Source organism: Saccoglossus kowalevskii, chromosome 11, assembly GCF_978046115.1.
Source record: "Saccoglossus kowalevskii chromosome 11, keSacKowa6.1, whole genome shotgun sequence".
NCBI classification, from domain to species: Eukaryota; Metazoa; Hemichordata; class Enteropneusta; family Harrimaniidae; genus Saccoglossus; species Saccoglossus kowalevskii.
Genome location: NC_140651.1, coordinates 6,998,476 through 7,112,386, shown reverse-complemented (window position 1 = coordinate 7,112,386; position 113,911 = coordinate 6,998,476). Strand labels below are relative to the sequence as shown.

Below are 113,911 nucleotides of genomic sequence, written 5' to 3'. Positions count from 1 at the left end.
CATCTATACAATGTTGATAATTCCAGGTTAGCCAGCATTAATTTATATTATATCCAGTATACAGTGCAGTAATGTTGGTTTCCATACAGCTTGTTCTAAAGAATATAAAGGAAAAAATATGGCATTCTTTATCAGCATCCTCAGTTATATTATACAGGTTCTCTAATAAAACACAATTTGTTTTATAATAATTGTAAATTGTTGCAGTGTTATTCCATACTAAATAAACTTGGTTCTGAATGTCCATATGATTTGTGTGACATTTTAGGCGCAAAAGTGACAATTGAGATTTGTGTCCACAAAATATAAATAACTGTACATCCACAATTATGAGCAACTAATTTAAAGGGCCAGTGAAAATTTGCACCACAAATTTCATCAAGTATCTTAAGTAGGTAAAGATAATTTTCCAAAAAAATTGAAAACTGGAAATGTGCTGCCTTCTAGATGACTAATATGGCAAGTGTCAGTTCTGCAGTAGCAATAATTAGCTATTTAAATTTGAACTGACATCAATGAAAATCAGTTGTCACTAATACCCTCATAATTGTATTAAAGTTGCCTACAGTGCATGTAAGTAATATACTGGAATGTGGTGGATACTTATGTCATCGTCATCTCAACATTTTATTACAAACTATGGAATTATAAACTTGATAAATAGGTTAATCAGGTCTAGTGTGCAATGTCTTCATTATAACACTGTGTGACTATCTCTATATGCACTAGTGCTCCTGACAGGACTCTGTACGAACCTGTGAAAATAGGGCATCAAGGGACACCAAATACTTTCTGCATTTTCCTATACTAATGTAACATACAAACTAGAAAAGCATGCACTCAGAATGTCAAACACACATGATATATACAAGGATGATTTATCTGTGGTTCCACAGAATTTCTGTTTTCTTAGCCATGTTTTTTAAGATTTATATATAGTTTAAGCTCAACAAAACAAAATAATGTTTCAGATCACCATGCACATCACTCAAAGATTACATGTCAAATTTTTTTTTTGTAGTTGGCCATGGTAGTAAAGAAATGCATCAATTTTGAAAAAATAATTTGGCCAGAAACATTGTTTTTGGGCAAAGAGTGTACAATGTCACCTTTGACTTATTGTGGTACAATTAAACTGCTATAAATAGATAAAACCCAAGTTTTACTGTATTGCCTGCCCAAAAATACTATTAACAAGTTATACAGTCCTCATTGGTTATGAAGTTTAAGTCATTGCATAAAAAACAAAATCCATCCAAGAAGGGGCCTTCTGCAGTCATCTTAATAATATTTATTAGATGCATAAAATCCTCAGGGAAGAATAAAAAGGGTCTTACAAAAAGAAATTTAAAAACTATAATTTAAAAAAAAACAAAAAAGAAAACACACTATTCTAAAAATAAAAAACAAATCAAAAACAAATATGAATAAAAAATATGCATCCCGGAGTTGTGTGCATGTTTAAAGTTTCAGGTTAACTATCCAAGTACTTTCAAGATATGGAACCAGAATTATATTTGTTAAATCAAAAGGAAAGGACGCGCATCAAGGTTCAATATTAGTTCAGAAAGGCCAATTTAAATAAGTTTAATGCATTTTTAGTACTAAATCTTGAATCAAGTAGTAGCACATGTTGTATGGTGTTTGTATAAAGTTTGAACTTGACCATTCCAGTGTTTCCAATATAGAGACCTGGAACTGTATTTGGTAAAACAAAATGGCCACCAGTAAGCCATTTTAATTATATCTGCATGTCTCGTGCATCAAGGTCCCATTCGTTTTCATTGTACCAAGTTTGAATGTAATCAGTCTATGCATTACCAAGATCTGTTTCTGAAATGGCCAAAACAGGGAATTTTGATGTATTTTTAGCACTAAAATTGCCACTGTTTGTCCATGTTAAATAAGTCTGTATCACAAATGGATGTTCATATGTAAGTCATATGTACAAGCCTATATAACAATTTTGTAAAAGTCTGGAAAACAACCAAATTTGAGGTGAAATCAGTGAATAAATTCATTTGCACAGAAATTAAGGGTGACCAATACATTTTCAAGACTGTATTCAGAAATGGCTAAATAAAATGGTTCATTACTATACACCCTTTTTCAGTTTACATGGTGGTCTATGGGGAAAACTGCAAACATTTAATGTGATGGTCAATTTTGTAAAAAAAAAAATACCAGTTTTCTTTATACTCCAAAAAAATTAGAGAAAAGAAATAGAGAACAACAATTTTAATGCACCAATAGAGAAAAACTGTATTGATTGTATATTTTAATATCAGTAACATTTTCCATCAACTGTAAATTCTGCAGTACTGGTAGTAGCATTGGAAATGATGGGAAATGTTCTTAAAAAATATGTTGCTAACATAAACACTGTATTTGCTGTTTAATCTGTTTATGAAAATGATTGGTCAAACTACTACTTGTCCTAATCAATATGGAACTCATGACATACACAATACGTGTAAAATACACATTTGTTTACAGGGAATGCACAGCAACGCTTTAATGACCATGAATACATTAAATACAATTATTTAATTGTAAATATGGCACTGCCAAACTGTGGTTATATTTATTCCCACTTTTAAGAAACTTTGTGCATGCAAATTTATGGGATCTTCGTTGATTTTATTATCAGGAACAACATAATATAATTTTTAAGATCAAAAGGTAAAATAATAAAGAAACATAATTCAACGAGCATGCAACACAAGCTATTATATAGTATTCCCTATTTTGAGTGACGTATCACTAGGAGTCCACAAACTTCAGATCTTCTGTGCAAATCAAAGACTCAGATTCCTATATTTCACATGGATGTTACCCTAATATTCAGAACTTGTAATGGTTGTCGTTTATAGATTGCGTATGTGATTTGATAGCATACCATGTACACAGTGATGATTTGTGCTGTGAAATAAATCATTAATCTACTGAAAACCAAGCGACCTGACGGTCGAAATAGGTCCGCTGTCTTCATTACCATGGAACAAGAATCAGTGAAGTGGCATTGTGGTTGTAATATTCATAGTCAGTCATTTAGAAAACATTGCAGTTGCAGTTTCTTGCAGTTGCAATTATGAACTTTTATAGTGTTCATAAGGATAGTGCATTTCATTGGACAAACATCATTGAGGCTAAACTTAAGAAATCATGGATGTGCAAAAACCTGAGAAATGGTCGAGAAAAAAAAAATATGTTTTTGTTTGAAAATTGTGGTCATGTTTTTGAAATGTTATCTTTCCTGATACGTTGTACATATATGTAATTGTTTTGTTACACCCAAGAACAAATGTTCAATAAATCTGTGCAGTAATAATCTTATGATCAGGTATAAAAGAGTCAATTACAAATGTACTCCAGTTTTACATAAGACATTGCTGAATGCAAGATCAATTGTTGTGCCATATATGTGGTGGCTTCTGAAATAAGCTGAGAAGATCTAAAAGTTGTTTCTAATGACTGTATCAATGTTCTATTTATAATGACCGTCCAAATTATTATGTGTGCAATTTAAGGGACCTGATATAAGCAGAATAATCATCGCATTTTTCATCAAAAATACCAGTTACTTAACTCACTTGTGCTATTACATATTCAAAGTATACTTTAAAGCTGTATTATGTTTTATATTTAGTTGAAAGCTCTCTGTAAATAGGGCTTACGGTTTTGAACCAGTTGTCAAAAATAACATTTTTTACCAAAAATGAGAAAAATGTTCACTAAAAATCCAAATTTGCTTATTTTGACACCAGTTTAACAAATCTGACCATCCAACGTATCATTGCTGGAAATATGAAAGCATTTGGACTTACGGTTTCGAACTAGTTGTCGAAAATAACATTTTTTACCAAAAATGACAAAAATATTCACTTAAAATCTAAATTTCCATATTTTTACATGAATTTAACAAATCTGACAGATATATATATATAACAATTTTTTTTTAGATGGTGCCGAGCATTTTTTAGTGGAACTCTGTTAAATCCAATAGCAATGTAAATCAGCATATATTTTTACTTAACTATAAAATATACAAATTAGCAATTGTCTCTTATAAACTTTACGCTTTGACCTTTTGTTTTGAAATTTTCACAAATGATTGACAATGTGTTTATCTTCAAAACGCCGTAGGGGCATTGTTTTTGGTTGAACAGTGTTACAACAATCGTACAGACAACTAGCCTGGGTGTTAATTTATGCATAAACTTGAATTAGTGAAATTTGAGCTGCTGCCCAGGTAGACAGTTTTCAAGACGAAACTTTCTTCATAGTAAACAGATGTACCCGTAAACCAATTTTGACAGGAAACAGAGACATGGTTTAGAAGCGAATTTGTTTTAAATCACTTTTGACCAAAAAAAAAAACATTTTTGTGCATATTTCAAACTACAATGTCCATAAAAAAAAATACTTACAAAATTTTAAAATTCATACAATAAGCTTTCTAAAAATATATAGTTATGTGGACAAGGGAGGTCATCTTGGTTGCCTAATTAACTAATTAAAATACCTGTCTGGTAAACTGCATCTCTACCTTAAATATCAATTGGCCCAAACCTAATAATCCCCTTATATAGCTACAATGGTATGTTAATGATTTGTAAACACAATCACTTTTCTATTTCAAAACAATATTCCTTCCATGAGAAATCTCAACCCAGGCATTTGGGATGTGGGATTCAATTAGTCTCAAAAATTGAATAATGCTGCCTAGTACAAAGGGATGGCTAGACAAATGTGAACAATAAGATACAGTATTGTATTTATATATGCAATATTATGCAATATTCAAATGCTGCACCTTTCACAATATGAATGATTAAAATATTAAATAAATGAATTTTCAGGACAGCTGATTCCAAAACTATGGTGCACACAATATATTAAGGCATGCCTGAAAAATGATATTCTTCACTTCATGATTTTAAATGGTAGAATTTGAACAAGGTGGAACTACATTTACAATTATCAGACATTAATCTTTCTTGAACTTCTATAAAACTAACAATTGCTATGCAATCTTCAATTTCAATTACCGGGGGTAGTTCAAATTATTTTGTATCTTTCTCCAAGCAACCCATAGAGGGCACTGTGTATTTAAAAAACATTCACTGGTTTGAATTCCAGTGGATACTAAATAGAAATATTCATTAGGTTAAAAATTCACTTGTTTGAGAAAGGAAACTATACATTCTACTGTTAAATCATGGACCATTTTATTAGGTTCATACTGTCTATCAGCCATCCAAATCAGCTACTGGTAATAATTTAATCTGATTTATGTACATGCAGCGGTAAATTTGATAAAAATCATTAGCCACATTTTATTTATTATAAGTAATAGAGATGACATCTATTAGTAAAATAATTTGATTTTCAATAAACACAAATTAGAAACATACATTGATCATTATTGAGAAAAAAATTGTAGCACCTGATGGTTACCAAAAGAAAGTTGTTGTAAAATACATTGCAGTAATTAGCCTGTAGTAAGCACACCAATCACTGTCTTTCTTTTATTTTAAGGAACTATTCAACATCATGAAAGATGTTTATTCCAATCACAGTTTTGAAATATAGGTTCTGTCTTGTGTATAGGAATGGGATTGAATGTTTTGATCACTGAAGCAATATAAGACCAAACATGCTAAAACAGAAACATGTTATGTTCTAAGATATCAAATTTATACCAAGATAATAATGTTTAAAAATTACAAAGGTATGAAGTGCTGTTTTAACAACAACAATAATACACAGTCACCTGAGTTAGCCAGTGAAATTTGTTTACGCCTAATGTGGAAAGAATATTACCCAGTTCTTTAATGCTGTGTTCCCCAATCTTAGAAAAAAAATTTACCCAAAAACACTCAGGTCTAGAACAAGTAATATCAGGATAACCTTACATTTATTGAAACATGTCAAATTCCTGGAGAAGAATTAAACTGGTTTTATACAATTGTACCAGTTAAATGCTACAAGCTAACATACTAGATGTTAAATAGTACATTGGAACAGTACATGCTTCAATGCCCCCAGACATCACTACCTCAAACAAGGATTAGCTGAATTAAAAAATAAATTAATTTGTCAAATAATTTATTTATTCAACACTAAAACGAACTACAGTGAGTTGTTCTATGGTCATATAACAATAAAAATAGATAAGATAAAAGAAAATAAACTACACTAAGATACAGTAATGTTAATCAACTACACAGAATGCTAAATAAAGCTAAATAATATTACAAACACGCAAAAGATCATAATAAACTTATACGGTACAATACAATACACTAGCTAATATTATTAAGAGGTAACAAAATCACATTAGAGTCATAATTATGGTGGAAAGAATATTTTTAATTTTGGTGGAGCTGCTCACATCTCATTTGCATACATTTTTGTATGTATTGTGCAGTTCTTATTCCTGAACAATATTTCATGATTGCATTGAATTTTTCTAGTTCATTTAACTTCCTAAAATTTTGTATAATTTCCTTACAGTACTTGAATAATTCAATTCTGTGTGTATTGTACAGACTGCAGTCCATAAGGAAATGTATCTCATCTTCAATCTGCTTTTTAGCAGTGTTTACAGACCCTTTCATTCCTTGGAGTTCTGCAATGCCTGCCAGTTTCAATATGAAGTTTGTGATCAGAGATTCTGAACTGGCATAGGGAGTGTCTCAGTTTAATATTACTCATTGTTATTAAACATTTTTCCATTTTAAACTGTGTTTTGAATGTTCTATAATTTTCCAATTTGTTTGTTCCACCATTTGCTCTGTTGTCATCAAATAGAGCTTCTTTCCATTTTATTTTATAATTTTCTTTCAGTAAAGCAGAGATAGTCTTGGTTTGGTGTGGTTTCTTTTTTTTTATTTGTTGTTTTATTGCCTTATCAAGATTGTTGTCACTGATTATTTTGTCGACATTTCTTGTCCACCTAGTTTTTACTGTATTGACCTCATCAAAGGTGCTTTTTATTAACTTGGGCGTCTATGGAAGTTTTGATCTGAGCCAGAATTTAATTATTTGTGTGATAATTTGTATGGCAAGAGGGTATCTTCCCAATTCCCCTAAGATTGCAAGCTTAGTAGCATTCTTTTTAACCCTCAGGAGTAATCAGAAGAAAGAATAGTTAACAGTTTCAATAATATCGCTATTTTTAGTGACTTCCTCTCCCCATACTTCACACTCATAGCTAATGATGGGTGCTATCAATTTATCAAATAGGTTTAGAGCTATGCTTATTTTGAGGTTTGAGACAGAATTGAGTGTTTGTTTTAGTACGAACTTGTACTAGTGTACGTTTGTTTCAGTAATAAGCCTTCTTCCCTATACCCCCTCTAGATAACTATAGGCGTCCTTAGAAGGGACATACGCAATTAAATTGGGCTAGGAGTGGTATGGGGTGGTGGTTTTGGTAAAAGGAGCCCCCCCCCCCCCCCCCCCCCCCCCCCCCCCCCCGTGTTGGAGCACAGGAACTATGATCAAATTTGAAATTTTAAACAGCAACCAATATTCTTCAAGCTGGTATTTTTTTTTAGATTTTATTTTTTCATTCCGTTTGACTGTTTTTTCGAGTTTAAAAAATATGAGCTGGCTGGAGCCTTCATCCCTTATTTCTTAAACTAGATACCAGCCGATAACCCCCCCCCCCCCCCCCCCCCCCCCCCCCCCGCGCTCATAGGGATTGCGTACAGTTGATCAAAGTTCCTGGGCTCCGACTGGTTGGAGGGTCACAAGTGTTCATAGCAAAAATGTCTGGAGAGCATTTATAAAATAAAAACGATTAAATAATGTTGGGCTTAAGTTACAGCTCTGTTTTACTCCTGAAGAGTATGGAAATCTATTTGTTATTCTTCCGTTTAACAAGCTGTCAAAGATTCGGGTCAACGCAACGAGTCCGATGCCAATAAATATTCCAATAAATGTCAATAAATCCTACGTTCATAAACATGAATAAACATGCAAACTGAATCGCTATCTCGCGAGGCGATATTGGTTCAAATACTGCGTCAGGAAAACGTACGATTACTGGTAAACGCAAAACATCGAGTACACACTGCGAAGAAACCGAAAAAGACTAACAACTAACCTACCAGCCATTTTGTATAATGCAATATGGGTAATATGTAAAGTAGGTCGTATTCGTGAGGTCCTATTTGAGAGCTCCCAGATACGACCCAATGTGGCGTGCGCATAACCCTTCTCGGAGTATGGCTTCCTTTCATATTTTGGCATTTGGTGGCGCACTTTCGGCGAGAGTCGGAAATCCGGAAACAGTCGACCGTTTCAGGATAGGTGGGCGTAGCTACAGCACGAGATATATCTTAAATTTACTTGGATAGGAGTAACCATTTTGAGAAAAAAAAATCAATAACTGCTCACTTCAGTAGAACACGGATCTAAAATAGTTAACGTGTGGGTGGGCAATGCACAGGCACTTTAAGTGTCCAATTTTCAGGCGTTTTATGTTTTTGTAATGCTCTGTATGAATACATGTAGTAGTGAAATCATGTGAAAGTTAAATCATCTATGGCAGTAGAAATAGAAGAAGAAAAGCGTGTTTTACAATTAAATGTTTGTTTTATTCATTCATTGATGTAATCCTGACTTTAAATGTAAAAAGGAATAATTTTACAACAGTGAGTTTTTATGGTATTCGGTGCATTGCATTAGCATGGCTTCACCTCATTGTCTGCCATTTAGTGACGCAGTTTCACTTCGGCAGAAGTTGGAAACACAGACTGTAGCCAGACTGAGAATCTTTTTTTTTAAACATGATTTATTATTTAATTATAATTTGTTTATCCATTTCTACAAATGTCCATTCCAGCATCTCTAGTGGGAACACATTTTGTGTTTTCACCTGGTAATTCTGTTATAAAGACTAATATTGTGTATTTTCAGAAATGACTCCGTTTGAAGCTTTTTTTGCAAGACCAAATAGGGTAATCAGTATGTTTGACAGCCCGATGTTAAAGAATCTGATGAAGAAATAAGTTGTATGAACAATTTGTCTTTCGTTAGCTACATGTATATATATTAACTTTAGTTTAATTGGCACATTCTCAATGAAAATATAAACGTGTAGATGTTTTGTTTGATTATTTTGACAGCAAGATCACCATTTGTTGTTTTAAAAATCTTCCATCTGTGAATGATGTCTATGATCTGTCTGTGTAAGTGTTTTCTTTTCACATGATCAATCACTAGTGTGTTCATTGTAGGTATTTTTTAATATTTTTTTTTTTATATCTCAAGTGGAATCTACGAAATAAGTTTTTTAATAACACTTGAAAGTACTAGTAAGCAAGCTTTTTCTAATTGATTAGATTTGGCAAATGAAATTCATGGAAAAGCCAGTTAAACAAGTTTTGAAGCAGCACAATGTTGCATCGAGATATAGCAAAGCATACTTCTACATTATATGAAATAAATGACAAGGTTATGATAAAGCTGCAAGCTAAAACGAAGCTGACAAGAAAAAATAAGGCTATGTTAGCTGAAGGGATAGTTATTGATTACAATGATGACAGTAACATGTTTAAAATGGGAATGCTAATAAAAAGAAGAAAATATGTCAGCGGTTCTCTCTATCTGACCTAACTAGCACCACTCGTGCTAAAGATCAGTAGGTAGTCTCAAAATAGATAATTAATTCTTGTAAGCATAATGAGTTAATAGCGTACAGGCAATAAAACATTGAAGATTAAGTGTTATAATATTAAACATTTTAATATATTTCATAGCAGACACTGATAGGATTTTACCTTTAAAACAACAATTTCGATTAGAAAAAAAAATTGTGGCCTGAAACTAGAAACAAGACATTACCGGTAATATAAATCAGCTTTTATTCAACTTGTATCATGTCAGTTATAGTTTAAACTTTATTTTTCACTAAAGTACCAAATTACATATAAACATATACCGCATCAGTGTCTTCTAACAATGCGTTAAGTTTTGCATGATAAAATTAAACCAATTGTTTTAAAATATAAAAAGTGGCAATAACTGATTTTGAACAATTTTTTTTAAAAATGAACAGATCTTAATGAAATATTGTTTTAGACAAATTGCATAGGCAAATGTAACACTACCTACACAAGGCCAATATGAAATATGATGTTAAAACTAAGGGTCGAGTAGTCACCATTTCATCGATTTTGGCCATGTGATGAAAACTGTAGAAAATATTGACTTATGACACACACTGTACCATCATCATCAATAAGAGGCTGACAGAGGCAGATTTTGCCTCTCAAGATTACCACATATTTTGCGTGTATGAGGTGTTTAATTCGCTGTGGCACCGCATATGTTGGCTTAGTATACGCCTCAACCCCGACAGATGGGCCGATTGGAACGCCGTGGAACAGGAACACTCATAGCCCCACGTTGAAACACGCTAACAATACACTGAGACGATCGTATAACAAATGTTTAAAGTTGGTACCTGTTTCATGGTATCTATGATAGTCAATAAAAGAAGGGAGGGTGCTGAGAGTATTGGAGGCATTTGAAGTAAAAATATAGAGTATTTAAAATTCACAATTTATGGTTGTGGTTTGTTAGTGTGATTAATTCCAACAAGTTTAATTAAAATCAGATTTTATAGAGATATGAAGATTACCTTTGCAAATTAGGTAATTAATGAGCATTAACTTTAATCAAAACTATTTGTGTCATGTTGTCCCAAAACATTTATGTACAAAATTTCAATGAAATGCAAAAATTGGTTCTCGAAATAATGGTGGGACAGACATACACACATAAACAGGGTAAGCTACCAACACAAAACACTGTAATTGACCATATCCCAATAAATTGCATGCAAAATTGGCGACTAGACTTGATGTTGCCACTTGATTGCCGGATAGCTTCAATCTCCTTTTCCAAGGAACAATTTTCGATAATTACTGGTTGATTTATTATACGAAATTTATGGTAATCAACAAATTGGAAACTCTACGGTGTGGTAATGACTAAAGCTGATGTGTTATATCCAAAAGTTATTTTAAAGTCTATCACAGGCGTTTGATCTCTGAGCCGTTACCACCACGCCCACGGTATCCGATTATCACTGGCACTTAATATGCGTGCAGTTGAGCATAGAAAATACGGTATACAGCACAACAGCTGACACACGAGTGTAAACGGTTTCTAGTATCAACCATATTGTCAAATAATACAATTAAATGCCACAACTTACCTTATGAAATATCATCATCCAGCAGCACTCACTCAAAAACGGTCATACTACGAAATAGAAATATCCCATAATGCCTTCGTCATGCCCTCTAAGCTAGTGAAAAATGGCGACGTGAATATCGCACCAGTGTCCGAAGATAAAATGATATTGAAAGTTAAAACAACGATAAAGTGAGGGAATTGTCACTAAAGAGTCGAAAAACAGATCGGTAATGTGCATTATATAAATATTAACAACTTTATACTAAAATATGTATACAAGTATTCTTAAATTATGCGGCAATCAATTCCAACAGAAAATAAGGGGACACTTTTGAAGTCAAGGACACCTTTGAAGTCTTAACACACGTTTTTATTTACAACTGTTAAAAGGCGGTGGCCACATAAATTCAATAAGAGTTGGAATCAGCGACTTGTTCTTCGGCTATTTTGTCTAATCAAAGAGGATAATTTACTAAGAATAAATGCTTATATTATGGTGATGTTCGCACCCTGAATGTAACATTTCACACGCAATAATTACCATTAAAATGGTATTATATTTTTTGTGGTTTAAATCACATGGAAATTTGTTTATTCACATTTTGCAAATTGGACATCTAGTACTCTGTACTATCTATACTAAATATACTGTTGCCAACAGCGACCTTTCTATCTTAAGTGATGTTGATGTTGTCATGCTAACAGAGACAAATCAAATTACATAATTAACGCACGCAACATTCAATACCAGCTTTCGTTTTCATGTTACTACAACAATTCCGAAACCATGATTAATTATACCATTTATGCTTTCTGTTTCCATGGTAACAAAGTAGAAATATGATGTCTTCCGCCTATCACATTTTTTGCAGACACTGTTTTTTTGTAATGTGTATGATAATGTCTAACTTTCCGAACGCTATTGGATCAAGTTGTGCTATTGTTAATACACGCCAACGTTTACCTACAAATCAGAATGACTAGTTTAAAGGGCGCGGTAGGAATGGTTGCGTTTTGTGGTTGTCTGTTCCTTATAACGCATAGTGTAATTTTCATACTCTCGGCTCGAAATAAAAGTGAGAAAATAAATCTCTAATACCAAAAGTAGACATAACTAAGACGTGGGAAATCCACGCATGTATAAATTCCAAAATATATACATAAAGATTAAATTGAAAACATTATGTTTAACCTTATCTAACAACAATGTTTAGGAATCATGTCATTACTTAGACTGCACTGGTGCCTCAAAGCTTGTAGTTTTAAAACCAGGTACTCTAAATATTTGGAAAACAAGTTCTGAGTGTTATGCTCATGACCTCTCAACGCTTAGTATGTGACCCCATTCGGTTTGTCCCCAAGCCACTACGTGTTATAAATAGTTAATGAGGGGTGCTACACAATATGTCGCGTCAGCTCCGTTGTAGTTTTATGAGTGCGTCTTTTTCGCACGTTGTTTCATTCATACTTTGGAATGGTCACGTTCTCTTTTACAACTGTTGAAAGGCGGTGGCCACATAAATTTAATACGAGTTGGGATCATGTAGGGTGGGTGGTGAGAATGAGATGGTTGGTGTGGGTGAGGTGGGTGGTGATAGTGGAATGGTTGGTGAAAGTGAGGTGGGTGGTGAGAATGAGAGAGTAGGTATAAGTGAGATGGGTAGTGAGAGTGGAATGGTTTGTGTGAGTGAGGTGGGTGGTGATAATGAGATAGTAGGTGTGAGTGAGATGGGTGGCGAGAGTGGAACGGTAGGTGTGAGTGAGGTGGGTGGTGAGAATGAGATGGATGGTTGGGGGTGAGGTGGGTGGTGATAGTGGAATGGTTAGTGAAAATGAGGTGGGTGGTTATAGTGGAATAGTTGGTGAAAGTTAAGTGGGTGGTGATACTGAGATAGTAGGTGTGAGTGAGATGGGCGGCGAGAGTGGAATGGTAGGTGTGAGTGAGGTGGGTGGAGAGAATGAGATGGCTGGTTGGGGTGAGGTGGGTGGTGATAGTGGAATGGTTGGTGAAAGTGAGGTGGGTAGTGAGAATGAAATGGTAGGTGTGATTGAGATGGGTGGTGATAGTGGAATGGTTGGTGAAAGTGAGGTGGGTAGTGAGAATGAGATGGTAGGTGTGAGTGAGATGGGTGGTTATAGTGGAATGGTTGGTGAAAATGAGGTGGGTAGTGAGAATGAAATGGTAGGTGTGAGTGAGGTGAGTGGTGATAGTGGAATGGTTGGTGAAAGTGAGGTGGGTGGTGAGAATGAAATAGTATATGTCAGTGAGATGGGTGGTTATAGTGGAATGGTAAGTGAAAGTGAGGTGGGTGGTGAGAATACGATGGTAGGTGTGAGTGAGGTGAGTGGTTATAGTGGAATGGTTGGTGAAAGTGAGGTGGGTAGTGAGAATTAAATAGTATATGTGAGTGAGATGGGTGGTGAAAATGAGATAGTAGGTGTGAGTGAGGTGAGTGGTTATAGTAGAATGGTTGGTGAAAGTGAGGTGGGTAGTGAGAATTAAATAGTATATGTGAGTGAGATGGGTGGTCATAGTGGAATGGTTGGTGAAAGTTAGATGGGTGGTGAAAATGAGATAGTAGGTGAAAGTGAGGTGAGTGGTTATAGTAGAATGGTTGGTGAAAGTAAGGTGGGTGGTGAGAATGAAATAGTATATGTGAGTGAGATGGGTGGTGATAGTGGAATGGTTGGTGAAAGTTAGATGGGTGGTGAAAAGGAGATAGTAGGTGAAAGTGAGGTGAGTGGTTATAGCAGAATGGTTGGTGAAAGTAAGGTGGGTGGTGAGAATGAAATAGTATATGTGAGTGAGATGGTGGTGATAGTGGAATGGTTGGTGAAAGTTAGATGGGTGGTGAAAATGAGATAGTAGGTGAAAGTGAGGTGAGTGGTTATAGTAGAATGGTTGGTGAAAGTAAGGTGGGTGGTGAGAATGAAATAGTATATGTGAGTGAGATGGGTGGTGATAGTGGAATGGTTGGTGAAAGTTAGATGGGTGGTGAAAAGGAGATAGTAGGTGAAAGTGAGGTGAGTGGTTATAGTAGAATTGTTGGTGAAAGTAAGGTGGGTGGTGAGAATGAAATAGTATATGTGAGTGAGATGGGTGGTTATAGTGGAATGGTAGGTGAAAGTGAGGTGGGTGGTGAGAATGAGATGGTTGGTTTGGGAGAGGTGGGTGGTGATAGTGGAATGGTTGGTGAAAGTGAGGTGGGTGCTGAGAATGAGATGGTAGGTGTGAGTGAGGTGAGTGGTTATAGTGGAATGGTTGGTGAAAGTGAGGTGGGTAGTGAGAATTAAATAGTATATGTGAGTGAGATGGGTGGTGAGAATTTGTTAGTAGGTGTCGAGTGAGATGGGTGGTTATAGTGGAGTGGTTGGTGAAAGTAAGGTGGGTGGTGAGAATGAAATAGTATATGTGAGTGAGATGGGTGGTTATAGAGGAATGGTAGTTGAAAGTGAGGTGGGTGGTGAGAATGAGATGGTTGGTTTGGGAGAGGTGGGTGGTGATAGTGGAATGGTTGGTGAAGTGAGGTGGGTGCTGAGAATGAGATGGTAGGTGTGAGTGAGATGGGTGGTTATAGTGGAGTGGTTGGTGAAAGTAAGGTGGGTGGTGTGAATGAAATAGTATATGTGAGTGAGATGGGTGGTGATAGTGGAATGGTTGGTGAAAGTGACTTGGGTAGTGAGAATGAGATGGTTGGTTTGGGTGAGGTTGGTGGTGATAGTGAAATGATAGGTGAAAGTGAGGTGGGTGGTGAGAATGAGATGGTAGGTGTGAGTGAGGTGGGTGGTGATAGTGGAGTGGTAGGTGAAAGTGGGGTGGGTGGTGAGAATGAAATAGTATATGTGAGTGAGATGGGTGGTGATAGTGGAATGGTTGGTGAAAGTGAGATTGGTGGTGAGAATAATATGGTATGTGAGAGTGAGGTGGGTGGTGATAGTGGAATTGTTGGTGAAAGTAAGGTGGGTGATGAGAATGAAATAGTATATGTGAGTGAGATGGGTGGTGATAGTGGAATGGTAGGTGAAAGTAAGGTGGGTGGTGAGAATGAGATGGTAGGTGTGAGTGAGGTGGGTGGTGATAGTGGAATGGTTGGTGAAAGTAAGGTGGGTGGTGAGAATGAAATAGTATATGTGTGTGAGATGGGTGGCTATAGTGGAATGGTTGGTGAAAGTGAGGTGGGTAGTGAGAATGAGATGGTTGGTTCGGGTGTGGTGGGTGGTGATAGTGAATAGTTGGTGAAAGTGAAGTGGATGGTGAGAATGAGGTGGTAGGTGTGAGTGAGGTGAGTGGTTATAGTGGAATGGTTGGTGAAAGTGAGGTGGGTAGTGAGAATTAAATAGTATATGTAAGTGAGATGGGTGGTTATAGTTGAATGGTAGGTGAAAGTGAGGTGGGTGGTGAGAATGAGATGGTTGGTTTGGGAGAGGTGGGTGGTGATAGTGGAATGGTTGGTGAAAGTGAGGTGGGTGCTGAGAATGAGATGGTAGGTGTGAGTGAGGTGAGTGGTTATAGTGGAATGGTTGGTGAAAGTGAGGTGGGTTGTGAGAATAAAATAGTATATGTGAGTGAGATGGGTGGTTATAGTGGAATGGTAGGTGAAAGTGAGGTGGGTAGTGAGAATTAAATAATAGGTGTGAGTGGGGTGGGTGGCGAGAGTGGAGTGGTTTGTGAAAGTTAGGTGGGTGGTGCGAATGTGATAGTGGGTGTGAGTCAGGTGAGTGGCGAGAATGAGATGGTTGGTTTGGGTGAGGTGGGTGGTGATAGTGGAATGGTTGGTGAAAGTGAGGTGGGTGGTGAGAATGATATAGTAGGTGTGAGTGAGGTGGGTGGTGATAGTGGAATGGTAGGTGAATGTGAGGTGGGTGGTGAGAATGAAATAGTATATGTGAGTGAGATGGATGGTGATAGTGGAATGGTTGGTGAAAGCGACTTGGGTAGTGAGAATGAGATGGTTGGTTTGGAAGAGGTGGGTGGTGATAGTGGAATGATAGGTGAAAGTGAGGTGGGTGCTGAGAATGAGATGGTAGGTGTGAGTGAGGTGAGTGGTTATAGTGGAAGGGTTGGTGACAGTGAGGTGGGTGGTGTGAATGAAATAGTATATGTGAGTGAGATGGGTGGTGATAGTGGAATGGTTGGTGAAAGTGACTTGGGTAGTGAGAATGAGATGGTTGGTTTGGGTGAGGTGGGTGGTGATAGTGAAATGATAGGTGAAAGTGAGGTGGGTGGTGAGAATGAGATGGTAGGTGTGAGTGAGGTGGGTGGTGATAGTGGAGTGGTAGGTGAAAGTGAGGTGGGTGGTGAGAATGAAATAGTATATGTGAGTGAGATGGGTGGTGATAGTGGAATGGTTGGTGAAAGTGAGATTGGTGGTGAGAATAATATGGTATGTGAGAGTGAGGTGGGTGGTGATAGTGGAATTGTTGGTGAAAGTAAGGTGGGTGATGAGAATGAAATAGTATATGTGAGTGAGATGGGTGGTGATAGTGGAATGGTAGGTGAAAGTAAGGTGGGTGGTGAGAATGAGATGGTAGGTGTGAGTGAGGTGGGTGGTGATAGTGGAATGGTTGGTGAAAGTAAGGTGGGTGGTGAGAATGAAATAGTATATGTGTGTGAGATGGGTGGCTATAGTGGAATGGTTGGTGAAAGTGAGGTGGGTAGTGAGAATGAGATGGTTGGTTCGGGTGTGGTGGGTGGTGATAGTGAATAGTTGGTGAAAGTGAAGTGGGTGGTGAGAATGAGGTGGTAGGTGTGAGTGAGGTGAGTGGTTATAGTGGAATGGTTGGTGAAAGTGAGGTGGGTAGTGAGAATTAAATAGTATATGTAAGTGAGATGGGTGGTTATAGTTGAATGGTAGGTGAAAGTGAGGTGGGTGGTGAGAATGAGATGGTTGGTTTGGGAGAGGTGGGTGGTGATAGTGGAATGGTTGGTGAAAGTGAGGTGGGTGCTGAGAATGAGATGGTAGGTGTGAGTGAGGTGAGTGGTTATAGTGGAATGGTTGGTGAAAGTGAGGTGGGTTGTGAGAATAAAATAGTATATGTGAGTGAGATGGGTGGTTATAGTGGAATGGTAGGTGAAAGTGAGGTGGGTAGTGAGAATTAAATAATAGGTGTGAGTGGGGTGGGTGGCGAGAGTGGAGTGGTTTGTGAAAGTTAGGTGGGTGGTGCGAATGTGATAGTGGGTGTGAGTCAGGTGAGTGGCGAGAATGAGATGGTTGGTTTGGGTGAGGTGGGTGGTGATAGTGGAATGGTTGGTGAAAGTGAGGTGGGTGGTGAGAATGATATAGTAGGTGTGAGTGAGGTGGGTGGTGATAGTGGAATGGTAGGTGAAAGTGAGGTGGGTGGTGAGAATGAAATAGTATATGTGAGTGAGATGGATGGTGATAGTGGAATGGTTGGTGAAAGCGACTTGGGTAGTGAGAATGAGATGGTTGGTTTGGAAGAGGTGGGTGGTGATAGTGGAATGATAGGTGAAAGTGAGGTGGGTGCTGAGAATGAGATGGTAGGTGTGAGTGAGGTGAGTGGTTATAGTGGAAGGGTTGGTGACAGTGAGGTGGGTGGTGTGAATGAAATAGTATATGTGAGTGAGATGGGTGGTGATAGTGGAATGGTTGGTGAAAGTGACTTGGGTAGTGAGAATGAGATGGTTGGTTTGGGTGAGGTGGGTGGTGATAGTGAAATGATAGGTGAAAGTGAGGTGGGTGGTGAGAATGAGATGGTAGGTGTGAGTGAGGTGGGTGGTGATAGTGGAGTGGTAGGTGAAAGTGAGGTGGGTGGTGAGAATGAAATAGTATATGTGAGTGAGATGGGTGGTGATAGTGGAATGGTTGGTGAAAGTGAGATTGGTGGTGAGAATAATATGGTATGTGAGAGTGAGGTGGGTGGTGATAGTGGAATTGTTGGTGAAAGTAAGGTGGGTGATGAGAATGAAATAGTATATGTGAGTGAGATGGGTGGTGATAGTGGAATGGTAGGTGAAAGTAAGGTGGGTGGTGAGAATGAGATGGTAGGTGTGAGTGAGGTGGGTGGTGATAGTGGAATGGTTGGTGAAAGTAAGGTGGGTGGTGAGAATGAAATAGTATATGTGTGTGAGATGGGTGGCTATAGTGGAATGGTTGGTGAAAGTGAGGTGGGTAGTGAGAATGAGATGGTTGGTTCGGGTGTGGTGGGTGGTGATAGTGAATAGTTGGTGAAAGTGAAGTGGGTGGTGAGAATGAGGTGGTAGGTGTGAGTGAGGTGAGTGGTTATAGTGGAATGGTTGGTGAAAGTGAGGTGGGTAGTGAGAATTAAATAGTATATGTAAGTGAGATGGGTGGTTATAGTTGAATGGTAGGTGAAAGTGAGGTGGGTGGTGAGAATGAGATGGTTGGTTTGGGAGAGGTGGGTGGTGATAGTGGAATGGTTGGTGAAAGTGAGGTGGGTGCTGAGAATGAGATGGTAGGTGTGAGTGAGGTGAGTGGTTATAGTGGAATGGTTGGTGAAAGTGAGGTGGGTTGTGAGAATAAAATAGTATATGTGAGTGAGATGGGTGGTTATAGTGGAATGGTAGGTGAAAGTGAGGTGGGTAGTGAGAATTAAATAATAGGTGTGAGTGGGGTGGGTGGCGAGAGTGGAGTGGTTTGTGAAAGTTAGGTGGGTGGTGCGAATGTGATAGTGGGTGTGAGTCAGGTGAGTGGCGAGAATGAGATGGTTGGTTTGGGTGAGGTGGGTGGTGATAGTGGAATGGTTGGTGAAAGTGAGGTGGGTGGTGAGAATGATATAGTAGGTGTGAGTGAGGTGGGTGGTGATAGTGGAATGGTAGGTGAAAGTGAGGTGGGTGGTGAGAATGAAATAGTATATGTGAGTGAGATGGATGGTGATAGTGGAATGGTTGGTGAAAGCGACTTGGGTAGTGAGAATGAGATGGTTGGTTTGGAAGAGGTGGGTGGTGATAGTGGAATGATAGGTGAAAGTGAGGTGGGTGCTGAGAATGAGATGGTAGGTGTGAGTGAGGTGAGTGGTTATAGTGGAAGGGTTGGTGACAGTGAGGTTGGTGGTGAGAATGAGATGGTAGGTGTGAGTGAGGTGAGTGGTGATAGTAGAGTGGTTGGTGAAAGTGAGGTGGGTGGCGAGAATGAAATACTATATGTGAGTGAGATGGGTGGTTATAGTGGAATGGTAGGTGGAAGTGAGGTGGGTAGTGAGAATGAGATGGTTGGTTTGGGTGAGGTGGGTGGTGATAGTGGAATGGTTGGTGAAAGTGAGGTGGGTGGTGAGAATGAGATGGTAGGTGTGAGTGAGGTGGGTGGTGATAGTGGAATGGTAGGTGGAAGTGAGGTGGGTAGTGAGAATGAGATGGTAGGTGTGAGTGAGGTGGGTGGTTATAGTCGAATGGTTGGTGAAATTGAGGTGGATGGTGATAATGAGATGGTAGGTGTGAGTGAGGTGGCTGGTGAGAGTGGAGTGGTTGGTGAAAGTGAGGTGGGTGGTGAGAATGAGATGGTAGGTGTGAGTGAGGTGAGTGGTTATAGTGGAATGGTAGTTGAAAGTGAGGTGGGTGGTGAGAATGTGATAGTAGGTGTGAGTGAGATGGGTGGTTATAGTGGAATGGTAGGTGAAAGTGAGGTGGTTAGTGAGAATGAGATGGTAGGTGTGAGTGAGGTGGGTGGTGAGAATGAGATGGTTGGTTTGGTTGAGGTGGGTGGTGATAATGGAATGGTTGGTGAAAGTGTGGTGGGTGGTAGAATGAGATGGTAGGTGTGAGGTGGGAAGTGACAGTGGAATGGTTGGTGGAATTGAGGTGGTTGGTGAGAATGAGATGGTAGGTGTGAGTGAGATGGGTGGCGAGAGTGGAGTGGTTGCTGAAAGTGAGGTGGGTGGTGAGAATGTGATAGTAGGTGTGAGTGAGGTGAGTGGTGATAGTGGAATGGTTGGGGAAAGTTAGGTGGGTGGTGAGAATGTGATAGTAGGTGTGAGTGAGGTGGGTGGAGATAGTGGAATGGTTGGTGTGAGTGAGGGGGTCGTGAGAGTCGGATTGTAGGTCAGAACGAGATTGCTCTGTAAAATGTAAAACATTTGGTAACAAAAATCATCAAAGATCAAGCATTTCTGGATGGATTTCGTTCAAACTTATAACACACATTAGACATTACGAGTTTGTGATGCACGTCATTTTATTTTTCAGGTCGGATTCAAAATGGCTGACTGGCGGCCATTTGGTTTTAATGAATGGGCTTCTAGAGCTATATCTCTGACATGCTTTGACTGATTATGTTTAAAATTTTATATATTCATTATTCATCATATTATAGATATATACACGTATTCAAAATGGCTGATTTTGAATGCTGTTCCAGAGCAATATCTCTCAATGTGTACAAACAATTGTTTTACGATCAGATACAAATGTCAATCATTTTAAAGTTAAACAATCTTCATCATCATCATCATAATCATATTCCTGACTTGGTTATATTCCAGCTATATTACTATAAACAAAACTACATATCTTAAATTCACGAGGACTGTGCCATGATTAATTATAGCATTTATGATTTCTGTTTCCATGGTAACAAAATAGAAATATGATGTATTATAATGCCTAACTTTCCGAACGCTATTGGATTAAGTTGTGCTATTGTTAATGCATCTCAACGTTTCCCTACAAATCAATATGACTAGTTCAAAGCAAAGGGAGCGGTAGACATGTTTGCGTTTTGTGGTTATCTTTTCCTTATAACGCATAGTGTAGTTTTCATACTCTCGGCTCGAAATAAAAGTGAGAAAATAAATTTTTAATAGCAATAGTAGACGTAACTAAGACGTGAGAAATCCACGTATGTATAAATTTCAAAATATATACATAAAGATTAAATTGAAAACATTATGTTTAACCATATCTAACAACAATGATTAGGAATTTTGTCGTTGCTTAGACTGCACTGGTGCCTCAAAGCTAGTAGTTTTGAAACCAGGTGTTTGGAAAAGCCTTAAACTCCGTCTGTTATCGTAGAGTGTACGGGTATATACAGGAGTATGGGACCAGAAAGCCTTTCAATCATTCAGGAATTAAGATTTTATTTTCGCAACTGTCAGACTGTGTCCAGCTATCGTCTCATAATTGGACACCACGTGGTACAGATCAACGAATAACACGCGTCATTGCAACGCATGGTATTATAATAAAGCATACTTGTAAACTCATTTTTTTTTCGAAAAAAAAAAATCTGCACAGAACAGAAGAACAGATTTTGTCAAAAAAAAAAAAAACGCATTGGAAAACTCGTTTTCAAATCGACGGTTTTAGAGCGAGTTAGACACAACAAATATTATTAATGATAGTAGTGATTTACTGTTTTGTTTAATTGACGTTGTCAGAGACCATCACAAAATTGTTGAATATTATTAGATACTTTCTACATATACATGTAGTCTAAAATTAGATTGTTTCTCCCACACACAATATGTGTGAATGCCACACACTTTCCCACAGACATACTACTTTTATTATGAATTGTAATTCCACTCGGACGTTTTCGTGTCCGTATATAAATAATTCGTCTCTAATATATTTGAATGTAATACACTGGAATATTCGTCATTCAAGATGACATCCGAATCACTAACATGTAAATACAAGTTTGGCACTATTTATACCTATGTCACGTGACTTAGAGATTTACTCAACCTGCCAGTGTACATACCACTACACTGCATTGTTCAGTTTGCACGTCCAGACAGCATGAGCATCACAATTCTAGCTTTCGACGAAATAAACCTACTGTTATGTGTCTTGATTTTGACACTCACAGTGGTTTATTTCTGGTTGCATAGACCTCAAGGCTTTCCACCAGGTCCATTCGGATGGCCAATCATTGGATCTTTACCGAGCATAATCGTAGAAGAACCATACAAAGCGATGGCAAAATTATCAAAAACATATGGTAATATAATTGGTCTAAAAACAGGACGTCGGTTGGTGGTAATCCTCAACGGATACGACACTATAAGGACAGCGTTGGTGAAAAACGCACTCGCTTTCAGCGGGCGTGAAATTGACACCGTACAACACGAAGTATTCAATGGCAGAGGTACGTAACACACATGCTCATAGCCTCTCAAGGTGCGCCTAGTATGTGACCCCATTCGGTTTGTCCCCAAGCCACTTTGTGATCTAAATAGTTAATGAGGGGTGCAGCACAATATGTCTCGTCAGCTCTATTGTAGTTTTACGAGCGCATCTTTTTCGCATATTGTTTCATTTATGCTTTGGAATGGTCACGTTCTCTTTTACAACTGTTAAAGGGCGGTGGTCGTCGTGTGTTTGAATTTCATCTAAACAAAAAATGTATTTTAAACGCGTTGTATAAGTCACTATGAGTCCTATATCGAACAGGACGCGGCGCGACGACCACCGCCCTTTAATTGAAGGGTGGTGACGTCGCGTCGCGTTCGATTCTTTGTTGGCGTAACTCCGAACGTGCGCCCGGTTATTGCATTATAATAATTTTTGTCACAGGTGATTGTTTATTATACGTCATCATCAAATAGAAGATGTTTTCACGTCAGCAATAATAGCCTTTCTTTTTCTATGAAAAAAAACACACACACAAAATGCCTTGACAGAAACAGTTAGACTATATTATAGTAAAATACCTGGTTTCCTTTCTATGATTTTAAAAACAAACTTTCTCACACTATACATTATGAAAAGTTATTGTTTTTTAAAAGAACAAAAAAATGCTTCATTGTTCCCTATACGTAATGCCTATATAATGATACAATATAGATTTAACTTTATAATAGATGATTGTATTCCGATATATCCAAGTTATAATCATTGTATTTTGTAACGAGTGTAAGGCTAGGTGTTTATAAATATTTGCATATTCGCTGCGAGCCCTACTTTTATTTCTAGATGCGATGTTTTATTTATTTAGTAGCCTTATAATTATCCGTCTATCTTGTATTTGTATCCTACATTACAAAAGCGTAATACTTGTGTGTAACATTAAAGGGCGGCAGTCGTCGCGCCTCGTCCTGTAAGATATGGGACTCATAGCGACGTATACAACGCGTGTAAAATACATTGTTTATTTACATGATATTCGAGCACGCGCTGCGCGACGACCATCGCGCTTTAACTAATTACATGCCAGAATCAACCACGTCCTTGGAAACTAGTCGGGCGTACTATTCTAACACTGTGTATAAATGCTTTATATCACATCAATATGACTGTGTTAGATATCAACATTCTAACAATGTGTATAAATGCTTTATATCACATCAATATGACTGTGTTTGATATCAACATTCTAACAATGTGTATAAATGCTTTATATCACATCAATATGACTGTGTTCGATATCATCATTCTGACAATGTGTATATATATTCTTTATATCACATCAATATAACTGTGTTTGATATCAGCATTTTAACAATGTGTATGATTGCTTTATATCACATCAATATGACTGTGTTCGATATCATCATTCTGACAATGTGTATAGATGCTTTATATCACATCAATATGACTGTGTTAGATATCAACATTCTAACAATGTGTATAGATGCTTTTTATTACATCTATACGACTGTGTTCGATATCAACATTCTACCAATGTGTATAGATGCTTTATATCACATCAATATGACTGTGTTAGATATGAACATTCTACCAATGTGTAAAAATGATATATATCACATCAATATGACTGTGTTAGATATCATCATTCTAACAATGTGTATAAATGCTATATATCACATCAATATGACTGTGTTAGTTATCAACATTCTAACAATGTGTCTGAATGCTATATATTACATCAATATGACTGTGTTAGATATAATCATTCTAACAATGTGTATATATGCCATATATCACATCAATATGACTGTGTTAGATACCATCATTCTAACAATGTGTATAAATGCTATATATCACATCAATATGATTGTGTGTTAGATATCATCACTATTGGATTACTGGTGCACATCGACAATTGGATCGTGACACCATTTATATTTTGAATTAAACGAGTCAAAAAAAAAGTAGTGTCTAGATATTACACACCGACAATGATACGAGTCGCAGTCTCAACAGTGAACAATGTGTGTAACCAATTATGGGTATTTGTGCAGATTCTAGTCATTCTACATTTCGATCATTTGCATAATGATTGATTGAACCCCGAATTACACATTTTATTTCTTACTTCTGCTTGCAGGGTTGATCAATATTGACTACAATGATGTATGGAAAGAAGAACGCCGATTTACTCTCATGGCTCTTAGAAAATGTGGAATGGGTTCATTAAGGCTGGAAGGGAAGATATTACGAGAAATAAAATATATGATGGCAGATCTAGACGAGAGAATTAATCAGCCTATTGATCTTCTTGATATACTCACTCAAACTCCGGCAAATGTTATTACTACTATCCTTCTTGGGAAAAGATTTGATAATAATGATACAACCTTTTTAAAACTGCTCTCCTTGCAGCATTCATTCACTAGGACAGTTAATAGAGTGGGAGCATCTAACTTTTTCCCCACATTACGTTTCTTACCGGGAATGAATTATGCAAATGAAATGCACGCAATTATCGATGGTGGTGCGAAGATTTTTCGCCAATATATCAAAGACTATATCCGCAATTTTGATTCAAACTCGGAGCCGCAATGTTTCATTGATATGGCAATTTCACGTATTGAGACTCTAGGTGACCACGCTACGATGCTATATGATAGTCTATCTTATACACTCTGGGACCTGTATTCGGCGGGAACTGAAACCATATCAATGACTTTAAACTGGGCTATGCAATACATGGTGTTGAATCCGAAAATACAATATAAGCTACAGGCTGATATTGATGATGTAGTTGGTGCCTCAAGACCGGTTTCCACAACAGACAGACCGTCATTACCTTATGTAGATGCTACCCTGAATGAAGTCCATCGAATGTCTACTATTGTTCCATTCTCTGTGTCACACAGAGTAACCAAGAATGCATGGATTAATGGTTATTTCATCCCGAGTGGTACATATGTTTTGCCGAATTTATGGTCAGCTCACCATGACGCTAATGTATGGGACGACCCAGAGACATTCAGGCCAGATCGGTTCATGAAAAATGGCAGTCTGTCTAAGCGTCTTGAATTGATACCTTTTGGTTTAGGTATGTCATTAACCTTATAGTGTTATATTACATGCTACAAATCACTTACCCCAACCCACCCCTAAGTTGTGCCAGAGATAATTTTACATTCCATCCAGTTACTGTTATTGTGTCAACAATATTTATATTTTTTTTATATCATTCGTTAGTTGAATCCACCAAGTAAAATCGATGTTGGAAATGAAAAGTCTAATATTTACGATACATTAAAATAAGAATGTCAATTGAAAACACGTTATTACTGCACACAAAGTCAATACCTTCTAATATACATTTTGTTATTCCAGCCAATTTAGCAATTGGTGGGAATATTTGTTTTAGGAATAATCTCGCCATAAATCTAGTAAGACACAGATTTTAAGAACATGGATGGCTTCGTATACGTTCGTATACCGAATTTTAGTTTACTGGTTGTATCATCTGGGGATTGATGGTTGTAGACATATTGACACTTTGTATTATTATGTTAGAGCGATAACTAATTTTAACAATTTTCCGCTTCACTATTAGCCATGCAGTGTGTCAAACAAGGTATAACTTTTCCAGCCAAAGTGTCACTGCGTTGGAGAATTTTCAATGCCATGAGACCCAGTATGCCTATAGATAGCAGCTATTCTATTCTTATTTGACTGTATGTGGCAATGGCTCTAACAAGCTGTTTGTCTTTATTAGGTCATATCTATTAATACAATTTTTAGGCACGAATTAAATAAGACAGTAGTCCACAATATCGTTTTTCATTAATTTCCAAATTACATATACATATTAATGTACTACCTACACTATTGTGCGAGATAGTATATTCCTTCTCAAGTTAGTTCATGTTCATGTGTGAGTATATATTAAGGACGACCTTAGAATTATAATTATTAATAATTATTCAATCTGCCGTTTCCAAGAGGACACGGGCAGTATATTATATTCGAAACTGAATTTATTCTGATAGGATACAGATACAGATACTTATTGGGAATTAATACACAAACAAACTCGTGGCTTTTGATCAGATTCTTCACCTGCCCACCTGCATTAGTCTCCTGACTAGTTTGACGGGTCCTAGCAGCTTTCTAGTAATAACATAGTACTCTCTAAGATATATTATATAACATATCAACCAAAGTGCATGGCCTATTTTTATGTCCTGTCTTTTTCGTATGTCCAAAGCTTTGATTTTGCCTGAACTATGATCCATCTTTAATCTTCGAGAGCACAAACTTTTCCTCTGTTAACTTACATCTCCAAGGGCATGATAATCGTTTGTTGCACCTAATGTTATATCAGCTTTGATTTGCACCACTTTTTGATATATTCTTTATTTTAGGATTATATCATCAAATATGTTACCAAATATATTACCAAATTGATTGTCACTAGCTGTTGTTCTTTTATTCCAGGTCACCGTGAATGTATCGGAAAACAGTTAGCAAACATGGAGTTGTTTTTGATCTTCACATCATTAATACAGAATTACAGATTCAGTATTCCTGATAATATCAAGCCACCAACAAGCAAATGCCTTCTAAGAGCAGTTAGTGTTCTTGACCCATATATAGTGCGTGTCCAGAAGCGACTATAGATGAATGACAAATTCATAGATGTTGAATTATGATTAATAAATAAAAACTGTGTAATTGTGTAATAATCACCCTACCTTACACTTTCGTCTGCAACTGTCTCTGCCTCTTCCCCATGCCAACAGACCCTCCTTGTCTCACTGCATGTCCTGGCATTTGTGATTTATCACCTCACCCAACATTATAGTTTCGCCTACTGCTCCCCCTTTTCGTCTCGCTCATGCATGCAACCCCTTCCCAGTCACTCTCTTGTAGACCGCCTCTTGTACAGCCGGCTTTCTTGTATTGCCTCTTATTCAATTGTAGCCTTTATGATCCGCCTCACCTAACAATACACACCCGTCGACAGCCCCTCTTAGCCACTCACTCATGCCTATCCCATCACACAGCAAGGCTCTGAGCATCTGCAATTTTCTACCACCTCATCCGACCTTACTATCTCGCCCACAGTAACAGAGTAGCTTTGTATGCAGGTTTTGTAGTTATGTTTTATGTTGATATTTTTCACTTTAGCAAATAATTTATGTTTGGTTTTGACTAATTTGAGAAATACCTTAGAAATCCAAGGATTTGTTACTGTTAATATGAGTCTTGATAAATTTTGTGAAAATCCTGTGAAAATGTCAGAAAATATTATGCATTGTTTGCGTCGTGACAATCATATATCTCAACAGTGGATATGATGTCACACTTTACTACCCAAAATGTCTTTGCTTGGGAATCAAGATGGCGGTCTACACAATACTGAAGATAAGTTGAATATCTGGAGAATGAAAAGTGATATAACAACTGTAAATTGCATTCTCCTACATTTGTGGAGCTTTTTCATCTGAGAAAATTATGTTGTTTGCCTTGACTTCCCCTTTAAATCTACCACAAGACCACAGTGAGCTGGCGTATAAGTGAAAATCAAATACATGCGATAAACCTACTGATATTTACTATATAGGACCCTGTCTCTTTATTCACATTCAAACCATATTCAAGACGTCTGCCCCATATAGTAAATATCTGTAAATTTACCACATGTATTTTGTTATCACTTTTACGTAGCTGACTAACATGTGTGACGTTATGGCAATTATACCAAACAAGTAAATTAAGAAAGTCGTAGCATGGGAATTTTACTCACTTGGCAGATAACATTAAACTGCAAAGCTACTTGGTGACCCAATAATATGCACATCAGAAGTTCTTCATTATATCGGTAGCTTCATTTCTAAACCAGTTAACAAGAATGAAGTATTTTGCCAACAGCAAACGTCATTCTACATACTTCCATACATTTCTATCGAGCATAACAATATATAGCATCAAGGCCATATGTCAGTAGCCATAAATTACGAGCCTACAAATAATATACGCGGACCGTTTTTATAACTAGAGCCCCAACGTGCTTCATACAGGGGAAGGTTTCCACGTAAAACAAGACATACATATTACCCTTTCATTTAACTTTTACTCTGTGGTGTCATTCCGCCAGGGTCAAGCCACAACACAGACCCTTTCAAATCATTTGCATGTATGATGTTATGATAATTATATCAACAAATACATGATTTCCACTATTCTATCTATGTCGCATGACATAGGTAAAAGTGTTGTATTCAACTTACACAGTAAAGTGAAAGTACACTGCAGTGTCCAGTTTGCATGAACATATTTTGGTGGTTTTATGCTCAGCAATTCTTAAGTGGCAATTGCAGGTTTTGTTACCAACAATATAGAAATAAGGTTTATACAGTTGTGCCAACCTCAAGAGTCTGAGGGCCAACAAACCTGTATAGTGACCGATGCTTGGGTCAAAATTGGTATTATCGAATAAGGTTTCTGATGACAACCTCCAAAATATTTCCCATTCACAATTAGCTATTTCAACTGTAGCACTAGTAACAAGTAAACACATGTTACAATATGAAATGCACGAATTGAAAACAAGTAAACACTACATAGCACTTAGCCTTACTGCACCCTCCCTTGATTTCAAACGGCTCAAAATAGTCAACCCCCAACTGTGAGAAAGGTGGTTCTCCAATAACAAGCATTTGCTCTGGTATTTTCTAGGTGCTCAGCTTAGCTCTACAGAACTTACAGGCAATTATAGACATTGCTTTTAATCATAACAGCAGCTCTAGGGGCCCAATATCGTTTATGCAGCTTGGTCAACGAGGCGTATCAGTTTTGTCACTGGTGAATGGTGTTTTGTTTCCAATGGGATTAATGCATGTGCTAAATGTCCCATACTCTCACTGTAAAACTGTTGTCTCTAACATTTCAATTTCACAGACATAGTTCTCCAGATTTCCCATTAACCACATCACCACTCACCTAAATCCCTCCCAGCCTCTCCCCTGCACCAAGATTCCCTTCCCGGCCACTCCCTCTCACACACCACCCCTCTCGGCTTTTTTGTATCACCTACTACTCTATCCTGGTCTTTTTAACACCTTGGCCAAAAACCTTATGCTCACGCCTAAAGCTCTTCACAGGCCACACGCTCTCGCACACTGCCCCTTCCAGCCTTTGCTATCACCTCATCAATCATTACCCTCTCACCAACAGCCATTCTCACTCGAAACAACAGCTCTTTCCCGGCTGCTCCCGGCCTTCTTGTTATTATCCCGGCCTTTGCGAACTTTTAGCGCCTCGCCCGCCTACAGCCCCTTCCCTGTCACACCCACAAGCACACACCACCTTTTTTGGCCTCAAAGAAGAATTGGGTTCCAAAAGAATCTTGTTTGTTGAGTATTTAGTTATTTTTGCCAGGCGCGGAATAAAACGTAAAACGTATAATGGAGTTTCTTTGCCAATTGGGTAGCTTTATATGCATATAGGTTTTGGTATGTTTTTATGTTTTATGTTCATATTGCTTGGGGTATTTTTCATTTTAGTAACTTAGTAATAACTCAGAAACCTAAGGCTGTGTTACTGTTAATACGAGTCATGATGAGTTGTGAAAAAATCATTTGAAAAATTTTGCAAAAACATGATTTGTTTGCATTGTGACAATCATATACTGACTGACAGGATACAGCTCTCTAGCTGTCAGAGAAATTCAATGCATTTTGACTATAGTTTCCAAAATCATATAGGTGTGAGCAAAGTTTAACCTAAGTTAAACACGTGATCGTGACGTTTGATATTGGCATAAGATGGATAATGGTTAGGGATATATTTGATCGTACAACTTTCATTAGTAGTAGTCCATGATGTTAGACTAGTGACCAATGATCGAACTATCTCTTTCAGTGACTCTCGTTAGGGTATTTTTTTTTGAGAGAATTTGTATATTTATTAAGAAGGTTGCAGTAATTGTTAGAAGGTGGGGGTATTAGGAATAGTGTCAATGTTCAAGTCACCAAGCATAATGCAATTATCACCTTTAGTTGACGATTGATCAAGACATTCTTCCAAACTGTCGAGAATGTGTGGTGCGGAGTATTGGCTATGACAAGTTTATTGTAATTAATAAAGGTTTGCACAAAGATCGATCCACAAAGCATATAGCTGAAAGCGCAAATTTAAAAGCTATTAATTCATGTATAGTGCCACCCCCCGTCCCGTGCATTCATGTACAGTGCCACTCCCCGCCCCGTGCATTTTCCCGATTGCTTGTAATTAAGTGGGTGGATAATATGTAGAGGGAAACTGTTTGAGTAGAATTTATTTTAAAATGTTATACCTCGCAATAGCTGAACGACCACAGCTGATACCCACCAACTTGATAATAGAGAATTAAAATTAGGTCAACTCATTTACCGCCTTGCAAAATAATCATAACGGGATTAAGTAATTTTAAACTGTTGTATATAATTATTCCTTCAGGACATTTTATTAATTTTACAGTTGATTAAGCTCTCGTCGCCTGAAGTGATTTTACAGATGGAAATCACGAGTATGATGTTTTACCTGGGCGCAACTTCCACTTATTACCACCGGTGACTTTTTCGATACCCCCAGTCAACTAAAAAATACCTAATTAAAGCTTGGTAGCATCTGAGTTTATTCTCGTTAATCTCGAAGTCACCATCTCTGTTCATATGAGACCGCCCTTTAAATATACCAAATGACCACAGTGAGCTGGCGTATAAGTGAAAATCAAATACATGCGACAAACCTACTGATATTTACAATATTGGGCAGCCATTGTTACTTTATTCACATTCAGGCGATATTCAAGCGTCTGCCCCATACAGTAAATATCTGTAAATTAATCACATTTATTTTGTTATCACTTTTACGTAGTTGACTAATTTCTAACTTCCAAATCACTAGCATGTGTAACGTTATGGCAATAGGTGATTTTCCGTACAATTGCGAGATCTCGCGAGATGTATGAAAGACGCGCGTCGAACGTCTGCCGCAAAAGTCAAACGATTTGATTTTGAGCTAGAATTTCTTTATTTCGTAACTCATATCGACCGGCCGATCCTCGACAGAAAAAATATTGCTTCCGAATACCCTTACTTAATCGAAATTGCCTATCATGAAATGTGAACAGCACATTATTATGTATGGAAATGTCTCCCAAAATACTTTCGCGTTTGTCGAATCTCACGCGATGTTTGACGCCACTACGACCTTTGTTTGTCTTGTTTTTACGTTCGATTTCACGCATAACGCGTGATTCTCGCAGTGAACGGACAATGGTCTATTATACTAAACAAGTATAGTGAGAAAGTCGTAGCGTGAGAATTTGTCTCGCTTGCCAGACCCCATTCAGTTATAAGTGAATCGACCCAACAATACACACATGAGAAGTTCTTTATTCTGGCTTCATTTCTAAACCGGCTGACAAGAATAAAGCAGGTTGACAACTCAAACAACAATCTCCCTGTTTCTCGTTGGCTTACATTCTTCCATACATTTAGCATAACAATATAAGAACATTAACAAATGCTCAACACCCAAAAGATGCCGACGTACTTTCTCACGGTTTCCCCGTACAACATATTACTGGTCATTTTACATTTATGTAGTGTCATTCTAACCAGGACCAAGTCACAAAACTGACCATTTCTAACATTCGAATCACAAGCATGTCTAACGTTATGATAATTGTATCAATACATTGCACATTAAATTGATGGCAATTTCTTTTAATACCTTCGTAGCAATGAATTAATAATGCTTGACACTATTTTACATTTGACACGTATGTTAAGACTTCAAAAGTGTCCTTAACTCAAAAGTGTCCAGAGCGGAAATGCAGTAAAATATGAGGTTATGCTCGGTATGTACCCCATGTGACGATGTAGTAAGCCAGCACAGTGAAAAGACAGTAATGCTAGCAGACACTAAACACCGAGTAGATATATAGTTTATAAATAAATGTTAAGTTATAAATAAATAATATATACAGGTCGTATAATGTAACTTGCAATATAGTTTTGAAACATTAAATTAAAACTATTAAGGGACACTTTTGAAGTCATATTAATTGTTATATTCATGACAAGTATTGGTGACATAAATGCAAATTATTAAACTAAAACTATTGAGGGACACTTTTGAAGACATGGGGACACTTTTGAAGTCATACTAATTTGTTCTATTCACGAATAACTATTAAGGGACACTTTTGAAGTCATTTTCAGAGCAACCCAACTTCTACAAAATGAGATAAGTGGTACCAAAAACAAATAGTATGAGAAAAAGATTGAGCGAGTGTATGTGTTATTATTTTTATTGCAAATTACAACTTTTTTTCTCAGCACATGTTTGTTTCAGTGGCAGGAATGAATTAATACATTGTTTACAAAACTTTCTGTTTTTCTTCTAATAATGCTATAACTCCCAAAAAAATAATTATTTTTTCATGGATTGTGGTAATGTCTGATGAAGCTATTGAAGTCTGGCTTTTTCCACCTGATGACAAAACAGAGATAATTTTGTTAATATATACTCTCAAGTGTTCGCATAAGATACAATAGAATTCAAACATATTTGTATTTAGTTACCTTATATTTTTAGCTTCTCTGTTTGCGTCTCTGTTAATTATATACCCATCTTTCTTGCTACTAGGAATTCTATTGCTTCTTCAAGCAAGAAATCTTGCACAAATCTGGTGGCAAAACTGTAAATAAGGCAGTAACATCTATTATAAATATATAGGCATGTTTTTATGAAAAATAACATAGTGAAACTATTATATCCTTCTCTGTGGTATGGTACAAATGCTATTTTTCTGAGTAAATTACAATCAACATGCAATGCAACACCTTGCAACATGTAATACATTTGTGTCTAATAAACATTTTCCTTTTTCTAAAACTGGGCTAAAACAAAAAAGTAACTCATTACATTGGTGAACAATCACTTCCTTCTTCATTACAATTTTTTTTGGGGGGGGGGTGTACAAACAAACCTCAAAAATATTGAAAAATAAAATAGTACATGCATCATACATATATCACATTACAAACAGTAGCAACAACAGGAATACAGTTGCAAATGAAATATTAATACATTTGTGAACATTTACAAGAGTATGCAATGGCCAACAATTTTACACTGGGAGACATAAGAAATTTTCATTGGCAAGTTATCAATCAACCTGCAAAATGATACATTGATGCTTGGATATAATAGTTAATAAGCTAGCATTGAATAAATTACACATATTATACAAAACTAAATACCTTTTTGTCATTCTCTTCAGCAAAACATGTTTTTTTTTCTCCAGTTGAAGGAAGAGTTGTTCTGAACAAATATCTTTATACACATATTGGGGAGAAGACATTGAAAAAAAGATCTCTTTTAGATTCTTTATAGATCTTGCTGTCCTACATACAATTTTCTTCCCAGAAGTTTTTTGTAATTTCCAAACAAAACACTTCCCAATCATTCATGCATACATGTCCCATTGCAGTGACAGGCCTAGGCAAAATAACTTTTAAGTTTTAACTTGTACTGATATGCAGTCATTGCCACAACCATACAACCATTCCTTTTACAATATGTTGCATTGTACTTTTTTATAAAGTCTTCGTGCCTCATTAGATGGTTTTTTGCAATTTGTATTTAATTTGTAGAAGGATTTAGCAAAGAAATGTTTCCCATATTTAATTTCACTTTGTATGTATTCCTATGGAGAAAATAAAATGCATGAAATTCCAAATAGGTGGAAGCATGTGTTTTACCTATATGGCATTGAATACAAATGAATTAAAAATATTTCAACCTTTTTAAATATAAATATATATTGTACACTGATGCTACTTGTGGCTTTAATTATTCATATTAAGAGATTTGAAATTGATTTCAATGGAAATTTATTTTGAAATACTTACTTACAACTGCTTTGCATGGTTGTGTTGTGTAATTGCACATGGGTAGTGTTTCTTCATGGTGTTCTTTCTACAGCAAACTCTGTTCCTTTGGCAAGGAAACTTTTATTGACTTTCTTCAAACATGACTTTGAACACTGGCAAGAGGAACTAGAGAGCAAAATATGGAGATAGTAAGTAGTTGAGCAAAACTGCAGCTTTTAAAGCAAAGAGTATATGTCAAAAAAACTCATAAATTGAATGTTGCAATGAATATCTACGTGATTGGAAGCAATCACTTTTACATGATTTAAATTCATTTCAAGAAACTTTTAAAGGCATTGATTATTAGAACTGATGCAGGGCAATCTGATTATTGGGGGTTATATGTTCTCGTACTGGTTTACATTTTGTGTATGTATGTGTGCACAGTATATGGTTGGCTATAACAAAGTATTTGTACTTGAAGATAAAACATAGTTGAACTTTGGTGACCTTGTACTTTGTTGTATAGTGTTTGTTTCAATACGAATATGCATTGTCATTCATTTTGAATTAAAACAAGTTTTAGGATTGAAACAGCAGTGGGAAAGCAGTCTACCGAATGCTCTTAATTGATGTAAATATCTTACAAAAACATTGGTGTTTAATTTGTTGAATTATTTTTAAGGAACATAGTTACAAGTTTTATTCAAAGAACTTCAGATATTTTAGTATAAAAACAAATGCCTCATCTCAGAAAAAGTGCTGCATTTGAACATTAATACATTCGTAAAACATGCAAGATAACAGAAAATCGTAGCTGGCTTTTGCCTAAGTATTTTGTACAGGTGTCTGTCGAAAATTAATGATTTACTGAGACAAATATGAACTGCCTTATTATCTCCATTGTGTGACTACTGTATTTTTTGAAAAGTAAAAATACACCCTCTAGGAATAACTATCATTTTGCAAGATCTGCTTTGTATGCAAATCAACTCAAATGGTTGGTTGGTGTCCAGTGGAGAGAGAAGTCAACAGTACTGTTGCCTTCTGAGAATCTACATCTTCAAACACTGCAATCTTTGTTTTTGAAGTACGTTTTATATTAGTATTTAAAAAAGCTCTATCATGTGTATAAAAATTTAAAAAAATAGTAATTTTGAGGGGAGTGGTCGCTGCAGCAATGAACAAAATACATGCATTGCATCAGTTAACTGGCCCTCTACTTATTAATATATATATAAATATATATATATAAATATATATATATATATATAAATATATATATATATATATATATATATATATATATATATATATATATATATATATATATATATATATATATATATATATATATATATATATATATATAAATTCTATTTAAAGATCAAGCTAATACAAAAAAACTTGCAAATAATGTTGACCAGCACTATAAATTAGTGACTCATAGAGAGCACACCTATCAATGAATTGGTCCTGTCAAGTCTAGAATCAAAGAAAGCTTAGAAAGAACTTCTGTGTGCTGAGAGTATCGGAGACAAATAAAAAAAATAATTAAAAATTACTTTTACTTGAGATATTGATGAAAAAGCTGAAAACTAATTACGCAAATCACGTAATTAATATTAACAGATTTGAGTGTAAAACTAATGAGGTCTGCGCAATGTAACAGACCATCTATCTACCAAGTTAAATTGAAATATGATTAGAACCAACAAATTATGAATTATTATGCTAATTAGGGAATTAATATAAACAGATTTTAACCCAAAACTAACCAGGTTTTCACATTGTTCTCGAGCAGTAATGTACCAAGTTTCATTGAAATGCAATGAATAGTATTTGAGATACAAATGTATCAGTGGAAAAGCTGAAAATTAACTAATTATGCATATTAGGTGGTTTAATATGTACTGATATTCCCCTTAAAACTATCAGGTATGTACAGTGTCCTATGACATATATCTAACAAGTTTCATTGAAATGTCATGATTAATACTAGGGATATCGGTGGAAAAAACGGACGGACACACATACACACACACACACAGACTAAGTGCAAAGACTCCCATTGTGTGCTTTGCACACAGGAGTCAAAAAATGTTGCAACACATGTTGCTAAGTGACTGTTCAATTATAAGAACGGCTGTAAAAACTTTGTGTCGCATACGACTTATGTACCACTTCCGTGTCACTGAGAATGTTCTAGAACCGTACTGTGTCTGGGTGGAATATTCTAGATTTTGTTTAGAAACTGGTTGAATAGGTAATAGAACACTGTAGAAGGCAATAGAAGGTAATGGAACATTCTAGAAATTGGTAGTAAGTTCCAGACTCATTATGTATGCTGATGTTTTGGTCTATTTATAGACAGTGTGGGAGTTGTTCAGCACTGAGTTCAGATCGGAGATCTCGTTGAATTGTATTGGAGTTTAAGTATCTAGTCATTGGAGTAGTGGAGTTTTACCGCGTTATTGTACTTGATGTTTGCAGAGTATAATAATACCAGTACCAGTTGAAACCTCATCTGTTGGCTCCGTGTTCGTATTTTATCATCGCCGCCAGGGAAGTCTTTCTGTTACTGTTGCCATTTTGGTATTTGAACCATCACACCTATACTATACCAATTACGGTAATATTACGTTGCGTGTGACAGTTTGAATTTAATTAACCTACAACAAAATATTGTTGATTCATACCAAATTTTTAAAGCGGCAATATCTGTAACTATCAACCTTTTTTTATTGGTTTTTATTATTAATAACACATCTCTTGTGCCAATTTGTAACGGCCACTGTCAAAGTAGTGACACTGAAAGCATACGCTATCTGTAATATATTAAGAATGACAATTATGCTAGGGAGTCAGTAGTTCATTGTAGTATGTTATGAATGACAATTGTGCTAGGGAGTCCGTAGATTTTGGGAGTACGGGCAGTCTGGAATAAAGCTTGGACGTGGCCACACGTGTTGCAACAGTGTCTGTCTTTATTGACTCACAAACATTACACTATCAATCTGATTGAAATCTGAAATTATTATGATTGAAATTATTTTACTTCGATTTTTTTTAATTCTGCCCTACATACATCTGATCCTCTGCCTATGTTACGAGATTTCAACAAGACCCATTATTGACGATTTTAGTCTACGAATCACAGACCTCCTTCTATAGCGCACCTGATGACATCAACGGGCAGGCAGGTCGCAAATACACTCAAATAAAATGGCGTATTATACCGACGTTAGCGACGAAAACGATCGGGAAAAACACGGCTTTTCAGTAAGTTTATCATTGTCAAATCATGTTATCTTTTATTTTTATGTTTATTTTGTGGCTTCAATGGTTCTAGTTTACTTAGTTATTTTCTGGAAGTGACGATTTTTTTATCCACTCGTTCGCTCGTTGCAAAGGTGTAATCATACCAAATATAAATAAAAATCGACACGGTGGTGATAGAGATAGCAGCGAATAACTGCATTGATCTAATTTGCATATTTTTGGGAGGCCGTGGTCATCAGTGTCAGAAGCACATCTACTCGTGCCAAGGTATAATCCTACCAATTATGAACAAAATCGGCTCAATGGTTGCTGAGATCAAAGGAAATAACTTGATTTAGCTAATTTGCATATTTTGGGTTTTTGTGTGGTCATATTAATAATAACCTAAAAGATGACTTCCGATGATATGGATGCTATTTTGAAATTGGGTTCTGAGAAGTTGCTTCTGAGGTTCTGAAAAGTTGGTTCTGAGTTCTGAAAAGTATACGCTACCGCCACCTTGGTCCCCTAAGCTGGTGAAGGACTTCACATGATCACAAACTCTGCTAAATTACATCAATGGCCCACAAGCTTAACTCAAATGGTCAACAACAATTAACAACACATACAGAATAGAAAATGAATAAATATTGCTATCCACAAATCAGCAAAACTGTAGCACTTCACTGTCAAACACATCGGACCACCTAGCTTACTATACGGGAATTCCACGAACCAACACGCGTATCAATAAGGTAGACCCCTCTAAGAACAATTGCGAACATTGGATTTCCAATTGATGTGCTTCGTTTCTGCCAAGGGTCGAGCCATCCACATAAAAGGGGGTTTCTTCTAACTATCTAAATCATAACGGAATGTTTAGAAAACTTTACATGGTTACAATTATATGAATAATTGGCGACTAGACTTGATGTTGTCAGTTGATTTTTGGATAGATTCAATCTCCTTTCCCAAGGAAAAAGTTTCTAAAATTACTGGTTGATTTATTATACGAAATTGTTGGTGACGAATAAATCGGCAATTCTACGGCACGGCAATGATTAATTCTGATGTGTCATACCCAACAGTTTAAAAGTTTAAATTCAATCACAGGAGTTTGAACTCTGAGCCGTTACCACCACAGTCCCCGATTATCACGCACTTAATATGCATGCAGTTGAGCATAGAAAATACGGTATACAGCACAATCGCTGGCACACGAGTTTCAACCCTATTGTCAAACAACGATTAAAGTGGTGGCATTGCCTCTACAGGATCAAAAAACAGATCAGTAATGTGCATTATATAAATATTAACAACTTTATAATAAAATAAGAATACAAGTATTCTTAGATTATGCGGCAATCAATTTCAGTTTTTATGTCAAGGACACCATTGAACTTATAACACACGTGACACACGTGACATATATAACGAAATAACCCCACACTGCATTGTTCAGTTTGCACGTCCAGACAGCATGAGCATCACAATTCTAGCTTTCGACGAAATAAACCTACTGTTATGTGTCTTGATTTTGACACTCACAGTGGTTTATTTCTGGCTGCATAGACCTCAAAGCTTTCCACCAGGTCCATTCGGATGGCCAATCATTGGATCTCTGCCGAGCATAGCCAGGGAAGAACAGTATAAGGCGATGGCCAAGTTATCTAAACAATATGGTAATATAATTGGTCTAAAGACAGGACGTCGGTTGGTGGTAATCCTCAACGGATACGACACGATAAGGACAGCGTTGGTAAAAAACGCACGCTCCTTCAGCGGACGTGTAGTTGACACTGTTCACCAACGAGAATTCAAAAACAGGGGTAAGTAACACATAGTGTGGTTCTATGCTCATCAATTCTTAAGTGTCAATTGACACACCCACATTGAATGCACAGCTGAATATTGTTGTAATAGTATGCGCTGAGTATTCCCGGCGCTTAGAAAAAAACTCTCGACAATCCAGGGCTTTTTATCACTTACCACATTTTATTCAAATTTTATACCATGGCAATAGTTGAACGACAACTGGAGATATCCATCAACTTTATAATAAAGTTTATAATAAGCTAGACTCACACAAATAAGATGAGAACAAATTTCAAAGTTTTATAAAATATTCGCCAATCCATAAAAATAAAGTGCCAGTACCTCGATAATCAAACAAATAACGGGAAAAATGAAAGCCAAATCTTCAAACAATTCTCAACATTCCGCAGTTCAATACTTGAGTATATTAATATATAACTAAATGTTTTATATATTATTCATAATAATCCCTAGTGAAATTACATAAAAATTATTTCCCATAATTTATTTAATTTGCCATACCGTTCCAGTTAAACAATTTCTAGAAAAGCAAAATACAAAAATACAGAAATTGGCAAAATAAATAGTGGTCATCTGTATAACTAATTTACCATCATGCAAACAAATATTAATCATACCGTTACCGGGATTGTGAATTCTCTGTCTGTCTTTATTTTAAATTGTCAAAATAAAAATAAAATTATTCCTTTAGTAATTCCACTAGTTTTACAGTGTTTAGTTGATCCATAACGTCCCGTCAACTGAAGTAACTTTACGGATTTTTGAGTTATTATTTATTCGTTCCCATCTATTCGTTTCCCATAGTAAAATTCCTAACATACATAACAGATGCATATGAGTTTCCTTTCATCTTCCACTGCAATAGGTTTTCCCTACCCGCTTGCTAATGTGGTAGATTTTTTCAGCTCTTCTCTTCTTCCGGTAAGTCTTTCCGAATCGCTCAGGCTACTCCCCCAACAGCTTTAGTGCACGGACTAGAAGTTCAAGTCCTACCTGGGTTGACGGTCAATCCAACCCAATCTTGCACTGGCTGAGAATTATTCACTAACCGATGCGACTTTGAGGGAATCTAGGCCAAGGCTAGAAGATATTTGTGTTTGGACATGGTGAACACCGAGCTATCGTACACAAATGCCATTGTAATAGCAAAATGTTCACACAACCCTGTCACGTTGTCGAAAACATGACTGTGGTTTGTGACAAAATGCACTATACGTCAGCTCTCTACAAAAATGGTGAGGCAACAGTCTGGAACATTCAACTGGCACAAGTAATTATTACCTTATACTAAAATATATTTGGATATTCCCACTTCCGGTCCGGTTAAGCTGAAAATACATCACGAATATTCACTTTTGAGATATATTTTTTGGTATGTGTTGGTTCTTTGATAATTCAGCTTCGTCGTCCTGTACTTTGTTTAGTAATTCGAACTTCCCAGTTTGCGTAAAAACGGATAGTTTTGCGATTTTGGAACGGAAAATGCTTTTGCTGAGTGACGGCCGCTTAGATTTGTGCTCTGTAATTTGCAGCACATGAACCTAAAAGCATTAGCTAATCAAACAAAATTGACGTTGTACTAAATATTACCGCTGGGTTGTCTCAATGATATATCACCCAAAAAATGGATGAAAATCATTTCTTTTTTCTACTTTTTTTTCACGACATTTTCGCTCGGAAAGGCATTCACGCTAACGTTGGTCGTGATATTGCATTGCATCAGGTGCAGTCAACAAGTAAATTTTCAAAAATGTTTGGTATTTATGTTTGATCAACAGTAACTTAATTTATGAACATTATTAAGGCTTAATTTTATTTGGAGGGGAGAGGTCAATCTGTTCGCAACTCCCCTCCCTCTCAACCAAATTAAATTGCCCTCCCACTGTTTTTTGCTCCCACTGCCCTCTCCCCACTCAGTTTTTGTTCCCCGCTGCCTTCTCCCCACTCGGTTTTGCTCCCACTGCCCTCTCTCCACTCAATTTTTGTTCCCCGCTGCCTTCTTCCTACTCGGTTTTGCTCCCACTGCCCTTTCCCCACTCAGTTTTTGTTCCCCACTGCCTTCTCCCCACTCAATTTTGCTACCCACTGCCTTCTCCCCCACTCAGTTGTTGTTCCCCGCTGCCTTCTCCCCACTCAATGGTTTGGCTGCCCTCTGGACGCGCAGTTGTATCTACCCTCTCCCACCCAGTTCATACTGTCTTAATTCTCCCCTCTCAACAGTTTCTGCTACCTTCTCACTATCATTTCCCAGAGAAGAAGTTAATTGGTCATCAGCTCCAATCCTTAAACCCATGTGAATTAAATTTAACGTTTTTTATAGTAGGCGAATTTAATGATAATATAATACCTATATTTTCCATGAAATGACAAAATGCCATGACCTATTTAACCGGCAACACTCTTTATTAAGAGAGTTGTACCCAAGTTAAAATTTTGCACTTCTGAAAAATGCAATGTACAATCAGTGATTTTGTCCTTACCCGCTCAATCTAAAAATGGAACTTGCCTGCCCTCTGAATAAAAATCTTCTCCTACTGGAATTCCCCTCTGAGAAACCCTATTTTTAATTCCCTCCCACTGAAGATGTTTTGTTTTGCCTGCCCGCTAAAAATCCCTTGCGAACACATTTTTTTACGAACAGCTCCATTGATTGCACCTGTTGCATTGCGTTTTATCGCCCAGGTAAATAGTCTCTCATCAAGGGACTGTGGTTATTACAGGTATCACTGATTTTTCGTCGCCGGAATGATTTACGTCCCAATTTTTGTTCCTCGCTCGAAGGCAAAAGCGATAAAACGCAAGTCGTTTGGGTCGGACGATTTCTTTTTGTTTACAATTCGTTGTATGCCTAGAAACATGGCAATATAACATGTTCTGTTTCAATAAACGATTTTGATATGCATAAGAATTCCTTACTGAAACATACCCTGTACTCTCTAAAATTTTACTATGTCACTAGCCCAAGACGGACTTCCTGTTCAACGCGATGTTGAATGTTCACGGCACTGTACGTACAAACACAATCTCGAACTTGACAATATTGACTTGCAGACCGCTAAGCAAATGGAAATACCAGTTGCATAAATCATGAAGATTGATGATTTGATTTATCGCTGCTGTGGGTGGCGACGACTGAGAGACTGTTTTTGTTCTGCGGCTCTCATGCCACGGGCAACTGACCTTTACTGAAATTTTTTTTACTATTCTGACGTGTTCTGGGCTGTATATAACATTCAGACACTGACAAGTAAGTACTAGTAAACAGTCTGAATCAGTTAGGCCCTGAAGATAGCGTCATCACATAGTATTCCATTAATGAACGAATTTCACATATCAATCTTATGCTTACAAATAATCCCATAATTATCGACAAGTTGATAATCCCTAATATTGCTAAATCGCCAGTTGTGAACTTTAATAGGATTTGTGCATGAAGTTACACAGGTAGAGAAAATGCATCATTAATATTTCATTTTTGTTAGTGTATCTTTATTTATTAAAATATGTACACATTATATCTTATTGGGTTGGGAATTTCCAAGCTAGTTTATAAAATTGCAAACAAATATTTTCGTAAATAACACTGACCGAGAAATACGCCCTCAAGAAGTGTTACTGACGGTATATTTTATATTGCAATTGCTTTCAATTTTAATTAGTTGTATTGCAATGCATTAGTAATAATTTAAATATATATACATATCATTGTTGAGAATGAGTTGTACATTTGTTTCGTACTATAATTTATCTATATTGGACAATTGTTATGGGGATTATTAATTTCAATAAACAATATTCAACAATCCTTTGCAACACCAATAAGAGCATTAATTACAGTATGAAGTATAAATGGTAATGTTTATTGGTCTTTGAAACTAGGGGCACTATCAGAGCATGGGTCTTATTTTTGAACTCCTACTAGAGCAACTGCACAAATCATAAGGGCAAATTAATAGATTCTAAGGATGGTATTCCGAGAATAGCGCCAGTTGTTAAAGAAACATAAAACTTTAATTCACAACAATGATGAAAGGACCAGTTACAGCGACATAGCCCTACTTCCTGCGAAAGCCACCCGATACAAAACCCTCTTACCGCGAAAGCCACTTACCGCAAAGCTACTAGTCCTCTAAAGAAAATGAACATATATTGTAGCAGTCCCGCAACACCGGTGTGTTGTTCATGTTCACGTCACTGCACGTAAAGACACTTGAGCGTTTTAATATGCAATCATAGTAGACATGCAAACTAAACACAATTATGTGAATTTGTATTGGTGGTGGGAATTTCCAGGCCAGTTTGTAAAATTGTGAACAAATATTTTCTTAAATAACACTTAAGGCGAAAAAAGTGCCACTCATCGCGTAAGCCACTCACCGCGGAAGCCACTCATCGCGTAAGCCACTCATCGAGAAGCTGCTAGTTTATATACAAATATGTATTGGACAATGTGTCATCGATGAATAAATGTAGAAATTTGATAACCCGATCAATAGTTTATTCACGATATATTTGACACTTTTTTGTTTCATTTCTCCTATTTACGAAATGTAGTTATAACTAGAGCGCCGACGTGCTTCCTACATATAATATTATCGTTCATTTAACTTTTACTATGTGGTATCATTCCGCCGGGGCCAAGTCACCAAACTGATAATTTCAATATGACCATTTTTATCTATGTCATGTGGCATAGGTAACAGCGTTGTCAAGTTACACAGTTAGCAAGTATAGACAGCAGGAACATATTTTAGTGGTTTTATGCTCCTTAATTTTTAGGTTGCAATTGCAGATTTTGTTACATTTTAGAATTATGTATCTGGGCCAATGTCGATATAAAGTTTTGTCCACCCGAAGAGTCTGAGGGCTGACCAATCGACCGATGCTGGGGTCAACATTTGTAATATCGAAAAAAGATCTCTCAACTCCCGGCTCTTCTCAAATAAAAAGCCATAGTTCTCTGGTATCTTATGGGTGCTTATCTTGGTTCTATATAACTCAACAGGGCTTCGTGCAATCGGCGCTCGCGAACTTGGCCTTCGGCCAACTTATCGGCCCCCTATTCCAGAATCTTAGATCCGCCCCTGTAACTGACACTTAGAGACAATACGTCTAATCATAGCACCAACTCTAGGAACCCAATATCGTTTATGTAGCTCGGTCAACTTGGCGTTTAAGTTTTGTTACTGGTGATTTTTTTGGTACGAGAATATGGTGTTTTGTTTCGGGTGTGTTTAAACCGAAGAACAAATAACTTCGGTTGTTAACTCCAGATATGTTTAATGTACCATCACTTTAATTTATTATAAAGTTTTGTTTCGGGTGATAAACTCCAGACATGTTTAATGTTCACTTCAATTTATTATAAAGTTTGGTTTCGGGTGTTAACTTCAGACATGTTTAATGTTCACTTCAATTTATTGTAAAGTTTGGTTTCGGGTGTTAACTTCAGACATGTTTAATGTTCACTTCAATTTATTGTAAAGTTTGGTTTCGGGTGTTAACTCCAGACATGTTTAATGTTCACTTCAATTTATTGTAAAGTTTGGTTTCGGGTGTTAACTCCAGACAAATATATGGCGATTGTGGTAATGTCGTCTATTTGAAGTTTTAGGGGTGTTTTATTTACAATGGCCTGAACTTAAGGTAGAGATGCAGGTTCATGGGCACTTAGGAGTGAATTTTTTGTTTTTTTCTTTTTATTATCCAAACAGTCTTGGCTATAGACTGTTAAAATTTTGTAGAATTGTGAATAGTGGAACATACTCAAAACACGATTTTAAAATATAGATAACAGGTGCAAACATTCTCTGTTTTGAATGCTTAGCAAGATTTAGCAAGGCTGTACATAAATAATAAAAAAGAAACATGGTGAAGAAAAGTAATAACGGGATCTCCATATTATGCACTATATTTAACTTTTAACAAAACGATAATACATTTAAATTTGGAACTGTTACAGCCATTTTAATTATGAGCAAGAGAAAACTTCTTACTGAGTGAATTGTTATGCAAATTAGCAATTATCTCAGCTTCTTTTTAGTGCACGTCCCAGAACTTAAAAAAATAGCTCCTAGACGTTTTGACCTTGTGTTTTGAAATTTTCACAAATGATTGACTATGTGTTTATCCTCAAAACGCAGTCGGGGCATTGTTTTTGGTTGAAAAGTGTTACAACAGTCGTACATCCAACTAGCCTGGACGCAATGAACCCGGGACCCGCCGTAGGCGGCAGTACTTTCATTCGAGGTCAATTTTGGATCACCAGGTCATTCCTAAACGCGTAATTAGGACTGAGTCGAGAATCAATTTTGGGTGCCAGAAATCATCCAAAGACGTTTATTTGGGTATAATTTGCGCTGTCAAGACAAAGTTCAGGCTAATAAAATAAGATTGACGACGTTTTCCCATGATAAAAAAGTGAATTATTTGTTGAAAAAGGCGGAGAAAAATTGATACGCAGAAATCGTGACGTTGACTCTACGCATGCAATGCAGCGTCATGGAAATTGTCTACAGTACACGTACACGCATCTTTCGATGACGTGGTTATTTTGCCAGCCAGCCCAGGACGCCGTACAGAAATTGTACTAAGGTAAGAGCCTTTGCCCTTTTCCACAAATTTTAATATATTCTTAACAATTGCTTTACCTCTAAAACTCTGCACACCATGCTATGATCATTCAGTGTTTTGTACTAAACGACTCATCGCTTAGCAAAGCCAATTTTCAGGATTTATTGGCACATAATGTCATGAATCAGAGAAACTAATGACCAAAAATAAATATTGCATCGTATATAAATGATGACAGCGATTTGCTAGGCCTATGGCCTGTGAACTCGTATGATGTGTGTGCACGGTGCGACTAGTAACAATTACCTAACCTACCGGTCCTTCACGGCCACAGTTGTCGCGATGGATCTCAATAAAATAGCATCTAAAACCAATTAAGGCCGATATGTGTAAATACTTGTACATTAATAGTCTAGTCTATGCAACCAGCAATAATGACATGCAAGAATGGCATTGGCAAAATGATGACCTCGGATGTAGCCATGTCTAGGGGCATGGATATGATTTATAGTCTTTGCCCATTAATGTAATGTTATAATGTATATGAAGTATGTGATCATGATTAATCTTCATGATCATTTGTGACCACACCATTGATTATTCGGCATAGGCTACCACACACTATAATATTGAGCAGAAAGTCATGCAAGAAATTGCATTTGATTCACCATATTGGCATGGCTGGCTGTATTCATTCTTACTTTTTCATGATCATTGTTTGGCTCAATACAAGTTTTTTGTGATTTAGGCGGATTTTTGTCACATGCAAGAAACAGCAAGAGCTGCAATGTGTACATCAGGGGGCTTTTATCATGCTTGTGATGTTGCTACTGTAGGTAAATGGCCACAGCAGGAATGTACATAACTGTCATTTATTAGGCAGAAACTGATAGGGGCCAATTCCTTGTGCTCACTACATACACATGTACATCAGTGAAGGTTTTTCTGTTGCCAGCTGCCATTTTTGAAATGTGCCACCGATCAACAGTTCATGCCACTCACCTCAATCTTAAACAATGACATGTGTTGTCATTTGTTATTAATTTTATTTTTATGGAAATGAGTTACCTTTTTCTAAAATAAACAAAATTTGATAGTAATATCATCATGTAAAAAAAAATTGTTTAAAATGATTGTATTTGATATAGACTGAACATGTTGGGGAAAAAATAAATCTAAAATAATAAAATATCTGCCTAACTACCCAATAGTTTTTACTCTAATACTGGAAACACCAAATTTGTTTTTCATTGGCCTCATTATGGTTTGAGATCTTTTTAATATGATCCACATAAATAATGAGGGATGAACTGGGATTCTGTACAAACAGGTCCATGCATTTACATTCTATGTTTCTGGTTTGATGTTGACTCATTTACAGCCCTGTCATTGGTGATGCAAGAAGTTTACTCCTTATAGCATGTGTGTGGGCTGTCTTATGCAAATCAACAATGCTGTTTTTGCACATGGTCAGTTTACTCCGGTTATATGTCAGATGACACATTACCATTGCCATGCGATAAATTCATTACTTTTACCGGTTCTATCAGTCTGATGGAATTGATATCATCATTGATAACTCTATGAAGTACAATTACATTCCATATAGTCTCTTTGCACCTACTTTATTTCTTATTCATTCTGAATGGACAGTTGGATGAACATACAATAGCCTAAAAGTAAGGGGGTATATTTGTACAACACCCTGTAACTTTGCATGATATGGGTCTATAATACTGTCTTGTAAACAGTTAACTACTGGTTTTGTACAGTTTATTGTTGCTGCACATATACTTATTGAAAACAACAAGATATAGTATTTTCGGCAATATGACTACTACCAAATTGGTCGGTGGTGATACCTATCATTTGGGTCTTCCGTCGACACTTATCTACTTTTGCACCATGAGTCGTTCCATGCACATCATACCAGATTTAATCATGACACTCCGTTTACAACACTAATTTACCTCATTATAATGTGCATAACCTGTGTTTTCATTGAGGGGATGCTTGAATGCACGGTAGTGCTTTCAGCATCCTCTCACTAGTTATTTACAATGTGCCTCAAGATTTAATTTATGGAAAGTCCAATCATATCCAAAGCATTTCAACAATGTTCTTCCTATTGAACATTCCTCTACTCAACACCTTACTCAAATCATTCATTACAATATATAATCCTTACCACTATTTTTTTTATTTTCTTCCAGGCGAGATAATTCAACCATCACCTGTATTGGTTCAACTTTTTACTTTATTCTTACTCGAATTTTTTTGTAAACTTGTTGTATATTGATGGTTAAGATAAAAAATAAAAACTTTATTTTTTCCTTGTTCATTACAGACGTTTATTCTATTCACACTATTTTTACATGGTTGTCTTCCATCTAGTCATGCTGAGTGATGTCTAATAGCAGCTGGCCAAATTACAATCGAGTGGTGGGTGGGTCACAGTCAAGTACAAATAAGCCATTCACTGCCAAACAACAAATATAATCATTCTTTCCGATCAAGTACTTTAACCCTCTTGATTCAAATGACATAACCAAAAGACGTAAGACATCACCTACTTCCTATAACACACAACACCATATTCACATAACTGTTCATACATGTATACCTTGTCACAGCAAAATCAATTACATAAATTTACCAACGGCTCCAGCAAATCATCTGCCCGTATTAACTATAGCCTCTTTTGTAATCCCTCTAATACTAATATTTTGTGTTTCAATTACATAATGTTAGTCCAAAAATGTCAGCTTCTATTATTTGAACACAATCCTATTATCAAGGTCACGTTTGTATTGCGCTGGTCCCACTAACTCTGGGTGTTAATTTATGCATAAACTTGAAGTAGTGAAATTTGAGATGCTGCCCTGCAAAATTGACAACTGGTAGACAGTTTTCAAGACGGCACTTTCTTCATCGTAAACAGATGTACCCATAAACCAATTTTGACAGGAAACAGACGCATGGTTTAGAATCGATTTTTTTTTAAATCACTTTTGACCAAAAAAGCACATTTTTGTGCATATTTCAAACTACAGTGTCTATAAAAAAAATACTAACAACATTTTAAAATTCATACAATAATCTTTCCGAAAATATATAGTTTTGTGGACAAGGGAGGTCATCTTGGTTTCTTAATTAACTAATTAAAATACCTGTCACGTAGACTGCATCTCCACCTTAAGGTAGCGAGAAGGTTTTGTGACGTTTTTAAATAAAACATTCTCTGTCTGTTGTCTCGTTCAGAACAGTAATTTAGGTTATATATATCAAAAGACTAAGTATAGAGGTGCAAGTTCGCACAAACTGGACAGACATTGTTTACATCATTATCACTTGACATAAAAAATGGCGAACCTTGTAAAAATGACTAAGTCCGCGATTGCGAGAGCACACTGCGGAATTTCCTGGTGAAATTTACGTCATGCATTGTCCGTAATCAAGTCCATTGAAATGCGTCTCCGATAATCAAAAGATCTATTATTCCGATTTCTATGCAGGTTTGTTTTTTTGTCCCCAAATTATTTCATACTTGGCACCTTTAACAGACTATTATTCTGTGACAAAGCATTTTCTTTAAAAACCCAGACATATTTCGCACCATCATTATCTTTTGAACGATAACTGCGAGTTTGAATGTCCTAGTCCGAACGCACTTGATTTAGCGGCGGTCCCAATGAGTCGTACTCGATCAAAACTTCAACTCGAGAAAAACGCGAAAAACAGTTTTGGTTAATAAAACACTGTAGATTTGCTGCATTATTATAAATATACACTAAAAATGGCCAAACATGTTAACCACTGATATCATAGAACTCATAAAGAGATAATGAATAATTTCAAGCTCGAGCGTGAAAAATGAAGAAAACTGCTGGCATTTGAGTCCGTACTCCAGGAACGTTCGGGTTTTCCATTGTTATGCAAACGAACAACGAGGGATAATCCTCTGACAAACATTACTGTCCCACTGTACACGCTGACAGTTTACAAACAAGATAATCCTTCAAGTGTCTCTGATAAGACATCTAAAAACGGTTTTCATGGTGAAACAAAATGGCCGATGTTTGAAAAAAAATTGCTGTGTCAGAGTGCGACACTGAGTGGCAGATTTTTCTTTGCCTCGTCTGTCAACGCTTTCTTTCTTTTCTTCGCCATTGCGTTAGAAAAAAAATGTATTAGTAAAATAGAATATTGACTTGGAAAATAAAACGATTTAAAAGAAAGTTGTGCAAAGTTACAGTACTCCTTTCGCACAACCTCCCGCCCGCTTCCGCTTTCCAATCACCTTTTTCTCTCGCTTTTGCGACCGCTTGTTGAATTCGACCGGACAATTTCCGCTTTGTTTTCGACCGCGCAAACCCCGAAATATCACCGCCCACCTGCTCGCTCGCGCGCATTTAAAATTCAGACTAACAGAATAATTTCCGAGGTTCACATTGTCTTATAATTGTCTTTCTGGTTTTTATAGATGTTGAACAGCTGACAAAAGTTCAAATACTTTTTGTTTTAACTGTATATAATTATATGCACGCAACCTGACCCTTTGACCTCGATTTGGCTTGGACTGAATATTTTATTTTAAACAATATTCTGACGTGAAATACAAAATGTATTTCAACACAAGTACGACATGGTTGTCTGGGGTTTCTTTCCTGATTGTTGAGTCTTCGCGATGTGTTTTGTATAATTATTGTTGTTTTCCCCGATGCTGAAGGACCGTAAAGCTAAATGGCAGTTACATGCATGAGCTGAGTGAAAGAAAATATTTCTAAGCCTAAAATAAAACCTAATATTACACCTCTTTGTGTATTTGTTAATTTTACATATGTTTGTCATGACAGTATGTTTGTAAATATCTATAAAAATCTCGTCTTTCGTTGATAATTTCGATTGTTTGTTTGGAATGTCGATCCCCGTTGGTTTCTCCATACTGAGTTTAGGAAGGGCGTCGATCAACACCGTGACAATCAGCCGAGAGAAGACAAACATTGACCGTAATTCATGGGGATCATGTCCGTAATTTGTGGGCTGAAACCCCAAATAATTAATCAAGTATTATTATTTTAATATATATTTTATTTTACATCGCAAAACTAAACCATGCCCAAAAACAGAGCTAGAGTTGTTCGCGGTGAAACAACCGCATTGGAGACGATGCAACTTCAACTAGCCATTTCTTACCTTGAAATAAAAAAAATAAAAATTCGAAGAGCATCGAGGAAAATATTAATAATCATCCTTATCAATCGCTTGCTTTATTTTATTCGAATCCATGAAATTCACGATTTATTTTAACATTGTTGGCAACTTCCGCACTAAAAAAGATTGAAAATGTGGGTGTTGTTATTTTGCAAAGTCCTGTTGATAATACGGACAAATATGGTTCTGTGACCCAGGTCGTGCACCGATCAGGTGACTCTCAGCCAATCAATGATGTTGTAACAAAGCATATTTGACGCTAATTGAAGGGTCGTCGTACAATCCAATCACCGGCGTCGATTCACATAGTTTTTTGTGCTGTGACAGGCTTCAAAATTATTCGCTGAAAAACATATATTTTGACAAACTGATGGAACTTGACCTTAGTTCAAAAAGAAAATACTAGGCTAAGATACATTAGAGTTCACGCGAATCAGTTTTCTCTGCAAGTTGTGAAATAAAGTAAACCAGAGTAGCATCGATGATTTTCAGCCCTGAAGGACTTCCGTGTGAATCCTGAGTTTTGAATTGTTCATCGACTGGCCACCAAATAGTTGTGGCTATAACTAAATTTGACACGTTTTTCTTTAAGCCCAATAAATTATTCATACATGTCAAGCTCTGTTCGATTTTTTCAGGGCATGTGGCCGTTTTTAGTCGAAAATATGTTTTGTGGGAACACTTTTGCGGTACGTATACGGTATAGACCGAGCTCATTCAATGATCGTGACTTAATTTAAAAAATTTAATGTCAAACTTTACCAGACGTGGACCGATCTGGATTCGCTATCGTTATTTTTGGAATTAATCACTAACATTTCCTCGTTTCTCTGCTCTGTCAAAAGGAGTTACCTAGGCTTTTTTCATGTAACTGTCTCATTAAAATAAAAAAAAAATTATACATCTAGAACAAGCACCCAAAACACGTAACAAGAGGTTCCAGTTCAGTTGCTTTCACGATACAAGTGCTATACAACTACTAGATTTGAAGTGTCGTACAGAATTAAATAATAGTTAATACTAGTTGTATGTTCACACTTTACTATCAAAACCACCATTTCGACCACCCATGAGCCAGTTTTCAGTGTTTGGGCGAGCGGTCAATGTTTTCAATGAGCGAGCGAGCGAAAAAAAAAAACGCGATTAAAATGCGGTCGGTTTCCGGTCGGACAAGACCGCGTGGTCGGAAATTAAGCGATAAGCGGTCGATGTAAAAGCGGAAGGTTGGGCGAAATGAGTACTGTATGACCATGTTTCTCCGACCATGGATCTAAAATTTTAGCTCCATGCTCCGGCGAAGTATCGACTGACAATAATGCTGACAATGGACGTTAGATAAACACGCATTGTTTGCAACTGGAAGCTTATCACCCGTTATATCAGAATCGTCAACAACAGAGTATACAGATAAGATGTTATCATTTAAACCCTTTCAAAGATAAACATTATGCAAATATCCACGAAACGCCAGTTGCAGTCTTTTCTGCAAGTGTTTTAAAACACTAATTTGAGCAACGTTATTTCGCAATTTCGTTCTTTTGTAAACCTGGGGTGATGTATCAAGGTCTAAAGTAAGCGTTTTATCAATTTTTGAAAAATCAAGAAAAAAGTGAAAATTTCTCTTCTCGCTACCTTAAATACATGCGTAGAAATCACCACACTCGTTTGTCAATGTTATCTCACGCTTTATATATTTCTACAGTCGTTCATTTACATGGATACTAATATTAAATCCATTTACATGGGAACTAAAACTCGTTCACTAGTAGTAGAGACAAAAATGAAGGCAATAAACTTAGGAAATATAAACAATTTAAAATAAACTATGAACTTGAAAATTATCTAAATGAAATAAATAACTTTAGCTTACGTAGAATGTTATGAAATTTCAGGCTTAGTGATCACATTTTGGAAATTGAATTGGGAGGAGATAACCAAAACTACAGGCAGCAGAAAAAGTCTGTAAAACATGTGATCAAGGCGATATTGAAGATGAAAAACATTATCTTTTGAGCTGTTCACATTTTGAGAATGAAAGAAAAATCTTCCTGAAAAACTGCAAAATTACCTCAAGTGAAAAAAACAAAGACGTAATGTTCTTAACAATCATGAAAAATAACATTGCTCTGTCTCAATATCTTAAAAATACCATATACAAAGCACCGCCTGTGTAAACCCCTGGGTAGGGAGAGCCTTTACTTTGATTTACTTACTGTATTTTTATTACTTTCTGATTTTTTGTAGTTATTAGAACTTTTAAATTTGTAGTTATTTTTAGTTGCTTTATTTAACACTATTTTTACCTTACTGTATCCACAGCAAATTACAGTTGCGTAATAAACTATTATTATATTATTATTATTATTATTATTAACATCCAAATACTAGCACCTCCATCAACACACAGTGGCGCCTCACATCAGGAAAACAAATCTCAACGTTCTTCGCAAATTACATTTAATAATTTTGATACTAACGTGATTAATGTATGTAATTATACGTTTTGTTCGCATACTAGATCAAACACGTTATAACAGTTACACCTACATTGACTTATCCAACAATTGAAATTGTTTATGCAATTGACCAACTACCCAGTGATTTGTTTCTGAGATGATACATAATTTAGTAGGCTAGATTATGAGATGAGATCACTGCCAAAATATTTTTATTCGTTATTTTGACATTACTTTATCATTATTTCATCACCTTATAAATTTGTCATGTATTATGTTATCGTTATTGTGTTATTCAGATATTATTCTGTTTTATTCCCATTTCTTTACACTCGTGGATCCGGGGGTCATATTCTCGTTATCCAATTCACCTTGATTCAATAACTACATGCAACTTAACTATCACTCATAATACCCTCGCCTTCCAGTTCGTCTATTGGCTCCGGACACGGACGACCAGGTTAAGACTATCTATATTGGCTACATACTCGGAAATGCCGTGTACAAGACTGTGAAAGTTAACCATATTCCAGAAACCACGTACCAAGCATTTTTTCTAGATCTCATTTTGGCTTTGATTTGGCCCTGTCCTACGACAAATGGTACAGAGGACTTTCATACATAAAGGGTTCAAGTGTGAGTTAGATACAAAGTAATATGAGTACGAGTCTGACTGAATACAGACTTACAACCAAAATACCGAATTCCCCCATTAAACTGAATCATCACGAAAAGTCATCATAGGTGCAGATAGCAACATTCAAACAATGTGTATAAATGATATATATCACATCAATATGACTGTTTTACATATCATCATTCTAATAATGTGTATATATGCTATAAATCATATCAATATGGCTGTTAGATATCATCATTCTAACAATGTGTATAAATGCTATATATCAGATCAATATGACTGTGTTAGATATCGTCATTCTAACAATGTGTATAAATGCTATATATCACATCAATATGACTGTTAGATATCAACATTCTAAGAATGTGTATAAATGATATACATCACGTCAATATGACTGTGTTAGATATCATCATTCTAATAATGTGTATAAATGCTGGATATCACATCAATATGACTGTGTTAGATACCATCATTCTAACAATGTGTATAGATGCTATATATCACATCAATATGACTGTTAGATATCAACATTCTAACAATGTGTATAAATGATATACATCACATCAATATGACTATGTTAGATATCAACATTCTAACAATGTGTATAAATGCTAGATATCACATCAATATGACTGTGTTAGATACCATCATTCTAACAATGTGTATAGATGCTATATATCACATCAATATGACTGTGTTAGATATCAGCATTCTAATAATGTGTAAAAATGCTATATATCACATCAATATGACTGTGTTAGATATCATCATTCTAATAATGTGTATAAATGCTATATATCACATGAATATGACTGTGTTAGATACCATCATTCTAACAATGTGTATAAATGCTATATATCACATCAATATGACTGTGTTAGATATCATCATTCTAACAATGTGTATAAATGCTATATATCACATCAATATGACTGTGTTAGATATCATCATTCTAATAATGTGTATATATGCTATATATCACATGAATATGACTGTGTTAGATATCATCACTCTAACAATGTGTATAAATGCTATATATCACATCAATATGACTGTGTTAGATACCATCATTCTAACAATGTGTGTAGATGCTATATATCACATCAATATGACTGTGTTAGATATCATCATTCTAACAATGTGTGTAGATGCTATATATCACATTAATATGACTGTGTTAGATATCAGCATTGTAACAATGTGTATAGACGCTATATATCACATCAATATGACTGTGTTAGATATCATCATTCTAACAATGTGTATAGATGCTTTATATCACATCAATATGACTGTTAGATATCATCATTCTAACAATGTGTATAGATGCTTTATATCACATCAATATGACTGTGTTAGATATCAACATTCTAACAATGTGTATAAATGCTATATATCACATCAATATGAATGTGTTAGATACCATCATTCCAATAATGTGTATAAATGCTAGATATCACATCAATATGACTGTGTTAGATACCATCATTCTAACAATGTGTTTAGATGCTATATATCACATCAATATGACTGTGTTAGATATCAGCATTCTAATAATGTGTAAAAATGCTATATATCACATCAATATGACTGTGTTAGATACCACCAATCTAACAATGTGTATAAATGCTATATATCACATCAATATGACTGTTAGATATCATCATTCTAATAATGTGTGTAAATGCTATATATCACATGAATATGACTGTGTTAGATATCATCATTCTAATAATGTGTATATATGCTATATATCACATGAATATGACTGTGTTAGATACCATCATTCTAACAATGTGTATAAATGCTATATATCACATCAATATGACTGTGTTAGATATCAACATTCTAATAATGTGTATAAATGCTATATATCACATCAATATGAATGTGTTAGATATCAACATTCTAACAATGTATATAAATGCTATATATCACATTAATATGACTGTGTTAGATATCATCATTCTAACAATGTGTATAGATGTTATATATCACAACAATATGACTGTGTTAGATATCATTCTAACAATGTGTGTAGATGCTATATATCACATCAATATGACTGTGTGGATATCAACATTCTAACAATGTGTATAGATGTTATATATCACAACAATATGACTGTTAGATATCATCATTCTAACAATGTGTATAAATGCTATATATATCACAATAATATGACTGTAGATATCAACATTCTAACAATGTGTATAAATGCTATATATCACATCAATGTGACTGTGTTAGATATCAACATTCTAACAATGAGTATAGATGCTATATATCACATCAATATGACTGTTAGATATCATCATTCTAACAATGTGTATAAATGCTATATATGACAACAATATGACTGTGTTAGATGTCATCATTCTACCAATGTGTATAAATGCTATATATCACATCATTATGAATTTGTTAGATACCATCATTCTAATAATGTGTATAGATGCTATATATCACATCAATATGACTGTGTTAGATATCAACATTCCAACAATGTGTATACATGCTATATATCACATCAATATGAATGTGTTAGATACCATCATTCCAATAATGTGTATAAATGCTATATATCACATTAATATGACTGTGTTAGATACCATCATTCTAACAATGTGTATAAATGCTATTATAATATATCACATCAATATGACTGTGTTAGATATCAACATTCTAACAATGTGTATAAATGCTATATATCACATCAATATGAATGTGTTAGATACCATCATTCCAATAATGTGTATAAATGCTAGATATCACATCAATATGACTGTGTTAGATACCATCATTGTAACAATGTGTATAGATGCTATATATCACATCAATATGACTGTGTTAGATATCAGCATTCTAATAATGTGTAAAAATGCTATATATCACATCAATATGACTGTGTTAGATACCATCATTCTAACAATGTGTATAAATGCTATATATCACATCAATATGACTGTTAGATATCATCATTCTAATAATGTGTATAAATGCTATATATCACATGAATATGACTGTGTTAGATATCATCATTCTAATAATGTGTATATATGCTATATATCACATGAATATGACTGTGTTAGATACCATCATTCTAACAATGTGTATAAATGCTATATATCACATCAATATGACTGTGTTAGATATCAACATTCTAATAATGTGTATAAATGCTATATATCACATCAATATGAATGTGTTAGATATCAACATTCTAACAATGTGTATAAATGCTATATATCACATCAGTATGACTGTGTTAGATATCAACATTCTAATAATGTGTATACATGCTATATATCTCATTAATATGACTGTGTTAGATATCAACATTCTAACAATTTGTATAGATGTTATATATCACAACAATATGACTGTGTTAGATATGATTCTAACAATGTGTGTAGATGCTATATATCACATCAATATGACTGTTAGATATCATCATTCTAACAATGTGTATAAATGCTATATATCACATCAATATGAATGTGTTAGATACCATCATTCCAATAATGTGTATAAATGCTAGATATCACATCAATATGACTGTGTTAGATACCATCATTCTAACAATGTGTATAAATGCTATATATCACATTAATATGACTGTGTTAGATATCAGCATTGTAACAAAGTGTATAGACGCTATATATCACATCAATATGACTGTGTTAGATATCAACATTCTAACAATGTGTATAGATGTTATATATCACAACAATATGACTGTTAGATATCATCATTCTAACAATGTGTATAGATGCTTTATATCACATCAATATGACTGTGTTAGATACCATCATTCCAATAATGTGTATAAATGCTAGATATCACATCAATATGACTGTGTTAGATACCATCATTCTAACAATGTGTTTAGATGCTATATATCACATCAATATGACTGTGTTAGATATCAGCATTCTAATAATGTGTAAAAATGCTATATATCACATCAATATGACTGTGTTAGATACCATCAATCTAACAATGTGTATAAATGCTATATATCACATCAATATGACTGTTAGATATCATCATTCTAATAATGTGTATAAATGCTATATATCACATGAATATGACTGTTAGATATCATCATTCTAATAATGTGTATATATGCTATATATCACATGAATATGACTGTGTTAGATACCATCATTCTAACAATGTGTATAAATGCTATATATCACATCAATATGACTGTGTTAGATATCAACATTCTAATAATGTGTATAAATGCTATATATCACATCAATATGAATGTGTTAGATATCAACATTCTAACAATGTATATAAATGCTATATATCACATTAATATGACTGTGTTAGATATCATCATTCTAACAATGTGTATAGATGTTATATATCACAACAATATGACTGTGTTAGATATGATTCTAACAATGTGTGTAGATGCTATATATCACATCAATATGACTGTGTGGATATCAACATTCTAACAATGTGTATAGATGTTATATATCACAACAATATGACTGTTAGATATCATCATTCTAACAATGTGTATAAATGCTATATATATCACAATAATATGACTGTAGATATCAACATTCTAACAATGTGTATAAATGCTATATATCACATCAATGTGAATGTGTTAGATATCAACATTCTAACAATGAGTATAGATGCTATATATCACATCAATATGACTGTTAGATATCATCATTCTAACAATGTGTATAAATGCTATATATGACAACAATATGACTGTGTTAGATGTCATCATTCTACCAATGTGTATAAATGCTATATATCACATCATTATGAATTTGTTAGATACCATCATTCTAATAATGTGTATAGATGCTATATATCACATCAATATGACTGTGTTAGATATCAACATTCCAACAATGTGTATACATGCTATATATCACATCAATATGAATGTGTTAGATACCATCATTCCAATAATGTGTATAAATGCTATATATCACATTAATATGACTGTGTTAGATACCATCATTCTAACAATGTGTATAAATGCTATTATAATATATCACATCAATATGACTGTGTTAGATATCAACATTCTAACAATGTGTATAAATGCTATATATCACATCAATATGAATGTGTTAGATACCATCATTCCAATAATGTGTATAAATGCTAGATATCACATCAATATGACTGTGTTAGATAGCATCATTGTAACAATGTGTATAGATGCTATATATCACATCAATATGACTGTGTTAGATATCAGCATTCTAATAATGTGTAAAAATGCTATATATCACATCAATATGACTGTGTTAGATACCATCATTCTAACAATGTGTATAAATGCTATATATCACATCAATATGACTGTTAGATATCATCATTCTAATAATGTGTATAAATGCTATATATCACATGAATATGACTGTGTTAGATATCATCATTCTAATAATGTGTATATATGCTATATATCACATGAATATGACTGTGTTAGATACCATCATTCTAACAATGTGTATAAATGCTATATATCACATCAATATGACTGTGTTAGATATCAACATTCTAATAATGTGTATAAATGCTATATATCACATCAATATGAATGTGTTAGATATCAACATTCTAACAATGTGTATAAATGCTATATATCACATCAGTATGACTGTGTTAGATATCAACATTCTAACAATGTATATAAATGCTATATATCTCATTAATATGACTGTGTTAGATATCAACATTCTAATAATGTGTATAAATGCTATATATCACATCAATATGACTGTGTTAGATATCAACATTCTAATAATGTGTATAAATGCTATATATCACATCAATATGAATGTGTTAGATATCAACATGCTAACAATGTGTATAAATGCTATATATCACATCAGTATGACTGTGTTAGATATCAACATTCTAACAATGTATATAAATGCTATATATCTCATTAATATGACTGTGTTAGATATCAACATTCTAACAATGTATATAAATGCTATATATCACATCAGTATGACTGTGTTAGATATCAACATTCTAACAATTTGTATAGATGTTATATATCACAACAATATGACTGTGTTGGATATCATTCTAACAATGTGTATAGATGTTATATATCACAACAATATGACTGTGTTAGATATCATTCTAACAATGTGTGTAGATGCTATATATCACATCAATATGACTGTTAGATATCATCATTCTAACAATGTGTATAAATGCTATATATCACATCAATATGAATGTGTTAGATACCATCATTCCAATAATGTGTATAAATGCTAGATATCACATCAATATGACTGTGTTAGATACCATCATTCTAACAATGTGTATAAATGCTATATATCACATTAATATGACTGTGTTAGATATCAGCATTGTAACAAAGTGTATAGACGCTATATATCACATCAATATGACTGTGTTAGATATCAACATTCTAACAATGTGTATAGATGTTATATATCACAACAATATGACTGTTAGATATCATCATTCTAACAATGTGTATAGATGCTTTATATCACATCAATATGACTGTGTTAGATACCATCATTCCAATAATGTGTATAAATGCTAGATATCACATCAATATGACTGTGTTAGATACCATCATTCTAACAATGTGTTTAGATGCTATATATCACATCAATATGACTGTGTTAGATATCAGCATTCTAATAATGTGTAAAAATGCTATATATCACATCAATATGACTGTGTTAGATACCATCAATCTAACAATGTGTATAAATGCTATATATCACATCAATATGACTGTTAGATATCATCATTCTAATAATGTGTATAAATGCTATATATCACATGAATATGACTGTTAGATATCATCATTCTAATAATGTGTATATATGCTATATATCACATGAATATGACTGTGTTAGATACCATCATTCTAACAATGTGTATAAATGCTATATATCACATCAATATGACTGTGTTAGATATCAACATTCTAATAATGTGTATAAATGCTATATATCACATCAATATGAATGTGTTAGATATCAACATTCTAACAATGTATATAAATGCTATATATCACATTAATATGACTGTGTTAGATATCATCATTCTAACAATGTGTATAGATGTTATATATCACAACAATATGACTGTGTTAGATATGATTCTAACAATGTGTGTAGATGCTATATATCACATCAATATGACTGTGTGGATATCAACATTCTAACAATGTGTATAGATGTTATATATCACAACAATATGACTGTTAGATATCATCATTCTAACAATGTGTATAAATGCTATATATATCACAATAATATGACTGTAGATATCAACATTCTAACAATGTGTATAAATGCTATATATCACATCAATGTGAATGTGTTAGATATCAACATTCTAACAATGAGTATAGATGCTATATATCACATCAATATGACTGTTAGATATCATCATTCTAACAATGTGTATAAATGCTATATATGACAACACTATGACTGTGTTAGATGTCATCATTCTACCAATGTGTATAAATGCTATATATCACATCATTATGACTGTGTTAGATACCATCATTCTAATAATGTGTATAGATGCTATATATCACATCAATATGACTGTGTTAGATATCAACATTCCAACCATGTGTATACATGCTATATATCACATCAATATGAATGTGTTAGATACCATCATTCCAATAATGTGTATAAATGCTATATATCACATTAATATGACTGTGTTAGATATCAACATTCTAATAATGTGTATAAATGCTATATATCACATCAATATGAATGTGTTAGATATCAACATGCTAACAATGTGTATAAATGCTATATATCACATCAGTATGACTGTGTTAGATATCAACATTCTAACAATGTGTATAAATGCTATATATCTCATTAATATGACTGTGTTAGATATCAACATTCTAACAATTTGTATAGATGTTATATATCACAACAATATGACTGTGTTGGATATCATTCTAACAATGTGTATAGATGTTATATATCACAACAATATGACTGTGTTAGATATCATTCTAACAATGTGTGTAGATGCTATATATCACATCAATATGACTGTTAGATATCATCATTCTAACAATGTGTATAAATGCTATATATCACATCAATATGAATGTGTTAGATACCATCATTCCAATAATGTGTATAAATGCTAGATATCACATCAATATGACTGTGTTAGATACCATCATTCTAACAATGTGTATAAATGCTATATATCACATTAATATGACTGTGTTAGATATCAGCATTGTAACAAAGTGTATAGACGCTATATATCACATCAATATGACTGTGTTAGATATCAACATTCTAACAATGTGTATAGATGTTATATATCACAACAATATGACTGTTAGATATCATCATTCTAACAATGTGTATAGATGCTTTATATCACATCAATATGACTGTGTTAGATACCATCATTCCAATAATGTGTATAAATGCTAGATATCACATCAATATGACTGTGTTAGATACCATCATTCTAACAATGTGTTTAGATGCTATATATCACATCAATATGACTGTGTTAGATATCAGCATTCTAATAATGTGTAAAAATGCTATATATCACATCAATATGACTGTGTTAGATACCATCAATCTAACAATGTGTATAAATGCTATATATCACATCAATATGACTGTTAGATATCATCATTCTAATAATGTGTATAAATGCTATATATCACATGAATATGACTGTTAGATATCATCATTCTAATAATGTGTATATATGCTATATATCACATGAATATGACTGTGTTAGATACCATCATTCTAACAATGTGTATAAATGCTATATATCACATCAATATGACTGTGTTAGATATCAACATTCTAATAATGTGTATAAATGCTATATATCACATCAATATGAATGTGTTAGATATCAACATTCTAACAATGTATATAAATGCTATATATCACATTAATATGACTGTGTTAGATATCATCATTCTAACAATGTGTATAGATGTTATATATCACAACAATATGACTGTGTTAGATATGATTCTAACAATGTGTGTAGATGCTATATATCACATCAATATGACTGTGTGGATATCAACATTCTAACAATGTGTATAGATGTTATATATCACAACAATATGACTGTTAGATATCATCATTCTAACAATGTGTATAAATGCTATATATATCACAATAATATGACTGTAGATATCAACATTCTAACAATGTGTATAAATGCTATATATCACATCAATGTGAATGTGTTAGATATCAACATTCTAACAATGAGTATAGATGCTATATATCACATCAATATGACTGTTAGATATCATCATTCTAACAATGTGTATAAATGCTATATATGACAACACTATGACTGTGTTAGATGTCATCATTCTACCAATGTGTATAAATGCTATATATCACATCATTATGACTGTGTTAGATACCATCATTCTAATAATGTGTATAGATGCTATATATCACATCAATATGACTGTGTTAGATATCAACATTCCAACAATGTGTATACATGCTATATATCACATCAATATGAATGTGTTAGATACCATCATTCCAATAATGTGTATAAATGCTATATATCACATTAATATGACTGTGTTAGATATCAACATTCTAACAATGTGTATAAATGCTATATATCACATCAATATGAATGTGTTAGATACCATCATTCCAATAATGTGTATAAATGCTAGATATCACATCAATATGACTGTGTTAGATACCATCATTCTAACAATGTGTATAGATGCTATATATCACATCAATATGACTGTGTTAGATATCAGCATTCTAATAATGTGTAAAAATGCTATATATCACATCAATATGACTGTGTTAGATACCATCATTCTAACAATGTGTATAAATGCTATATATCACATCAATATGACTGTTAGATATCATCATTCTAATAATGTGTATAAATGCTATATATCACATGAATATGACTGTGTTAGATATCATCATTCTAATAATGTGTATATATGCTATATATCACATGAATATGACTGTGTTAGATACCATCATTCTAACAATGTGTATAAATGCTATATATCACATCAATATGACTGTGTTAGATATCAACATTCTAATAATGTGTATAAATGCTATATATCACATCAATATGAATGTGTTAGATATCAACATTCTAACAATGTGTATAAATGCTATATATCACATCAGTATGACTGTGTTAGATATCAACATTCTAACAATGTATATAAATGCTATATATCTCATTAATATGACTGTGTTGGATATCATTCTAACAATGTGTATAGATGTTATATATCACAACAATATGACTGTGTTAGATATCATTCTAACAATGTGTGTAGATGTTATATATCACAACAATATGACTGTGTTAGATATCATTCTAACAATGTGTGTAGATGCTATATATCACATCAATATGACTGTTAGATATCATCATTTTAACAATGTGTATAAATGCTATATATCACATCAATATGAATGTGTTAGATACCATCATTCCAATAATGTGTATAAATGCTAGATATCACATCAATATGACTGTGTTAGATACCATCATTCTAACAATGTGTATAGATGCTATATATCACATCAATATGACTGTGTTAGATATCAGCATTCTAATAATGTGTAAAAATGCTATATATCACATCAATATGACTGTGTTAGATACCATCATTCTAACAATGTGTATAAATGCTATATATCACATCAATATGAATGTGTTAGATATCAACATTCTAACAATGTGTATAAATGCTATATATCACATCAGTATGACTGTGTTAGATATCAACATTCTAACAATGTATATAAATGCTATATATCTCATTAATATGACTGTGTTGGATATCATTCTAACAATGTGTATAGATGTTATATATCACAACAATATGACTGTGTTAGATATCAACATTCTAACAATTTGTATAGATGTTATATATCACAACAATATGACTGTGTTGGATATCATTCTAACAATGTGTATAGATGTTATATATCACAACAATATGACTGTGTTAGATATCATTCTAACAATGTGTGTAGATGCTATATATCACATCAATATGACTGTTAGATATCATCATTTTAACAATGTGTATAAATGCTATATATCACATCAATATGAATGTGTTAGATACCATCATTCCAATAATGTGTATAAATGCTAGATATCACATCAATATGACTGTGTTAGATACCATCATTCTAACAATGTGTATAGATGCTATATATCACATCAATATGACTGTGTTAGATATCAGCATTCTAATAATGTGTAAAAATGCTATATATCACATCAATATGACTGTGTTAGATACCATCATTCTAACAATGTGTATAAATGCTATATATCACATCAATATGACTGTTAGATATCATCATTCTAATAATGTGTATAAATGCTATATATCACATGAATATGACTGTGTTAGATATCATCATTCTAATAATGTGTATATATGCTATATATCACATAAATATGACTGTGTTAGATACCATCATTCTAACAATGTGTATAAATGCTATATATCACATCAATATGACTGTGTTAGATATCAACATTCTAATAATGTGTATAAATGCTATATATCACATCAATATGAATGTGTTAGATATCAACATTCTAACAATGTATATAAATGCTATATATCACATTAATATGACTGTGTTAGATATCATCATTCTAACAATGTGTATAGATGTTATATATCACAACAATATGACTGTGTTAGATATCATTCTAACAATGTGTGTAGATGCTATATATCACATCAATATGACTGTGTGGATATCAACATTCTAACAATGTGTATAGATGTTATATATCACAACAATATGACTGTTAGATATCATCATTCTAACAATGTGTATAAATGCTATATATATCACAATAATATGACTGTAGATATCAACATTCTAACAATGTGTATAAATGCTATATATCACATCAATGTGACTGTGTTAGATATCAACATTCTAACAATGAGTATAGATGCTATATATCACATCAATATGACTGTTAGATATCATCATTCTAACAATGTGTATAAATGCTATATATGACAACAATATGACTGTGTTAGATGTCATCATTCTACCAATGTGTATAAATGCTATATATCACATCATTATGAATTTGTTAGATACCATCATTCTAATAATGTGTATAGATGCTATATATCACATCAATATGACTGTGTTAGATATCAACATTCCAACAATGTGTATACATGCTATATATCACATCAATATGAATGTGTTAGATACCATCATTCCAATAATGTGTATAAATGCTATATATCACATTAATATGACTGTGTTAGATACCATCATTCTAACAATGTGTATAAATGCTATTATAATATATCACATCAATATGACTGTGTTAGATATCAACATTCTAACAATGTGTATAAATGCTATATATCACATCAATATGAATGTGTTAGATACCATCATTCCAATAATGTGTATAAATGCTAGATATCACATCAATATGACTGTGTTAGATACCATCATTCTAACAATGTGTATAAATGCTATATATCACATCAATATGACTGTTAGATATCATCATTCTAATAATGTGTATAAATGCTATATATCACATGAATATGACTGTGTTAGATATCATCATTCTAATAATGTGTATATATGCTATATATCACATGAATATGACTGTGTTAGATACCATCATTCTAACAATGTGTATAAATGCTATATATCACATCAATATGACTGTGTTAGATATCAACATTCTAATAATGTGTATAAATGCTATATATCACATCAATATGAATGTGTTAGATATCAACATTCTAACAATGTGTATAAATGCTATATATCACATCAATATGACTGTGTTAGATACCATCATTCTAACAATGTGTATAAATGCTATATATCACATCAGTATGACTGTGTTAGATATCAACATTCTAACAATTTGTATAGATGTTATATATCACAATAATATGACTGTTAGATATCATTCTAACAATGTGTATAAATATTATATATCACAACAATATGACTGTGTTAGATATCATTCTAACAATGTGTGTAGATGCTATATATCACATCAATATGACTGTTAGATATCATCATTCTAACAATGTGTATAAATGCTATATATCACATCAATATGAATGTGTTAGATACCATCATTCCAATAATGTGTATGAATGCTAGATATCACATCAATATGACTGTGTTAGATACCATCATTCTAACAATGTGTATAAATGCTATATATCACATTAATATGACTGTGTTAGATATCAGCATTGTAACAATGTGTATAGACGCTATATATCACATCAATATGACTGTGTTAGATATCAACATTCTAACAATGTGTATAGATGTTATATATCACAACAATATGACTGTTAGATATCATCATTCTAACAATGTGTATAGATGCTTTATATCACATCAATATGACTGTGTTAGATACCATCATTCCAATAATGTGTATAAATGCTAGATATCACATCAATATGACTGTGTTAGATACCATCATTCTAACAATGTGTTTAGATGCTATATATCACATCAATATGACTGTGTTAGATATCAGCATTCTAATAATGTGTAAAAATGCTATATATCACATGAATATGACTGTGTTAGATACCATCATTCTAACAATGTGTATAAATGCTATATATCACATCAATATGACTGTGTTAGATATCAACATTCTAATAATGTATATAAATGCTATATATCACATCAATATGAATGTGTTAGATATCAACATTCTAACAATGTATATAAATGCTATATATCACATTAATATGACTGTGTTAGATATCATCATTCTAACAATGTGTATAGATGTTATATATCACAACAATATGACTGTGTTAGATATCATTCTAACAATGTGTGTAGATGCTATATATCACATCAATATGACTGTGTGGATATCAACATTCTAACAATGTGTATAGATGTTATATATCACAACAATATGACTGTTAGATATCATCATTCTAACAATGTGTATAAATGCTATATATATCACAATAATATGACTGTAGATATCAACATTCTAACAATGTGTATAAATGCTATATATCACATCAATGTGACTGTGTTAGATATCAACATTCTAACAATGAGTATAGATGCTATATATCACATCAATATGACTGTTAGATATCATCATTCTAACAATGTGTATAAATGCTATATATGACAACAATATGACTGTGTTAGATGTCATCATTCTACCAATGTGTATAAATGCTATATATCACATCATTATGAATTTGTTAGATACCATCATTCTAATAATGTGTATAGATGCTATATATCACATCAATATGACTGTGTTAGATGTCAACATTCCAACAATGTGTATACATGCTATATATCACATCAATATGAATGTGTTAGATACCATCATTCCAATAATGTGTATAAATGCTATATATCACATTAATATGACTGTGTTAGATACCATCATTCTAACAATGTGTATAAATGCTATTATAATATATCACATCAATATGACTGTGTTAGATATCAACATTCTAACAATGTGTATAAATGCTATATATCACATCAATATGAATGTGTTAGATACCATCATTCCAATAATGTGTATAAATGCTAGATATCACATCAATATGACTGTTAGATATCATCATTCTAATAATGTGTATAAATGCTATATATCACATGAATATGACTGTGTTAGATATCATCATTCTAATAATGTGTATATATGCTATATATCACATGAATATGACTGTGTTAGATACCATCATTCTAACAATGTGTATAAATGCTATATATCACATCAATATGACTGTGTTAGATATCAACATTCTAATAATGTGTATAAATGCTATATATCACATCAATATGAATGTGTTAGATATCAACATTCTAACAATGTGTATAAATGCTATATATCACATCAGTATGACTGTGTTAGATATCAACATTCTAACAATGTATATAAATGCTATATATCTCATTAATATGACTGTGTTAGATATCAACATTCTAACAATGTGTATAGATGTTATATATCACAACAATATGACTGTGTTGGATATCATTCTAACAATGTGTATAGATGTTATATATCACAACAATATGACTGTGTTAGATATCATTCTAACAATGTGTGTAGATGCTATATATCACATCAATATGACTGTTAGATATCATCATTCTAACAATGTGTATAAATGCTATATATCACATCAATATGAATGTGTTAGATACCATCATTCCAATAATGTGTATAAATGCTAGATATCACATCAATATGACTGTGTTAGATACCATCATTCTAACAATGTGTATAAATGCTATATATCACATTAATATGACTGTGTTAGATATCAGCATTGTAACAATGTGTATAGACGCTATATATCACATCAATATGACTGTGTTAGATATCAACATTCTAACAATGTGTATAGATGTTATATATCACAACAATATGACTGTTAGATATCATCATTCTAACAATGTGTATAGATGCTTTATATCACATCAATATGACTGTGTTAGATACCATCATTCCAATAATGTGTATAAATGCTAGATATCACATCAATATGACTGTGTTAGATACCATCATTCTAACAATGTGTTTAGATGCTATATATCACATCAATATGACTGTGTTAGATATCAGCATTCTAATAATGTGTAAAAATGCTATATATCACATCAATATGACTGTGTTAGATACCATCAATCTAACAATGTGTATAAATGCTATATATCACATCAATATGACTGTTAGATATCATCATTCTAATAATGTGTATACATGCTATATATCACATGAATATGACTGTGTTAGATATCATCATTCTAATAATGTGTATATATGCTATATATCACATCAATATGACTGTGTTAGATACCATCATTCTAACAATGTGTATAAATGCTATATATCACATCAATATGACTGTGTTAGATATCAACATTCTAATAATGTGTATAAATGCTATATATCACATCAATATGAATGTGTTAGATATCAACATTCTAACAATGTATATAAATGCTATATATCACATTAATATGACTGTGTTAGATATCATCATTCTAACAATGTGTATAGATGTTATATATCACAACAATATGACTGTGTTAGATATGATTCTAACAATGTGTGTAGATGCTATATATCACATCAATATGACTGTGTGGATATCAACATTCTAACAATGTGTATAGATGTTATATATCACAACAATATGACTGTTAGATATCATCATTTTAACAATGTGTATAAATGCTATATATATCACAATAATATGACTGTAGATATCAACATTCTAACAATGTGTATAAATGCTATATATCACATCAATGTGAATGTGTTAGATATCAACATTCTAACAATGAGTATAGATGCTATATATCACATCAATATGACTGTTAGATATCATCATTCTAACAATGTGTATAAATGCTATATATGACAACACTATGACTGTGTTAGATGTCATCATTCTACCAATGTGTATAAATGCTATATATCACATCATTATGACTGTGTTAGATACCATCATTCTAATAATGTGTATAGATGCTATATATCACATCAATATGACTGTGTTAGATATCAACATTCCAACAATGTGTATACATGCTATATATCACATCAATATGAATGTGTTAGATACCATCATTCCAATAATGTGTATAAATGCTATATATCACATTAATATGACTGTGTTAGATATCAACATTCTAACAATGTGTATAAATGCTATATATCACATCAATATGAATGTGTTAGATACCATCATTCCAATAATGTGTATAAATGCTAGATATCACATCAATATGACTGTGTTAGATACCATCATTCTAACAATGTGTATAGATGCTATATATCACATCAATATGACTGTGTTAGATATCAGCATTCTAATAATGTGTAAAAATGCTATATATCACATCAATATGACTGTGTTAGATACCATCATTCTAACAATGTGTATAAATGCTATATATCACATCAATATGACTGTTAGATATCATCATTCTAATAATGTGTATAAATGCTATATATCACATGAATATGACTGTGTTAGATATCATCATTCTAATAATGTGTATATATGCTATATATCACATCAATATGACTGTGTTAGATATAAACATTCTAATAATGTGTATAAATGCTATATATCACATCAATATGAATGTGTTAGATATCAACATTCTAACAATGTGTATAAATGCTATATATCACATCAGTATGACTGTGTTAGATATCAACATTCTAACAATGTATATAAATGCTATATATCTCATTAATATGACTGTGTTAGATATCAACATTCTAACAATTTGTATAGATGTTATATATCACAACAATATGACTGTGTTGGATATCATTCTAACAATGTGTATAGATGTTATATATCACAACAATATGACTGTGTTAGATATCATTCTAACAATGTGTGTAGATGCTATATATCACATCAATATGACTGTTCGATATCATCATTTTAGCAATGTGTATAAATGCTATATATCACATCAATATGAATGTGTTAGATACCATCATTCCAATAATGTGTATAAATGCTAGATATCACATCAATATGACTGTGTTAGATACCATCATTCTAACAATGTGTATAGATGCTATATATCACATCAATATGACTGTGTTAGATATCAGCATTCTAATAATGTGTAAAAATGCTATATATCACATCAATATGACTGTGTTAGATACCATCATTCTAACAATGTGTATAAATGCTATATATCACATCAATATGACTGTTAGATATCATCATTCTAATAATGTGTATAAATGCTATATATCACATGAATATGACTGTGTTAGATATCATCATTCTAATAATGTGTATATATGCTATATATCACATGAATATGACTGTGTTAGATACCATCATTCTAACAATGTGTATAAATGCTATATATCACATCAATATGACTGTGTTAGATATCAACATTCTAACAATGTGTATAGATGTTATATATCACAACAATATGACTGTGTTAGATATCAACATTCTAATAATGTGTATAAATGCTATATATCACATCAATATGACTGTGTGGATATCAACATTCTAACATGTGTGTAGATGTTATATATCACAACAGTATGACTGTTAGATATCATTCTAACAATGTGTATAGATGTTATATATCACATCAATATGACTGTTAGATATCATTCTAACAATGTGTATAGATGCTATATATCACATCAATATGACTGTTAGATATCAAGATTCTAACAATGTGTATAAATGCTATATATCACAACAATATGACTGTGTAGATATCAAGATTCTAACAATGTGTATAAATGCTATATATCACATCAATATGAATGTGTTAGATATTAAAATTCTAAAAAAGTGTATGGATGTTATATATCACATCAATATGACTGTGTTAGATATCATTCTAACAATGTGTATAGATGCTATATATCACAACAATATGAATGTGTAGATATCAACATTCTAACAATGTGTATAAATGCTATATATCACAACAATATGACTGTTAGATATCATCATTCTAACAATGTGTATAGATGCTATATATCACATCAATATGACTGTGTTAGATATATCTCATACACATTACTGTGATTGCCTGTTATATATTCATATTTAATCAATGTACAATGCATATCGACACCACAATAATAGCATTGGATATAAACCGTCTAACTATATCGTACTAATACATTTCAGGTTTGATAAACGCTGAATACAATGATGTATGGAAAGAAGAACGCCGATTCACTCTAATGGCTCTTAGAAAATGTGGGATGGGTTCATTAAGAATGGAAGAGAAGATATTACGAGAAATAAAATATATGATGGCGGACATTGATGAGAGAATTAATCAACCTATTGATCTTCTTCATCTACTCTCTCAAACTCCGGCAAATGTCGTATCTACAATCGTTTTTGGTAAACGATTCGAACATGAGGATCCAATGTTTTTAAAACTTCTGGACTTACAATTTGTGTTCACAACCAAAGTCAATCGATTAGGGGCATCCAATTTATTTCCCGCATTACGTTTTGTACCGGGAATGAAATATTCAAATGAACTGCACTCAACTGTCGATAATGCTGCACAAATTTTTCGCAAATATATCGAAGATCATCGGAAGAAATTTGATTCAAACTCGGAGCCGCAGTGTTTCATTGATATGGCAATTTCACATATTGAGACTTTAGGTGACCGCACCACGATGACATATGATAGTCTATCTTATACTCTCTGGGATCTGTTTTCGGCGGGAACTGAAACAATATCAATGACTTTAAGCTGGGCTATACTATACATGATGTTGAATCCGAAAATACAATATAAGCTACAGGCTGAAATTGATGATGTAGTTGGTGCCTCAAGACCGGTTTCTACAACGGACAGACCGGCATTACCTTATGTATGATATATTGAAGATAATATTAGGTAATCGTAGTCCTAAATAACATATTACCTTATGTAGATGCTACTCTGTATGAAGTCCATCGATTGGCTACCATTGCTCCATTCGCTGTTCCTCACCGAGCTACCCAGGATGCCTGGTTGAATGGTTATTTCATTCCTAGTGGTACAACTATTTTGGCGAATGTGTGGTCAGCGCATCGCGACGAAAGTGTGTGGGAAGATCCAGAGTCGTTCAAGCCAGATCGATTTATTAAAAACGGCCGCCTGAGTAAGCCATTTGACGTGATTCCATTTAGCATAGGTAGGTCGCCATATTCTGTGCCAGCGGCAAAGCCTTACAAAGCTATGTGGCACTTGAAGCTGCAATGCCAATACCCTTCACCAGACGCAAATCATATCAAATATTGTCAAAGAATTCTACTCTTATCACTGAACTGACTATTCCGTATTTCAACCAACATTCAACTCAAATGGCGCCAGAGTTGCAATTAAAACGAGTCTGTGTGTCCCACATTTTACTTTTTGTAATATTTACTATTCATTCTAAAATCATGAAGCGTTCTACTCATTTCCTCCTTTATACAAAAGTATTGCGATATTCCTTTCATAAGAGCAATAACCAGTGTCAAATGTTATTTTGTGAAAACGTTTATAAAATCAAATAGCTTGATACAATTGTTTTTAATAAAAAAAGCAAGATCCAAAGTCGTTACTCTTCCATGTTTCAGTGTGCCTCATTTATATATTGGTTGGGGGGGGGCCTCCTGTAGGTTTGAAGTGGTCCACGATATCTGTCCAGTTTGTTATTTTTTTTTTGCTTGACATCATAATGGGTCTATAATTACTACATCGGTGTAACAAGCTGGTTTTCTTTTATTTCAGGTCATCGTGAATGCATCGGAAAACAGTTGGCAAACATGCAGGTATTTTTGACGTTTGCTGAGTTAATAAGGAATTACAGATTCAGTATTCCAGAGGATATCGACCAACCAACAACGAAATCTTTCCTGAGAGGGGTCAATGTTCTTGATCCATATAAAGTGTGCATCAAAAAACGAATCATATAATGCAACAGTGTGCTGTAAAAATATAAAATAATAAAAGTATGCTATGTAGTAATCTAATCAGTAAACATTAATTGATAGTCTAATCAGTAAACATAATAATTGATAGTCTAATCAGTAAACATATTATTTGATAGTCTAATCAGTAAACATGTTAATTGATAGTCTAATCAGTAAACATATTAATTGATAGTCTAATCAGTAAACATATTAATTGATAGTCTAATCAGTAAACATATTAATTGATAGACTAATCAGTAAACATAATAATTGATAGTCTAATCAGTAAACATATTATTTGATAGTCTAATTATTAAACATATTAATTGATAGTCTAATCAGTAAACATAATAATTGATAGTCTAATCAGTAAACATATTAATTGATAGTCTAATCAGTAAACATATTAATTGATAGTCTAATCAGTAAACATATTAATTGATAGTCTAATCAGTAAACATATTAATTGATAGTCTAATCAGTAAACATATTAATTGATAGTCTAATCAGTAAACATATTAATTGATAGTCTAATCAGTAAACATAATAATTGATAGTCTAATCAGTAAACATATTATTTGATAGTCTAATTATTAAACATATTAATTCATAGTCTAATCAGTAAACATGTTAATTGAGTCTAATAAGTAAATAATAATAATAATAATAATAATAATAATAATAATAATAATAATAATAATAATAATAATAATAATAATAATAATAATAATAATAATAATAATAAAAATGGAATTAATAACGAATTTTGTAATTAAAAACCTCAGGTGGCTAATCAACAACAAATTTGACTCATGATAGTTTAAAAAAGGATTTTTAGGTGACCCTAAAAAGTAGTTAAAATGACAATAAGATTGGAATAATAACATTGGTTAAAAACGAATGTTTTCAAGTGACTGTAATGTTATGATAGCGACTTCACGTTCGCACATTGTGTTCACACGTCGTTAGACTATTGTTTAGAATCAACAACTTATATATAACAGGAATTTGATAAATAGACTGTTTACTTATTGTATTTAGTAGTGGAAACTTTGCAAGGCTTTAACCGTGAAACACATCCCTGGTAATCACGTGATTGTGCCAAACGACTGCAGCGATTGGCTGATCGCATGTCCGCAACGCCTTAGTGTTTTGACTTTTAATATAGATAGTTTGTAAGCTTTGTAAGGGAGGAGAACGAGAGAACGGTATAGCGAGGTGTTACCTCAGCTGACTGCTTGAGTGAATAAAGTTGAACTATCTGTAATAAACGAATGTGTATTCAATTGGGTCGAATCTGGTATCTTTATGTGTAAGTTATTATTGGCTATTAGCCAAGCGTGACGAAGTTCCCCTGAACACAGCACTTGTGTTCGCAACACTTATTTGTTGTCAAATAGTTGTTGATGAGCACGATCATAATGACGAAGAATGATCGTTCCATAAGATTGAGGCAATAATCATGATCACCCTCGTCGCGGTTATCATAGAACCACAGTCAGCTGGCGCACACGTGATAATAAAATAAATGCGATATTTACTATATGGGGGCCGCCATCTTGAATGCGACATAAAACTAAATAAGAGACAAGTTGTGAAACGTATTTTTTAGATTCCTACAAATCAGGACAAAAATGCCAATCTTTCACAGAAATACGATCCGTTTGGGGTAATATTAGACCAACCGATAACAAAATTTGGCCGAATTCGTCGTTTTTGTGTAGAAAAATCCTTTAAATACGAACACCTTATCACACGAAGAACATAGAACATTTTCCTAGGGTATTTGAAACCAAATATTGTCATTCCAGCTCAGCAGCCAATCAGCGACTGTCTTACAGTTAGATGACAATTTTGGTTTCAAATACCCCGGGAAAGCGTTCTATGTTTATCCGCATTTAATTTCATACGTGTTTTCTGTTCGTTATCACGTTGGCGTAGCTCACTGTCAGCATGGTTATGTGTGCTGATTTCACATTGTTTTTTAAGCAATAATGGCGCGGGTGGTACACTGGTTGTCATGTGTGATGTTGCTCTGTAGTTATGTAAGAATCTGTATAACTGTTGTTTCCATGCCTTGCCTTCAACGTGTGCTATGCGGTATATTTTCTTCATAGTACGCATAAATCGCCCGACCTCGCCGTTTGCATGGGGCAATCTTGGTGTTAGTTTGCAATGCTTGAAACCAAGATCTTTCGTGAAAGATGCAAATTCAATGATGGAGAGCTGTGGGCCGTTATCGGTTACCACTAAGATATGTCCACCATATGTCCATCATGAACCCTTAGATAGCACTGACATTTTTAGTGGTTCTCGTCCACTTTTCACGATGTTTAGTTGACATAGAGTACACAACTCAACAGTTTCTTTCACCATACTATTGATTCCAGGGAACCAATCTTTCTCTCTTAAACGCTGTTTTGTTTTAGCGATGCCTTGATTGCCCTCATGCGCAATGTTGATGATTTCTTGTTGTGCTTCGGGTAGTACGATTCGGCTATTGCGAAGTAGTAGGTCGCTGGTGAATGTACTGTCAGCTCATTTTTCACAGCATACAAACACTTTTTTTCTCCTTTGTATTTGTAGCCTGTGAAAAAAATTCATCCCACTTGCCAGTTTGTAAGGCTTGCAAGCACAGTAACAAAGGTGTATCAGTCTTTGTCGCTGCTTGGATGTCTTCAATGTGTACTGTTTTAGGCATAGCATGCTCTATGATGGTATTTATGTGTTCTACAGCCATTTTCCCTTCCCTGCTGGCTGGGTTGACAGACGATAGTGGATGTCGAGACATGTAGTCTGCTCGATTAAGTTTTCCAGGTCGGTATGACACTTACACTTACTTACTAAAATCATACAGCTGAACTTTGAGAATCCATGGCCTTATGCGTGCTGGAGTTTTTGCAGTTGGACTGTTGCAAAGCGGTACTAAGGGCATATGATCTGAAATCACCTCAAACTTGTGTCTATATAGGTATAAGTGGTAGTGAAGCACTCCCCATGTCACAGCCAGGGCTTCTCGTTCAACTTGTGAATATCGTTGCTCAACATGTATTAACGGTTGTCCCGAACGCATGGCACAGTTGAAGGCGTGGCCTGTTCAGAATTTGCCAACAACCAATCATAAGACTGGTTACGAACCACGTAGAGGTTACGACTCGGTAAGCCTCGTGCAACTGGTTCGTAACCAGTCTTGTGATAGGTACTTGACTAATTCTGAACAGGCCACTGTGCCATGCGTTCGGTCCAATCGTTAATTATTCATAAATTGAGTCAATTTGTGTGGTTTTCTTGAATTATTCTGCAGATATAGGTAAAATATAGGTAAGGCTTTGGCGAAATTTGAAAGATCAACTAATATTCTTCAACCTGATATTTTTTATAGATTATATTTTTCATTCTGTTCAAGTCTCAGATACGTGGTTGCACCTCAGCCGGGCTAAGACGTCGTGCGCTCAGGGAGGAAACTACGCTCGAGAATTTATTAAGTGCTGCTGGTTCATTCGCATTATCTGCAGTGGCGGCGGCACCGGAGGAGGGAGCGGTCGCTCACCCGAAAAACATTTTGGGGGCGTCGCTCCCGAAAATCAAACTGAAACCCTCTGTTCTGGAGCCTTCGCTGGAGCCTTTATCCCTTGTCTATTTCTTACACGAGATACCAGCCGATAGTCCTGTCATGATTTATATTTCAGTCAGTTTGACAGTGGTTGCCATGACATATACTGATAAAGGTTAATGACAAGACCAGATGGCGAGCTGGTCGAAATCAACCAAAAACATCTTATGACTCTGCAGTTTTTAAGATACAATACAGTTGCTGTAATCCTAAACCAATTTTGTTTGCGATTCTAACTAAGGTGGTATCTTTGTGGAATGTTAGTGCAAGACTATTACCCCATAAATATTAGTTAGTGTTGACAATATATAGTAGTGTTTTTTCTAGATAGTTTGACGAGTAATTAATTGATTATGATGTGTAAAACTTTCATGTGATTGGTTGTTTGTTTGAAGGCAAGGCCTTGGAGTCCCTTATACTGATTGTAATTGGTTAAGGAGTGACAAAAAATAATGAGTGATTTAATGCTGTCTCGGGTGAAAACCAGGGACTTGGCAGAGAATCGTTTGGGAACATGAACGAAGCTTGTGTGTGTTTTCTGTCAACCTAGCGTGGAAACGACCGAATCCCGGTTACCTAAGTGAAAGGTTTTTAACCATCAAACATACCTATCACAGTCCCCCCCCCTCCCGCTCATAGAGACTGCGTACAGTTTATTATAGTTCCTGGGCTCTCTGTGCCGAGACTTGCAGTTGCGCTGTGGACGATATCGTTGTTGGTGATGTTTTCTGATTGTATTCACTGAAGTTACACTCCCACTTGGGACGTTTCTTCCCTCCATTCCAGTCGCCTGACTTCAGATTAGAGGTGGGGTCACAAAATTTTCGCTAAAACGTTATTTACTGCATTTTGAGGGGCACATTTTGCTGACACAAAAGGTTCCAGTTTGATTTTCGGGAACGACGCACCAACAATGTTTTTCGGATGGACCACTCCCTCCTCCGGTGCCGCCGCCACTGCAAATGCGAATGAACCAGCAGCACTTAATAGCACTTAATTCTAGAGCGTAGTTTCCTCCCTGAGCGCACGACGTCTGAGCCGGGCTTAGGTGCAACCACGTATTATTTGAGTCTTGTCCTCCTGAGATTTATCGGTGAAATCACAAGTGTTCGCCAAACGTTGTAAACGAGTGTGAAATGCATCGATTGACTCACCACTGTTCTGCATGGTAACTCTAAATACAAATCTTTCATATTCAATGTTTCGTTTTGGTGAGAAATATTCTGTTAACTTGGTTTTGGCAGTTTTAAAATCGCTTCCGATCTCCATCCTCGTCGACAATATAATGTAGTACAACGAGACAACTTTCGTACAGTGTGTACATTGACGTGGCGTAACGTTCAAATGTCGGAGTCTCGATTCCGCCTCTATTCCAGTAACCCGGATGTGACATTACGTCAATAATACATCGTAAATAATACATAGGAGTGTAATATTATATAGATGCTTGGACATTAAATGCCATATAAGAGAGAGTTACAGTAGTCGAGTAGAGATGTTACAAATGCATGTACAAGTTTTTCCGTATGTTCACGAGATAAAGATTTTGGATTTTTCCGATTTAGTACAGTGCGAAATACACAGCTTTACATATAGAGATCACATTATTGGTCATTATCCCATCGCTGTTAAAGAAAGTTCAAGTTTTTACTGAAGCTAACTGGAACATTGTTATATGTGCCAACTTTTAAGGATCTTAGCTTCTGGGCGTCTTTCTCATAACAGGAGATGAATTTGATAACTTCTGTTTTAATGTCATTTGATATTAATTGATTAGACATTATCAATCTACGAATATCATCTACACAAGATTATAATGAAGATAACCAATTACTATATTTGTCACAAATTACATACATTTGGGTGTCATCAGCGTAGAGCATATACTCACAACTATGTTATAAAATATATTCAAGGGGCGCTGTATACAAACTAAAAAGAATTGGTCTCAATTCATAGCCTGACGTGGTGACGTGCAGGCGTGAGTACGCCCTCGCCGGCCGAACGGCATCAGAGCACCGCGGAGGGCGCAACTCACGATACCTCGTCAGGCTAATCAATTCACCGATGATGGTAAAGATATCATTTACGCTTGCCTTATCAATTCGTCAACAATGATAGTCACTGAATCCGACCGACGACATTACTCCGACCGGCTAGCAATAAATATTTCACGGTCTATAACTGATCTAGTCGATTTCCACTTCCGCTCAAGTTTTCTCACATTCCGTCGCATAATAAGTAGTCATGGCGGCTGAGTACTTTCTCACATTCAAGGGCAAGATCATTTAAAATGATAATCACAGTTTGAGTGTAATAATCACATAATGTATCAACACCGGTATGTATCGAGACTTTAGGTTCGACGAACGATTGATAGTCTAATCAGTAAACATATTAATTGATAGTCTAATCTGTAAACATATTAATTGATAGTCTAATCAGTAAACATATTAATTGATAGTCTAATCAGTAAACATAATAATTGATAGTCTAATCAGTAAACATATTAATTGATAGTCTAATCAGTAAACATATTAATTGATAGACTAATCAGTAAACATATTAATTGATAGTCTAATCAGTAAACATATTAATTGATAGTCTAATCAGTAAACATAATAATTGATAGTCTAATCAGTAAACATATTAATTGATAGTCTAATCAGTAAACATAATAATTGATAGTCTAATCAGTAAACATATTAATTGATAGTCTAATCAGTAAACATATTAATTGATAGACTTATCAGTAAACATATTAATTGATAGTCTAATCAGTAAACATATTAATTGGTAGTCTAATCAGTAAACATAATAATTGATAGTCTAATCAGTAAACATATTAATTGATAGTCTAATCAGTAAACATATTAATTAATAGTCTAATCAGTAAACATATTAGTTGATAGTCTAATCAGTAAACATGTTAATTGATAGTCTAATCAGTAAACATAATAATTGATAGTCTAATCAGTAAACATATTAATTGATAGTCTAATCAATAAACATATTAGTTGATAGTCTAATCAGTAAACATGTTAATTGATAGTCTAACCAGTGCACATAATAATTGATAGTCTAATCAGTAAACATATTAATTGATAATCTAATCAGTAAACATAATAATTGATAGTCTAATCAGTAAACATATTAATTGATAGACTTATCAGTAAACATATTAATTGATAGTCTAATCAGTAAACATATTAATTGGTAGTCTAATCAGTAAACATATTAGTTGATAGTCTAATCAGTAAACATGTTAATTGATAGTCTAATCAGTAAACATAATAATTGATAGTCTAATCAGTAAACATGTTAATTGATAGTCTAATCAGTAAACATATTAATTGATAGTCTAATCAATAAACATATTAGTTGATAGTCTAATCAGTAAACATGTTAATTGATAGTCTAATCAGTAAACATAATAATTGATAGTCTAATCAGTAAACATATTAATTGATAGACTAATCAGTAAACATAATAATTGATAGTCTAATCAGTAAACATATTAATTGATAGTCTAATCAGTAAACATAATAAATGATAGTCTAATCAGTAAACATATTAATTGATAGTCTAATCAGTAAACATAATAATTGATAGTCTAATCAGTAAACATATTAATTGATAGTCTAATCAGTAAACATAATAAATGATAGTCTAATCAGTAAACATAATAATTGATAGTCTAATCAGTAAACATAATAAATGATAGTCTAATCAGTAAACATATTAATTGATAGTCTAATCAGTAAACATATTAATTGATAGTCTAATCAGTAAACATAATAATTGATAGTCTAATCAGTAAACATGTTAATTGATAGTCTAATCAGTAAACATAATAATTGATAGTCTAATCAGGAAACATATTAATTGATAGTCTAATCAGTAAACATAATAATTGATAGTCTAATCAGTAAACATATTAATTGATAGTCTAATCAGTAAACATATTAATTGATAGACTAATCAGTAAACATATTAATTGATAGTCTAATCAGTAAACATATTAATTGATAGTCTAATCAGTAAACATAATAATTGATAGTCTAATCAGTAAACATAATAATTGATAGTCTAATCAGTAAACATATTAATTTATAGTCTAATGAGTAAACATATTAATTGATAGTCTAATGAGTAAACATATTAATTGATAGTCTAATGAGTAAACATATTAATTGATAGTCTAATCAGTAAACATATTAATTGATAGACTAATCAGTAAACATGTTAATTGATAGTCTAATCAGTAAACATATTAATTAATAGTCTAATCAGTAAACATATTAGTTGATAGTCTAATCAGTAAACATGTTAATTGATAGTCTAATCAGTAAACATAATAATTGATAATCTAATCAGTAAACATATTAATTGATAGTCTAATCAGTAAAAATAATGATTGATAGTCTAATCAGTAAACATGTTAATTGATAGTCTAATCAGTAAACATATTAATTGATAGTCTAATCAGTAAACATAATAATTGATAGTCTAATCAGTAAACATATTAATTGATAGTCTAATCAGTAAACATAATAATTGATAGTCTAATCAGTAAACATATTAATTGATAGTCTAATCAGTAAACATAATAATTGATAGTCTAATCAGTAAACATAATAAATGATAGTCTAATCAGTAAACATATTAATTGATAGTCTAATCAGTAAACATATTAATTGATAGTCTAATCAGTAAACATAATAATTAATAGTCTAATCAGTAAACATAATAATTGATAGTCTAATCAGTAAACATATTAATTGATAGTCTAATCAGTAAACATAATAATTGATAGTCTAATCAGTAAACATATTAATTGATAGTCTAATCAGTAAACATATGAATTGATAGTCTAATCAGTAAACATAATAATTGATAGTCTAATCAGTAAACATATTAATTGATAGTCTAATCAGTAAACATAATAATTGATAGTCTAATCAGTAAACATATTAATTGATAGTCTAATCAGTAAACATATGAATTGATAGTCTAATCAGTAAACATAATAATTGATAGTATAATCAGTAAACATAATAATTGATAGTCTAATCAGTAAACATATTAGTTGATAGTCTAATCAGTAAACATGTTAATTGATAGTCTAATCAGTAAACATAATAATTGATAGTCTAATGAGTAAACATATTAATTGATAGTCTAATGAGTAAACATGTTAATTGATAGTCTAATGAGTAAACATATTAATTGATAGTCTAATCAGTAAACTTGTTAATTGATAGTCTAATCAGTAAACATGTTAATTAATAGTCTAATCAGTAAACATATTAATTGATAGTCTAATCAGTAAACATAATAATTGATAATCTAATCAGTAAACATGTTAATTGATAGTCTAATCAGTAAACATATTAATTGATAGTCTAATCAGTAAACATATTAATTAATAGTCTAATCAGTAAACATATTAGTTTATAGTCTAATCAGTAAACATGTTAATTGATAGTCTAATCAGTAAACATAATAATTGATAGTCTAATCAGTAAACATATTAATTGATAGTCTAATCAGTAAACATATTAAGTGATAGACTAATCAGTAAACATAATAATTGATAGTCAAATCATAAACATAATAATTGATAGTCTAATCAGTAAACATATTAATTGATAGTCTAATCAGTAAACATGTTAATTGATAGTCTAATCAGTAAACATAATAATTGATAGTCTAATCAGTAAACATGTTAATTGATAGTCTAATCAGTAAACATAATAATTGATAGTCTAACCAGTAAACATATTAATTGATAGTCTAATCAGTAAACATGTTAATTGATAGTCTAATCAGTAAACATATTAATAGATAGACTAATCAGTAAACATAATAATTGATAGTCTAATCAGTAAACATATTAATTGATAGTCTAATCAGTAAACATATTAATTGATAGTCTAATCAGTAAACATAATAATTGATAATCTAATCAGTAAACATATTAATAGATAGACTAATCAGTAAACATAATAATTGATAGTCTAATCAGTAAACATATTAATTGATAGTCTAATCAGTAAACATATTAATTGATAGTCTAATCAGTAAAGATATTAATTGATAGTCTAATCAGTAAACATATTAACTGATAGTCTAATCAGTAAACATATTAATTGATAGTCTAATCAGTAAACATAATAATTGATAGTCTAATCAGTAAACATATTAATTGATAGTCTAATCAGTAAACATATTAATTGATAGTCTAATCAGTAAACATATTAATTGATAGACTAATCAGTAAACATTTTAATTGATAGTCTAATCAGTAAACATATTAATTGATAGTCTAATCAGTAAACATAATAATTGATAGTCAAATCATAAACATAATAATTGATAGTCTAATCAGTAAACATGTTAATTGATAGTCTAATCAGTAAACATATTAATAGATAGACTAATCAGTAAACATAATAATTGATAGTTTCATCAGTAAACATATTAATTGATAGTCTAATCAGTAAACATAATAATTGATAGTCTAATCAGTAAACATATTAATTGATAGTCTAATCAGTAAACATAATAATTGATAGTCTAATCAGTAAACATATGAATTGATAGTGTAATTAGTGAACATATTAATTGATAGTCTAATCAGTAAACATAATAATTGATAGTCTAATCAGTAAACATATGAATTGATAGTGTAATTAGTGAACATATTAATTGATAGTCTAATCAGTAAACATATTAATTGATAGTCTAATCAGTAAACATATGAATTGATAGTCTAATCAGTTAACATATTAATTGATAGTCTAATCAGTAAACATAATAATTGATAGTCTAATCAGTAAACATATTAATTGATAGTCTAATCAGTAAACATATTAATTGATAGTCTAATCAGTAAACATATTAATTGATAGTCTAATCAGTAAACATGTTAATTCATAGTCTAATTAGTGAACATATTAATTCATAGTCTAATCAGTAAACATATTAATTGATAGTCTAATCATTAAACATTTAAATTGATAGTCTAATCAGTAAACATATTAATTGATAGTCTAATCAGTAAACATAATAATTGATAGTCTAATCAGTAAACATATTAATTGATAGTCTAATCAGTAAACATATTAATTGATAGTCTAATCAGTAAACATATTAATTGATAGTCTAATCATTAAACATTTAAATTGATAGTCTAATCAGTAAACATATTAATTGATAGAATAATCACTAAACATATTAATTGACAGACTTATGAATAACTATAATATAATGATCAGTAAGCATGCAAAATAATTCTCTAATTACTAACCACATGAATTAATAGTTTAAATAGAAATCAAAATACAATGATTTGATTGTCTAAATACTATCCATGTGAATTGACAGTTTAATCAGTAACCATGTCATTTGATTGTCTAATCAATAATTATATGACATGATAGTCTAATCAATATCCATATACATTGACCTTTTAATCTGTTACCATGTGATATGATTGTCTAATCAGTAACCATGTGAATTAATAGTTTACATTAATGTTATCGATTTTTTACTATCTTCAATTTTTTAAGTTAGGCTTTGTAATATTATGACCCCAAATTAGAATTTTTGTATTACAGGAAATAGCTTGGTATAGTACTCTTGATATTATTAGCGGAATGTATGTAATATATTACCCTTTACAGGCCGTGTGTTGCTTTCCACAATGTGTAAATACAAACAATAGACGATATACATGGAATAGTAGAATGCCTTGTAGGCCTATATTTTGACAAAAATATACAAACAATATATAGGACAGAAGGATACAAACAAAGAAAAGAATGTCTAGAATAATTCATTTTGAGATAATCGCTTTCACACAAATTCCATACAGCGAAACGTTTCGCTGGATTTGGAAATTACCGGTGATATGTGTGATTGTTTTTGGTGAGAACAATTTACGTATAATCATCTGATAAGCATGTAATAAAATATTACAGTCCGAATAAGCGCGTGTTTGCGCGAGGAGCACATTTCTCCTCTAAAGTCAGATCAAAATGATCGCCTGCTCCCGCGCTCAAACGTTCATATTCGGCCAGTTATATAATAATACTGCAGATGTTTAGGTTCAATATTATTTAGAAAATGAGATTCAGTTGACTTGATTCATCCTATGAGGGAATATAAAACAATATAACGACGAACTAGAATAGAAATTGAAAATTCGTTTCGTATTGAATGAGAATACAACTCTCATGCCATTTATAATGACATGGACAATATGTATAGCGCCTCCAACGTACAAGTGTTATATACTATATTCGGTAGAGGGCGGTATATGCGTTATCAACAAACTCAACGAACGATACACGGTCAAATAAACTGTTTTTAAATAAGTTGCTCGTGTTTGTTTAAAAAAAAGACCATTTTCTTAGAAAATGTACTCAATAATTTAAAAAATACCATGATTCTTAACACCATGTAACGATACTATTTACAAAAATACACATTTCAGCACGAACAAACTGATAACGTTATTCCAATAGTCTTCTGATATATTAGGCAACATGAACTCTTTAAGGCACAGCGGAATGCACTCGGGTTACAAATTTACTATGTAAATAAACTTTAAGTAAAACACTTAAAAACAATAACTCGAAATGTGGAAGCAATGTTTCTGTCATCATTTTTTAAAGCTCATTGCCTTATAAATAAATCAGTTAACTGTGTGTTTAAATATAGGAGCAAGGGAGTATGTCTCCCCAAGTTATTGAAAAATATTAAGTAACTTCTGTCATGAATGATAATAAATTAAAAGTAATTACTGCGGTAACATATAATTTAAAAATCATTTGCTTTGTACATATCGCAGAGCAATCGTTCAATCGGAATATTGCCGATAGTTTTACGGAAAAAGAGTTCCTCTATTGTGCTCGGTCGTATCGCCCTCAACTGGGGCAACATCAGTAACAGTTTTCCAAATCTAAACGGTTGAGTTGGATATTTGGTATGAATGTATTTGCTAAGAGTCAACTGTGCTTGGTCTTGGAGTGTTGCTACGCCATGAAAGTCGCGTACACCTCGAATCTCTTGCGGCGAGTCTGGAAATACTGCAATTAAAAAAAATGTCTATTAATAATGCAATCTAGACTGAATAGAATTCTATGCATACAGTAAAATATACTATTAGCATGTTCACATACGAATGTCAAGACGCGGCGTAAAAAGGTTTAAATTGGTTGCATTACAATCCCTCGAAGGTGAGTATCAGTCTATCACTATCACCCCGGCGTTAAAACTAATGTGAAGACAATTGGCGATCACTCGCAATGAGGTAAAGTGAAGTGAATAAGTGGATTTTAGTTATAATCTACATATGGGTACAATGGTCAACTATATCGACATTTACCCTATTTCATTGTAGGCACTCGCAATATGTGTCAGCGCCCTGATTAATACCAATTATATTATATCACTGATGTGGACACAATGCTATGAGATCTTTGTCTTTTTAATAACCGGGCGAAACTTGCGCCGGCGTAACGCTTGTATTGAGTAAATCAGCTAATGCCATAAATTACACCAAGCAAAAAACTAAGCTTACCTGATTTGAATATGACAATTCCTTTCAGACATGCGTACTCAGTTGCATCTACCTGCATTTGTTTAAATTTTGCGATAATTTCTTGAAATGTCCTCATTTCGCTCATAATTGCAACTATTTTCTCTGGATTTGTATGTTCTGTGCTAAGTCCTGTGGATACGAATAAATATTGGTAATTAATATTTCGGTTAATCTGCATTTCCGTTCAATTGAGTTATTTCTACAATTCTACGGGTTGATTCCACTTTCCAATATAACGGTTTGCTATGTGCAATCAGTACATTGCCCTCTATTAGGGTGGGTGGCATATTAGGACTCAGTCACGATTGGTGTAGTAAAGATAAATTCTCACTGAAATGTAGCTGACCTGCAGCGGCTAGCAATGGACCAATTTCCATACACATCTGCCACTGCGCTGCTCCCAGTACAAATAATTCCCGCCATCCCTCTTCAAGTAAAAGTAACTGTAATACAAACAAGCACGCTATATTTAAACTCTTGGTCACAACACTTAAAAATTCAATAAAGTTATACCGAACATCACGTTATCAAAGGCTGCCCAGAATGCGATAAAGTTATATCGAACATCAACTGTCTCCCAGAATGTAGGAATATTTTACAGAAAGTTTCCCAGAATGCAATAAATTATACCGAATATCATGTGATCAAAAGTTTCCCAGAATGCAATAAATTATACCGAACATCATGTGATCAAAGGTTTCCCAGAATGCAATAAATTTATACCGAACATCATGTGATCAAAAGTTTCCCAGAATGCAATAAACTTATACCGAAGATCATGTGATCACAAGTTTCCCAGAATGCAATAAACTTATACTGAGCAATGTATAACAAATGAGTGCTAAAATACAAGGCAATTGTGCCAAACGTCGTACGATTAAACAGTCTCCCAGAATGCAAGAACTTTACACTAGACAAAAGAACATACCTGATCTCTAAACGGAAGACTGAGGAATGCTGGGACATTTTTGGCCCATTTAACACTCATAAATAATAACCTGGCGGCAGTTTCACATATTGCCTCTGGATTACTACAGTACGAAGGTGTTAGTTCATATGGATACTGAAAAAATAAACAAAAGAACATTATAGCCATATGCGAATGATTTTTTTGAACATGTTTGTATGGCGTCACTGAGGTCCGATAAAAACAATCTGTTTTTATAGCTATGATGTTTTCATCCACGAGTCCTAGAAATCATGGGATTTAATCGCGTCGCTTAGTTTTCGTTCAGAGTGTCGATGAAATTCTTTGTTTTATAAAGTGTCACTAAGTTTTCAAGTGGAGGTCGCGCTCACCATCCAGGGGGAGTAGGGGCGTCGCATGAAACCATTTGATTTGTATTGTGTTTCGGGAGTTCCGTGACATAGCGATAATATGTTTGTATCTAGGGGCTCGATGTCAACGTGATAAAACTGAAAAAAGCGAAATTGTTATATGGGTCATGACGTCAGACACTGACCTTTGGCATTGGTTGGCAGATGATAGGTGTAGGAGTTTCTGTTACTGTGACCGATGGCAGGGAATCTAGTGTACTCACAGTGATGCCCATATATGGTGATTCACCTCCTAATAATGTATTCATAAATGTTGGTCCGTGACGTAAGTTTGAGGGAATTGTTGCGGTGACGTCGTCTCTGCCTGTTGTTTCCTTCAAATAGAGCGCCATCTGTTTTCGTATCGTCGAATTTCTTGGTCCGCGTTCGTGCTGAACAGCTGTGGGTATAGACACAAAAACAATGAATATTAAACTTGAGATATCTTTAACAAGTCAAACTAAACCGGAAATGTCAAAGGAGACACACAAGTAAAAAAAAACAAATCCTTTTCTAAAATTGTCGAGACACATTTACTGTCGCTTCTGCGTCTGCGCAGTCAGTTTAACGTCGATAGTTTCCTTCAGTGTCAAACTTTTAAACATGATGAACTTTAGCGTATTTTTTTTTCCAACTCGTACCGTAGAAGTGTAAGCCAAATCACTACAGTCACCATATCGTCCTAACGCAGTCAAGATTTACACACTGGTGAACAAACCACCGTTACCAGTCAATGAATAACCTTACGCTCCATTTAATCTGAGACGATCAACGCATCGCTAGAAAACACTTCAAGAGAGAATAAAGAAATAATTTTAAAAGGCCCTAATAAAGTGAAGATGTGATTTCATTCCTTGGCATTCTAGCTTAAAAGTGGATAACTAATCTTCGTCAAAGTTTCACTAACGACACTATTCATGTGAATGTTTCACTATAAGATAAATTGCGCCCTCCCCACACCTTATCGATTAACTTTAAGTATAAACTAAAACACTCACACACTAGCATTACAACAACACATGATGATATGGATTTAATAAATCGAATCAGAAAAATGCAGTTCAGGAGATTGGCGTTCACTGAACTTAGTGTATATGCTCGATCGTATAAGTTGGCAATTCGTACTCGTATGGGGGTGCTCCTGAGTTTTTAAATACATAAGTTCAAATGGCCCTTTTCAAATGGTGTCCCATTCGACTGTAATTTCGTATGCAGTAATTGGTGAATCGGTACGAGTAGGTATACTCTTGTTTGGTACGACGGAAGTAATAATTGCGTGAGAATATTCTATGAATGCACATAATTACATGCATAAAAAATAAGCACTCCAAGCGTGTTTTTTGCTGGAATTCAGCATGAGTCCCCGCCTTTTCGTGCGAAGAAAAGAAATGATTCAATTAAATAATGCAATTTTATTTCTCTGTGAGTATCGTGATGTTCTTGTCAATATTTCAGTGGTGCCAGTATAGCACGTGTTGTTGGACGTTTTAAATAGTTGAGAACGATTGTGAAGGCATGGGAAACGATTAAACAAAGACGATCGAAGCCGGCGACAGACGTTCTTTAATCTCTATACTTCTTGTTTCTTTCATATTACCAAGTCACGTGTCTCATACACTGTCACTGTTGATGACGTAAGAATGTATTACCATTTCATTCATTTCCATCGCAATAGTGAATGCTTTTTGTCATGTGACTTAGATTGTGAATTATGGCTTAAAGATCATAGTAATCCAACCAACAACTCTAATGCGACTTGAAAATGAATATGGGCATTCTGTTTTCTAGCCGACAGGTGGTTTTAGTGAAGACGAGCGCCCTCAACGAATGACGGTTTGTGGAAATAAAATAAATAATTTCTGTTGATTGTCATAGTTTTAATCAAAATTACATAAAATAAAAATTATGTAAACAATTTATACAGTAAACAGATTTTGGTCTTGTGAATTTACCCTCGCGATATGTGTATTGTAGACGAGGATTCGGCCAATCAGCGTAACTGTGCCGTTTGCAGGTTGTTGCCTAAGGTATGAGTTGGCTGCCTCTTTGTTCTCACCAGGCAACTGTTAAACGACGCTAGCCGTTTACAAAGACTCTCGGCAAGTGAATCCGATCTTGGGGCTGGTGGGAAACGACGAATCGGCAGTTTGACGATAGTACTATGCTAGGCTGTCAGACAATGAATACGGTAGTCGTGTGGACAGCGCGTGTGCCTACAATGACAGAAACGAGGCAATTGGGCAACTGACTAAACTGCATTAATTTGGCTAACAAGTGCGCGGGAATTGAGATATTTGTGGATGGGGACGAAACAGAACACCCCTCTTTGTTAGCCAAAGCAATACGTTCAATTTCGTCTTCTATTACATCACAACGTACACGCTCTGCAAGAGCTATGCATATTTAATGAGCTATTTTCCCCTACACGTACGGTGATGAGCAAGTTTCGCGCGTACTCATGAAAACTAGATTCAGCTAAAGATGTATGCATTTTGGAAAATCTAACACAACTATGACAAACTACGATGTGCGTAGAAACTGGGCATAATCATCTCATATTTTCACCATCCTGCAGTCGTACCTTGAATCAAAGATTTTTGGTTTAATATATATGTTTAACATAACTGCATCATTTATTTATGTTCAACACAGTGACTTCATTGAGTTATGTTCAGGAGTCATGTTTAATCATTTCCACGTTGTCTATATTACTAGATTTTGTTATTCGACCAATTCTCCATGGGATACCAGATCCAAGGTTGTCATGACAAAGAAACTCCTCCACCGTCTTTATCACCCCAAGTGGTTAAAATAACGCCTGTCACCAAAAGCAAATATTAACACAATCTACTGCTAGATGTTTCCCTGTATAAAACTTGTTTATGTAAACATATTTGGATAAAGTAGATCTTTTTTACAAAAACACTTGTATTGTAATATACGTTGTAATATGACATATGGTTAACACCAACTTGTTGAAAAAAAATTGAACGCGGAATGGTGTGAGTAAACCGGACACGTGGTGGACACGTTTCATCGTTCAAGAAGAGCACCTTGAGCAAACTAGAACCATATTGACCATATCAAAATACATGTTTTAACGTGAGTATATTTAAGGTATTTTCGCTCATCTTACAATACTTGATTGATATGTTCCACAAAATTGTCCGTAAAAACGAAATCTGTGCTAATGTTTAAGAGTAATAGCATTAGGAAGCGAACGCATTCACATACCACTTGGAGCTAATACCATTTTTTTGTATTCTTCAAATAATTACTGTTAATTCGTTTATGGCATAAAAACGTATGGTATATAGCTGTGGATGATGATCTGATTGGCCCCGAATTCATACACCACCACGTGCCGAGCGCTTGAGAGAAAATGAGAGTTCGGAAATAGGGTGCTGGGTGAATCGAAGTGGATTTGTCCATTTGCCTTTAATTGGAGAGAGTCGGCGGTGAATCGGTGGATGAGAAGAGCGATGAAGAGGTAACTGCTTAATTACATAGATATAGCGAACCGCTCTGATAGATTATAGATCTATCTAATTGCTATAATTGGAATTGGACGATCAATACATGTAAATTTCTCCAACCCCTGAGCGCGAAAATTATTACACATGTACATATTCAAATACTGCGTATTCATAACCTGGTATTTTCAGACCTGTATGGCCTCTGTCATTGGAAAAGAAAGCTAGACACATTTCCAACCGCTGCGTCTGCTATGCAATGACATGGCGTATATAATGTATCTGTGGACAATCATCATCACCGTTTTCATCACTTTTTGAGTATTGAATACTTTAGTCTCGGCAATACAAAGCCACCCCCTGTAGGTGTTCTTGCCAATAGGGTTCCAAATATGTTTCAACTATATAATGACTTCCATACGAGCTGTTAAATTACACAAAGATGGTAATTTAGAAGCGGTAATCACAGAGACCTATCCTGCTGAGGGCTTTAAAAATACTAGCATGTAGAAAGGTCTGAGTTACGGTCCCACCAATCGTATGATGTGTAGGCTGATATATTCGGGGTAAAGACAATTTGAAGCCGTTATGAGAGCTAATTGGAAGCTAATTGATAAGCACTTCGTCGTTTATCAACCGTATTCTCGGTAGTTCTGGGATCAAATGATACACATGGAAGCAAGATCGAGAGAAAACCGTGTTCATATTTCAATTATCATTCGATGTGTTCTAAGATGTTGATAATTAGTAAACTTTAATTTCCTGGGGGCACTTTGGCGTGTTTTGATTGGTGCTAACCTGTGCCATGGAATCATCCTAATTTATAAACCATAGTTATATAAGAAACATTTAACTCACATAGACCAGTTTCCAACGTGCATACAACATCATAATAACGGTAATTTGCAAAACTGCGTGAGTTTCACGGTAACGACTGATAGCGGCGGTAAACGGACACTTTCAGCCCTTAATTGTTACCATCCTGTTCGTTTTACTTTACAATGAATCCTTAATACATCGCAATTTTGATCGTAATAAATTAGGTTTTGAAAATTTCTTAGTGTTTTCACAGTTTAAATCGCTTGTTTTTGTTGCTTGAAATGGAGACGTGTGGAAGGCGAGTTTGTAGTTAAATTGGGCGATATTAGTGCAAAATTGCTACTAACTACCATTTAAATACAGGGTGCTTTTCTGGCAAGCAATTATTTGGAATCTAATTTTCCGCTGTTTGATATTGTCGGGCGGAAAGAATAGGTACAGTATAGGAAATAAGGAAAGGACAAGTATGTAATTTTACCCATTTCACACCCAATTTGCCCAAATTTGGATCATTATGCTAATTTGACAAACAGTGGCATAGGGTGTGAATAAGATGTACAAAGAGAACACTTACATGAGGGGGATTTACAAATAAATATCTGTGGAGTTATATCGAATCACGATTTAAACGCACAGACCTGGTCGGCCCGCAAGAAACACTTGTTGACAGAACAAAGGTGCAGTAAAGGTCGCAGTAATTTGAGTTCTGTCTAGCAAAGTGGGGAATTATGGCAAATATGAATTCTAAAATGGAACCATGTACTTCAGAAAGCAGCGCTACAGCGACAATGAGACAATTGAAAGCCCGCGAAACAAATATACAAACCATTTGGCTAAGGCAGTGTTAATAAGTAGTGCAAAACTTCGCAACTTTGCTCATTTGGTGTCTTTGTATACGTACTAGAAATGGACGCCCTCAATCGTAAACACTGTATCGGATTTAATTGAGATAACCTTGGATGACGTCACACTGTTCTGGCATTAGACTGAACAAGTTGTCTTCCTTTAAATGCTATTTAGGCAATTCACTTGGTAATCTGACAAGCAATATGAGTATTGATCACCATGGAAACGCCATCCGTAAAACATACATCTTTGATAATGTTCCCCTCCCAACCAATCAAAGGATTTTAACGACAAACACTGCGTGAAAGTTTACTCGGGATATAAACCCAAACAAATGCTCACGCCAACCCTTCTATCTGCGTTGACCCTCATGTAAAATCCAACTCTACCCAGCCCGAGGTACATTCCATTCCTTTACTTCATCTAACCAGAATAAACCAAACGTACATACAACACCTCTTTATTACCTATTCCCAGCTACCATAAAATATGCGCTGACAATATCGTATGTACTCCATCTTTTCATCGCAACGCTTATTTGCGAAGTCAAGGCGGTTTTCTCACACACTGACAAGTGGCAGTCTGAATGCTAACCGCAACTGTCCACACCTCACAGTGTTCAACTGTAAACTGTATACTAGCACCGTTAGGAGAAAAAAGGCTGAATGGAAAGTGAATAAAGTCACTTGTTCAGCTATGTTATTTTTATATGATTAAATGAACTGAGATGCGAGTACAATGTGTAGTGTGTCGCTTTGTTTGTGCAGCTGGTTTGTCCTCTCTGTTCGATGGGACAAAACAGTGTATTGAGACGTAGTTATGGCAGTATTGGCCAGTGCACGGATAGTTGGTACAGTTTGGATGCCACTCATTGACTGTGTTGTCTACCAAATATGCGCACCGACGAAGTGTTTTGTGTGCAGGCTGAGATCCGGTCTCCAATTGGGACACCATTCAATTGCGAGTGACCTTTGCTTGATTCTAGCAAGCAACTCCCCCACTAGAGACCAGTCAAAGTTTTCCCAACTCTCCATAGCCGTGTTTGCCTTTTGAACTGTTAGTCAGCTGACCCAATGTCAGTTGTAGTCATCTACCAACATTCAGTTTAACTGAATACAGCGTACGAGTAGTGTCCACATGTCACAGTAAATGACAAGCCGACACAAAAGGAACTCATCAAAGCGAATGATGGGAAAGTGACAACTCTGCGCTAAATGTTAACTGCTTATGATACAGACATGCCGGCTTCAAACTTGCACTGCCAATGTAGACATGCCGGCTTCAAACTTACACTGCCAATGTAGACATGCCGGCTTCAAACTTGCACTGCCAATGTAGACATGCCGGCTTCAAACTTGCACTGCCAATGTAGACATGCCGGCTTCAAACTTGCACTGCCAATGTAGACATGCCGGCTTCAAACTTGCACTGCCAATGTAGACATGCCGGCTTCAAATTTAGTATATCTTAGATACCGAGTCCCAATTTCGAATTAATGTGATTGTGTTCAGTAGTTTGTAGATAAATATCTTCCAATGAGTATATCAGTTCATTCCAACGGTTGGGTACAATGTAAATGCAGTCAATGTAGAACACCTGGCCATATAATCGATAACAGAGCTAACTGCTGATGACAGTCACGTTATCGTTTTGTTTCGGGAATGAGTGTGACGTAATTCGCAAACATTCATCTAACTTTCACACAGTACAACTTGCAACTTATTTAAAACTATTTCTATGGCAATGCAATATGTCTTTTCTTAGAAGAAATGTTTTGAAGATTTCCATTCCTAATTGGAACGTTGTCCTTGAATTTGTGTTACTTCATCAGCTGTTCTGAAAAGCCAGGATTCATAATGGTGGAAAAAAGTGCCTATTGCAACAAGGACGAACTCACACAAAAGTCACACATAAATGGCTTCGTAAAAGAAGCTTTGACTGTGTCGAATCCCCGCCACTAAAAACATTTTGACCGGGGTGGGCCAGTATCGATTTGCTAAACATTATGAGATGTTTACCAACTAGCAATTAATGGTGTATATTGTATCTACAAATTAACAATTAATGACGTGAACTAGGTTCACCAACTAGTGTGCGAATTTTGCCAACAATTTGGCAATTATCGGTAAGAACTACGTCTACCAACTATCAATTATTGGCATGACCTATGCCTACCAACTAGCAATTATTGGCGTGGACTATATCTATCAACTAGCAATTACTGGTGTACACTATGTCCACCAACTGTAAATTATTGGCGTGGACTACGTCTACCAACTAGCAATCACTGATGTACACTATGTCTACCAACTATCAATTATTAACGTGGACTATATCTACCAACTAGCAATCACTGATGTACACTATGTCTACCAACTATCAATTATTGGCGTGGACTATATCTACCAACTAGCAATCACTGGTGTACACTATGTCTACCAACTAGCAATCACTGGTGTACACTATGTCTACCAACTGTCAATTATTGGCGTGGACTATATCTACCAACTAGCAATCACTGGTGTACACTATGTCTACCAACTAGCAATCACTGATGTACACTATGTCTACCAACTATCAATTATTGGCGTGGACTATATCTACCAACTAGCAATCACTGGTGTACACTATGTCTACCAACTGTCAATTATTGGCGTGGACTATGTCTACCAACTAGCAATCACTGGTGTACACTATGTCTACCAACTAGCAATCACTGGTGTACACTATATCTACCAACTAGCAATTACTGGTGTACACTATGTCTACCAACTATCAATTATTGGCGTGGACTACGTCTACCAACTAGCAATTACTGGTGTACACTATGTCTACCAACTGTCAATTATTGGCGTGGACTACGTCTACCAACTAGCAATTACTGGTGTACACTATGTCTACCAACTGTCAATTATTGGCGTGGACTATATCTACCAACTAGCAACTACTGGTGTACACTATGTCCACCAACTAGCAATTATTGGCGTGGACTATATCTACCAACTAGCAATTATTGGTGTACACTATGTCTACCAACTATCAATTATTGGCGTGGACTATATCTACCAACTAGCAATTACTGGTGTACACTATGTCTACCAACTATCAATTATTGGCGTGGACTATATCTACCAACTAGCAATTACTGGTGTACACTATGTCTACCAACTGTCAATTATTGGCGTGGACTATATCTACCAACTAGCAATTACTGGTGTACACTATGTCTACCAACTATCAATTATTGGCGTGGACTATATCTACCAACTAGCAATTACTGGTGTACACTATGTCTACCAACTATCAATTATTGACGTGGACTATATCTACCAACTAGCAACTACTGGTGTACACTATGTCTACCAACTATCAATTATTGGCGTGGACTATATCTACCAACTAGCAATTACTGGTGTACACTATGTCTACCAACTATCAATTATTGGCGTGGACTATATCTACCAACTAGCAATTACTGGTGTACATTATGTCAACCAACTATCAATTATTGGCGTGGACTATATCTACCAACTAGCAATTACTGGTGTACACTATGTCTATCAACTGTCAATTATTGGCGTGGACTATATCTACCAACTAGCAATTACTGGTGTACACTATGTCTACCAACTATCAATTATTGACGTGGACTATATCTACCAACTAGCAACTACTGGTGTACACTATGTCTACCAACTATCAATTATTGGCGTGGACTATATCTACCAACTAGCAATTACTGGTGTACACTATGTCTACCAACTAGCAATTATTGGCGTGGACTATATCTACCAACTAGCAATTACTGGTGTACACTATGTCTACCAACTATCAATTATTGACGTGGACTATATCTACCAACTAGCAACTACTGGTGTACACTATGTCTACCAACTATCAATTATTGGCGTGGACTATATCTACCAACTAGCAATTACTGGTGTACACTATGTCTACCAACTATCAATTATTGGCGTGGACTATATCTACCAACTAGCAATTACTGGTGTACACTATGTCTACCAACTGTCAATTATTGGCGTGGACTATATCTACCAACTAGCAATTACTGGTGTACACTATGTCTACCAACTATCAATTATTGACGTGGACTATATCTACCAACTAGCAACTACTGGTGTACACTATGTCTACCAACTATCAATTATTGGCGTGGACTATATCTACCAACTAGCAATTACTGGTGTACACTATGTCTACCAACTATCAATTATTGACGTGGACTATATCTACCGACTAGCATTTACTGGTGTACACTATGTCTACCAACTATCAATTATTGGCATGGACTATATCTACCAACTAGCAATTACTGGTGTACACTATGTCTACCAACTATCAATTATTGACGTGGACTATATCTACCAACTAGCAACTACTGGTGTACACTATGTCTACCAACTATCAATTATTGGCGTGGACTATATATCCCAACTAGCAATTACTGGTGTACACTATGTCTATCAACTATCAATTATTGACGTGGACTATATCTACCGACTAGCATTTACTGGTGTACACTATGTCTACCAACTATCAATTATTGACGTGGACTATATCTACCAACTAGCAATTACTGGTGTACACTATGTCTACCAACTATCAATTATTGACGTGGAATATATCTACCAACTAGCAATCACTGGTGTACACTATGTCTACCAACTATCAATTATTGGCGTGGACTATATCTACCAACTAGCAATTACTGGTGTACACTATGTCCACCAACTATCAATTATTGGCATGGACTATATCTACCAACTAGCAATTACTGGTGTACACTATGTCTACCAACTATCAATTATTGGCGTGGACTATATCTACCAACTAGCAATTACTGGTGTACACTATGTCTACCAACTATCAATTATTGGCATGGACTATATCTACCAACTAGCAATTACTGGTGTACACTATGTCTACCAACTATCAATTATTGGCATGGACTATATCTACCAACTAGCAATTACTGGTGTACACTATGTCTACCAACTATCAATTATTGGCATGGACTATATCTACCAACTAGCAATTATTGACGTGGACTATATCTACCGACTAGCATTTACTGGTGTACACTATGTCTACCAACTATCAATTATTGGCGTGGACTATATCTACCAACTAGCAATTACTGGTGTACACTATGTCTACCAACTATCAATTATTGGCGTGGACTATATCTACCAACTAGCAATTACTGGTGTACACTATGCCTACCAACTAGCAATCACTGGTGTACACTATGTCCACCAACTGTCAATTATCGGCATGGACTATATCTACCAACTAGCAATTACTGGTGTACACTATGTCTACCAACTATCAATTATTGGCGTGGACTATATCTACCAACTAGCAATTACTGGTGTACACTATGCCTACCAATTGTCAATTATTGGCATGGACTATATCTACCAACTAGCAATTACTGGTGTACACTATGTCCACCAACTGTCAATTATTGGCATGGACTATATCTACCAACTAGCAATTACTGGTGAACACTATGTCTACCAACTATCAATTATTGGCGTGGAATATGTCTACCCACTAGCAAGTAATATATACTTGATCGTGATTAGCTGTACGTGTTTCGTACATCTTTCCGAACCACCTGTGTTATTATTTTGTTACTTATAGACATTAGGAATAAATTGACGCTTTTCTGTGATTGGTTATTTTAATCACTGCCTTCCGGTACTGAATGGTACAATAGCTAGACAAAATGGATTTGATAACGTTGATTCGTTTAGGAAAACCAGTTAAATGGTAATTGTAGAAGTGTAGCTTTCCCGCTATAGCGATTTAACGAATGCCTTTTCAATAATTCAGTCTCTGTAGGGGTCTTCAAATCCACCCCACAACACCACTGACCGATTCATATTTCCCATCACAGTGAGCACTTCTCAATTTTATAGACTTGCTGCATAAAGTAATCAAAACTCACAAGAACACCTTCTTATTCATGCCACAAGTATCATTAGGATTTGCTGATTTGAAAGTAGACCGTAATACGGCGGCTGCTGTGATACGACGGTATCTAAACTTTACCTCCAGCAAACTGCTTTTTCTATGTACTTTACTCAAACAATGCCATATACAGATCTTTGCTTGTTTTCACTGAATTGCGAAACTACTCAGTCTCCTGACATTAGAAATGTGATAGGCTCTCATCTTCCAAGCCGGGCTTAACTTTTCTTTCCCTCACGGCAAAAGCAACCACAATAATGTTTGAACTGACTTTCCAGGAGGCGACTTCCTCCGGTCACGATTTAGCATGCGCGTTGGAAAAGGTGAGAGAATACCGTGATATTTTATTGAAAGCTTCCCCTCTAGAAACAAACTTCGCATATCCCTTCGAGTCATGTTCAAGATTTTACAGTTTGTTCCCACCATGGCAGATGTCCAAATCCAGGTTCCATATTTGTATACTAAGACCGGAGATTTTTTTGCAATCGTAACCAGAATTGCATGCTGGGGAATGACATTTTGTAGTACAATTTCCGCTATAAATTATATATGTCAACTGATTTATTTAATGAGTAAAGATTATTACAATTTGTCGTGTTGACCAGAATGCATTTGGATAATGTTTTACACAAAATAAGATTACGTCGGTCGCCACGTTAGCCGCAATGCGCTAGGAAATATTTATTTAAAGAAATAAAATTTCGTCTATTCGCTTCAATATGCACAATTTGTCAGGAAATAGCTATAATAACAGAATAAGTTTGCGTCGATTCTCTGCGTTAGCCGTTCAAAAACAGCAGTAGACGGACGCACATCGTTGTAATGGAGTTTAAAAAATCCACCAAAGCATCCTGCCGAGAGGGAGAAAAATCCAGACGAGAAAAATGGTAATAGTTTTCATATTTCCATGGTAACCCAGTCTGGGGTCGTATAGTGCACATCAAACGAACAACTCAACAGTCCAGCATGTAATTAATTTCCAAATTACATTTTTTCACTGGTGGTTTCAATAGACGGTATTCATTAGCTATTGCTAGCACGTTGACTTATTCACGAGATATGCATACACCACGTCTTACAATCACTACCTCATTTAGACACGCAGGTTAATGACAACTTCATTACCGTCATATGTAAGGCACTGAGCTGTGTCGAGCGCTTTGTACTATTTTTGTGCCATCGCAAATATGGTGTGAATCGCGTTTAAGTAAAAATTAAGTCGCAACAATTAACATACAATATTCATAATAAAAATCAAATAAAAATACGGCCCGCATTTCCGGGGACAGTAAAACAATCCTGTTTAAACTTATAAATGGAACACATCTTACCGTCTTTGTTCATATCGACTTGTACACATTTTTTCAGTCGGCATGCTCTACATTGATTTCTGTGTGTTTTATCAATTGGACATGGACCATTGCCTTTATTCTTACATACATACTGTCGGTTCCGTCGAATACTTCGTTTAAAGAATCCGCTGCATCCATCACACGCATACACACCGTAGTGTTTACCAGAACTCCGATCACCACATACTTTGCACGGGATGTCCAAGATACGACCTTTGGATAAATAAGGATATTTATTTAGGAAAAACAAAATTAAACTGGTATAGTACAGTTTATGGACAAACAAGAAACACGTAAACTGCAGCGTATTTACCCACAACGATACGCCTCGCAGTGTTCGAGACAAGACCGGGATTAATCACACACTGACCCACAGTATTTACGATATGACTGTCACTGGTCGCAGTGGTAAAAACAATAAGTGTCAGAGTGAAAGCAATCGAAAAAACTAAATACGTTGCATGAATAAATTTCAATTTGATGAGAATCAAGTGAACCGAAAGAATACTATCATGACAGCAAACAAATAATCTTTGCATTCCAAAAAGCCAACACGCGCGGCATTAATTTGAAAGTTGAAATATAATTGTATGAAGCAGTAGTAGACTACCAGTGGGGAAACCATTACTGAAAATAATTATTTTTAAAACTACGCATAAAAATTACAATTTAATTAAATTTTAGGTTAAAGTAATATTATACAATTACAAATATTTTTTATGAAATCTGAATAGAATATGAAATTCAATAACTAAAGGCAAATGTTTTACATTTTGGGCGGATATGAGTACGTTAAGCCACTTCACTAAAATCCACAGGTGTCCCTCCACTGACACATACGTATAAGTGGAACATGTTTCAGTCACATGTAATTACATTGCAACCTTTAGAATCATGCCCTTAATAAAATAGCGCCTGTTAATTTCGGCACTCGTCTCAAAGCTCATAAAACGTGGTCAGTATATGCGCTATTGCAAAAGGGGGAGGGGGAGGGGTAAATAACACTGTTTACTGACTAAGACCAAAATTACATAAATTAACGATATTCACCTGAATTGTTGGTGACTGTGAGAATGACTACAATGCGTGTTTTGAAAACTTACGTTGGGAGTGTTGAGAAAGAGTCAGTCTACAGTGTTCTTACAAAGACACGGTTATTGACCACCACGAAGTCACTTGAAAATTAGCATATTTGATTACAACTCAGTTGTTCACATATCCGTTAAGTAAACAGCCTTCTCCTGTACAGGGACCTGGTAATAACGCTTTTCTATAAATCTTGTTAAACCTATAATAAGCCTTGTATAATCCCTCCGTATACCATACATGTTGAACGATGGCATCTCATTGAAATGCGTGACGGTAGAATTCAGTAAGATTTCTTAAGAAATTCCATGATACAGAAAATATTTTCATGATGAGAATTTAAGTGGAATTGTTTAAAATGCTAAAGTGACAATAAGCAGAACAGTGTGCTACCACATCTTATTATTGTCTAAATTGGAATCCTGTTTAAAAACAAAATATGATTTAATTTTCACATCTGTTGCTATTTTATTGTTACAGTATATATATAGCCAGTTAATCCAACGTTAAGATAGTACTGTGTTTAGATATAATACCGATACTTAAACACTTCGCATATTTGAAAATGGAAAATACATTTCGTGAAACGTTCTTAATACCCATACATGACTACATCTTACAAAAGTACTAACACATAGAGTTTAATTGCAGTGACTAAATGTTTTCAAGATAGTGTTTTGTCTACCACGTGTTTAACCATTTTGTGACATATCAATCTGTCGTGTAGTCTCAATTGTTTTAATCAATAGCACGTAGCTCAAACAGCGTGATCCCCAATGTACAGCTGCCAGTACTATTGTCTGAAGATTTGAGAGGAGATGAGAAGGCGTGTACAATTAGCGCTTTTAATTGTCCCACTGTCTTGCCTGATTGGGAAGAAACTAATAAACCAATTGTGCAATAAGTATAGGAATGGACATGGAATTGCAAGTGAAACCTACCCAAGAACACAAAATTTGATTCATTGAAAAAAATACACTGACACGTTGCGTAGTGTGGCAATCTGATAAGACGACGGGACATACAGGTCTGTATCAGAGGCTCGCTGTGTAGCCTTCTATTAAAGACAAAACATTCCGACTTTTTCAATGGCTGTAAAAACACAACACAGACGGCCACAGACAAGAAGTGACAGATACCAACACGCTCAATAGAAACAAAACAAGTCATTGACATTTGAACAGTCTTAGTCCGTATTCAGTAATAACATAGGTAATGGCGATGCTGAGGTGGTGAGTTTTCCAATGAAATAAGTCACATTGTGTTATTTTAACATATCAACATAAGAAAGTAACAAATAGAACGACTTGTCGACTTTTTTCTTTGCTACCCGACAAACCAGAGTCGTACGCAGTGAGCCTCTTCATCATGGGCTTTGTAAACAAAATGAATTGTTTACACATATCCCAGTACCGCGGGAGCCGAAAATAATACCCATTAAAGCAATTCTCATTAGAAAATTCGATATAGAAGTATGTTATAGGGAAAAGGTTTCCCTCATAATGGGATTTGACACACCCATCGGGTTATCTATGATATATTACCGTTAGTTCATTTTCTATCAACAAACCATTATAAGTATGGCTAAATATTAACCCCAGGGATATATTTACTACCTGGGATTGAGTCCATGCTCGTAGGCATGTTTGGTGTGTCTCTATGGTGATATCTGTGCCACACATTGGGGGAAAATATGAAACACATAAACAACACTGATAATAAGTTCATGAAAACTTCATTATAAAAACACCTCGTTGTGTATTGAAACCCTAAAAATGTTGACAAATTAAATTAAAATAAACTTCCAATCACGTCATTTAAGTTAATTTAAGTGTGCAATCTTGCTTTGGCCCATATACGATACTTTTAGACATGAATGAATGAAAATATTATATTTTTGACTTTTTCAATTGAAACGTCTGCTGTGACGTAAATGTACAAAAACATCTGCATAAAAACTGCCAACTTTCAATGATTCTATTGGATAAAATGACATCGATCGCGCACATGTTGATATCGAATATCGACTGATGAAAATGGTTATTCGATTTACTCACTTCGGGTAGCGTAAACTAACTATGCTAATATGTCAGGTGTTCTGTGCATTGATATTGTGACCCTTAAATGATGTTATCGATAACACGTCACATATATGGATTTATCTCGTGAAAATCATCTTAAATGAAAAAAATAAGCAATTTACTTGACGACACGGAGGTCGAGTCATAGGTATGCGTACCGGGGTTTGCTCTGACGTCGACGCCGAGGCGCGGGACTGCACCAGTATCGAGACGAGGTCTGTGCTACTGTTTGGCCCAGGCAAAAATATCGCTATGATTATTCTGGTTCCCCGTTGACGAGTATCGTATAATGTATCTATCCATATCAACAGGTAACTGCAACCTGTTGCGCCTTTCAAGTTGTTAAGCTATGACATTTTTTTTTGAAAATTCTTCGTATTAGAAATTGTAATTCTCTTCTAATTAGCACTGTAGTGTTTCCCGAATAAATTGAAATGGTTATGAAAAATGCTGGGGTGTTCGCTAACGTCGCCAACATAACTCCCTGTATGTATAGGCTTGCCGCAACCAATATATTCCCGCTCGTACAATATACCACCAACGCCTATATTACAAATTAGAGGCTTTGAACTACACACACTGATTTAATTTACGCCACGGACGACACATGGTGTATGTATACGCCATTACGAAAATGTCGGAATTTAAATCGGAAATACTATGAACTATTATTTTTTTAATTCTTATTCTTTTTTTAATCTATTCGTTTATTTTATAGTATATATCGATTATGTGTTTTATTTAGCGTAAGCGTTGTATTGAAATACTATCTGACTTTCTGTATTGGATAAAATTAATATGTAAACTATGTCTGATTCGATCGATATATTGCAATGAAAAAACAGATGCCGTTAATTTCAGTATTAACAATGTCGATTTGGTATACCACAGACATAACATACGGTGAAATCCGACAAGCTGCCATATATTAAGATATCGATTTTTCCATGTTTAAGATTTCTAGAATCATTCATGGTTGAAAGCAAAGGGATCATACGCGGCCGGAGTTGAACTGATTCGTGTGAAGAGATTTGTATCGTTACAGCCATGCAAGATATCAACTGGTGGTTGACATAACCATGTGTATCTAATAAAGCAGCACTGAACACTTCGATTGTAAGTTGTTGTTGTTTTTTAAACATTACGTTGACAAACTTAATATTAATTTCAATTCATTTAAAATAAGTAAATGGGGACGGAATTGCTACACGCATATACTACTCGTGGCGGTAGATTACAAAGTAATACCGACAAAATTATCGATTTTCACTTTGATATCACCGAGTATATTTATTATTAAACTAATATTTCTGTTTATGACATCACAAACTAATAGCTCGTCTCTGTGGTGGCTGCCGACGTAACAGTGAGTTCGGCAACTTATATAAAAATATAAACTATCGTTTCCAAACCCGAATGTAAATTTCATTAAAACAGACATTTTAAAACGTGTTATTACAATATAGAGCGTGTTTCAAATTAATACCAGAATTGTTGTTTTGGTGGCGTGTTGGTTTCAACTGGTGACGTCATGCAAGTTTTAAGTAACCTTACAACACGTCACCTCAGTTGTATCTATTGATTAGTATCAGTATCACAATTAAGATTAATTCTGAAATATTAATTGATATATAAAAACGACAACAAGTCAATCAGTGTGGCTGAATGGGCTACTTAATGAGATTCATATTGCACAATGTTGCACATTTCACATCGCAAAGTGGTAGCAGCGGGCAATCTATCCACGATATCCTGCACTTTATTAACTTGATTTCCCGGATGACACAATGCAGTACATTTTATGAAAATCTATCATACGATTTTCTGTTAAGTTTGCTTTTTCGATTTTTCTGCAATATTGAACGTTTTTTGGCTGATCTCGAAATATGTTCATTTATCACGTCAATTGAAATTTTGAATTTAAGAAGAAGTATTTAAACTGTGAAATAGCAGGTAACACGGGATTAACATCACTCTGGATGGTAGCAATCCACTGGCATCACTGACTTAATCACGATATTACACTAGAAACTAAACACCGTAAAAACTGTAAGACATGTGTGGCTGTATTCATGTTCTCGTTGTATTCTTATAAAACCACTTTTCACACTCTCCACACTGGGTCTTTTAAAGCGGGAGTTACAAGATATCTACTTAACTTTGCCTTTTCCTTTATCTACACAATCCCGTCAAATGTTGCTTTTATGTGACTCGCTTTTAAAATTAATAAAATATATTGAAGTTCTAAATTTTAACTGTATCATTCAATATTAAGCGTCCGCCCAATTTTTTTAGAACAATTTTAAGAACATGTCATTACATTTTAGTTTGAACTCCTAAGATATGTACCTGGTGTTCCCGTGTGGCTGAAACTGAACGGAAGCAAAGCCGTAACAACGTACCGTGTTCAAGGCACATGTTAGAAAAACAGAAGATATTTATGTAATGTGAGTCCAAATGTGAGTAAATACCTAGTAGCCAAATGGGACATCGAAGTTTTCTATTGTGGATTATGATATCTCTCATTTCACTTTAGTCATCATTGTTTTGGTCGAAAACAAAACAAAAACAACCTAAACCGCAAAAGTCATCTTAGAAGCTGTTACACTTTACAATATATCAAGCTATGTAGATAATTTGGTGTTATTGACCAAAACTTGCAATTCTCTTTTTTTTTTTTTTGCACTTTGTGGGTTTACCTAAAGTAAATTTATACATGCACGTAAAAGTTATGCCAGTTAAAACTACATTTTGGATTTAAAACGAAAACCGATAATTTGTTTTTCGTATTGAGCCGTTTTCATTTGGCATACAGTGTATTATTGATTGGACCACATCATACTTCAAATAAACACGACAACTTGCTGTGATATTTTCAGAATATGTCTGCTAATTTAAAATGTGGAGATATATACAGGTATAAACACAGAGCGGGCATTGACAAACGATTTGGACGTCGGCACTTATTTTGATTTCACTGATAAGATCAATCATGAATATTAACCAAACTGACTTACAGGCTATCATATTCCCGTACAATCACAACAAACCCAATATTGCCAGTTCGTCCGGTAGATAACCCCCATATAGAATGTAAAGAATGAAATGAAATAAAACATACTTGAAGTAGTGGCTGTCTTGTTCATATCTCCAGTGTCCTGTGTTTTAGTTGACAAGAGTGTGGTCTTATGTCGTTATTGTGGGAGCGCGGTGACTGGGCGGTGTGCGTTGCCAACGTGGTTCCCGACTCGACGAGAGAGTCTCAAGAGCGGCTCAACTTATGCCGTACCTTCTGACCCGTGTACAGAGCGCCTGGTCGATTGAGTTACCAGTTTCAACAGAGGAGTGGGATTGGCCTCTGTTAACAGTTTAGCATGACATTAACAAACTAGTGGTTATTACCAGCCCAAGGACCAATGGGAGCTGGTGTCACGGCTATTGTGTGTTTTTCGAGTTGTATTCAAATGAAACGTATGCATGGTTTGGAGCCTGGGGAGCTGCCAGGGAAAGAGCATAAGTATAAAATTACGATAATTGAGTGAGAACTGTGCATCGTTAATTACTTTAATTATCCTCATGTCAAGGATTGTCACACAGTAGAGTGATAGAACGTACAATTCACACATGCTGTGTTTTGTGTCGTAATTTGGACGTATAAGTACGCAGACATTCGTTGGCTTTTTCATTCAAACATTTAGTGCAAGGTTTTAAACACATTGCATATACTCGTGGTGTTAATTGTATATGTATTAAAATATTGTATCAACAGTTTTACTCTAACACTTCATCGACAATCGGCGGATTTACTTTGATTCGATCGAGTGTCACGGTGGTAAAATACCTAGGTACGTACATGTACATCACCAGCGGCATAAAAACTACTCCCAACCGGATCCTGTCCAACGGTGTCCCGGAGAGTGTGGATCGGTATAAATGGGTAACACTAGAAGCTAGCATCGACGTCTTCGCAGAAAATAAACATTGCAACAGTAGTATTCGGTACGTGTGTCCACATACTCTACTGCCTAATGTGTTCCAAAGTAGTTGAGTCAATAGTGGCAAAAATTGACAGACTGATAGATGATCTCGACCGGCACGATAATTAGTAAAACATTATGTGTTTATGGGACGTGAGTTGATAACTTGAAAATTATATCATCGGTTCAGAACATCTACAGTTTGTTTAATACCCGATATATCGCTCCTGTCTGCATTAAGAGTGCCGTCGAGTGTGCTTTACACAGCGAATCCCCACTCATTTAGAACATCTCACAATTAAAAAAAAAGGCAAAAGGGTGAGGAGATAGTAGAAGAGGGACAGTTCAGCTAGCCCTGGGCGAGTAGCTATCAATAGAATTACACTTCTCAATACACGTTTTGTGACTTTTCCAAACAGAGAGTATAGCTCGTTAGTTTGGCTTCAGTACGTGTGTAAGATACACAACACAGTAAAAGGCAAATAGATTGGCCATCAGGGCGGGCATTGAATGCAATAAACACCCGCCCTCCTCGTTAAGTGCCTATAAATCTCTCTCAGTTCTACTGTCACCTTAGACGGCTATGATAAGCAAGACTTACTACACTCACCTTGCTATGCATGTGTGAACTTTTGAAAGCGACAATATGTGTTTAATGTTGTCGGATTACAAATATCATAATTATGCAAACCACGTCATAGTGGCAGTGGTATAACGGCATATGTGAGTATTGTTTTTATCGGTAGCCCATAATGCCCGAATGATTTATTCAAATTGCCTCAATGTATCCATTTAGTACAGGGCGTGAGCCTGGACGTTTGTTAATATCGCAATCAGCAGTTTACATGGTAATTGTGGAATATTTTACTATTAGTCAGATACTATTGCAGTATAATTCAAAGTACATGAACAATACATTCATAGTAGCAACGGTAAATTTGTCTACTCATTTGTACTTGGGGAAGAGCGACAACGAAGAGAACAGCCAAACTTATATGATTATTTGTTAGAGTTTGAAAATTGTTTGTGACAACGGAGTCGATCTTCAAACGTGTTAAAGGAACAAAGAAAACATGCTTTGGACGTCCACTTCTTACTGGCATATAAAACTGACTTACTAACAAACGAGACGACACACAATTAAAATGAATCTGGCAACGATTCTTTCATGTGGCGCTCGTTTTTCGCTTTTTCTGGGATAATTTGAAATCTGTTCATTATTGACCTGAGATAGTTTAATTTAAGGCATGTTTGGATAAATGTGAAATGGCAAAATAGAGTATGTTGTTGTTTCCATTGGGGTTTGATTGGTTGTAAGGCAGTGTTTTGGCTGACTTCTTTATAGGTGCAACGCTGATACAACAAAGGGATTTTCAGAGTGAAATACAACTCGTCTATCTATCAAAACTTTCACACACGTCTTGAAAAGCGACGCGCGAACCCCATTCTTAGCGTTGAGAACGAAATGAAACATTAGTTGGGTTTGAGGTATTTTCTGGAGTGGCACGATACGGAATTGAGTTGGGAGTGAACTGCTAAAGTTATCCCTCAGATACATGCTTAGTCTGTATAGTTAATTACTGTGGCGCTAGCGACAAAAATGATCCGAGTCTTAATTTAGTTGTTTAATCAAAACAACACGATGCCGTGGTATGTTTTATCATTTTTAAAATTTATTGAAATTGATAGGTATTATTATAATTTTATCACAATAAATATATAATATTATATTTACATGGGAACTGAATATAGAAATGTGATTGTGTTCTGGTCAGAAATAAACGATATATAAATTAGTATGTGTGTGTCACTGCCGTAGAGTTCGGTGTTTGTCGGCGTGTTCTGTATGCCCGAAAGAGTCTTCTAAAATGTACCGAGGTCATTGGCGCTACTGAACCGTGCTTATTGGCCAATAATGCAGCTATTTGTGCCCAGTATTTGGCCACCTTTCTCCGAATCTCACCAGCCATAAAATCCAGTGGTACGTGAAAAATTTAGTGAAGAGACTAAGCGATGTATGGCAGCCAATTGTGTGCAATCAGTTTTGAGATGCCGTGCCACACCTCGCCCAGCGCGTTGCTTAGCAAGAACGGGATTAGCCGGGTGTCCTTATAAGCGATGTGGTTAGTAAACACTAAACGTGTGAAATAGGTGTAAAAAATCTCACAAACTGTTTGAGTTGAACACATGTCAACGTGCCATGTCAAACATGATGGTGGTGAGCTGAGCGTTTCTAAACCATGCAGCAAGTAGCCTACTATTTAACATTATCGAGGTTTTTTTTTATAAAAAAATGATCTCCCGGGAACAAGAGAGAAGGGGAACGAGACACAGCTGTAGATGGAAAAGTTTGTTCTTCTTAAGATGTTATACTGTGTTTACTCATTTTATTCAGAGTACTAAAATAAACATTGTTATTTGAATGTCAGCAAACGTCACACGCTTTTAATCAACTCTGCTTATTTCAACAAACTTAGAGAAGAAAGAAATCAGGGTGCGCCCCTTGTCCATTTCATGCAGTTCGTTTTTGTGGAACGGGACACAGTCTAATTATTGTCTTCTTATATTTCACCCACTTCAAATCTGGTTACAAATTAACAATTAGTTAATTTAGTTATTTATTGCTTTTAATTTACACATCTAGAAGAAATTTGGTGAGGGTGACTGACGCGATTTCTTTGAATAGACCTACTTTACCGGTCAATTTGACAGCAAATCAGCGGGAACCGGCACCCACCTGTATGTCAAGCCCCATCTTTTTCCTTAAGCTTTTACTTTCTTTATCCTACCAGAACAGAGCAGGGAGGAAGTCGAAGCGGAGTCGGCAACCTTTGTGCCCCTGTGCTGCGAGGAGAAAGTATATCGCTAATCTAGCGGAAAACCCAGCTTCTAATGAGAACACCTGCGTATATGCCATGACGGACCATTGCCTCCAGATACTAGTCTTCTACAATGCTACCATATGCACAGCGAGCCTCGATTAGAAATAAAACATTGCTTTACAATCAACAAGTCGGGTATTCTCTAGGTTAGTCGATATAGAACTGTCGGCAAGCATGGTGTCTGACTGCACTCTGCCGAAGGCTGCTCTTTGATACCACTCTATATATGTTTACAGCCTGTGCGTGCTGCTATTTGCACATTAATATAGCTCCCGAAAAAAATGATTTATGCAGATTTCAAAAACTTCTACAAGTTTCTCATAAGATAAAATATTACTTAAATGGCATGTGACATCTCACTTTTAAGACGCAATTTCTTCGCTCGATAATTGGCCCCAGTGAAATGAAGCAGATCTAAGTCGTCCAGTCTATTTAATAGAGAACCTCACCGTTATTGTTATTGTCAACAAAAAAAGATGAAGAGCGTACGGTTTTCTTTATATTGGGACTAGTATAATTGGTATTATGTTTACAACCAGGAGTCACCTTTCTGACTGGACAAAAATAAGTTTTCAGTTTTCCCACTGGGGTGATATACTGTAGATAAAAGAGACTACATTGAATTAGAATTACTTGCCCGAACGTCTGAGGACCCAACTTGTGAGTTAGTTTTCAAGTTTCTCATCACAATAATCCTTACAGAGAGTTACTATTATAAAACGCAGCATGTATGGGTATACAATGACAGTCTGGTGAATAACAATCAGTGAATAAAAAGCAAGGACACTGAGGGACACCATGCTGTGAGTCCAATCTGTATAAGTCATCCCAAGAGCTAACTTTATTATTAACATGTTTGACAATATACCGGGGGTCGGTTTTTTGGAAAGCATTTTTGTTCGAAGAAAGTACAGAAAGTTGCCAGACAGGAAAGTTGAAGACGGTGATATCAAAGCTCCGTCTTCCCTTCTAGCGTTCACTATACTCGTGGTTGCAGTGTTGTTAACACGGGGACGGCGACAATGGAAGCAGTACCAGTAGGGAAACAAATAGACTTGTTTTATATGACGGCCAGCGTTTTGCCTTTGCACGATGGGGCGTGGCTGCCCTTTCTAGGGACAAAAGTTCCTCTGCATAATTTCTCGCTTTTGTTCACTTATTGTATAGAAGTCATTCCAAAGGCAATAAAAAGGTAATATAAAAGGATTTAGCCCGGAGGGTTGTAGGGTTGACAGGCAATGTACTGACAGTTAAGCTTTTGTTGGTGCTCTCCAATTATGAGTGCCAGTAATGAATGGAGACTGTTGTGTACAGCTAAATTGGGACATGTATGTACTGAATGAGTATTTATTTATTCGAATTGTAGCCAGATTTACTATTGCTATAAGACCTCGTTTGCATTTGTTCAACTTGTCAAACGAGATGGCAAGTAATAATGGTTATAGTGCAGATGGCGGGACGGGCAAGTTGACACTTTTGGGTTGCTATCCATCTGAGAAATTCAGTGTACGGTGAACTAGTTGAGCGGCAAACACGATTTATGCAACGTAGCACACATTTGTTGAGCGAGACACACGATTTATGCAACGTAGCACACATTTGTTGAATGAGACACACGATTTATGCAACGTAGCACACATTTGTTGAGCGAGACACACGATTTATGCAACGTAGCACACATTTGTTGAATGAGACACACGATTTATGCAACGTAGCACACATTTGTTAATAGGAAAACAAGATTTATTCAACGTGGCACACATTTATTGAATGAGACACACGATTTATGCAACGCAGCACACATTTGTTAATAGGGCAAAACGATTTATGCAACGTAGCACACATTTATTGGACGAGACACACGATTTATGCAACGTAGCACACATTTGTTAATTGGGAAACGATTTATGCAACGTAGCACACATTTATTGGATGAGACACACGATTTATGCAACGTAGCACACATTTATTGAATGAGACACACGATTAATTTGACAGTTTGGCTATGAGTTCGTGAACGACCTATTTATCATCAACACCTATTTTCATTGGTTGATACCATGGAGTTATTGATTCTTGATTGGGGAGGCATTATTCAGACGACAAAACTACAAA

The 113,911-nt window shown here is 34.7% G+C and overlaps 4 protein-coding genes and 1 long non-coding RNA gene across 10 annotated transcripts in view; 3 read left to right on the top strand and 2 right to left on the bottom strand.

The window, feature by feature from the left end:
- The window catches only part of LOC144341697 (uncharacterized), a 39,802-nt gene extending 28,460 nt beyond the window's left edge, over window positions 1-11,342 (bottom strand). For all 3 annotated transcript variants that reach the window (XR_014931001.1, XM_085505693.1, XM_085505694.1), the window contains exon 1: window positions 11,237-11,342. The gene's annotated coding sequence lies outside the window, so the exon portion shown is untranslated. The remainder of the gene's footprint in view (window positions 1-11,236) is intronic.
- Window positions 11,343-21,918: 10,576 nt separating this feature from the next.
- Window positions 21,919-27,034, top strand: LOC100368284 (cytochrome P450 2U1-like). Its single transcript, XM_006818146.3, has 3 exons — window positions 21,919-22,283; window positions 24,426-25,379; window positions 26,774-27,034. The coding sequence occupies exons 1-3, from the start codon at window positions 21,935-21,937 to the stop codon at window positions 26,953-26,955; spliced, it is 1,485 nt and encodes a 494-aa protein (XP_006818209.2). The 5' UTR covers window positions 21,919-21,934; the 3' UTR covers window positions 26,956-27,034.
- Window positions 27,035-45,845: 18,811 nt separating this feature from the next.
- Window positions 45,846-48,217, top strand: LOC146736141 (uncharacterized). Its single transcript, XR_014930892.1, has 2 exons — window positions 45,846-45,897; window positions 48,090-48,217. It is a non-coding gene; the product is annotated as an uncharacterized LOC146736141 (long non-coding RNA).
- A 24,842-nt stretch (window positions 48,218-73,059) lies between these two features.
- Window positions 73,060-74,746, top strand: LOC146736140 (cytochrome P450 2U1-like). Its single transcript, XM_085505590.1, has 3 exons — window positions 73,060-73,627; window positions 73,738-73,980; window positions 74,562-74,746. Exons 1-3 carry the CDS (start codon window positions 73,060-73,062, stop codon window positions 74,744-74,746), a joined length of 996 nt encoding a protein of 331 aa, XP_085361716.1.
- A 12,187-nt stretch (window positions 74,747-86,933) lies between these two features.
- tll (tailless) lies at window positions 86,934-108,280 on the bottom strand. 4 transcript variants are annotated; one of them, XM_085504853.1, is made up of 7 exons: window positions 108,059-108,280; window positions 101,750-101,983; window positions 89,430-89,683; window positions 88,895-89,029; window positions 88,298-88,409; window positions 87,946-88,095; window positions 86,934-87,451 (listed from the first exon to the last, which is right to left on the bottom strand). In XM_085504853.1, the coding sequence occupies exons 1-7, from the start codon at window positions 108,081-108,083 to the stop codon at window positions 87,183-87,185; spliced, it is 1,179 nt and encodes a 392-aa protein (XP_085360979.1). In that variant the 5' UTR covers window positions 108,084-108,280; the 3' UTR covers window positions 86,934-87,182.
- Between the last annotated feature and the right edge of the window lie 5,631 nt (window positions 108,281-113,911).

Coding starts and splice junctions, on each gene's coding strand:
- LOC100368284 (XM_006818146.3), top strand. CDS start 21,935: ATGAGCATCACAATTCTAGCTTTCGACGAAATAAACCTACTGTTATGT. Junction 22,284..24,425: donor CGAAGTATTCAATGGCAGAG/GTACGTAACACA, acceptor TTCTGCTTGCAG/GGTTGATCAATATTGACTAC. Junction 25,380..26,773: donor ATTGATACCTTTTGGTTTAG/GTATGTCATTAA, acceptor CTTTTATTCCAG/GTCACCGTGAATGTATCGGA.
- LOC146736140 (XM_085505590.1), top strand. CDS start 73,060: ATGGAAGAGAAGATATTACGAGAAATAAAATATATGATGGCGGACATT. Junction 73,628..73,737: donor TGAAATTGATGATGTAGTTG/GTGCCTCAAGAC, acceptor TACCTTATGTAG/ATGCTACTCTGTATGAAGTC. Junction 73,981..74,561: donor CGTGATTCCATTTAGCATAG/GTAGGTCGCCAT, acceptor CTTTTATTTCAG/GTCATCGTGAATGCATCGGA.
- tll (XM_085504853.1), bottom strand. CDS start 108,083: ATGAACAAGACAGCCACTACTTCAA. Junction 88,410..88,894: donor GTCTTCCGTTTAGAGATCAG/GTATGTTCTTTT, acceptor TTTGTATTACAG/TTACTTTTACTTGAAGAGGG. Junction 87,452..87,945: donor AATTGTCATATTCAAATCAG/GTAAGCTTAGTT, acceptor TTTTAATTGCAG/TATTTCCAGACTCGCCGCAA.